This window comes from Durio zibethinus, chromosome 23 (genome assembly GCF_047325235.1).
Source record: "Durio zibethinus cultivar Kanyao isolate XHJ-2024 chromosome 23, ASM4732523v1, whole genome shotgun sequence".
Classification (NCBI taxonomy): domain Eukaryota; kingdom Viridiplantae; phylum Streptophyta; class Magnoliopsida; order Malvales; family Malvaceae; genus Durio; species Durio zibethinus.
In genome coordinates this window covers 6,171,210-6,273,905 of record NC_143184.1, presented here as the reverse complement: position 1 = coordinate 6,273,905, position 102,696 = coordinate 6,171,210, and the positions used below count along the sequence as shown (strand labels likewise).

Genomic DNA, 102,696 nt, shown 5'->3' with positions numbered 1-102,696 from the left:
TAATGTTTTATGAAAATTACTATAATACATTTATTAAATTACATATTAAATTAATTACATAAAACTTAATTACATTTTAAATTATTGCAATAAAAGAAAATTTTTTTAAATATATAATATCATAATATCTATATAACATATTAAAATTTATTTTATGAAAATTACTATAATACATTTCTAATTATTTGATCTAACCCATATTTAAAATTATTATAATATCTCTCTTATCATAATTAGTTAAAAATTACTATAATACTCTTTTAAACTAATTACAAAAATATACTCTTTTAAACTAATTACAAAAATACCCTATCATTATAATTAAATAAAATTATTATAATACCCTCATATCATAATTACGATAATACATTCCTAATTGATCAAAATTATTATAATACATGTTTTTATCATAATTACATAAATGCTCTTTTTACCATTATTGGCTAAAATTACTTTAATACCCTTATTGAAATTAACTACATATTAAATCATTAAAATACCCTTACCATTGCTTCATTAAAATTTGACATGTGATGTTTTATAAAATTATTATAATACCCTTATTAAATCACATATTAAAATAATTACATAAGACTTAATAACATGTTAAATTATTATAATAAAATAAAATTTAAAAAATATAATGTCATAAATATCTATACAGTATATTGAAAGTTGTATTGTTATGAAAATTACTATAATATCCCTCTAATTATTTGATTTAAGATTCACCCATGTCCAAAATGATTATGATGCCAATCATCTCATAATTAACCAAAATTATTATAATATCTTCCTATCATAATTATTAAAATGCTCTTATTATGATAATTAACAAAAATTACTATAATTATTATAATATTTTTTAATTATAATTACGAAAATATATTTCTACCATGATTAACCAAAATTATTGTAATAACACTCCTATTATAATTATGAGAATGCCCCTCTTATCATGATTAAATAAATTTATTTTAATGCTCATATTAAATTATGTATTATTTTAATATTATAATTATTATAAATATATTTAAAATAATAATAAATAATAAATAATAAATTTTAACAGTAAAATAATTCACCACAAGTAGTGGGGTTGCTATTTCTATTAACATTAATTTAAGGGTTCGTTATTTTATTAAAAATAGCTTTCGGAGATAATTTTTGCAAAAAAAAATTATTTTTTGAAAATTTTGATTTTTTTTTAATGATCCTATAAAAAATATTTTTTGATATTTCGATTTTTTTAAAAGTTAGTATTTCTATCAAAATAATATTCTTTACGTAACCATTTAAACAATATTTTTACACATATCCATAACAATAACAAATGTTATAAATATAAAAATAACCATTAATAATTAAAGAATACAACACAATAAAATATTATAATATGATTTTACTGTTAGTTTTAAATTGATCTAAAATTTTGATATAACAAAATATTTAGTTAAATTTATAATTTTCAAATTTATCAATTTAGTAATTTTTCATTGACATTATTTTTGAATAAATTCTTGAAAAATTATTAAATATTATTAAACCTTAATTTTTTTCAATAATTCATGCTCTTAATATTTAAATATAACAAAAATTTAATAATAAGTGAAAAAAAATAATATGAATCATTTTATTTTATAAATTTTACATAATACTTGATATTTAAAATTATTTTGATAATTTTATTTAATTTATTTAAAATATGAAAATTTAAAAATTTAAAAATATTTATCATTCAATTAATAAAAATTTAATCGAACTAATTAAATTAAACTCAATTGATTAATTTTTAAAATAATAAATTTAATTCAATTAATAAAAATAAAAGAATATATTAAATTAATTAAATTTAAATAATTCACTTCTAAAATAACCAAACCAATCACATAAACACTTACCAACAAAGATTAAAAAATCAAGCGCACAATCACAAACACTTATGTTTTTTGCTTTTGATTTGAGGGATTGAGTCATAGCGTTTGTCTGACATTGACGACGTACGGTCGTGTCTTAGGGCCAGGAGACAGGAGTCAATTTGCTTGCTTATATTTCGTTCTCTAAAACGAATTTTCTTTTTCTTTTTTTTAATGTAATTGACTTGTCGACGAGTGGGATCCACTTAGGAGAGAGTTAAGCCACGATTAGATACAGACGAATCGTTACAAGTTTCCAGGTCTGTCCTGCTGGTTAGCTGATACGTGATAGATTTAACTCTCCGATTGTGACACCTGTGTTCTCAGTTTTCCCCTTGTTTCCTTTCAAGGTTGGTATTTGTTACCATCCGATTTTAAATATTAATTTAATTTTGTGGTGAAGTCTTGATGAGGGTGGTTTTCTGTCATTTAAGAAAATGATGTCAATTTTTGTTGAAAGGTGATAAAATAATGATTAATATACACATGAAAATTATTAATTTATAAAAATATACTTTGTGCACAAAAAAATTTAATAAAAATCAAATTGATATATCAACAAATTTTTAAAAATATGTTGATATCAATTGATTTTAATTCCTAATACTTTGAAAGAAAATTTCAGATATTCTCTACACCATTTTTATATTAGTACATTAATAACTTGCATAGAATTTAAAAGAAATAACGATACACCATTTTATTTTATTTCATTTTTTTAATATGATTCTTTGAGAGATTCAAACAAAATTTTACAAATAAAACCTTATAATAGAAAAAATAATTTTTTAAAGAGAGTAACACTTGTAGACTGTTGTTTAGCATGACACACTTGAGACTTTGGATGTTGTCCAGTTGTAATCATGAGCAAACAATATATAACCTTCCCAGAAAATGAGAGGAAAAAAAAAGGAAAATGAATATTGCAATTTTACTTTGAAGTTTGAACAATGTGTCACCCTGGCACTGCAACTTCAACAAACAAATTAATCCCTCTGAAAGAAAGTTATTTGAATTCTATCTGCCTAAAAATGAAAAATCAATTGGTCTTTTACCATATTTTAAGCTAACAAAAGATTACAAAATTTTCACAAAATTTATTCTTTTCAAGGATACATCAGATGTGGGGTTCTGTCTTACTTATCTCATAACTAAAACTAATATGAGCAGAGTTGGAACTCCAGAGGAAAGAAAAGACCCATCACTTCCTTGAGTATGTATTCTCAGATTGCTGAGGCCTGCATTCAGTGCATGCTATGCGAGATGGAGGAGGGACATTTTCTAAGAGACTAATTCGTGTTGTCTGCCGCTTCTCTTCATTCCCAGGAACATGAAGGAGTGCTTCCATTATTAGGATTTCCCAGTCTCGAGGCAGGACATTGGAATACCAATTATCATCTGTAAAAGAACCTTGTTTCAAAACAGCATCAGGTTGAAACAGAAATAATACTCCCAGCTTATGAATTATTTGGAACAAGATGGTTTAACAATGACATTTGCTCGAAACAAATAAAGACAAAGTGCTAATACAGCACTTTCCAAATGGAAGCTATTACAAACAAGCCAACCGATAAATGAATGATACATTAAAAGTGAGTGATTTTTGGAGATTATGCTTTTGGGCATGTAATTAATGGGTGGGATCTGAGAGCTTGAATGAGAAAAAGACAGAAGATGTACACGAGAAAAATGAAGAAGAGGATACTAACCTCCATTACGAACTGCCTTCAATTGCAATACTCCAGAGCCTTGTGGTCCAGACACGGGAAATGTGCAAGATACAGAACGCCTCTTGTGAGCTACTGCAAGAGATGCATTGTACCATGGTCCCTTCTTAATTGGTTCCCCAATAGCATCTATAATTGCCTGATTCTTACTGGCTTTCTCCATGGCCTTGCTGAAAAATTATTAGGCCAATTATAAGGATAAGTTTATACCATTGCAAATCGAAAGTGGAGAATAAGAAGAAAATGTAATGTAAGACATTAATTCACAGAACATTAATAATAAGACATGCACATTTTGAGGTGGCTAAACAAAGATAAAGAGGTGCTATACTTGGGAAAAAGACTTTTTATTACTACTGATAGAGAAAAGGAATAAAGTAGCTATTTCCAATGAAAACTAGAAATAATTAGGCAATAAAAACCATCCCTTTGCCCAATTTCCTTGTAACAATATGTTTCTGTCCACCAAACCTATGTTGCAGGGATCAAGTAAAAGATTGTGCCTCATAAGGAGATGCATAAAAAGAACACAAGTCAATGCTATCAAATTCTAAAGATTCCACAGATGCTATGTTCTGCAAAATGAAGTAATATAATTATATGGAGGTATCTCTATCTAAGGCATTCAAGCACTTAAGCATTCAGTGGATATTTTCTAAGCCCTAAAAGAAATCCAAGATACACCTAATTTTGAGGAAGCATATCACCTAAAAATTATTACAGGGCAATTAATCAATTATAATTCAGCATCGTGTAGGGTTCATAAAAAAATTATGTAGAACCCACACTTTTTAAGTGAAATCCTGCATAATTATTTGTTGTGAATGGTTAATTGCATGATTATTGTTAAAAGAATTGTAAGGCATTCAAGCACTTAAGCATTCAGTGGATATTTTCTAAGCCCTAAAAGAAATCCAAGATACACCTAATTTTGAGGAAGCATATCACCTACAATTATTACAGGGCAATTAATCAATTATAATTCAGCATCGTGTAGGGTTCATAAAAAAATTATGTAGAACCCACACTTTTTAAGTGAACTCCTGCATAATTATTTGTTGTGAATGGTTAAATGCATGATTATTGTTAAAAGAATTGTAGGTGAAACACTCCCTAATTTTGCACATTCACGCTTCCTGTCATATTATAAATTTTGTGTGACAAGAAGAAAATGAATTTCCTCCCTTGTTCAGTCTAAATCCTGAAGAAAATCAAAAGTTAGCATGTTGAACTCAAGTATTCCAATCCTCTGTCGTAAGCGCATTAGACATTTCTAATCCTTCATGAATTTTGACATAAAAACCAACGTTATTACATATCTCTGATTGTTTGACTTTATTCCAGTAACAAACTGAACTGAGAAATTTGACAGTTTTCATAATCATGCAGCCATATTATATGATAGGTTCTGCTAGAATCAACCAAAAAAATTATGTATGAACCTAAAAGTGCAAGTCTATTGCTGCAAGTTATGGTTCACAACCTATGTTCAGTATTCAGAACCTAAATGAGAAGACAACTTAAAGAAAATTTAAGATTTACCTCCATCTATATCAACTGGCACTCTGTACAAATGCTTCAACAGGGGATTATATGTTATCTAAGGTTCATAACCTATGTTCAGCGTGGGAGTTCAGAACCTAAACAAGAAGACAATTGAAAGAAAACTTAAGATATGCATCCATCTATATTAACCGATGCTCTGCCACAAATGACTCAACAGTGTAATATGCTATCCAAAACAACACTATACTGTAGAACCTCATAGGGAAAAAGCTTCAGTAAAAACAAGCCAGCCCTGCTGAAGAAATAACGAGGCATAACAAGAATTACAGAATGTAAATAACAACCCTAACCCCTAAAGCCCAAAACAAGTATTCCTAGGAGAAGTGAGCAAGGCCAGTATATTCATAATTTTAAAAACATACACACAACAGCCACCATTACAAATCATGTGATTTTTTAGCATACAAAGCCTGATATGAATGATCCAGTTTTGCAGTTTCACAACGAAGAGAGTATCAAGGGAGAAAACACAAGGCAAAATGGAAAAACAAATGCAGTAACATCTCATCATGGTCCCTAAAAGCTCATCGATAGTTTTTGCAAGGATCAAGTGATTCTCATGGTGGCACATCTCATTTGACTAAGCTACATGATTAAAAATCACCAAAAATTGCAGTAAGCAATAACCAACTAACCAAGTAAAAACAGAAAAAGAACATTGTTTCATGCTCAGCCAAACGCAAAAATCTTGTTTTCCATGTTCGAAAAAACAAAATCCTTAAATTAATAAAACTCAATAGCAATTCCAGATGCAATGGAATATACCTGGAACAACCATGGTAGATAGCAAGGTCATCAAGCGCACTCAAGGCAACACCACCCGTTACAGTAATCAGGACAAAAGACACTGCTTTACCAGCAAATGACTTTCTCTTCTCTTCATTCATAGAATTTCCAGTGCTGTATAACGCAATCAAATGAATCAGAAATGACGAAGTTTAACTTATCTTTAGGAGGAGCCTAGAAACACAAAAATAAAAATTTAAGGACTTGAACCCCCAAAAAAAAAAATCAACTTGTACGGACAGAAAACCAGTGTGACAACTCAAAAGTAACTATCTGAACACTAAATTTCAAATTCTCCATCTGGGATTTGTTAGCCTAAAAACCAACTTCAGGGATTTTCAACTTTTATCAACAATCCAAAGTGTAAATAAATTGAGGTCCCTTGATTTTTCCCGTTTGGGAACTAAGCACAAACCAATTTTCAATATCTGACAAAAATCTGATAAAACATAGATGGGTACTTAAGATTAATGGCTAATTGAATCCCAAAAAAAAAAAAAAAACCAAAATGCAGGAACTTGAAACTCAAGAAAGAAAGAAAAGTGGGTGAAAAAGCAGAGGCAAAAAGTGTACCTGGAAACTTTTGAAGATGGAGAACTCTTGAATAAAGAAACCAACCTTCTCGCCAACATATCCCTTTTTATTATACCTCAAAGTCTGTTCCCAAACCCTTCGATTTCAAAGCTTTTCCTTCCTTTCTTTATTTATTTTTTTTTTGTCTTTTTTGCTGTAATGGAGAGGAATGTAGGGAATGTAGAAGTTGCTTAGAGTCAACTTGAACGATTATGTCGACTCAACTGGGTTGGAACTCCGAGATAATAAACTTTGGGCTTTTTCTGATTGTTTTGTTCCCTATGTTGCAACAGGCTCAACCGAGGCCCAATCTTCAGTTACTTTGAACCGAATTTTTTAAAGGTTTTCCTTTTTTTTAATTATTATTTGATACAACTTTAACGAAGTTTTTAAATTATTTATGTTTTATTTTTAAAATATACACTTACGGATTATTAGATAATTATTTATTTATTTAAAAATAAAAGTAAGAAATATATAGTTATTCAAAGATTTTGTTTTATTAATAATAGCAATTATTCTTCGTTTATTTTTTTGTTTTTTTTTTAATAAATCTCAATTTATTTATCTTTTACCCAAAATAAATAATAAATATACTTGAATTTTCACTATCCCCTTTTTTTTTTCTATCATTAACATAGAACAAAATACAAATAAAAAAATAAAAATAAAAATAAAAGTTAATCTCTAACTTTTTTTAAAAATATATGCAAATTGATAGGGTCAATCTTTGAAGGAGAGTACTATTCTAATTTGGATGAAACTGAAGTGTTGGGAATTTGTCAAATGATCCAATTCATTTAATCAATTGTATATAAAACCACGAGTAAGACCCGTATTGCTCGACGAGGAGTTTACGGAGATTTATAAAAATATATATTTTTTAATGTTAAATTAAAAATATAATAGAATATAATAAATTATTATTTAAAATCGAAATAATTTAGATTTGTCCATTCAATAATTCTACGTACTTTAGATCAAATTATTCATCTACACTACTCGACATATTTTATATATATCTAAATTTGAAATTACGAAATTTTGAGTCTTTCCATTCAAGAATTTTATATTACTCAAATGTACAATCTCAAATTTGCTATTTATTTTAAGTAAGAAGTTCTATTAATTAATTTTTAATTTAAAGTTTTTTAAAATCTTTAATATTGTTCTGCCCAAATATTTTGAGGTTTTTTCTTTTGTCAAACTTATATTTATTTCTATCTTATTAATCTATTTTCTAAGTATAACACACTTCTAACATAATGAAAATATTTATCACAAACGGTTAGATAAATTTCTAAAGGATTAAAAATTAAAAAAAGAAAAGAAAAATAAATTAAATAATGGTAAAACTTTTCATATGATTTGCAAAAAAATATGACAAACACTAATATTATAGTTAATAGTAAAAGAATAAATCAAACATCATAAAGAAATTATATATGGTTGAAACAAGAAAAGTATTCAAAAAACTTATATTTTTTTACAGCGTCTCCTCGGTGACTTCTTAAAATCTATCATAGCAAATAGAAAAATTTTTAAAAAAATAATTATTCTAAAAAATAAAAAATATATTTAGTCCACAGAGTGACAATTGTGAATTATTATCTAAAATATTTCCCGACCATAGATGCTATCATATTCACACCTTAAAAACAAAAAATATAATTAATAAATTTTTTTTATATTTTAAACCAAATTTCATAGCTTTTCATTATTTTCATTGAATATATCCAAAAAAAAAAGCTTTCAAAAGCATACTGGAACATCAAATCATCGCAAAAATCTTTTTTGTTGAAAACTTGAAACCATGCCACTAGTCAAAATTTCTATCACGATAATCTTAGACCCTAACTAATGCCTCACAATCCTCTTCGGGTGTCTTTGATCCCGCTTGAATTTGGATTATGCTCTACCCACCTAGAATTAGGAGTGTGAGTTGAGTCGAATCGATGCAGTGAAAAATTTAAATTTGAGCTCAACTTTTAATTCAAATTTGATTGAGTTTTATTTTTATAGTTCGAGCTCGATTCGTAATCGAATTTCAGTTATTCAAACTCGTTCTATTAAACTCAAAAATATATAAAAATAAGTTCGATTTTTATACTCAATAAAAGCTCGATTATTTTTGCTCAAATTCGAACTCGAATTGATATATTTTATTAATTAAAATAATAATAAAAATTTAAATATAAAAGTTCGATTAGGCTCACGAGCTACTCGAGCTAAGTATAAGAATACTCGAATTCGACTCGATTGATAAGTCAAGCTACTCGAACTTAAACTCAACTCAATAATAATCGAACCAAATTCGAGTTTTATTTGAATCAAACCCGAATAATTTACGAGTATCAATGTATCATTTACATCCATACCTGAAATCAAATAACTAATCCTAAATTTTATAACTTAAATAAGAAAATTAGTCCAAAATTTCTCATAATACAATCAAGCTAACTTCGTAAAAATTATAAAAGAAAAAAATTATCTAACCAAGCATAACAGTTGTATAAATGCTCTTAAAGTCAAGGTCTAGGTTTATTCTGTTAAGGTGCTCATTATACCATTAAACAAATTCTCCAATCAAATATACTCAGATTTGATCTTATACAAAAAATTTACATCAAAAAATTTTTAAGCAACAACCATTATGATTTCATTATCATAAGACTTCATAGAAGCTGAAAAAATTTATGGAATTATTAAGCTTATTCCTCTAAATAACAAAAAAAATTTAGAAAAAAATCTCAAAATGAGAAAAAAAAAAAAACAAATAAGATATAACTTACCAATCAAAACTCAATCTTCTTTAATCTTCCTTTTCTTTTTTTTCTTTTTTCATTTCTTTTGGTCCCATTTAGTAAGTCTTTCCTCTGAGTTTTTGGACAATGAAAAGTTGATTTTGGATGGAATGAACTTGCAAATCGAGCGTTTGAAGGCGAGGAACTTGAGGGAATGGTAAAGAAAATCACGATAAGAGAAAATGAGGAGAAATTCTTAACTTAAGCTCTAATGATGCCTAAGATGACGATGGATGGCACTTATTCTTGAAAAGACAAGTGATCTTTGTTGGAGAATTTGCAATGTTGGAGTATAGATTTTAGGGTGGAGAAGAATTGGAGTTTAAGAAGGTGGCTGAAAGAAGCCATTGACTTCAAGTAAGAATGGAAAAGAGATGGAAAGTAATTTGAAAAAGACAGAAAAAGACGGGATTATGGTGGCGGCTGGAATGATGCATTGTGACAGTTGTAGACAAATTATTTCAAAATTACATATGTAATTTTTTAAAGATGTTGGTTACCTGCGCTATTATCGTAAAATAAATATATATTTTTTATTTATTGCTATAGATATTTGCATAATCTGATTAATCAAGTGCAAAAATCAAATGAGAAGTACTTTGTCCTGCTTAATAATTTCACATAAATTTTGTTTACCCAACCACCATGTAAGAATGAATAAAAATATTTTGATATTTTTGTCCACAACGTATAATATGTTGATTGATTTCTTAAAATTTTAATAATAGGATTCAAATCTAACAGTTTTAAGTAAAAAATAAATAAATGCAAATGATTTCTCCTAACCTATTACATGAAATAAATCACCCAACAAAAAAACTTCTAGGTCGTAAGTTGTAATATAGATGGAACAAATTTAGACCAAAAAATATTGATGAAATAAATCCCAGTAAAGACCTGCAAAATAGTGCAAACAGAACAACGTTCTGCCACGTGTACGGTAATGAATCCGAAAACCCCACGTGTACAAAGTTGTAAAACATGGTCATCAGGGGAAAATAAAAAAGAAAACTAAAAAAACACAGGGAAATACAACTTGGGTCTTGGCCTACTCGGCCTTCGGGTGTGTGTTGGTGTCGACCTGCATTTTCAAAGTGGATCACAGCTGGCATATGCCTTTTGTTTTTGTTTTTGTTTTTTTTTATTTTAACAGCCTCCGAAGACTTCCAAACAAGAGAACAACTTGATATTTTTCTCTCTAGAAGATCAGAATTCCCTCCACCGCATAAATTTTTATGAATTTTCTAGGAAAAAGAAAATATGAATACTCGTCAAATTGTGATTAATCATATAGGAAATTGCTTGTCCATTTCCTATTTTGCTTCTCTCTTATAAAAGTAGCCAATGATAACAACTCAGTTTCTTAATATTTTTGCATGTTCCATTTTTTTATCCATTGCATAGGGAAAGTTTTTTCTTTCCTGAACTGTTATTAGGAGCTAGGGAATTTTTCTTGCAACTCAAAAGGGTTTGTTTCTTTCCCATTTTAATTGCATTATCATATGCTTTTGTATACGGATTTCTTAAGCAAGAACATGAGGTACTTGATTCCTAAGATTTGTTGCAAAATTGCATTTTCGAGCTTGATTGTTTGAATTTTTTTTTCAAAGTAATATACTTTTATCTATGTACCTTTCTAGAACTGAACAAAGCTCAGCTCTGAATGCTTGAACAAAACAAAAATTCTCTGCATATTTCACGTTCTGTTCTTTTGATTTGCTTCTGTTTGATTTAGTCTTAATTCATTTTAGCTTGTTCGTAGAGAAGATATTTCAGTTTCTCACTGATTACCTCTTTAATTTGTTCACAGAATTTGACATCTGAAACCAGCAACAACCATCACAAAAGCACCAAGAAAAGCAGCAGCAGAGAAAAGAAAGAAAAAATGCTGCTAAGAAGCTCTTCAACTCCAGTTCTTGGATCACTCCTAGCAGAAATTCCTAACAACAACAATCACTATGAAACCAGCACCCCCCTCAGGCATTATCCATCTAACTCCTTTCACCACAACCACAACAGACTCTCATTTCATCCCTCTCCAGGCTCTGTCCACATATCTACTACAGTTTCTTGGGGCTCCTCTCCTATATCTCCCTCTTTTGTTGATCAATTCTCTGATTTTGAACGTAGAGACTTTCACAGGGCTCATTCTGAAGGAAACTTGGAAGGACTCATCCATGCTACTTGCGATATCAATGAAAAGTTCTATAATCAGAACCAACCCAAGAAGCTTTCTGCAAGACACAAGTGCTTAATGTTGCAAACCATCCCTTCCTTTTCCCTTTATAATTTGAGGGCGAGGTGTGAAGAAGAAGAAGAAGAAGACGAGAGTCATATAGAAGAGAAGGAAGAGGAGTTGAAAGAAAATGAAGAACTATTGGAAAGTAGTGTAATGGCTATGAATGGTAGCCATAACGTGTTGTTGAATGAAGATGCAAAAATTGGTGATAAATTTAGGAATGTTGGTTTTGAAGATGAAAGAGGGTTGGTCGGCCAAGAAATATTTCTTTCTAGAGGGCTTGGCACAGATGGTGGTAGCAGGGGTGGTGTTAGGGGTGGCGGCGGAGGGGGTGGGGGTGGTGGAAGTGAATTTAATCCAGCAGGCTCTAGTGGAGATGGTGGTGACAACCACGAAGTTGAGAAGTACTACAAGAGGATGGTGGAGGAAAATCCTGGCAACTCCTTGTTTTTGGGGAACTATGCTCAATTTTTGTATCAGGCAAGTGCTTATTGCTTGACGATTTTAATACTGTTATTCAGCCTTTTCTTGTTCTTTCCTTTTGAGAAGGTAATTACTAAGCATAGTCACACTGTTTTGACAGTCAAAGAGAGACCTTGTCGAAGCAGAAGAGTTTTACTTTCGAGCCATTCTAGCAGATCCTAAAGACGGTAAAACTCTGTCACAATATGCTAAGTTAGTGTGGGAGCTACATCATGATGAAGAAAGAGCTTCAAGCTACTTTGAACGAGCAGTTCAAGCGTCTCCTCGAGATAGGTACGTGCTTATCTCCGCACACTTTTCCATATCTGATTCCATTGCTGTTTCTTTTTATACTGTATGCTCAAAACTTGATTTACCTGACTTGGTTTTTTTTTTTTTAACAGCCATGTTCATGCAGTTTATGCTAGTTTCCTCTGGGAAACAGAGGAGGATGCAAATGAATGTGCAGCGCATAGCGGTATTGATTCCAAGCCCACACAATTTCATTAAGGAACATTGACAAGTGCTTAAGCAACTACTCGGAGACATTGTTGCAGTGCACAATGAAGGAACATTCCAATGAAATTATACATGTATTAGATAAATGAAAGTGCCCTTTTTTCCCCTTAATGGAATCTTGTTAATAGTGCAAACCAGAACTTGTATACCACCACTTCATAAGAAACACATGAAGCTCATTCCTGTTATGACGGTTTATGCTAGTGTTAAATGAACAGCCAAGACCAAAGAAAATAGGAGGATTTCAATTCAATTGATTCATCTCAAAATCACAAAATCAACCACCATCACATTGCCTCATTACTCACAAACCAGCTCAAAAACATCAAAAGTTCTCCACTTGAACTGCATAATAAAAAGCATCCAAGGGGAGAAACATATTCCTACCAAAGGAAATAACAATAAAAATGTTCCTCAACACCCCATTTATGTGGAATAACACACTTGAAAAAGTACAAGCATATTTTTTGAAGTCAATGATGGGAAACGTTCAATCAGAACTGTAAATCCTCAATCACCCCAAGATTCAAGAAAACTGCAGTGTGCAAACAGTTAAAAAGTGCAGCCAAATTGTAATCAGTTTCCCGAGATACTATCTCACCGAGAACCTCGCTGATAGAAACCATTGCCAATTGATCTGTAGTCGCCAGATTCGTGGTTGTTTCCCCTACCCAAACTCCGAGAACCAAAGCGACCTCTTGAGGCCTCAGGTTGATAACTACCTCTGCCTCTTCCCCTTCCTGATCAATTTGAATGGCAGAATCATATCATATCAATAAAGTAAAACTCCAGCAAATTCATTTCAATAAAGAGAAAGTTGACTACCATGACATGCCATTTTAAATTGAACAGTAACTTATCAATGCAATTTGAGTGCTATTATACACAAAAAAGAGTTCAATTAAATGAAAATTACGTGGTTTACAAATGCTGGAAGATTTTTTTTTCCCTTACTTTAGGCCGAAGCAAAAAGAATGTAATGTGTCCTCATAAATTACAGATGCTATTTAATCAATACTTAATGTTCATCAAGATTGTCAAATTTTTTCCATAAAGCTGCCCAAATTAATGACCTGAACTAATCTGTCCAAACAAAGATAGATCTAAATCCAAGTGTCATAGTTATGAGCCTATATTGGAAGTTGTTTACTGGTAAATTATGCTCAGAGATTCACCAAGAGGATTATCTTAGAAATGCAGAACTCTAGTGAAGCAACATATAAACTGAAGCACAATAATTTAGTGACTCAAAGAAGTATGTAAAGAGTGCCTTTTTTTAAAAAATGAAAAGAATGCTTTTGCAGGTGTTGCGGATGTTCTGAAGGTAACCAAAAGCAGCAATTGTGAAAGCATTTTACTGAAAATATAGAAGAAAATTCTGGCATGCTTAAAAACAGGAGTGTATATTAAGGCACATACTTCCTCCTCGTGTACTGCCGCTATTTGGTCTGCGCTCCTCTATGTAGACTTGCCTTCCTGCCAATTGTACAGGAGATGCCTACAGAAGGAACAAAACATAGTCAGTATTAATGTCAAAAATATGTACAGAAGCCAAAAGAAAAACTATAGAAAGGTTCAGGATGACAGTAAATATACAAATTAGTTATAAAAGTAAATTTATGTCATCCTCCAAGACTCTACCTGGAGCTTCTATTGTGTGTGTGTGTAAAGAGTTCTTCATGCAATGAAAAACTATAAACCTTTGACCGTTGATGGTGCCATAAGTCAATTTTGGTTTAAGAAAAACCAATGGAGAGCAGGTTTATTTCCTTCACCCGCCTCTCCCAAAATCCTCTCCTCATTTTTTTTCCTGTATTTCACTCAAGAAGCTCTTTCATGGCTGTGCTAGTCCTCTTCTCATCCATCATGAGCAACAAAAACAAAGCGTCCTAAAGGTATACGGATGTAGATTAAATTTGATCCAACAATATAAACAACTATCAATGATAAAACTAGAATGTAATCACAATGGTGCAACATTAAAGAGAGTTGAAAGCTCTTTTTATAGTAAATTCAAAGCTACAGGCAAACACATCAAGCCAAACAGGTAGCTACAATAAATAATTCAACAAGGAGTTACTGGCAAGGAAAGTGAGATAGTGCTCAGCTTTTCAAATTCTCAAAGAAATACTGAAAGTTAAATAAACTAGATTCAATACTAAGCTAATAGCTACCATCCAACATGTTTGTTTGAGAGAAAGAGCACAAACAACAATGAAAATTCATACCTTGATTGCATTTTGAACCGCAAAAATGTCTTCAAACTCAACAAAAGCATAGCAAACACCCACAACATCCTGCATGCATCTAACACTAATTTAGTTTCTTCAACGTTATATACCAAAGATAATCAAGAAGAGAAGCAAAAGAAATCACCTTGCGGTTCCGGATAAACACACCATCAGGCTTGATTCTGCCAAAATTCTTGAACTCCTGCTCAATTTCAGTTGCAGTAATAGTAGAGGGCAAGTTTCTCACATAGACAGATTTGTATTCACTGGTATATTCACCTGAAAGGATGAAGATCAATAATCAGGGTGCAACTAACAAGTACTATAAGCATTTATATTAACTGCAACTGGTAAATCTAATTTCAAATCTAAGCATACAGGAAGGTGTTTCTGAAATGGAATGATAAAACATGCAGCTTCTGAAGCTTTAACTCCTTAACTGTAGAAACAAAATTCTCATGCTCAGTGGCTCAGATTAAATATTCAGATGGCCCCTTTAAGAAATATCCTTTCCCAGAAAGCAATGCAAAGACTAGAGAAGAGCAATTGATAAAAGCCAAAGCACAATAACGGATCGACAACTATAGCATTGTAAGTCCTAATATCAAACAACACATACAGAAGTAGATACATTAGGCTAACCTTCCTCAAAGACCAAGCCTTCCTCCACTGCTGTCTCTGCTGCACATTCAGGCACATCTGACCAAGCAGGACGTGACTGCTGACTAGTAGGCTCTGGTGTGTGATCCCAATCTGAAGTACTCTGGGGAATCTTATTATAAGATGCTTGAACTTGAATGGATGAAGCAGATTGCTCCTTCGGAACACGCAACTACACCGGTTGTAACAACAAATAATGCTATTCAACCAATCAGAAATATTTAAATTTCAATAAATTAAACCCCCAAAATATCTGTGTGTGGATATTAGATAGAAACAGAGTTTGCTTGGAAAAAGGCCTCTCAGACTTGACTCCCATTTGATAGCTCATGGCAAGTACCCATAATTTCTTGCTCTTATTCACATGCATGGCTCTGTTTGCTTAATATATTAATCTTTAATATTTGCATAGTCTACTCTTTACGTGCATGGACTTGTTTCAGTAATTTAAGCTGGATGTTATGTATGCCACATGCTTGGATAAAGCAAATACGGACTAGTTTACATAGAATGATTGCTGATTCAACATGCAAAGAATAGGCAATGAGTAAGAAACCTTCAATAGGTGAGAGTCACAAACACACATGCTTATATGCAAACAGAAGGCTTGCATAAAAAGCAACAGGGGAGTACTTACAATAGAGGCATATGTTCTCTTTGGAGGCTTCCCAACAGGTTCCTCCAAAGCCATAGCTGTGGGCTCTTGCACAGCGTTCACCACACTGTGATATGAAGCAAGAGTTTCATCTGCAGGAGCTTCCTCCACCACAACTTCAGCTTCAACATCTTCTTGTTGTGGTTGCTCTGGGAGACTATACTTGTCAACTGGATCATCTTCTATATGAACAGAGTTGACATACTCCCTGGCCTCTTCCTCCAAAACATAGTCAGAAACTGCTAAATCCAACATGTTAGACCAAAAATAAAACAAAGCAAAATTTCTACCATCAGAAGATAGTAAATAACAAATACCAGTGGATAGAAAGATTATTTCCTAGAGGTAAAAGAAAAGAGTGACTTTTAAGTAAAAACTTAAAATGTGGAAATTTACAAACCCAAAAAGAGAAAATACAAGTACGTGTATAAGGTTTTAAAGTAAAACTATAAGCAAGCAATTTAAGCTCAAAAACAGACCCAAAAACTATAAGCAAGCAATTTAAGCTCAAAAACAGACCCAAAGATCAAATTACCCTTCAAACCATGTATAATATCCAATTTACCAAAAAAAATAGATATTTAACTGATTCTACCATCCCTGCTAGAGCCACTTAAGCACTTAGAAGACACCAAATCGTCAACCATAGTACATGGCCAGGAAAAGGTCTTTCTTTAAGTTAAGGAGACACAATTGAAGGCTCCAATTCTAGATGTCAACACTTTGCATGTGGATAAAGAGTCCACAAAATGCTATAGCTTGAAATAAAGTTTTTTTCAGATTAAAGTTAGCAATAAGCTTGGCCACAGTACCTGGTGGCTCTGCAGCAGGGCTTAACACATTTTGTTGAGCATCAAGCTTGTTTTCTTGTAACGTGGACGCTGGATGTTGATAAGTCATTCCATCGTCAATAAACTGAAAGATATCATTGAGAACAAAGTAACCCTTCTCTTGAGGGGCAAGAAAAAAGGTTTGCACAAATTTCCTTCTGCCATTGAAATCCTTCATTTTAACAGAACCAGAAACCATCACCAGAACACCTCCATTCCAAGAATCCAGAGAATTAATCGTCTTGACCTCAATTGCAGTAAAATTTAGTGACATCACCAAGGCATGAATTTGCTGCAGAGAAATATCAAAAGAGGAACCCAATAAATTACAAATTTACCAAGAATGCAGTAAAATAAAAGGATAAAGATAAGTTTATTCCAGTGAAAGGAATTATAAGAGAGAGAGAGGGAGACCTCTATTTCTAATAATTACTAAATGCAGACACAAATTTGCAAGAGAAATTGCAACAAGCCAATGATTTGCAAACAATGAACAAAAGGCTTTTGGTTGTAGCATCTAAAAAGTAGATGATCTAGAGAATCCATGTCTTACAGTGATAACTTCCCCTAGCCAAAAAAAAAGGCCTTTTTGGAGAATAAGTTTCATCCTATATCTCCCCAACTTAGCTTATACTTGCCCAAGTCAGATATATTGCTTTGAAATTACGTGGTAACTGTTATAAAGGCATGCACTTGAAGGTACAAACAACTAAGAACATTAAAAATAATAGAATACAAATATGCCATTTATCGGATGCAAGATGGAAAAATACAAAATCAATCACAATTTAGAAAATTGAAAACGAATACTGTATTTGCAATATTTTCATGCTTAAGCAAACTAAAAAAAAGTTTACTTCCAAAATATATAAAGAAAGAAATAAAAGTATAGATGTTACCAGCATTGCAGAAGCAGATTCGGAGGAATCTCCGTCGACCCGAATCATGGTACTGGCATCTGAGTAAAACTGATGAACTAGATCAGGTTGCTGCCGAAGCACCTGATAGTATTGTCCCACGAAGTATGAACCAACCTGAAGTTTAAAAATAAAATTGATTGAAAAAACAAGAAATCTAAAACCCCATATAAATATACAATCAAAAGAAAGAAAGAAAAAAAAAAAAAAAACCTGAACGGGTCCTGGGTAGGAAGCAGCCATTGTGATAAGCTAGATGAAATCAAAACAAAAACATGCGACGAAGAAGATCTAATCTAACTCCCCAACAAAAAAACAAGTTAAAAATTATAGCTCTTGAAACAGTGACCGACCCACAGATCCAAATAGTTTGACTTAAGTATCTGAAACACTCGTTTTTTGAAAGCCTAGGGTTTAACTTTAAATGCCAGAGGAAAAAGCCATTGACAATGGTTTTCTTTTTTTTTCTAACAAAGACAAAGCCGAATGAAGTTACACGCTATAGTTGGAGATAATTGATTGATGAAGAAGATGATAAAAGAAGAAAATATAAAACGAGATTTTAGGTTGAAACTGAGTCAAACAAAATCTTTTTGAAGAATCTGAGGGATAACAGAAAAAGAGCTTAATTTTATTTGTTTAACTCCAAACATAGGATTTGCGGATGCGCCATGTCGTTCATCTGCTTCGTTAATTATAATTCATATCATAACTTTTTGTGGGGATTACCGCAGAAAATCACAGATGTCCCTTTCGGTGAGGAGGGCTTTTAATCTAACGGCTCTTTGTCTGGGTCGAATATTGCAATCAAAATTTAATTAAATTATTCCGAGCGGTTCACAGTAACCTTAAAAACAAGATTATCATATCATAGCTAACTTTTACCATGTAGTTACTATTTATTATTTGCTCTATTCCAATTAAATTATTTATTACATTTTATTTTTTATCAAAAGTTTTCAATTTTCAATTTTATATTTATTATTGATAAATATATTTATATATTTTTAAGTTGGCGAATCATTATGAGATTAGATTACCTCATTTTTCAACTCAAACCAAGTATACAAAATAAAATATTTTTTCCTTCTCAAAATATTTATTATATATTAATTTTCATGAGTTTAAAAAATTTTAATTTTAATATATTTAATATTAAAATTTAAATATTTATAAAATTAAATTTTCATGATTTTTAATGTTAAAAAATAAAAAAATTTATAAAATATAATTTTAAAATATAAATAAGAGTTTTAAATATTAAAAAAAAAGACATAATTTTAAAACATTCAAAAAAATGAAAAAAATGAGACAAAAGGAATAGTTTCTAAAATCCATGTCAAAGTAATTTTAATTATTTTTTAAATTTCATAATTTAAAATATTATAGAAAATATACAAAGAAAATAATATTTGAAATTTTAACAAAAATTAAATGTGTGTGACAAAACAAAAAAAAAAAATTAAGTATTTTGTATTCTCGTATAAATTCAAATTATATTAAATAATTTTTATATAAAATATAATATATATATATATACACTAATTATCAATATTTTATACAAAACAATCACACAAATTACCAAGTTTAATTCTTTGCATGTTTTCTTTAAGCTTTATATTTTGCAGGATTTGGACCATCCATCATCCTCATCTGCATTTGCTCTGCTTCATCAGCTCTTCCTATTGCCTAACTTCACTTCGCTACAACTTATGTGTAGAGCTACGAGGAAGCTAACCAAGCAGCAGACGCCTCGAATTATTTTGAATTTTCTCCTCCTTCGCTGATCATTTGATCCCCAAAATTGCATTTCCACATGGCCATAAAGTGACAGTGATATCACCAAAAGACTGTTGAAACCTAAATGTAGTAACCAACTATTCCCCTCCATTGATTAGATGCCGAAGATCAGAGGCGAATCCAAGCATTAGTATACGGTGTTCATAGACATTTCCAAAGATGGTAAAATAAAAAAAAAATTTAAAGAAAAAATTTTTCTAAATAAAACTTCTTTCTCTAAACACATTTTCTATCGACAGAATTTAATAAATTCGACGACAGTTTTTCAAAGCGCAACACACAATAGAATTACCAATGCTTTAGACAACTAGCCGACAGATTCGTAACCATTTGAAAAACATCGACTGTTTTTTTATCCATTGATAGTTTCCAATTAAATAATACGATGTATTTTAAATTAAATAAAATGCTAAGTTTTACAGTTTAAATAAAAAAATTAATTCAATTATTATATATTATAAATGGACACCTCAAAAACAATTCTAGATCCGCCACTGGCCACTGCCAAAGATAGGAAATATAAAGACATGAAGCAGTGGTGCAATACCAGCTTATTTGGCGGATGGATTTTAGCTTATTAAACAGCAAAAGAGTACTGGTGCTCTGCATAAATTCTGTGTCCTGATCCAGATCTCTAAAGAGCGAAGCTCGAACAGAGTGGTTCTAGTGCAAGAGTGTTCTCAGAAAATCTTACATTACCCTCTTCCCCACATCCCAACCTTTCAACAAAACTTGGATAAAGGGATCACAGACATTATGTTCAATACAGAGAACATTCGACTCATCCTTGCCTACCACACCTAGCTTTCCCATCTAACAGATTCAACCACCAATGCAACTAAAATTCCTGAAGAACTTAATATCTCCCAGTTTTCTTTATGATATATCATGAAGATGGGCCTTCAAAATGAAAGTAAAAAGAACTGAAGTTAAAATCTTAACTACCTTGGTGGGACTAACTCTCATATCCCAGGAGTTCATGGTTCTTGAAATTCTAGATCTAGTTGAAGCAAATCAAGGAATTGGTGAGCTTACAACAATTCTTAACCCTACTGCAAATCCCAAGTCCCAACTATTTTTCACCAATGATAATGGTAAACAGTAAACACCGTAATGAAATTAATAGAAAGGGCGACTACTGAAATATAAGATTTCCTATATAGAAGCACGAACTCTTCAATTATCTACGTATACCATACCATCCATTTACGCTCAAATGCTGCAATGTAATCCAAAAATACTGATTAACGGCAAAGCATTCAAGTGCATTTCACTTAAAATGAACACTCTCAATTTTCAAGCACTTTATCACAACAAGAAATTGAAACTTTAAACACCAAAAAAGCAAAATCTTCAAATTTTTTTTAAACCCTAAAACTACATCGAAAAGGTTTTACTACAATAACCACGGAGGCAAATGGACTAAAACAGGCAAGAACATTGCTAAACAAAAAAAAAGCACTGATATGACCCAATACGATTATTTAAGGGCTGATGCAGTGGGCGGAGCACCTAGGAGACTAGCTTGCTGTAGCTCAAGCTCGTTGAACTGCTGCTCGCGGTCCATCTCGATGATCAAAGGGACAACTAAGATCAAGAAAGTTGTTCCGGCGATCCAAGCAGCTTTGCCAGTGCTACGGAGGAGCTTCTTGGAGACGAAAGTGGCGTCCCACGCGGCTTGCTTACCACGGGAAACGATCGGAGAAGAAGAGATCCTGGCGAGGATGCTTGAGTCGAGCTTGGAGGCGGATCGCCTCTCGGGTAGGGAAACTCCGCCTCGCCTGGTCTGGGCGGCCATGGTTAATGTGGAGAAGGAAGAGGGTTTTTGTTACAGGGTTTTCAATTTTCAGGTGAAGACCGAGTGAATTAACAGGGAAAATTGACTCTCTGATGCCACTTTTATAGGTCCCAGAAACTACGGAATTAGGTCCAAAGAAACAACCGAACAACGTTTTTTTATTTATCTACATAAATAAAATGTTAGTCAATTGTTCATTATGAGTACCATTTTTTTTTTTTTTTGTTTATTATTTTAAAATAATATCTTAAATAAAAATATTTTAAATATTATCAACAAATCTATTAATAATATTATGTTTTTAATTTTAAATATAAAAACAAAATAACATCTTTCTTTTGTTAAATAACCAGCTTCGTTTCCAACGAGAAGTATCAATTCAAACTTTGGGGCTGGTCCAGCACAATAATATATAGGAAATACATATAATAATGGTTTAATCATAGTAGAAGGCATGAGTTTGAGACTTGTTTTGTGGATCGGACCCAACAAGATTAAGAGCTGACTTAATCTTTTCGTTTTTTTTATTTCTTTTATTTTCAATTTAGGTTGCCCAATTTTATTTACTTAATCTAATATATATATATATATATATATTATAATAATATACATAAACAAATTTGTCATATGGGCATTTATGTGAATAACTCTCTTAAATGATAAATAGGATAACTTTTTAAAAAAATAAAATAATTTATTTTAATTACAAATTTGATAATTTTAAATTTATTCAAATATCAAAATTATTTAAATTATAATTTAAAATCAAATCAATTTAAAGATATATTTTTAAAAATTAAAAATATAAAATATGAATTTTATTTTTTTAATAAATATTCTTAGTTGTTTATCAAATAACCTTCTTTAAAAAATTATTTAATTATAAAAAATTTTCAAATATGTTTAAAAATTATAAATATTAAATTTATCCAAATCCTTTAACAATCTTTTTTTGATATCTGAAATCCTTTAAAAATCTTTTTTTATCTTGATTTAAAAAATTTTAGGTAAGACATTAAAAATTCAAGTAACTTTATGTAAAATTTTGAAAATTCAAAAAATTTTCATCCTGAATTTTTAAATAATAAGATCATCAAAACAATTATATCCATTTGAACTTTAATTATCAATTTTATATTTTAAATAAATGTAAAAATTTTAATATTATCTTTATCACTTATTGTATCTATTTTAATTTTAAAAAATTAATTTAAAAATTATTTATTTAATCCTAATTGCCACTAAATAATTCTTTTATAAATTTAAGACTACAAATATAATGTGTTATACATCAATTTTTTTTCAATAATTTTCTTAAGGTATATTCTACTACTATTGCAATTTATTTTTTTTTAACTTTTTTCTAATATTATTTTATTGTTATTACAGTTTAATTCTTTTGAAAATAATATATATTTTTATTTTTTTCACATGTTTTCTAACATTGTTCATATTTTGCATAATAATTTAGTCAAAATTATTAAAATGAAAGTATATTAATACTTATTTTGTTATTTAATTTATCATTCAATAATATATATTTTTATTTTTTAAAGAAAGGTATAATTTATTTTTATTTGATATAATATTATAGGTGTATAAATATTATTGTAAACAAAAATATCCAAATGAAAGACAAATTTTTTTGCTATTTTCAAAAAAATATATTTTTTAATGATAAGTCAATATATATAAATTTTATATATGCTAAGTTTTAAATATTTGTATATAATTTAAAAATAAACTAATTTAAATATATTCATATTAAATAAATAAAATTATTTCGTGCATAACATAAGTTATCATTTAGTTAAGAGAATATTACATGTTTAAATTTTTTCAAATTCACAATTTTCAAAATTGTATTCAACATAAATGTCATTAGAACTAATGATAAATTGACATATTTTCATGATCGTTAAATGTAACAAGGTTTTATAATAAGGTTAGCTAAGTTTTTTTTTTTTTATTTTCTTCAATCTATATTAATTAAATTTCTTATTTACAAATAAGAGTACTTTCAAACTTTTTTTTTTTAAGGTATTTCAAACCAGAGTTTTTTTTTTTTTGACAAAAATATTTTAAAATTTTTATTATCAAATAGTGGTATTTTTAAATTTCTTTTCCTAAACAGAATATTATAAGCCACATCAATGCTATGTTACCGTCATGGCAAGTATTTAAAAAAAATAAAAAATTCAAAATTAAAACATAGTAATTTTCAAAAGGTTAATTTATTGTTTTTACGATAAAATGTAATTCCAAACGCAATATTAAATGAGTTTTATATATATATATATATATATATATTGAAATTCTTGCTAAACATCTTTTTGTTTTCAACGTTGATCACTTCTAAGTATAATAACATTTTGTGATAGGTGCCGTATTTCGAATTTAATTCTAACCAAAAAAAAAATATATATATATATATATGTAACCTTGTAACTTTTTTTTTTATGCAATATAACCTTAAACTTAACTAGTCTCTCTTTCAATATTTTTATTTATTTTAATATTTTTTTATATATAGTTATTCGTATAATACATTTTTTACACACAAAATATAAATAATATATTAATACTTGCAAGTTATTCGAATTCAACTCAAATAAATTTTAACTTCAATTTAATCATTATCAAATAGATTTTGAATTCAAGGAAATTAACTTATTGAATAAGTTAAGTTCGAGCATTTTAATATTTAACTCGAGTAACTCATAAATTTAATCGAATTTTTATATTTTAATAAATATTTTTATTATTTTAATTAAAAATTATTATTTTATTTTTATATATAAATTTGAGCTTAAAGCTTAAATTTAAATACAAATAATTGAATTTTTTTTATTTAATAAAATATCATAATTAAATAAACTCAAATAACTCGATATTTATCTCAAATTAAATTTAATATTTTTGTTGTATTAACTTAGCTCGATTACAACTTTACATGAATACATATATAAAATACTTAATAACTTGTTAGATTAATATGTTTACATGTTCAATATATCATATTTTTAAAGGCGAGCATTAGTTGATTTTAATTGAATAAATTTATGAAAAATCAAAATTTAATTAAATTAGGTTTGATTTTTTTAGGTTTGGTAGTTTTGTCAGTTTAAAGGTCGATTTGGGTCAATTGGTTTGCAGTTTTACACACCAAATACCGAACTTACCTAAGAAAACCAAAAATCAACCCTTACAAAATCAAAATACCTAGTTACTCCTACTTATTTATGTTATGAAACCCAACTTTTTTTTTTTTTCTTTATGGCTTTCTCTTTCTTGCGCATGGTTCTCAACTCTTTGCCCATCTCTGGCTCTCAACCATTTTTTCTTGCCCTTTAACCCTCTCAGCCTTTTCTCAACTCTCATGCCTCTAGCATTTCAACCTTCACGTCTCATAGCCCCCTTTACCCTCACGCCTCTTAGCCCCATTCCAACTATCAATTCTCACACCTCTCGTTATTTGCTCGACTCTCGATTTGGTATATCTATTTTGACAATAATATTTAGTTTTTTAATGTTATTTTTTCTAGATTTATAATTCTTGATGTGATTGTTTGATTCTGAGTTTATGATTGAGTGTAATTTATAGATTTATCCATTGCTGTTAAAAAAATTTACATATTTTCCTCATCATTATATTTTTTTGAATTTTGTTTTACTATTGTATTTTTGAACGTGGGTAAATCTCCAACAATTGTCTTAGTTTTTTGTGTTCCACCATAGCTAGCTCTAAAATATATGCATCTTCATGTTTGTGAACTTTTTATTTTAGTTCTTTTTTTTTTTTTTGTAATTTCATTTAAAAAACTATAAAAACCGAAGAAATCAACCAAGTTAAGCCAGTTTGATTAATTTTGGTTTTCATCCCAATAATCAATCTATTTGATTTTTCAAGAGATTAAATCTGTTTAATTGATTTTTGAAATTTTGCAACTAAATCAACTAAATGCAAAGCCCTACATATTTTAAAGTCAACTTATCTTATTTTATTCATTTTCAAAACTTGTATTTATCTAAATTTATATAAAAAAAAATTATACTTTTAATTTATGATATTTATCTAAATCAAGTTACATTTAAGATAAATTATTTCATTTGGTATTAATGAATTTTCTAGATTTTATAATCACAAGTGAGATTAGTTGAATGAGACATATATTTAAAAAAATAAATTAAAAACGTGTGTTAATCTCTTAACTTTAATTGTAGAATTAAAAATTTATAGTGTCATTATATTAACTACAATTTTATATTTAATTTTTTTATTTGAGAAAAATACTTTAACTCAACTTTTTGAGTATGAGATACATGTACCAACTGTCACATTTTAATTTTAATACTTTAATTGAACCAAAAATATTTCACGTTTAAATTTGATATAATTTACATTGTATGAAATAATTATTAATAAATTTATAATTTATTTTAAAAAATTACAATTTGTAGCAAGGCACTAGACAAACCCAAATATTTCAGGCCTTAATGAAGGAAGGCCCAGTGGCCAACCTTCCTAAGTTCTGGGCAGCTGACAGGCTGGCACTAGCTGTAGCCACCAGCCATGAATCCAGAGGCCCCAAAGCCCTAAAAAAATTCCAACGGCACAGATTAAAACCATTATCCAAAAGTAGGCTCAGATATACCTCCACTCACGCGTAACCCAAACAATAAAAACCGCCGCCCGCAGAAGATTTCAGTTACCAAATGGAACATACCGTATCCGCTTTGTTTGGCTCTCTTTCTTTAGTTCTTCTTGTACTGTCCAAAAACCTTCCAAGTTTTCCAACACAAAAAAACACTCGAAATTGTTAAATTCAGAACTCTCTCAAAACGACGACGTCCTCTCCTTCTTCCCGTACGTTTCCAGCTATTTCTTTTTCGTTATCTGTATCCTGTTCTCCAATCTAGGGTTTTGGTTTTGCCATAAATGTTTAAGGTTGGATTAGGGTTTGTTTCGCAAGTTTTTGAGTTTTTAGATTGAATTGCTTTACTTTGTTCTTATAAACCGTCTTTCCTTTTTACTAGTCATCCTTGTCTATAGAGCAAGTTTTTTTTTTTTCCGCTCCAAAATATTGTTAGTTATGAATTAATTTAATTTAATGGAGGATATTGGTTATTTCAGTTTATTTTTCTTTTTTTTTTTCCGTATATTTGTTGTATGTCTGAATAAATGCTATTCTCTATAATTTTTCGAAGAAGTTAAAATTAGGAATTTTGGGAGTAAAAGAGACGTGTTTAGGTAATTTTTTGTCAGTAAATTTTTAAATGGCGTCAGTTTTGTGCCTTCTCTTGGTTGTTAGTTTCAGTTTGTATTCTCTACATTAAAGTTTCTAAGCTGGAACGGGAGATATTGAAGCATTAGTTGCTGACCCATCTGCAATTACGGATTATCTACATTAAAGTTTCTAAGCTGGAGCGGGAGATATTGAAGCATTAGTTGCTGACCCATCTGCAATTATGGATTATACATCCGCAGCTTATAATTCTACTGGTTCTAGTGCTTACCCTTCTGAGGATACTGGAGATCCTACTGCTTCTGGTGCACCAGCAGCAGGTAATTATGCTGCATCTGGTGGTGACCGAAATTCTGCTGGTCAAGAGGGTCAAATCAGTGCAATTTATGACAGAAAGCCAATTGGTGGATCGACTGATGAGAATGCTGCTGGTGTTGGAAATACAGCAGTGGATGCATCTAAAGCTACTGGTTATAATTCTTCTTTAAATGGCAATGTTGGCAATGAAGCACAAAATGCCGCAACAGTTGAGAATGGAAATGTTTTTTATAATGTGGGTGGATCTTCTGCCTCACCAGAGTTTGTGGATGGTTCTGGTATGTTTTTCTCTTCATGTTTGTTACATGTGTATGTTATGTACGAGGCACTTTCTCTTGATTTTTGTTTGTGTTGAAGGCTGGCTTATGTAATATTATTTGCAATCCTGCTTGATAATGTAGTTAAGTCTTTTGCAAAACGAGAATATAGAAGAAGAATTGTTGTTAGGGAATAAACTTTAGCTGCCTGCATAATTCTAAACTAAATTAAAAACTCTTATCTTCTTTAATCTATGTTCATATCATCTGAAAAATGAAAGTGGGCTTATTAAATGATTTTTATATTGCATTTTTATTTTTCTGCTATTTTATATCTGAAACTAACTACCCTAGAGATATGCCATAATGGATAAAAGCTCTGATAGTTTAGCCCCAAATGGCCTTTATCCACTGGCATTCTGCCATCAACATGATGTGGATGGTAGTTCTTTGGACCTCGGCACCTAGTTTTGACTATAAGTATCATTTTTCTTTATTCAACATTATGTCTTTCTTTCCTTTTTTATTATTGTTATTTTTAGTATTAGTTTTGACTATAAGTATCATTTTTCCTTATTCAACATTATGTCTTTCCTTTTTAATTATTGTTATTTTTATTATTTAAATTTAGAAAATATGAAACTCATTTTTGTTTTTTATTTTTACATTTGACTTCTAGTGCCACCTATGTCTGGTGAAGAGGATCGTTTGTGGAGTATTGTGAGAGCTAATTCTTTGAATTTTAATGCTTGGACTACATTGATTGAGGAGACAGAGAAGGTTGCAGAGGTATGTGGGCATGAATATGTGTTGGAAGGGGATAAATAAACAGACTGAGGGCTTTTACCTGTTGGAAATTTTGTTAGCTAGTTGTCTGTTGCCTAGCTAATAACTAATCTTTGCTTTTCCTTCTTTATTTGGCATGGGTAGGTGGAGAGCATGTTTTAAGATAGAATACCACTATGTAGTGGAAGAAGGAGGCTCCATACTTAAAATAAATATAACTTTGGGGAGGGACTGGAGGGCCACCTTAATAACTTTGAGAAAAGTGATGAAAGTCATATAATTATGTTAAAAACTTTCTTTGGTGGGTTGGCGGCAAAGAGTGCCACCTATCGTACATCTGTTTTTTTATTTTTCTACTCTTCTTCCTTTTTGCTTCAAATAATCTCCCCCAAAGTTGGTGGTTTCAGTTCCTCGTTCATGAACTCATTCTCTTTATTTTTCTATATATGTTTGTGCATCTTGTCTGCCAACTGATGTTTTCATCTACACTTTGTATGCAGAACAATATACTGAAAATTCGAAAAGTTTATGATGCTTTCTTGGCTGAATATCCTTTGTGTTATGGTTACTGGAAAAAGTATGCGGATCATGAAGCACGCATAGGTTCCATGGACAAAGTTGTGGAGGTTTATGAAAGAGCTGTTCAGGAAGTGACTTATTCTGTGGACATCTGGGTGCTATATTGTGCATTTGCCATAGAAACATATGGAGATCTGGAAACCATCCGAAGGTAATAAGTGTTGGTTGACTGTTGTTGTTCCTGGTCTGCATTAGGAGATCATGGTTGTTTGCTTTTCTTTGTCATGAGGATCTGGTGATTTTTGTTACTTTCTAACAATATTTTGGTATGCCTGCAACAGCAATTCCTTGCATTTATGGCGGAAAGGTTTGATGGGAATGCACTTTAGAAATGCTTTTTTTTATTCCCTTGATTTTGAGGCTACTGTACGTGTAGCAGTTGAAACAATTTTAGGATATTGACTGTGTTCCTGAGCATTTTTCACTTCCTTCTTACCCTCTCCTCTTTGAAGCCTGCTTCATAGTCATGTAGTTATCCATGAATTGTTACTTTAACCTTGACACTTTGAGGTGCGTCAATATGCAAAATGCTGCTGGGAAGATCTCGTCCAGTTAAAGGCTAGATGGCCTCTATCACTGCTTCATTTCGGACATAATTTCATTTTTATCAGGAAGGTAAATGCAGCGTTTGGATGTGTCTAGAGTGAATTGTTCATTCTGCTTCAACATCGGTCCCATTGTCTTCTGTTTTTGGACTTGTCTTCATTGTCTGAATTTTTTTCATATGTGTAATCATGATTCTGTTGCATTGTGTTTCAGGCTTTTTGAACGAGGATTAGCATATGTTGGAACTGATTATCTATCTTTCCCTCTTTGGGATAAATACATTGAATATGAATACATGCACCAGGAGTGGAGTCGCCTTGCTGTTATTTATACTAGAATATTAGAGAACCCTAATCAACATCTAGATAGGTATTTCAACAGGTAAGCTCTTATTGTGTCTCATCATGTCTAATTGTTTACGTACACTAGGTACTGTATTGCCTCATGTATGTGATTTTTTCTAATGAGATTGGCCAAATGTAAACATAACCTTGCTATCATGGTTCCATTTGGTTATTACCCATTATCATTTCTCTTTGCTTTTTCCTTTTTGCTTTTTACTTTTTACTTCTTGCACTTTGCTATAAAGGAAAAATAAGGAAATAGCTAAAAAGAAACATTAATTCATGCTTTTTGGTTGCATATAGAATTATGATCTATGTTTAATTTTTTACTTTTTATCAATGAATGCTAAATTTGGACTTTAGTCCAATAGAGCATTTTTCGCTTTTGCATATGAAGATAAATTCTTTTTCCTTCCAGAGGTAGCAAAAGTAGATATCAATGGAGTCTAAGGAGAAATATCCTCTATTTACTAATTGAATTTGAAGTAGTAGTGGTTTCTTTTCTTAAGTTGCTTGGTCATTTTGTTTAATCTTACCATCAACTGCTCACAGTTGTTTCAAGGTTACATCATGCCCATCTAAAGTGTGATGTTTTTGTTGTTTAAATGTTAATGTTTGTTGATTTTTGTGATTCAAAAGAATGCATATGTAGTCCTTGGTGAGAAATTGCAAGGTTAGAAGTCAGAACTTGGGACTTTAACTTGGACTCAAGTTTGAATCTTGGGAAGGGAAGGAGGATGAGGTTCATGGGATGGGAGAGAGCTACCTCTCGGACAGTTCAAAATGCAATGCATTTTCACATTACCTACTAAAAATAGTGATTCTGTGGATAATAATGTATGTAGTGCATCATATTATTTTGCTTTTTTTTTTTTGTAACTTGGTTATTTCCTGATTGCAATGGTATTTCAGTTTTAAAGAACTGGCTGGAAGTCGACCTATTTCAGAATTAAGAACTGCTGAGGAAGCTGCTGCCGCATCAGGTGTAGCTTCAGAGGCTGATGGACCAGTTAATGAAGGCGAGGTTCATCCTGATGCTGCAGAAGAAACTCCTAAGCCAGTAAGTTCTGGCTTAGTAGAAGCAGAAGAGTTGGAGAAGTATGTCACTGTTACAGAAGAGTTATATAAGAAAGCTAAAGAGTTCGATTCAAAGATCCTTGGTTTTGAAACAGCTATTAGAAGGCCATACTTTCATGTGCAGCCCCTCAATGTTGCTGAGCTTGAAAATTGGCATAACTACCTGGACTTTCTAGAAAGAGAGGGTGACTTCAATAAGGTATTTGCATTTACTATGCTCATCTTTCAATTTAGCATGGTTTTCAATGTTCAGTTGTCCTGTTTGTTATATATTGACTTACAGTTAAGTAAAATCTGCTGTATCATTTGCATTATTGGCTAAGTTGTTGGGTGAAGCAACTTTTTTAGATGGGAAATGTATGGAGACTAAAGCATGGATCTTCAGTTTGGTTTCTTAGAGGCTATGTACTTCAATCCCTTATTTGTTAGTGGACATTTAGGTTTGTAATGTAATGAATAGTGCATTCATTTTATATTTTTGAAGTTCCAATGTTACGCCTGCAGGTGTGGTCTTGTCTTTCTTACCATTTCTCTGTCAGGCAAGGAGGGTCCCATCATATTTGAGGGGCCTCTCTGTTCCAACGATGGAGTATTTCTTATGCATTTCTCCTTGTCCTTTGTATTATCCCTTCTTTAATGTTTTGGTGAACCAGAGTATGTTTCTGATCTTTTATATTTTCATCTGTGCATTAGGTTGTCAAATTATATGAAAGGTGCCTGATAGCCTGTGCTAATTATCCTGAGTACTGGATTAGATATGTTTTATGCATGGAAGCCAGTGGAAGCATGGATCTTGCTGATAATGCACTTGCGCGTGCTACGCAAGTCTTTGTCAAGGTATGAAGTGACAATTTGGGTTGGTTGAAAAATGCTACTGGGATGAATTTTATCTCCCTTCCATAAGAGGCGTTCGAGTTTCGGTTTCAATACTTGAACCTTTTCAACTTTGGCTTCTGTCATTTAAATATTTTAAATTTAAAATTTTGAAAAAGTTGCTTGGAAGCAAATCTTTCGAAGTTTTTTGGGTTTGTTTTTGTACATTTTAATCAGTAACAACTTTTAAATAAAAAGAAGTCAAAGTTGAAAAATTATGACCTCAAAAAGTTAAACTAAGACTATTAATGGGACAGAGGGAGCAGTATGGAGTAAGTTTCAGTTATAACTTTTAATGTATTGTTATTAACAATAGAAAATCCTTGTACATCTTGTTTAAACTGGTCCAGTTAAAGAAAATTGTAACCTGTTGTCACAAAAAATTATTTGATAGAAAATTGCGCTTCCTCCTCCCCTTGTAAATTCACCTCCAACTTCCATGCCTTGACTGAGTAAATCTAAGAATGAACACATTTTCTTTCCTTTATTTTTTATTTTCTTTTTCCTGGTTTAGGGAAACTATTTTGGCTTGTGAGTTAGTTTTTACTATTATGCATAGCCAATCTGATATTTACTTTATTATAATTGTTTGATCTTTTAGTATTGATGTCCAAAAGAAGTATAATTGATGGGTGTTCTTATGGAGACTTATGACAGCATGCTAGTTTCAACAATTTTCATTGTGTTATATTTTACTAGTATTTTCTTTGTTACCAATATTTGACAGAGGCAACCTGAGATCCATCTTTTTGCTGCTCGATTCAAGGAGCAGAATGGGGACATACCAGGTGCTAGAGCTGCATATCAACTTGTTCACAGTGAAATTTCACCTGGTCTTCTTGAAGCTATTATTAAGCATGCAAATATGGAACGCCGCCTCGTAAGATTATGCTAGCATGCCTATGTGGTTTTAAATTGTGGTAAATGTGGTTACCTGTTTCAAGTAGGTTGTATATCTTGATTCTACAGGGGAAACTTGAAGATGCCTTCTCTTTATATGAGCAAGCCATTGCCATTGAAAAAGGAAAAGAACATTCTCAAACATTGCCAATGCTGTATGCACAGTATTCTAGATTTTCATACTTGGTAGGCGGCTGTGCTTATGATGCCTAATTTCTTTTGTCTTTATTATGATATATTCATTTGAAATAAAAAGGGGTTTTTCTTTGATTCAGAGGTCAATGTCAATACTATCGATCATTTTTAAAGTATGACTGAAATTTTATGTATCACTTTTGGCTCCTTCTCTGTCTAAGTATGAACTTTGTTAATATTAGGCTACTGTTAATGTTCTTTATATTTGCTTGTTTTCTAGTTTCAAATACCATTAATGTCAACTTAAATAAGTAGTATGTCCTAGCACCTCTGTTACTATTGCCATATGGGCATTTATGTTTTCAATACGACTATTTTATATGGCTTGTATAAACTCAAGGTCTAACTGTCCATTTTACTTTATCATAGATTCCATGTCAGAAGCTGGACTTATGTCTTAAATAAAACAAAGCAACTCCTGTTACACCCTACGGTAGTTAAGGAGGTCTTCTTTGTTATTAGGTCTGTGGTTAAGGTTATAGGAAATTTTGCTGATAGAATTCAAACGAGATTTTTATTGTCTCTTTATCATTTTGTTTGATTCCCATTTAGTTCCAAGTGTTTATTGTCATTGCTAAATTCTTTCACTAATGGCCTAATATATTTCTTATCCCCTTTGATTTTGTTTTAGGTTTCTGGAAATGCAGAGAAGGCTAGGGAAATTCTAACTGGAGCACTTGACCAAGTCCAACTGTCTAAACCATTCCTTGAGGTTCTCTCTCTCTCTCTCTCTCTCTCAGAGACACACACACACACACACACATCCTTCATTACATCTTTTCTGAACATTCTCCTCTGTTATCTGATTTCTGATTTTGCTTTTGTTTCACATTTAGGCCTTAATACATTTTGAAACAATTTTGCCACGACCAAGGCAGATTGATTATTTAGAATCATTGGTTGACAAGTTTATAGCCCTGAACACGGATGGCAGTGCTGCAGACAGGGAAGATCTATCTAGCATATTTTTGGAGGTAATTTTTGTTTAAAAAAGTTGCTTGCAAATGACCTGGCTGATTGACTGCAACCATATGTAAATTGTCTGCATGTGCATTGAGTGCTAAGCAATTAAAAATGTATTCTGCTTAAACTTCTTTGTGATTTTTGGTGTTTGAAATTCTGTATTCTGTGTTCTGATTGTTTAAATTTGTTTTTACTTGGAAAAAGCTGGCCTTATGGTTAAATATTGGTACGAAAACTTTAATGGTAGCTTACCTTTAGAAAATAATTGTGCAGTTCTTGAGTCTCTTTGGAGATGTACAGTCTATTAAAAGGGCAGAAGATCGGCAGGCGAAGCTCTTTTTACCTCATAGGTCCATGTCAGAATTAAGAAAACGTCATGCTGAAGATTTTTTGTCTTCAGATAAGACAAAGCTGGCAAAATCTTACTCTGGTGCCCCTTCACCTGGTCAGTCTTTGATGGGTGCCTATCCAAATGCACTAAACCAGTGGCCAGCTGGTTATGGTGCACAGCCTCAAATTTGGCCCCCTACTTCACAGGTACAGGCACAGGCACAGGCACAGGCACAACCATGGACTACTGGCTACAGCCAACAGGTAGATTGCACATTTTAATATATCTTTTAATTGTATACCAGGGTATGCTTGTCTTATTTTCATGACTTTGTTCTAGCCTGTGAGTATGTCTGATGTTAGAAGGAAATAGTGTTAACCGGTTCTGTTTTTTATTGAAGATAGTCTAGACGTATATAATTCAGTACCTTTAATTTGTATCTCCTGTTAGAAGCACTCTGTGTTCAATGACATGTTTAAAGACTACCTTGTATTTGATCAATAAAGTGTGATGTTCATTATTAACATATTATCTTTTGACATTTGTTCTTTATAAGTTTAACATAGTGGAAAATGCTTTCTCAGTCCCGGTTTCTTAATTCTTTCTTTAGTATGTAAAAAGGGATTGAGATTGATCTTTTTCTGGTTATTCTAGATTCATCTGCAATGGCTGTGATGATCTTTGGCTTGTGCTTATTATTGACTTGTTTGCGAGATAAGTTTCTCATGGGATTTTAGTGGGGTAGATGAAATGGAAAAGTGGGTTTAGAAGCATGTTTGATCTTAAAATGTCACTGGAACTTGATGGAAATATTTTTAGGATTGCAATCAGATCAGAAATGTTGTGCAGGTTTGAATGTTAAACAAGTATCAACATTTCATATTGTTGTGAGATGAGGATGCTACATTGGATGTGTGGGAATGTAAGGAAAGACAAGATGATGAATACATGTATAAGATAAAGATACATATATATATATATATATATATATGGCAACACATTGACATTAGTTTGGACATGGAAAGAGGATACTTAATAATGCTCTAGTGAGAGTGTGATTTAATGGATATGTAGAAAGTGTAATCTAATGGATATTCGAGAGGAGAGGAAATGGATGGGCATGGTAACAAATTACCTTTCTTTTAACTTAGCTTACCGAGGATGTGGTCTTAATAGAGCAGACTATGTAACAGTAAAAGGCTTAGTTTGTCAGTTGTATGGCTTTTTATGTTAGCATTGTTATTTTATATGGTTATATGTTTGGATTATGTTTAACTTTTGTGAATGGAAAACTAGCAGAAATGTTAGCATTCAATTTATGGCTGCCAATAATCCCTTGTTGAGTGACAATGGTTTTATATAGTTTCATATTATGCTTCTTGTTGTCATTGTAATGTTTGGTTGACAATTTTATAAATTTTTTATTTGCAGGCTGCATATGGTGCATGTAGTAGTTATGGTAGCAATTATGCAACTCCACAAGTACCCACGTCAATTCCGCAAAGTGCCAGTTATGGTGCTTATCCAACTACATATCCTGTTCAGGTATGAAGTTTTCTATCTAATTGTTTCCTATTTGTTTCATAGCTAGTTGGTGAACAACAATTTCAAAAACTAGTAACACAACTATCACTATGATGCACCTAGACCAATTTCATTAATGGAAACAGGTATATCATCCCACTTGCTGCTACTCACTTTTGAAACCTGGACCTTACTTTCTTCAACCCCAAAAGTTGGAAGAATTTAAATATATATATATATATATATATATGTAAGCTTCTCTTAATAATTCTGACGTCTGAAAGATTCATCGCTCTTGCAGTGCCATATGGCAAGGACGTCTGTAACAAGAAAGTTGTTCCTTGTCATTGGACCTACTTAATAGCTCTGAGGGTAGTAGTAATCTGCACTGCAGCATGCATGTAAAATTTGAAGCTAATGTATTTAGAATGATGCTCATATAAATTTACTACTTTTCTTCTCATTCAGTATTCAAGTTTGGAGCTAATGTTTAGCTGTGGTTTTCTGTAGACCTTTCCTCAACAAAATTATGCTCAAGCAAGTGCTCCCACGGCCTTAATCCCAGCTCAGCAACCTGCTGCAGCAGTTCCTCAGACTTATTATGGGACTTACTACTGAGATGGCAATAACATGATTATCCAATTTCTTTGCTGTCTCTAATATCGTGTCTTATTATTCGTCTGTACGCTTAACCTTACCTGTACTTGCTTGTTCTAACTTGAGAAGGCTTAGAAGTTAGCCTAGGTGGACATTTTTGGGATGTTGAGTGGTGGTCCGTTTAGGCTACAGTAGTATATTGTGCATTTGGTATTTTGGTTTCTTTTTTCGTCCAATTTTAGATTTTTTTTGTGGAACTAGTACAAATGTTAGTGATTTATGGTATTTTTAGTTGAGTTTCTAATTGGAAGACCAAAAGGAAAAAAAAAAAAAAAGAAAAAAAAAGATAAAGACGAAAATATTGGTGCAAACATTTTTTATTTTCTCTGGTAAGAGTGCTTTTATTTAGATTTATATTTCACATTCCAAACGAGGTAGGCCAAGTCTCCTTGGTTGGAGCAAGTTTTAAAGCCATGGACAGCAAAGCTACTGTTTCCGATACAAACAACACATGGGGGACCGTTTCGGAATAACATGTTACACGTTGGGGATTATTTTTTATCATTGCTCTGCTTGTTATGGTATGTTAATTGTTTATGTACCTTTTTATTTTTTCTTTTTAAATTATCCTTTTGGAAGGTAGGGAGAATTTGGTAAAATCGTATACTTTTTGACTGCTTTTAAATAGAACGCTGCGTTTTGGTTCAAGAAAAGTGAAAACCTGGATAGGCAACCGGGGCCAGTGAATCCACACGGTCCAAAAATTCCAAATAAAACCCTAGGCTGGCAGATATAAAAAATCCCTTGCTAGAGAAAAGAGTCGTGGAGAAGCAGAGGAGAGGCGATCCAAAATGTCGAAGAGAGGTAAAAATTTTCCTTTTTTTTCCAATTCGCTAAACAAAAACCACGATGATCTCATCTATTTTTCTTTCTTTTAATTTGCAATAGGAAGGGGAGGTAGTGCGGGGAACAAGTTCAGGATGTCGCTGGGTTTACCGGTGGCGGCGACTGTGAACTGTGCAGATAACACGGGAGCCAAGAACTTGTACATCATTTCAGTGAAAGGAATCAAAGGGCGTCTCAACAGGCTCCCATCGGCTTGCGTCGGCGACATGGTCATGGCCACCGTCAAGAAAGGAAAGCCCGATTTGAGGAAAAAGGTGTTGCCAGCTGTGATCGTCCGACAACGAAAACCTTGGCGTAGAAAGGACGGTGTCTACATGTACTTCGAAGGTCCAAACAATTCCCTTTTTGTAAAATTTTATCTTTGATTTGTTTTTGTTGCTTCTTTTGATAATGGGGTAGCTGGTTTTTATTGTTGGTTACTTTTAATGGGAAGCATAAAATAATGAGAATCTGCCAGTTTTAAACAGCATGATGCTGTTGTTTATCTATTGCATTGTGTTACCTGTCAGCTGGTATATTTGATTTAGTTACTATGTATTACTAGCATTTATTTGTCTTTGTTTCAAAACATAATTTGGGTTTATTTATCTGTTTGCAGATAATGCTGGTGTCATTGTCAATCCCAAAGGAGAAATGAAAGGTCAACCTACCCATTTATCTTCCTCATTCTATTTTGTTATATCCAATTAGAATAATGGTGCTTGTTTAATTGTGGGGGTTAAATTCTAAAGTTTAGCTGTTTTTGTCGTTTTGAGTTCTGTTCAAATAAAGTTTTTTGCATGGGTTTTCTCTGATTCTCTTGCTCTTGCAATATCAGTTGTGAGTGAAATCAAGTTAGCATGCCTGGTGCATCTAAATTCTGAGAAGGAGATCATACCTATGTGACCATTCACTTTAAGAATCTAATTTCTATTCCTCCAAGTAAACATAGAGCCTGAGAAATGTCAGTTATCTTTTCTAGTAGTATTGACATAACTTGAAAAGATGATGTTTTATATGTTTTTGTGGCGGCCATAGGTGTAATTAACTTACCTTTTGCTAGGGTGGCTCTATCAATGCCTTTATTATTGATTTGTAGTACAGTGGCAGGAAGTGATATGTTGTTGGATTTGATATTTGAAACTTATTTGGTTTCATCGATTTGGTGTTTTCAGGATCTGCTATCACTGGTCCCATTGGAAAGGAATGTGCTGATCTGTGGCCTAGAATTGCCAGTGCTGCCAATGCCATCGTCTGAAAGATTTTCATGGTTTTGTTTGCGATTGTAGTTGTGATGCTATCTTTCTATTATTTTCCTTTTAACATGTTTTGAGAGGCTTTTTTCAAACAATATTATAACTTGTTTTCGAATATCTAGTTGTCTAAAACTTATTTTCTAATTTCTTTTATGTTATTACAACTGTTTTAGCAAGCTTCCATCTATCTTTTTCAGCTTAAGTAGAAGCAACAAATTCCCCCTCAATATGATACCTTTATACCAATTTGCATGATCAGAATGATTTTCCTCGTCCAACTAGCTTTAGAACTGGGGAACCTTTTGGGGAGTTGAATTGCACCATCATCTGCCATGGCTCCCACAGGTCCTGTTACATTCTTTCTAATCTATGAGAAGATTTTGGTATGAAGTGATGAGCTAGTAGTGAATGAATCATTTTATTTCCATGCTCTAAATCATTTCATAAGTAAGTTCATTGGATCGATGATTAGATTGGTAAGAAAAAATAAAGGGTATCTAATTAGTTAGCTAATTCAAATTCCTAAAAACAGCTCAGAGCATGGTGTGCCTACTGCCAACTTTTGGGAGATTACATTTTGAAAGGATTTACTTGTTCAAGGCAAGGTGTGATAATACTTAAGCAATGGTCTCTAATTTCTGTTTGTTGTTATGCATAATTCAATCTTAGGTCTAAACTTGTTTAAAATGAAAAATTAGTACATAAAGGATTTATAATAGAAAATGTTTTTAAATACGTATTATTTAATCATATATATCTATTTTAAGTATATGTTTTAATCATATAAAAAAAAATACCTGTCAGCCAATTAAGGCCCCTTAGGCACCATACTTTTCTCTATAGTAGTAATAGATGGATGTTTTATGAGTCTTTTAACTCTATACTTGAATTAGCCAAAAACTGTCTATCATGTGGTATGGTAAGTGAGTTCTCTCATTAAGGAAAAAGAAGTTTGAGTGGGTGAGTTTCATGTTGAAGGAATGTGTGTATTACATTTATGTCTTATGGTATACCAGCAAACACAGAATAACTGAATACTAAATCAGTTTTTATTTAGAAAAAAAATCTTACATCAAATGATGAAACCGACTAGCATCTCGTACCAATAATCTCTACAAGAACATTTACCATTTTTGAAATGATGAAACTACTAGCATCTCGATCAATAATTTCTCTGTTTTTGATATCTGATATGATCTTAATAGCAACATGGCAATCACTGCAGATCCGCAATTTCTTCATCACCCTTATAGGAGCACCAGCAGGAGTATTCATTACAGCAAAAGCAATAGCCATTTTTTCGCTATGATGAGTCAAGCTTTATTCTTTTTCCTCGTTATCCATGTCTTGCTGAACAGAACCAATGTCAGGCACTAACCCTGTAACTTCATCTCTGGTGTTAGCTCTTTCAAATATAAATCAATCTCCTCTGATTGCGGATGCGCTTTATCATCCATGCAAAACTGATGAACTTGATGCTTGATTTCCAGCCAACTTACACCAGGCTCTTTCTTTACTCTCCTATCTCTCATGGCTTTTCTTACCTCAGAAACATCCTGCCACCTTTCAGCAGAAGCATGAATGTTTGAAAGGATTACATATGAAGCTGATTCCTGTGGATCAAGCTTACGCACTTCTTGAGCTATTCTTCTTGCCATGTCTGCATTCTTGGGGATCTTGCATTCAGATAACAAAGTTTTCCATATGATAGCATCTCCTTTCACTGGCATTGATCTTATCATAGCCTCTGCTTCATCCAAACATCCGAAGCATAACATTATACAAGGAAACAGCAGCCTGTAAGTTTCCGAATTTGAAGTACATGTTTAGTAAGTGATTTGATATAAATCTGTCTTTTGAAGACCCAGATATGATAACTAAAGATCGAAGTTGTTTTCCAAGAGACTGAGTTTTGGTGTATGCAAAGATTGGATGAGGTGGGAAAAGAGAGGTGGGTCTGATGAAACATATCAAAGGCTTGTTTTGTGAGTCCTTTGGAGCAGAGATTGGTAAACTCTAAGGTGAGATTAGGAGCAGATTCACAGGCGGCATTTGTGGAAAGAAGACAAAGGAAGAAGAGAAACGCAAGTAACTACCCCTACACATGCGACAAAGCCCCGACCGGTTATATCAAGTCCATATATTTTCTCTCATTTTCTTCCGTGAATCCCCATCATCAGCCCCTTGAACATTAATCAATTGTGCCCGAAACCCAGCTTGGCTTCAAAGCTCTTCCTGATCTGGTCTCTCATTGCGAAATCACCCAGACATATCTTTGGAAGAAATGATGAAACTGATAGAAGGGTTTGTAGATATACTAATTTTAGCATCTGGGTATCAACCACCTGGTCTTCTTGCCCACTGGGACTCCGGTAACATCAAGCGAGCCTTTCAATGGCCTCTCTTCTTTGAAAAAGTCAGTAGTCGTTACCCTCTCTCTCTTTCTCTCTTCTCCAAAAACTCATTGATTGCCTGATTCTATTTTTGTAAGATAGTGGTTGTTCAAGAAATTTGAGATTTTTCCATTTAAAAAATTACAAATAATTCTTTTTCATTTCTTAATTGGCGCAATGCAAAAATTCTATTAATTGAAGCTTCTTTTATCATTTTGTTCAGGTTTTTTAGGCGTTTAAGTAGCTTTTTATGTTTACAAGAGTCTATGGAGGAATTTGATGCAGCTCTTTTTGAAATGACATCTGGTCAAAGGCCGATAGCAACAAGTTGCTAAAGTCAACTCATAAATACTATATTTACAGGGTGAACAACTGAAACAACGATGGAAAGAGCCATTTCTCAGTTGTATCCCAAGCGTGCAGACAGAGGTAAAACAAGTACAAGTTTCCTATCAATGTTGATTCCATTTATTGATTAATTTTGAATTAAATTATTTAAAATCAAATTAATTAAAATATTTTATTTTATTTTTATTAATTAAACTAAAATTTTTAGTTTTAAACATTAATCGATCAAATTAATTTTGATCGATTCAGATAAAGCTTTGGTTAATCGAAAATATTTTTTGTTATTGCTTTTGATTTTGGACACTCACAAAAAAAAAGGCTGTAGACAAATAGAATACAATTGCCAAAGTTGACACAATAATATTAAATCCTTGTAAATACATAATGCAATATTCTTAAAATAATATAATATTAAATCCTTGCAAACACATAATGCAATATTCTTAAAACATCATTCAAAATTTTTGACACAAATATTATCCAAAGGTCTTGACACAACCAGATATAACACAATAAATCATTGCTAACAATATTTTGACACAAACAGATATAACACAATAAATCATTGCTAACAATATTTTTGTAACAATATTTTTAACACAAACATCATCCAAAGTTAAGCAAAATTACTTAAAACATCATCCAAAGTTTCAAATTCTAAAACATTAAAGTTATCAAACTTAAACTAAAAACAGAATTGAGAGTTCCAAACTAAAAAATAGTCAATCATCATCCATTGCTCCATCCATAAATTTATAACTCAAAGGCTACGCTTGATTATACTGTATCCAAAGATATATCTAAAGACCATAAAGTACAAATCAAGATTAACATTCATAAATTATTTTCAATACATAAAGTGACAAAAAGATAAACAAAAGGAAAATATATTTATATAGTTTTCAGTTTTGTCAAGTTCTTATAGCTCTTTCACCATATGTAGTTGGTTTGATGATTTTCGAATTCAATCTTGAGTACAAATAAGGGCTTGCACCACTTTATGAGTTAAAGAACTCCTAAATGAATCAAGAACACGTCTTCCAATACTCAATGCAAACTCAGAAGTAACAGTATAAATAGGAATAGCTAACACATCTCTGGCCAATTGTGAAAGGATAGGAAATCTAAGGTTGTTGATTTTCCACCACCCTAAAATATCAAAATCTTCACTAGATAGCTCATTTAGATGCTTATTCATCTTTGACTTTTGGTTTACAACACCAGATTCAATTACGTGCATCCTATATAAAGACTCTGTATGCTTTTTCAATCTATGTTGTGGTTCTTATCACACATCATTTTTGATTAGGCATTATCACTTGGAAGTGAAGGATGATACGCATGACATTATTTATAAGTAACTTCCTTCACCTTTTTCACCATTGACAAACCTAATTCATCATCATACATACTTTTAAGTACAAATTTCACATAATTTAATTTATGCCTAAGATCAAGAACAACCACAACAAAAATAAGCATATTTATCTTCTCAACGTTTTCCCAATACCCATTATATTTATCTTTTATTCTCATAGCCATCTTGCAAAAGACATTTCATTTCAACAAGTTCATCAAGCAAAATGTTGGATGTGAGACATGAAGTACTTGAAACCCATAATGTGAGTTCAAAGAAATGCTCTAGAAACTGTCCTAAACTTTTAAAAATTTTCCAATAATCCTTTGTAGGTAAACTTTCCTTTGGCTCAAGTTCAACTCTAAAGTTGTTATCAAACTTTTCAAATCTTTCAAAAGCTTTCTCAAATTTTTGAGCAGTTTCCAACATTAAGTAAGTAGAGTTCCATTTAGTACAAGCGTCAAGGCATGATAAACGTTTGCTATTTATAAGTTCAATCTTAACACATTCTTTAAATTTTTGTAATCTAAAGGCAAATTACCTCATATATTTCACTGTCTCCCTAACACGATCAATCGATTTATTCATTTTTTTCTAGCCTTCAGTTACAATTAAATTCATAATATGTGCAATACATCTTACATGAATGTATTATCCATTTAATAATACAACCCCTTCGACTCCTAAATTTTTTCCTTAAGATCCAACAACAACATCATTTGCACTTGCATTATCAACTGTGATAATAAACAAATTTATCAATCTCTCAACCAAGCAAGCATTTCTCAATCATCTTACCAATGGTTTCACCTTTATGACTTGTATTAGACAAAAGTTCAAGATTCTTTTATTCAATTTTCAATCATTATCAATAAAGTGAGTAGCAAAACACAAATAATTCATTCTTTGCAAAGATGTCTATTTGTCTGTGGTTATACAAATTTTTGGACATGAATGTCTCAAAAATTGTTTTATTTTCTGCTTTTCATCTAAATAAAGTTGATAAACATCCCTTGTAATCGTAGATCATGAAGGAACATAAAATCTAAGACATACGACAAACATAAAGTCCCTAAAGCCTTCACTTTCTACAAACTTAAAAGGTAACTCATCAATCACAATCATACAAGCTAAACTTTTTCTAGTTGCTTGTTGATCAAATTTTCAAGTAGTGATATTTTCTTCCTTGTCAAGACCCTTACGTTGCAAAATTAATTGGGCTTGTGCATTATCAAAGTTATTAGGATTTTGCTTTCATAAGTTTATGTGATATTTTAGAGATCCAGTATTATTTTTCTTTCCATCACAACAAAATTTCTTACTACAATAATTGCATCTACCCTTTGACTCACCCTTATCATTAACAAACTTAGTAAAGTGAGTCCATACTTCTGACTTTGGCTTTATGGCTTTCCTTTTCGTCCCTCTTGAACTCCAAATATTGGGATGACTTGAAGTTTCGAGTATTGAACTTTTAGATTCATTCATATTGTGAGAATTAGGTGTAGAAGAATCTCCCGTATTGGACATTTACAATATATATATATATATTACATAAAATTCAAGTATCATAATCTTAGGGATTAGGATTATATGGGTTTCAGGTTTCATTTATCAAACAGAGAGGGATGCAGATAGTCTGTTAATATTCTTGAAATCCAATTATATAATCTCAAAATAGTTATTTTCAAGTTAACTAGTACATAGGCATCACAACTACACAACTTAAAAAAAAAAAAGAGCAAATTATACTAAAGAAAATGTCCATTGTATTTATAAAGACATTAAAAACAATGGAAAAAACTGATAAATCTGTAATTTGTCTCCATAGGATGGTCAAGTTCAAGGATCGTCAATTTATATATAAACTGATAAATTAAATTACTCAGCCCACAATTCATATTGGAAAGAGAAATTAACTTGTGAATAGTTTTTAACTATGCCATTTTTGTTGACATTGACTTGTTAACAACCACTGCTTGCAACTCAAACAAATGTAATGGTTTTTTTTTTAGTTTATTAGTCTAAGATTAACCTAATATATTTTTTTAATATTAATTTTTAAAAAATAAATATCACCAACTTGATATAGTCAATGACCAAGGCATTACTCATTTAATCTAATGTTTTTACAAATGCATATTAATCAATAGAAATTATATATTTATGATCATACATGTCATTAGTAATTTATTTATTTTATATAAAAGATGTTGTAATTTAGAAATAAAATAAAAAAACTGTTAAAATTTAAACCCTAAATTTAATAAATATTATTTTTTAAAAACTGCAATTATTCACCAAGAAATGTTTGATCAAGTGATTAATTTGTAAAGAAAGAAAAACTTACATTGCATGAAGAGAATGTTGAAGCCATTATTATTTGTAAAGAATCACACTGGTTGAATAGAACCCAACTAAAACCTTAAATACAACAACAAAATTAGAAAAAAATAGTATAAATTTGAATAACAAAAATGATAGTTAAAACAAGAGAGACAAAATGCTCAGATAAACTTTAAGACCTTAGGTGAAACCAAGAATTGTCGAGGTGAAAATAGGTTGAATGTTGAGAGGCTAAGGACTCTTGACTCTTGAAACAATGAAAGCTGAGAGAAGAAAATGGACTCTTAAGTTGAAGAGTGAGGCTAAAGTTTCAAACCTTCCCGAGAGTGGAATTGGAAAACAGAAAAAGGGTAGAAATGAGGGAGTACGGAGATAGAGGAGATGCAGGCATGTGGCGGGAAGAGATGAAAACTTTTCAAAATGAGAGTTTTTTTTTATATATACATTTAGCCTACTTTCAGGTTAACAAGTCAATAGTCAACAGCCTCAAAATAAAAAAAAAAAAATTATTAGTTGAAATGATGCATTTAAGGTAATGAATTTTAATTAATTATTTAGTTAATTCGATTTGAAAATCGAATTAATTGAAAATCGAAATTTGTTTAAAATTATTTTCAAAAATCAAATTAATTTAATTTGATAATTAATCGATTAATCAAATTAAAACGATTCGATTGATTAATTTTGTTAAAATTAATATTTGAACACTTCTAAGTGAAATTAAGAACTGTTAAGAGTCAAAATGGGTCGAATTTTGAGAGGATAAAGACTTTTCACTCTTGAAAGAATTAGATTGGAGAGAAGAAAATATGACTTTTGAGTTAAAGAGGAAGGCTAAAGTTTCAGACTTCATTGGGAGTGGAATTGAACAACAGGAAAAGATAGAAATGAGCGGCTAGGGAGATGCGAGCATGTGGTGGGGAGAGATGAAAACTTTTCACAATGAGGGTTTTTTTTCTTTTACTTTTATAGCCTACTTTTAGGGTAACAAGTCAATAGTCAACAGCCTCAAAATAATTAAAAAAAAAATATTAATTGAAACGGAAAATCTAAGCTAGTGAATTTTAATTAATTATTCAGTCAATTTGGTTAACTCAGTTTTTAAACTGAATTAACCAAAAATAAAATTGTCTAAAATTATTTTTTAAAAAATTGAATTGATTTAATTTGATGATTGATCAATTAATCAAATTAAATTGATTCGATCGATTAATTGGTTAAAACCAAAACTTGAATAGCCCTAGATCAAAATGACTCTTGAAAGAATTAGAGTTGAGAGAAGAAAATAAGACTGTTGAGTTAAAAAGAGAGGCTAAAGTTTCAGATTTTGCCGAGAGTGGAACTGAAAAATAAGAAAAGGTAGAAATGTAGGAGTAGGAAGATGCAGGCATATGGTGGGAAAATATGAAAACTTTTCAAAATGAAGGGTTTTTTTTTTTTTTTTTTTAGCTTACTTTTAAAGTAACAAGTCAATAGTCAGCAGCCAATAACCTCAAAACAAAAATAAAAAAAAACATATAAACTATTAGTTGAAACGGTACATTTAAGGTAATAAATTTTGATTAATTATTCGATCAATTCGATTTTCGAACCAAATTAATCAAAAATTAAATTTTATCTAAAATTATTTTCAAAAATTGAATTGATTTAATTCGATAATTGATCAATTAAACGAATTAAATCAATTTGATCAATTAATTTAATAAAAACTAAAATTTAAACACCTCTACAAACACATAAGAAAAGCAAAGCTCTTAACAAACAAATTTCAAGCCTGCAAGCCATCCAATAAGATTTTATAATGCTGGATTTCTTTTGGCAAAACTTTTATGTTGGACCTCAGATAAAGATTTCGTCTAACTTGCCAACCACTACAACACTTTTCCTTTTCTACTTTGCTATCAATCACTAAAAAATCACTTGCAATCCTCCTCATTAACCCATTAACTTAGTAATAAACCGAAGATTTTGATTTATTTTGTTAATTATTATAGGAATAGAATCTTTGAGATCCAAAATCCCGTGGAGATAAAATAGAATACCTGATTCTTGGTGTTAGTTTGATTGTATTGCTATAAACAAGATAGCCATCCCTTTCTTGACATGTGTCATCCAAAATTCTCATGGATCATGTTTCTATCGACGAGGTTAGACCTAAAAAACTCTCTGATACACATTTTATTTAAAAAAAAAAGAGAAGGCTTTGAAGCAACGTTTGGCGTACAAGATTAGTTAAAAGATAAGATATTAATTATTTTATCGAATAATTGTTATGTATTTAAATAAAAAGATTGGATTATTGAAAATATTAAATATTTTATACCAATACGATAATTTTAACATTTGAAAAAATAAAAGATTATTTTCAATTCATAGGCTTAGATAATTTATTAAAATTTTTAAATATCCTCTTTTATCCTTAAAGTTAAAAATCTAAATTTTAAATTATAAAATATTTAAAAATATTCTCCACTCTTCAAATTTTTTTCATTTTCCATCGATGAAGAAAACCCATCTATTTTTCATGAAAAAATGCTCTATGTTTCTTAAACTTTCTAATTTTAGAGCGATTATTTTCATTTATCTCTGTCAATTTTTCTTTTAGATTTCTCATTATCAAGTGATGGTTTTTTAATTTTCTTTTAGATTTTTTGGTAATTAAAAATTTTTTTATCTCTTTATTTCGTGAATGAAACATAAGTTAACTTCGATTTTAAAACTTGAGATTTGTTTGCTTGAAACACTTTTTTCGCTTATAAATGAACATGATTGAAGACATAAACTTACAACCTTTTAACTTTTATTTTTTCAAAAATCAAATAAAAAAATAAATTTTAGATTTGACTTAAAAAAGAATTAAGTGTTAATTTTTAAAATGTTTCATATGTTCAAATCCTTTTCCAAACACAAAGGAAAGTACCATCATCAATAAAAAGATTAAAATCAAATTAGTATATAAAATATAATTTTAATTAATAAAAAATATCATTCTATTTTAATATTAATTTTGTACATAATAAACATGATAAATAATAAAATAATATTTTATTTTATTTTTAATTTTTATATACATCAAATATCACATAACATAATATAATATAATTTAATCTTATTTATAATTTTATATTATTTTAGCTTATTATTTAAAAATATTAAAAATAAGAAGAAAAAAAAATGCAGGGGCCCCATTGGCCTTTTAGCAACTGAAGGACCGCATCTCCAATCATATATGAGCAACGGTAACGCCCACGTGCAAAGCATCAGATATTTTCTGGCACCCACCTATCAGGACTCTCCACGTCGACAACATGTGGACCCCACACTAAATTCCAGTCACTCCAATTATATTCCCTTCATCTTCACAAAGGTTGTTTGCACGCGCTACTAAAGGCTCGTGAGCCCAATCACTGTTTGTTTGTTTGTTATGAGCTTCGGAGTCAGAAAGGGCCAAAAGAGGAGGTAAAAGCGCAATTCGTCACCGTTCACATCCTTTTTAGGCCAACGCCGGTGGCGGAATTTAAAAAAACACCAACCTGTAATTCCAGAATAATTTCCTCCACAATTCTTCTTCTTTCTGTGACCCAATTTTTGGATTCGATTCTTTTTGGTGCGTTTTCAATCCTGTGAGGTTTCTATCAAGTTTTTAGGTAAGAATTGATTTTCCCATTTGCTTGTTTTTGCTTAATTTCTCCTTTTTTAGAGGTGAAAAATCTGAAATTTATTGTTTTCTATTTAATAAAGTTTTAGTTAAATTTTGTTGCTTTTTGAAAACGTTTAAGTTGTAATTCAATTGGGTTGTCTCTGTTTTTTTTTTTTTTTTTTTTCTAGGGATATTATGTCATTCTTTTGTTTCTTTGCATGTTGGGATTTATGGATTTTTTATGTGAATTTCACATTTTCAGGTAATGGGGTGAATTTCTTTTGGTTTGAGTTTTTTCTAATATTTGATTTTTGGAGCTTATTATCATTGTTTTATTGGAATTTTGTGAATGGTGTTTAGATGTTAAAGCTTTAGATTTTTTTTTCTTTTTTTGTGTTTGTGTGTGTTTGAAAAATCGGTATTTTGATATAAATGAAGTGGAGCTTGGTCTTATTTCCAAAAAAAAAAAAAAAGGAGCTTGGTCTCACTGAAGATATATAGCTCTGGAAAAGGTAGGATTGCTTAAAGCATTTAATTAATCAAGTTCTAGATATATGAGATAAATTTATTTGACTTAAAAGTTTGTTTTTTTAGGGTTGTTTTTTAACAAAGGGATCAGGGATCGAAAAGTTATTAATGGTCATCCCAAAATATGAAATCCCTGTGGTGGTTCAAAGTTAGTTCTGAGTTAATTAAAGGTATTGTAATGCTTACTTAGATGTATGAATAGAAGCATATTTTAGGTTAATGGGATTGGTGGACCATTGTTGATGAAATGTGTCTTATTCTTGAAATGGCATTTGTAAATACATATTAGAAGTTTTTTGGAAGGTAAAGATACACCTGAAGCATATTGAAGGATAGAAATAGCTAAATAGGAAAATAGTGCATTTTGGAGTAATAAAGTTACTTTTAGCCTTCTTGGTGATGGAGAAAATTGCAAATAGTGAGTTTAATTTTGCATCTCATTCCTTATCAAGGACTGGCTTTGTAACAGTCTTGAGCTGTTTTGATATAGATTCTGTCATCACAATATTAGCAAACAGGTTATAGATGCTTTCAAGGTAATTGGCTTCAAGGCTGGAAAGAACCCGTTTCACTTTATGATGAGGTTATGAATTGATAGACCAATGCTTGCTTGCTCTCTTTTGCCTGTTCCTTTAGTTTTCTTGAATGCAAACTGGACTCTGCTCTAATGTTTGTGTTCTTATGCATTTTGAGCTTATAATAATTGTTTATTCCAAGCACACATGGCTAATCTGCAAAATAGAGTTTTCTAGGTTGATGTTCTTTTATACACATCAATTTTTTTATTTATTACATAATGTTTATTGATGCCAAAAGTGATGACCTTTCCTTGTGGCATAGCATTTGGAAGCAGTATCAAGGGTGCTTTCTGGCATTTTTATTGGTTTGTCTTCGACAGTATGAACTGTGCCAATTAAGTTAATATTGATTGACAAACAATTGGCACCCTCATTTTAAATTTTAGGACAACCATGGAGGCTCGACCTGCTTTATCCATTCAGAGATCAGGTGCTAGGCAGCTTAGTGACCTGGGGATGTCTGGAGGGTTGTCATCATCTTTACCAGCCCTTTCAGCACATTTGGAAGAGACATATCCAAAGCTGCCTGACACTCAACAGTTGTCCGCAGAAAGGGAACTGAGGACAAGGCCTCTGGTCCATGCAACTCATGCACCCACCAATAGTGGAGTGGTTGGGCACATATTTTCATCATCCTCAGGATTTTCGAGTGAACTTCATTATTCGTCTGCACCACCATGTGAGAAGCATTCAAGAAATGCTCCTTTCATTTCTCAGTTGCCAACTAATGCTGCAGCTTTGCCATTACCACAATCGTCAAATTCTGCATTGCCTCAGTCTACAATATCAAGTAATTACAAGAAAGAAAATAGAGGTTCTTGGTGTACGGATCCGGGTTTTCTTGAATGTCCGATAAGCAGCCCTGTCCAGAGCAGTCAAGTAGAAAGCAGTAGTTGTTGTGGTATCATGACATCTGAGGACTTCAGCAAGCGAAATGATTGGCAGGAATGGGCAGACCAGCTTATCACTGATGATGAGGCTTTGGCCTCCAATTGGAATGAGCTTCTTGTTGACAACAATGTTACGGATCTGGAGCCAAAGGTGTGGATATTTTGTACTATGAAGATTAAGCTTAACCACGAAAACTGAATACTTTTTGTCATTGTTTATCATTGTTTAATGTTCCCTTTCTGTTGCTCCAGGTGGCATATCAGGTGGCAAAACCATGCACAACCATGCCTGCACAGAAACCACAAGCACATCAGCAACTTCCTTCTCCTTCTGTAGAAAGTCCCAGTGTTGTAAATGCCTCTTCATCGGCAAATAATGCCCCAGCAAAGCCACGAATGCGATGGACACCAGAGCTTCATGAAGCCTTTGTTGAGGCTGTCAATCAACTGGGTGGCAGTGAAAGTGTGTAACTTTCAGCTCTCATGAAATTGCTTGCCTAAAATTGTAGGCTTATGTTTCAATTTGTTTGGCACTTTTAACTTACAGAAGCTACTCCAAAGGGCGTCTTGAAGATTATGAAGGTTGAAGGCCTGACTATTTATCATGTTAAAAGCCACTTGCAGGTGCATACACTTCTTTTTTAATTATTAAATAGTTTATGTCTCTATCCGTGCTCAAAGGCACTGGTTAGATTAGCCTTTTAATTGAAGATGCTACTTTCTTAACTGCAGAAATACAGGACAGCTAGGTACAGACCAGAGTCCTCAGAAGGTACATGACAAGCTTCTTTTGAGTTTCTTCCTTTTTCCTATTTGTGTTATTTCTCTGCCGTCATGCATCTAGTGCCTGTTTTGCTTTATTGGAAAATATTGCTTTGAAAGGTTGGTTCATTCCTTGATACCTGTTCATATATTTTCTCTTAGTTACTTATGTTGGGGTTGAGGGGGATTTGTCATAGAGTGTTTGTTGAGATCTATATAATCCATCTTGTCCTCATTAATGAAATGAAGATCATTTTTGTCTCCACTTGGTTAAATCGGTTCCAGGACCTTTGACCGTTAGTGAAAATTTATGATGCATGCCTATCATGCACTCAATAATCCTAGCCTTCCATACTGATATACTGGAAATCTTAGCAATATATTTGGATGGATGGATTGTTGAGACTGAGAGGTATATAGTCCATCTTGTCCTCATCAATGAAGTGGGGATCATTTTTTTCTTCATTGGTTCCAGAATCTTGCTGTCTGGTGGAAAAATTGTGATGTGTGTCTATTGTGCACTCAATAATCCTATCCTCCCATACTGATATATTAGAAATCATAGCAATGTGTTTGGATGGATGGATGGATAACTAGGGAGATTGCTTACAATGTAAGAAGAGATGACATATCTGTTGTGAGATGATTCTGGGTCCTTAAATGTCATACCACAATTTCCCCCAGAAGTGTTTTCTGCCTCTATGACTGCCTCCTTCATGCACACACATGCACATATGCTTACAGATTCATATTTCCACATAGATGCATGCATGTTAAGTACTTGATTCTTATTTTCTGGTGTTGATACTAAACATCCTTTTTTGTTATTTATGTCAATCAAAGATATGCATTTGATTAAAGAGTGCATTTTTGGATTTGCATCCCTCATTCAGTTACATCGTCTTATATTGATTCATTTCTTATCTAGTTTAGATTTCTTAGTCTGAACCATCTTTGATAACTTTGCCCCTTCACATCAGTTGGCAAAGGGAGACGGAGATTTTTTAGACTACCTATTTCCAATCTTAGCTTTATGGCTTTTATTCATTCTATGAGCCTATACCTCCACTGTGCTTTAGTAAACATATCTTAGTCTAATGAATTCACTCAGTATCTATGAAAGCGGTTATCTTTGTTGTTACGGATGCTTTGTCATGTTGAGTTATTTTGTTATTGGATCATAACATATTTAAGGGACTTATATTATGTATATTGGATCCTCACAAATTCTCAATGTGAGAGTGGGAGCATCACTTTATATCTAGCTGAAATAATGACTCTTGCTTGCAGGATCCTCGGAAAAAAAATTGACTCCTATTGACGACATATCATCTCTGGACTTGAAAACGTAAGTAATCTCTAATGATTTGTCAAGGATTTCTAATAATACTGTATGGTATGTTTATTTGTTTTTTTTGGCGTAGAAAATTGCATCCAAATTGTTTGAGCATCTGCTTTTACACTTGGGGAGCTTTCATAAATTCTGAGTAGCATACTTAGTAATTATCTGGACCTTTGTTGTTATAAATGAGTGGGATGTTGCATTTCTAATGGGGATTATCTCCTTTTTGTGAACATGGTTAACACAAGGCAAGGGTCTTCTAACATTTGCAGGAACTCTCCTAATTGGAAATTACTTCATCTTCATATTTGCAAACTATCTGCTAAACTCATCAGATGGCAAATGTTGATCTGAAACCATGAAAGGGATGGTTGATGGGTCCCATTGTTCATATTTTCAGTTCTGCTAACTGAAGTGGATTTTGCATTCAAATCTTATGTAGTGTTTAAGTTGTGGCACAAATAAGTTTGTCATATGTTTTGCAAACCAAAAAAGTTTGTCATGAGTGTTCCTTGGTAATTCTATTTGGTAGGGAGAGGAAGCTGCAAAATTGAAAATTACTTTCCCATTTTGTTATTGCATTTTGCAAAAATTTGATTATAGAAGATTCTAGATGGAACCCAGAAGGAGCAGCATACCTAATATTCAAGGGTCTAATGACACTTCATTCTGTTGATTTGTTTAATTTAGTTCATTGTATTAAATGCATTTTTCATTTTGAACTAGAGCAGGGGTGCGGGGATCACTGAAGCTTTGCAGTTACAGATGGAAGTCCAGAAGCGGTTGCATGAACAACTTGAGGTATGAATTTTTGTCAGAAAGGATTTTGGTTAATAAAAGCAGTGTACTTGTACTTAAGAAAATTGAATTAAATAGAATCCATCTTTCTAAATATAGCTTGGAGGAATAAGAGAAATATAAAATCTTTTTCTCCTTTTAGACAAGTACAAATTATGTTTCTGGTTTGCTCTCATTCAGACTCATGACTTCAGAATATGAACTGTACAAACTGATTTTATTGCCATGAGTAGTCGGAGAAGGTGGGAGCATCTGCTGGGTTTTTGAACATTGAGGGGATATGATGCTATAGTCCTATTGGATTAAGGGCATTTAAAGAAACTGTTTTCTTTGAAACTCTTTTCACTTGGATATTATGCATTGCACGTATGAGTTTATGGGTATTATAGACAAGGGTGTCTTTGTTGCTGGGATATTATATCATTTGTGATGTGGCTGTTGCATAGATAAATCACTTTCTTTTTTGTAGTTTTTTCAGCAGCATCTTTTGGCTAACATATGTGGCCTGACTTGATTACTATCAGGATGTGCTTAGTAATTCTTGGAATGAAGAGTGGCTATATGAAATATATTTTGTAGGATACTGACTTTTGCCATTTTAAAGTTAAAGACTCATTGGCTTTAGCGGTGAACTTATTTACCGTGTAGTACATCCATCATGCCTTGTGGAGGTGTGCGCTATTATTGTCAAAGTTCTGACTGAACCCATCAATCGCTGATGTTTCAGTTTTTTCCCTGGTGGCTGTTGGTGTAATGTTGATACCTTTCCTTTTTCTGCAGATTCAAAGAAGTTTACAGTTGCAAATAGAAGAAAATGGGAGGTACCTCCAAATGATGTTTGAGAAGCAAAAGTCTGGTTTAGACAAGCTGAAGGTATATCCGGAGAATCCACCTGCTCCGTCTTCACATGCTACCAAAGAGTCTTCTGCAAAAAGTGAACTGGAAGCCTCCCAGATGGATCATGCAAATTCAGGAACTGACACGATTAATGCCAACTCCATGTTGGAGAGAAGTTCACGAGAAATGGGTGGAGAGCAAAAGGCAAATGAAACTGGTGATCTAGAGAAAGCTGAAACGTGTATTTCTGAGTCGACTTCACAACCCTCAAAGCGTCCAAGAATTGAAGAATAAGTTTAAACAGCTTTGAACTGACAAGCATAATTATTTCATGGATCATTTCACTAGTAGGATAAACCAAGTTGAGATAAGGATAGAACTTTCGAAGTTTTAAAGTCCTCTACTCTCTTGTTAAGTGCTTGTGGACAATTGCTTAAGCAGTCAGATATTTAGTTGATAAACAAAAGCTTATAACAAGGTTGAGTTTGATTTTCCAGTCTCCAACCTCCTGAAGTGAAAATAAAGGTGCATTGAATACAGTTGCTGAAATTGCATTAGTTATGCCAGTGAAGGTGTTCCATTTTGTAGGAAATATTGTTCTCTTAAATTGTTAAAAGATATCAATAAAATTCCTAATCCCAGATTTGTACATGGCATTCATCAAAATCCTGCCTGGTACTTAGCACATTGTGTTTCTTAGTATTTTCTTCAGAAAAAGGAAAATTAGAACTATTTTCCAGTGTATCTGTGCATGTACATGAATAATACAAATGACATTGACCCTTTGTTGTTTATCCCACAAAAAAAAAAAAAAAGGAAATTGACCCTTTCTTTGAGTATTTCCAGCTTTATATTATCCTGGGATGTTATTCGAATTTCTAGGTTTATAGGAGAAGACAGGTTGGATAAACTAATGGAAACTGCATGGGTAGACCATGCAAAGCTAAAAGGAACTCGGAATACCTTGGAGTCCTGCTATGGTGAAAGAAATAAAGAAATGGATGATACAGAGCAAAGGCTTGGCTTCTGCGATGATTCAAGCTGTTCCTGCCATTAATGTTTCTGATACAAACAGTGCTGGACTTGAGGATAATCTAAGCCATACCAAACCAGCGGCATGACAGAACCGGCCAGCTCCAACGACTCCAATATTATTGAATATGGTGGGAGTCGTGGCTAGGGTGTCTAATGCAATGAATAATGGTTATGGTTCATGAGGTCCCTTTTTTGGCAAGTTATTCTTCGCCTTCTGGGTCATTCTTCACCTCTATCCATTCCTCAAGGGTTTGACGGGAAGGCAAAGCAGGATTCCAACCATTGTTGTGTTGTGGTATATACATCTTGCATCAATTTTCTCACTAGTCTGGGTTCGGTTTGATCCTTTCTTGCCCAAACAGACAGGTTCAGTCCTCAACAATGTGGAGAGTGCTGATCATGCTTTTCTGGTCCATTTATCACACCTCACTATATTTTTTGGCTGTATGCCACTACTGATTGCTTTGATTCTCCAAATGTTTTGAAACATTTTGGAGGGATTTATATATTGTATATTTAGTCTCTTTAAGATTTTGTTGGTAATGGAAGAAAGAATGCCATTTATTCCTCACATTGTACAAGGTGACTACCTATCCATGAAATATTCTCCGTAGCAAATGAAGGTTTTGTTGCATGATGTCCCGCCTAGGTTCAGCACAGGACTCCTCTTCCAGATTATTGACTTTGGGACCTCAATCGAAATCTCAGCATTCCTAGTTACTATCTGCTAAAACTCAGAAACACCAGAAAATCAATATATTAGCGTGGGTCCTAAAATGTGACAAAGAAAGATTGTACAATCCTAACTCCTCAATGCACTGTCATTCGATTGGTACTCTGTTTCTTCCAAATTGAGACTTGGTCGCCATCTAGCATGTTAAATGGTTATCATTCCCAATGGTTCATCCAAGCAAGCTTGTTTTCTCACTGATAGTTGTTGTGCCACAAAAGGCCAATTGGGATTGGGGGTCGTGACTCTGACTTGATATGTGCGCATGCTAAGCCCATTGTCAGGCGACTTCCTTTGCTATTTGACCTGTGGAAGGTGGAAGCCATTGTTCTAACACGTCCACTGCAGTCTGAAGGCTATTTCTTAGTTTTTTCTTTTTTTTTTCACTCGCCCAAAATGCATAAAACGGTGCAATTTTGACAATCCAAGGAAAAAAAAAAAAAAAAAAGAAACGTGGCAAATTAGGTTGTCAAATTTGCCAAATCTCCCCTTCATGTACAGGAAATCGTTGGGACAATGGGAACAAATCTCAGACAAAAAAAAAAAAAGACAATTGGAACAGTAAAGTTAGCATATACCAGGAAAAAAGGTTTAAAACAGAGTGATCCACTGGTGCCAAGCCTGTAAAGCCACCTTACTATGCCTCTGGCGTCTAATTTATTATAGTAAATTTTTTCCACTCGATTTCCGGTCCATAATCCAATTCTCTTGTCTTTCTTTGAAGATTTATCCTCTCTTTGTATTAGTTTCTAATTGATAATAAATGAATTATCTTTTGTATAAATACTATATTCTATTTTTCAGAAAATTGTATGAGTTTTTCAAATTTTTATCGAATTTTTTAAAGAATTTTTTTATCGTATTTAAATAAATGTGAAAGCAAGAATATTATCCATAATAAAATATTAAAATTGTGAATTTCTTTTACAACAATAGCAGTGGTTGTTAAAATTAATGAAGTGTTGCAAAAAATTTTTACAACGACAAAAATAATGTTGCGTCAGAATATTGGTAATCGTTGTGATTGTAAAATTAAACTATTAGAAGAACAAAAGAACTTGATGCCAAAGATGATTTGCAATCAAATAAAATTTGGTTGTAAATAATTATTTGGCACCTAATAAAATAATGTTGCTATGTTAATTTTTTTAACCAAATATTTGATAAAAATATAAATTAAACACAATTTATATAGCAATTATAATAGGTTGTTGCTGTAGATTTTTTTATATATAACTTTTAACCATAGAAGTAGGGTAACCAAATAACAACAAAGTGTTGCTAAAGTGTTTTAACAACAATAAAGTAGAGTTTTGCAACAACTTTTTTTTTTTTTTGCTAAACATCATTCTTCTTGCAGTTCGCTAAAAACCACCCCACGAAACGCATTCTGGACTTTATTCTGTTGAAATTGAATAACAAGGAGGTAGTCCTTCGACGTTTCCACACAAACCTGGGTTTCCAGCAAAGACTTCTCCGGAAGCATTTTGGAAGGGACCATCAGTTGGAACTGGACCTGTCAACTCATTGTAAGAGAAATCAAATGAACGAAGACTGATCATTTTGGATAATGTTGTTGGGATATCACCACAGAGATTGTTATGTGAAAGATTAAGATTCTGCAGTGAAATGAGTTTTCCCAACTCTAGAGGGATTTCTCCTGAAAATGAATTGCTGCTGAGGTCTAGTGAATACTGCAGAACAGCTACGCTCCCTAGCTCTCGTGGAATGTCACTAGATAAATTGTTGTGGTTCAAGCTCAGGCTCAATAACTTGTTACAATTCCCAAGCTCTTCTGGTATTGTTCCTGTCAAGCTGTTCTCTGACAAATCTAAATAATGAAGCTCCAGTAAATTAGCTATACTCCGAGGTATCTGTCCTGACAGATGATTCTGGCTCAAATTGAGGTTAAACAACATTTTCAGATTTCCGAGCTCATTAGGAATGCTCCCAGTCAACTCGTTTGAGCTCAGGGTTAGCACCTGCAACTGAGTTAACTTTCCAAGCTCAGCTGGTATTTTACCAGAAATTCGATTTCTGTCCATCGTTAGATTGGTAAGGCTTTTGCATTCTCCCCAGTCTGGCGAGATTTCACCAGTGAATTGATTGTCAGTAAGATTAACATATTCAAGATTTGGATGAACTCCGAATGCATTTGTAATGTTACCGGTAAATCGGTTCCCATTAAGACGAACTTCGTTTAGTCCACTACAGTTTCTCAAGCAAGCTGGCAATGACCCGGTGAAGTTGTTATATTGAACGGCCAAGTATTCAAGAGCAAAGCCACTGGACAATTCAGAAGGCAATTCTCCGGAGAAGCTGTTGTTGGAAAAGCAAACATAAGCCAACTGAGGAATGTATCTCCCAAAATCCTGAGGAATTCTACCTGAGAAATAATTACCATGCAATGAAAAGCCTTGTAAATTGGTGAGGCGAGAAATGGTCTCTGGCAACTCACCAGACAGTTGGTTCATGTCAAGGTTAATATTGGAGAGCGACGCCATATTACCGATCTCTTGTGAAATTGTTCCGTTGAGATTATTTTCGAAAAGCTGCAAGAGTTGTAGGTTTGTCAAACTCCATATTGTCAGAGGAATTGGACCTGAAAGCTGGTTTCTTGCAAGGCTTAATTCTATTAGATTTTTCAATTTCCCTATCTCGAAGGGAATCGACCCCGATAATTTGTTGTTAAACAAATACAGGTAGTTGAGCTTTGCTAATAAGCCAATTTCTGGAGGAATCCTTCCAGTGAAAGAGTTGAATTGGAGTTGCAATGAGATCAACTTGGTCCAGTTAGCGATAAGAGATGACAGGATCTCACCCGTAAGAGAATTATTTGACAAACCCAGCTCAGATATTTTGGTGAGATTGGACAATGACAAAGGTAATTCCCCAATAAGTTGATTATTGGCTAAGGCCAGAAATGAGAGGTTAGAACAAGAACCAAGCTCAGAAGGAATTGTAGAATTTAAACCATTGGAATGAAGATCAAGTTTCTGAAGCTTTGTTAATCGGCCTAAGGAAGATGGAATCTTACCTTCAAATGAATTTTTAAACAATTCCAAAGTTTCAAGATCAGACAGGAATCCTATACTGTCAGGAATTGGACCATTTAACTTATTGGTTGCTAGATGGAGGTTGATGAGCTTGGAAAGCTTGGAAATGTTTGGCGAAAGCGGTCCTTGGAATGAATTATTTGTGAGATTGAGAGACTGAAGCTGGCCCAAATGGGTAAAAACTGACTCTGGTATTGGCCCATTCAAATGGTTCACTGACAGGTCTAGGAAAGTCAAATTCCTACAATCAGGTACGAAACCTGGAAAGCCTAACTTAAGTGAATTGTTTCGTAGACTGAGGTGTCTTAAGAATGGCATGGCTAAGAATTGGGACCAGTGAGGAGAGTCTAATTTGTTCCAGCCAAGGTCTAAGTACAACAATTTTTGAAGAGTGCTAACTTGGTAAGGAATAGTACCATTGAGATTGTTATTGAACAGACTGAGATATTGAAGCTCCTTCAGTCGCCCTAGCACCGATGGTATGTTACCTTCAAAAGAATTGTTGCTCAAATCCAGGAGAATGAGCTTGGACAGGCTACCAATAGCAGAAGGTATCGGTCCATTGAGACTGTTATTCTTGACTTCAAATCGTATGAGATTGGCGAACTGTGTGAACTTGAATTGGGTGAGAGTGCCGGTGATGTTTGCACTGAATAGGTTTATTTCAGAAAACATGCCAGTGCTGTCACAAGCAACATAAGTCCAGTTGCAGAGGTTGTTGATGTTTGCCAGGGACCAAGAATTGAGAGAAGTTGGAGAGAAAAGCAAGCTGTTCTTCCAATGAATGTGGGCTTCCGCTTGTGATCTTGGTGAAGAGGTAATCTTCAAAGGAAGTAAGGAAAGGAAGAGAAGATGGAAAACAAAAATGGAAAGCTTTTGAGGAGTTGACATACTTTTTTAGTGATCGAGTACTTCTATATGTGTTTCATTGCTCTTGATTAGCTCCCTTTTATAGCAGGCACTGGTTGCGATTTCTGCATATAATACAAATGTAAATTTTCATTTCATTGGTCTTAGATTAACCTATAATTTTTTTGGGTTGTTATAAGAGATTGATCTAAGCAGAGTTTGTCTGAATTGTGAATTTGATGTGATAGAGATTAAACTATGTTTTTTACTAAATAAATTATGATTAACAAAGTCGACTTTTTTGGTTTTGTGTAGTCTATACTTTTCAGCTTCCACGAGGTTTGATCAATGAAATTTCTTAGTTTACAGGGGGGAAAATGGGGGTCTTTCCTGTTAGACTTCCCGAATTTCTAGATATGTTAACAGGAGGCTGGTTTTGTCTACAGGAATCAAAACACTGATGCCAGGACATAATTTTGTTCAATAGAAGACGGGCGCAAATATATATGTATATATATTTGTTAAGATTTTAAAACAGATGCAAACTATAATTGATTATCATTGGCACACAAACTTTTTTTAATTTTTCCATAAACAATGGTAGTACGTATGGAGTTCTAAACAGTGTTTTTTTAAAAAACAAACTAGGGTTTTTTTTTTTTTTTTTTTTTTTAAAGTAAAAAAGCAACGAAACAAGTAAAACTAGGGTTTTTCGAACTAAGAAAACAAGGACCAAATATCATATTATTCTCAAGTTTCGAACCAAGTAAAAACTATATGTTTTTGGGGCCAACATAATATTTAATCTCAAGTTTCTTTCGGAACAAGTGTATTATATTTTCATAAAACAATGAGTTTCTCCTTTTTTTTTTTTTATTTGCTTTTAATATTCTCGTAGAAAAAATTGTGATAGGTTTTTTAGTCCGTTAACTACCACGAAAATTGAAAGGATATTTATCAATTGTAAAATTGTCAAACCTCCTACTTCCTTGATTTGATTTTCTGATGCGTTTTTACATTGAAAGATTTGTGTTCATGCATGTTTGGATATTATTGGCGTTTTACTTGCATCGTAGTTTGTTGGAACTTTTAATTGTTAATAATTAAAAGATAAATTATTATATTTATTGTTGAAATTTTTAATTTCATATGAAAAGTTAGTTGCATGACACATATCATTTAAAATATAATAAAAAAAAGAAAAACGCAATAATTTCATTTGTAAAATTAAATAAACTATACGATCAATGTATCAAAAATGAATTCTAATTAAAAAATTATGTTTGAATATAAATTTTGTTTATTTTTTTATAGATTTTAAATTAGTTGTACCAATTTATTTTTTATTTCATAATAATAATAATAATAATAAAAAGTAACTGTGTATATAGTTGTGATATATGTTAATTAAGTATAGGTAAGGAATGAAGTTTTTTTTTTAATTTCACACATGAAAATTTTTTTTATGGATACCCAGAAAAAGTTTGAAGAAGGTATATAAATAAGAATCATTAGCTAAATCAAGTCTAAATTCAATCAGCACATGTGAACAAGTTAAATGGTACAGTATACTATTTTCATGGCCATCTGTTTTCAGAATTTGCATAACATAGTTTTATTTCCATATTCAAAATGAAATAAACTATTGATTGATAAATTTTTCTTCAGTTCCATCCCCAGAGACAGGCAATTTATTTTATTACAGAGAAAGATATAACCTTCCTGGTATAATCCTCCTTACTTTGGTCGGTCAGTTAGACAGAACATCACTCTCTCAAAGGCAAGTGGACAATTCACATTGCGGTAACCAAACGTTTCCACTTAAGTCAAAAGTCAATTTCTCACAATAGTAAAAAAAAAAAAAAAAATAGTAGTAATATTAATAAAGGTAATACAGATTAATCTTACCTGACCATATATATAATATTTTTAAATTTGTTGATATAATTATGCGTTGGGTGAGAAAAGGGCTCATTGATATATGGATATAGATATTTTATACTTGCAAGGGTAAAACAACTATTTCTTCCATAGGCAGATACTTTCAAGACTCTTCAAAGTTTTTTTTGTCTTTTAATCCATCTGATATGAACAGAATCGTTGAAGTAAATTTCTCCTATACACAACCTAAATTTGCGAAGACGCATATTCCAATACATCAACGTAAACATTCATATCACATCTTATCTATACATGTCATTTAAATATTGCACACCTTAAGATTAAGGTCACGTTAGAACAAATTTATTTCATGTCATTTTTAATCTGATTACGTCAACTCAAGTAAAGAAATCTCCCATGCTCTCTAGGTAACCCTAAAATCATTTATTTTCTCCCTTTCACTTCGCCTTAATCTATTGTTGTTGTTATTGTTTTTTTTTTCTCCTTTAATGCTTTAATTTAATTGTTGGAATACAAATGCTGAAACTACTTTCAACTATTATTTTTTACTGTTGTTTACTTTATTTAGTACTCATCTCGAATATACTTTCAGCGTAAATAAATACTAGCTTTTCTTTTCCATTGTACGGAAAACTAAGAAATTAATTAAGATAATATTAAAAATAAAAAAATTTAATTTCTAAAAAAAAAAAAAAACAAGAAAACACTTAAAATTCAATTTCATGAATAACAATAAGGTATAAGTTTAATTTATTTATGATGTTAGAGAAATATATAAAAAATAAAAATAATAGAAATAAAATTTGGTTTCATACGTGAAACATTTTGTTTAAGATAATTATGCTTCTAACATATAAAAAAGTCTTTAAAATTTTTAAGTAGAAGTAACGAAAATAATTATGCATAAAAAATTATTTATAATTAATGAAAAGTCACATTATTTTGATGAATGGCTATATCATTTTGTTTAAATAGTTAAATATAACTCTTTTGTTATATAATTATTATAAATAATTACTTTTATTCAAATATAATTATTCATTTAAATAGTAATAACTTTTTTCTTATATTAAAATTATTTTTATTCAAACATAATTATTTAAAATATACAAAAAATTAAATTTATTCATCAAAAATTAAAAATTTCTATTTAATATAGACTACAAAATCTTGCATAACATTCTAAACCATCAATATATGAAACTTTGATCTTAATTTTTATAAATATTTTGCACTAACACTATTTATATTTAATCAAATATAATTCTCTATTAATTTTCTTTTACTTTACACGTTTTGAAAGGAAGAATAAAGAAAAAGTAGCTAACGATTGATTTCTCAATGAAAGATCTCAAGGTTCAACCATACTCATCCAAAGGATCATTATGATAAAGTAAAGGAATGAGATTCAAGTATAACTTAACTTTTTCTTTTTCTTTTTTTTGGTTAAATAAGCTAGATTTTGAATAAAGTTTTTTTTTTTTTTTTTTTTTTTTTGTATTCATTGCCTTTCAAAATAAATAAATAAAATAATATTATGTATATATAACAAACATGCTTTCATCACTCTATTTTTTTTATATTCGAGATTTTTAAAATTAAATTTTAATCATTAAAATTAAAAATTAAATATTTTATTAAAAGATCATTCAATAGTTGTTATTAATTATAAATTATTTATTTTGGGAGGGATGCAAACTAGTGGTAAAAAATATTAGCCTAAACATAACATGAAAAAATTAATCACATAATGAAAAATTTTGAGCATCTATGTTTTCACATTAAAATTTTGGACCACCTCAAATTGCAATATCCGCCCGATCTTGACTTTTTAAAAAAAAAAAAAAAATTTTTTTACTTCATGCAGCAATAAGAAAAGTACATAAAATTTTCGTCATTTTTTTTTTTTTAACGACATGAAGCGCTGAGCACACTTATTCGTTTTTCTTTTGGGCAATTAAGCACTGCTCCTATTTAATAATGAAGGGTTTCGTTTCAAGAGTTCTCTTTAAAATTAATTAATATATTATTTATGATAATTTTTAGTATTAAAAATAATAATTAATGTGATAATTTTAATCATAAAAAATATTTTTATAATAATAATAATAATAATAATAATAATAATAATAATAATAAAGAATGTTTTTGTTAAGATATTCATTAACAAATCTATTAATAAAAAAATTCATATTTTAAATTAAGGCAAAAAATATACTTGTTCTGTTCTAATTAAATTGTCATAATTAATTTTTTATATTTTTTACCTTTGGTCGTAATTATTTTAAATATTTTAATCATTTAAATTTCGTAGCACATGTATTTAAAAACTACTTTATTTAAAATTTTTAAAATATATTTTTATATTTTATCAGTTATAAATATAAAATAATAAAAATTTAAAATTTAAAATTTAAAATTTAAAAAATTTGACCAATCAGAATGCGACTATTTAATTGAGCATTTTTGAAATGATTACACAGGGTGAAATTCTCTTATTATTTAGTTAAGGATTGTTCGATAGACTGAACAAATTTAATATTAAAAAATTTAATTTTTAATTTTTAAATATTTAAGTATTGAATTTATAATGAAAAATTTATTTAGTATATTATTAAAATTTAAATTTTCATTATATTTTTTTATTAATGCTTTATAAAAGTGATGTATAAGATTTATAATTATTTTGAATTGATAAAAATTAAAATCAAAATTTTTAAAATAAAAGAATATAAGATTAATGAAACGGATTAATTTTTTTCTTAAATAAAATTGATTTAATAATAAAATTAACTTAATACACTAAATAACTAAAGCTACATAGCATTTTCAATACTTTTTCATTAAAAATCTTTCATCAACTGATTTTTAAAATTGATTTATCTAACGCATTTAAAAGTTTTGACAATAAAACGCATTTAAAAACAAAACCATAAAAAATTTTAATGATTTATCAAACAGTATAATAATTTAAAATTTTTTGTCCCCAAACACAAAACGGTGCGTTTTTTCCAATACAAGAAGGAAGAAAAAAAAAAAATATATAGAAGGAACAAGTGTGTCTTCTTAATTGAGCCAACAAAACGCTGGATCTCCTTGAGTGACAGAAGTGTAATGCAGGCGTAACTCCATGGTGAAGTGGGATTTGGTTGGCTATTAGTTTTGCGTCATTCTTCTACGTCTGATATTCCTGTTAGCTTGCTAACGGTTATCTTTCCCAATGGTTCACTCAGGCAAGCCTGTCTTCTTGCTGATAGATCTTGTGCCACAGAACGCATGGTGGGTCTTGACTCTGCCTTGATATTTGTGCACTTCAAGCCCAGAGTGACTACAAACACAACTTCCCCTGCAACTTGGCCTATGGGAGGCGGGAGTCGTGTGTCTAGCACATCCTTCAAAAACACTTCTGTACTTTCTGACGATAAAGTTGATGATGTCAGGGGATTCAAGAGTTCCCCTGGATGCCTTCCCATCATAACCTCTAATGCCACTACTCCAAAGCTGTAAACATCACATTTATCTGTGAGACTGCGCCGCACTGTGAGTGCAAGTTCTAAACATTTAAGCCAAAAAAAAAAAAATGTTACCCTTCGTGTAAAAACCAAGCAAATATAAGGGCTACAAATGTAGATCTATCAACGTTAAGTGAAATCAGAAAGCACAAATTACATTTTTAGCTAACCTGGAGCCATGTAGCCAAAAGTTCCAACAGCTGCGGTCCAATTGGATGAATTTGGATCCAACAACCTTGCAGTGCCAAAATCTGAGAGTTTTGGCTCAAATCCTGCTTCCACCAAGACGTTACTCAAAGATATGTCTCGGTGTATAATAGGTGGAGAGCAGTCATGATGCAAGTAAGAAATTGCATGAGCCAATCCTTGAACAAGTTTCACCCTTGTCGCCCAGCCTAACTCCACTTCCCCTTCTGCTCCGTACAATACGCTTTTCAAACTTCCTCTCTCCATATACTCATAAACCAAGTACAAAAGCCCCCTATGAGAACAGAACCCGTAAAACTTGACGACATTTCGATGCCTCACCTCTGTTAGCATACGGATTTCATTCTCAAAACTTCGGCGATTAGTAGCTAGAATGTCAATGGAGTCTGATACATTGAGTTTTTTAACCGCAACTATTTGACCTGTAGGCAATAATGCTTTGTAAACACTGCCGGATCCTCCTTTCCCAATACAGAATCTTTCACTGAAATCCTCTGTTGCTGTTACAATGTCTCCAAATTTAAAATTTCTTTCTTTTGACCAAATCGACTCAGAACCTTCCAACTTACTACCTTCAGCTTCCTCATCTGGCTGATCCCGTAGATAATGACATGCAAAAACTGAAGCGGCAATTGTTGCTAAGCCGAAGACAGAAAGAACTACCCCAATAACCACCTTCACAGTACGCATTCTGGACCTTTTTCTGATTGAAATTGAATAACAAGGAGGCAGTCCTTCGACATTTCCACACAAACCTGAGTTTCCAACAAAGGCTTCTCCGGAAGCATTTCGGAATGGACCAGCAGTTGGAATTGGACCTGTCAACTCATTCCAGGAGAAATCAAATGAACGAAGACTGATCATTTGGGGTAATGTTGTTGGGATTTTACCAGAGAGATTGTTATGTGAAAGATTAAGATTCTCCAGTGAAATGAGTTTTCCCAACTCTGGAGGGATTTGTCCTGAGAATGAATTGCTGCTGAGGTCTAATGAATACTGCAGAGTAGCTAAGCTCCCTAGCTCCGATGGAATGTCACCAGATAAATTGTTGCGATTCAAGTTCAGGCTCAATAACTTGTTACAGTTCCCAAGCTCTTCTGGTGTTGTTCCTGTCAAGCTGTTCTCTGACAAATCTAAATATTGAAGTTCCAGTAAATTACCTATATTCCGAGGTATCTGTCCTGACAGATGATTCTGGCTCAAATTGAGGTTAAACAACCTTTTCAAATTTCCAAGCTCAGTAGGAATGCTCCCAGTCAACTCGTTTGAGCCCAGGTTTAGCAACTGCAACTGAGTCAACTTTCCAAGCTCAGCTGGTATGTCACCAGAAATTCGATTCCTGGCCATCTGTAGGTCGATAAGGCTTTTGCATTCTCCCCAGGCCGGCGAGATTTCACCAGTGAATTGATTGTCGTTAAGAGTAACATATTCGACATTTGGATAAACTCCGAATGCATTTGTAATGTTACCGGTAAATCGGTTCCCACCAAGACCAACTGCATTTAGTCCACTACAGTTTCTCAAGCAAGTTGGCAATGACCCCGTGAAGTTGTTATGTTGAACACCCAAGTATCCAAGAGCAAAGCCACGGCATAATTCAGGAGGCAATTCCCCAGAGAAGCTGTTGTTGTAAAGGTTAACATAATTCAACTGAGGAATGTATCTCCCAAAATCCTGAGGAATTCTACCTGATAAATAATTACTATGCAATGAAAATCCCTGTAAATTGGTGAGGCGAGAAATGGTCTCTGGCAACTTCCCATACAGTTGGTTCATGTCAAGGTTAATAGAGGAGAGTGATGCCATATTACCGATCTCTTGTGGAATTGTGCCGTTGAGATTATTTTCAAAAAGTTGCAAGAGTTGCAGGTTTTTTAGACTCCATATTGTCAGAGGAATTGGACCTGAAAGCTGGTTTCTTGCAAGGCTTAGTTCTATTAGATTTTTCAAGTTCCCTATCTCGGAGGGAATCGACCCCGATAGTTTGTTGTTAAACAAATAGAGGTAGTTGAGCTTTGTCAATAAGCCAATTTCTGGAGGAATCCTTCCAGTGAAAGAGTTGTATTGGAGTTGCAATGAGATCAAGCTGGTCCATTTAGTGATAAGAGATGGCAGGATCTCACCCATAAGAGAATTATTTGACAAACCCAGCTCACATATTTTGGTGAGATTGGACAATGACGAAGGCAATTCCCCAGTAAGTGGATTATCGGCTAAGGCCAGAAATGAGAGGTTAGAACAAAAACCAAGCTCAAAAGGAATTGTAGAATTTAAACCATTGGAATGAAGATCAAGTTTCTGGAGCTTTGTTAGTTGGCCTACAGAAGATGGAATCTTATTTTCAAATGAATTTTCAAACAATTCCAAAGTTTCAAGATCAGACAGGAATCCTATACTCTCGGGAATCGGACCATTTAACTTATTGGTTCCTAGATGGAGGTTTTTGAGCTTGGAAAGCTTGGAAATGTTTGGTGACAGTGGTCCTTGGAATGAGTTATTCGTTAGATTGAGATACTGAAGCTGGCCCAAATTGGTGAAAACTGACTCGGGTATTGGCCCGGTCAAATGGTTTATTGACAAGTCTAGGAAAGTCAAATTCCAACAATCAGGTACGAAACCAGGAAAGCCTAAACTAAGTGAATTGTTTCCTAGATTAAGGTGTCTTAAGAATGGCATGGCTGAGAATTGGGACGAGTCAGGAGAGTCTAATTTGTTCCACCCAAGGTCTAAGTACCACAGTTTTTGAAGAGTGCTAAGTTGGTAAGGGATAGTACCATTGAGATTGTTGTTGAACAGACTGAGATATTGAAGCTCCGTCAGTTGCCCTAGCACCGATGGTATGTTACCTTCAAAAGAATTGTTGCTCAAATCCAGGAGAAAGAGCTTGGACAGGCTACTAATGGCAGAAGGTATTGGTCCATTGAGACTGTTATTATTGACATCAAAACGTGTGAGATTGACAAATTGTGTGAAATTGAATTGGGTGAGAGTTCCAGTGATGTTTGCACTGAAGAGGTTTATTTCAGAAACCATGTCAGTGCTGTCACAAGCAATGGAAGTCCAGTTGCAGAGGTGGTTGTTGTTTGCCACAGACCAAGAATTGAGAGAAAGTGGAGAGAAAAGCAAGCTGTTCTTCCATTGAATGAGGGCTTCCGCTTGTGATCTTGGTGAAGAGGTAATCTTCAAGGGAAGGAAGGAAAGGAAGAGAAGATGGAAAACAAAAATGGAATGCTTTTGAGCAGTTGACATGCTTTGTTTTAGTAATCTGAGTACTTCTATATGTGTTTCATTGCTCTTGATTAGCTCTCGTTTATAGCAGCTACTGGTTTCGTTTTCTGCACATAATACAAAAGTAAATTTTCATTTCATTGGTTTTAGATTAACATATATTTTTTTCCGGTAGTTAGAAGAGATTAATCTAAGCAGAGTTTGTCTGAATTGTGAATTTGATGCGAAAGAGATTAAACTATGTGTTTTACAAAATAAATTATGATTAACACAGTGACTTTGAACATGTTAACTGCTAATATTTGTCTGTATTTTATCACCCCTTTATGCTTTTTTAAATGTAGCCTATTTGAACTTGACCATATCAGTTTATAGTACTTTTCAGCTTCTAAGAGGGTTGACCAATGGTATTTCTTAGTTTACAGGGGGAAAAATGGGGGGTATTTCATGTTAGACTTTCTGGATTTCTAGATATGTTAACAGGGGGCTGGTTTTGTCTATGTGAATTAAAACACTGGGCAAGACATAATTTTGATTAATAGAAAGCAGGTGCAAAAATATATATATTTTTTGCACATATTTCATAACAGATGCAAACAATAGTTGATTAACAGTGGGACACAAACTTTTTTTCCCCCCATAAACAATGGTAGTACAGACTCCAGAGCATCTAAATACAGCGTTTCCCTTTTTTTTTTGGGGGGGAGGGGGGGGGGGGAGGGGGAAGAAACTAGGGTTTTTTCTCTTTTTGAAAGTCAAAGAAAAACAACTAAACATGTAAAAGGTACGGTCTTTGACGCAAGTAAACGACTGCAGAAACAAAGATAATTATATTTTCATGTTCGACGAAATTGCGGTAGTTTCATAGGACAATTAATTTCTGCTCTTTTCTTATTTTAATTTTCTCATAGAGAAAATTGTGATGCTTTTCTTGTCCGTTTGCTACTATGAAAATGAAAGGATATTTATCAATTGTAAAATTTTCAAACCTCGTGCTGCCTTTATTGGATTTTCTGATACATTTTTACATTCACAGATTTATGTTCACGTTAGGATATTATTGGTGTTCTACTTCTCATGCTAGTTATTGGAATTTTTTTCATTGACAATGAAATTTTTAAATTTCATTAGCATAATTAATAAGATCACACATATTCTTTAAATTCTAATAATAAAAAATAATTAAAAATTAAAATATGTGATAAATTTTTAGTTCACTTGTAAATTTTAAAAAATTATATGGTTAGTGTATCAAAATGAACTCTAATTAAAAAGAATTTGTGTTTGAATATGAAATTTATTTTTTACCATAGATCGTAAATTAGTTGGACCAATTCATTTTTTATTTAATGATAAATAATAATAATAATAATATATAATTGTGATTTGATAATTAAGTTTAAAGTAGGTAAAAGTTTTTTTTTTAATGGAATCCTATGAAAAAGTTTGAAGAATTAGAAACTTACCCATCATCTTTGGAATAACATTACCTCAATCAAGTCTAAATTGTTGGTAAGAACAATAAGGTTGGGCTAGAGTTTTACATTAACCTTAATTGACTAGAAAATTTAAAATGTTCACTCAGTAGTTTTAAAAAATTTCCAGTATTGAATTATTCACCACATAAAGTTGCTATAATACTCTTCACAATTTCAAAATATTAAAAATATATTTGCAATAACAACCCTTCACAGTTTCAATTTTAGCCGTAGCTCTATTTTAAGTTCTTATAAAATATTTCCAAAATCAGTTTAGAATAAACAAAAATTCCTATTTTCGAATAATTTTTAATTGAATTCTTCAAAAAAATATATAAATTGAATAACCTCAAGCAATCCCATAGAATTTTTGTTACTCTTGAAACTTGATTAGTTGTATAGTATTGGCATGTGAATTGAAATAATTTGGTGCATACTATGCTAATATTATATTTTTTTAATATTTAAAATTATTAAAATTTAAATTTTAATCATGACAATTAAAGGTTGACTGGTATTTTAACTTTGGATTGCTTTGCTTTTCAGTATTAAAAGGCAAGTTGAGGTGCAGCTCATGTGAACTAACATAGTTTTATTTCTGTATATATCAAAATGATTAAAAACTATAGATTAATAAATGAATTTTTCATCATTTTCCATGACAGGAAGTTTATTATTTAACAAAGAAGGATACCACCTTCCTGGTAGAAACCTCCATAAGTTGGTTGGTAGATAGGTTGTCTCACACTCTCAAGGGCAAGTGGACGATTTACATTATAGCCAACGACTCCGCTGAAATCAAAAGTCAACTTCTGACCAGAGAAAAAGATTGTAATAAATGTAATTCTGAGTCTTATCACACCGTATATTCTTTAATCCGACACTAAAAAAAGGCTACAAAGACTGAAGTTTCTGCAGTAGAAAAGAAAATGTGCTTCGTACAAAAATGTTGAATATTGGCCTTGCAATTTGGTGATTGGGAGTTGGAGCATGGAGAAAAAGACCTAAGCCTGAAGCCACTCCAGGACTGTTTTGCAGCCAATAACCTTTTGAACCTTTGAAGGTAGCGTTTGGTTAGTAAAATTTTTTATTTTGGATGAAAATATAATATTTAGAAAAGTATGAAATTTAAAGTTTTATTTAATTTTCATAACATTTCATATTCAAATTCATTAATTTGGTTAAGAAAAATTCACGTCTACTAATTTTTGTATAATTATCATAATTTCTTTAACAAACTTTTTATTTTATTTTATTAATAATAAATATACAAATAACAAATGATATCTTTAACAGTAAAAATAAATTAATATTTTAATTGATTATTATTTTAATTTATAACATATCATCAATTAAGGTGTTTGTTAATATAATTGCCTTAATTATTAGTTTTATAATTTATATAACATCATCAAATAAGGAATTTATTAACATGAATGCCTTAATTGACAATCTTATATTGTTTAAAACACAATCAATTAAGGCGTTTGTTACTTTGAATGCCTTAATTGATACATTTCATTAATGTTTTGAATACATCATCACGGCGTTTGTTTAGGTGAATGCCTTAGTTAATTTTTTTTATTTATAAAATATGATCAATTAAGGCATTTTCTATTATGAATGCCTTAATTGATCTTAATCAATTCATATATAAATACCATATCAATTAAAGCATTTCTCATTATGAATGCTTTAATTGATTTTTTTTATAATTTATAAAACAGATTAATTAAGGCTTTTGTGTTTATGAACGTCTTAATTGATCATTTTTTTTTATTTTTTTTATAATCAATTAAGGTGTTTTGGGGTTGAACGTTTTATTTGCTCAAGTCAATTAAGGCATTTTAGGTGGTGAACATCGTAATTGGTTGGCAATTTTTATCAAATATGACATTTATTGTTAGAAATGCCTTAATTGCTCTTGAAATAAAAAGTATTTAAATAATTCAATTAAAGCGTTTGTTATACACAAACATCGTAATTGATCATTTTAAAACATTCATTTTATATTCTTGAACCTTAAAAAACTAAGCTGCTAATACCATTGAACAATAAAAGGAACCATTTGTGTATTTTCCTAAACCATAAACCGATTTACTTGGCATTTTCATTTCTTCATCTTTATCGTTGCCATTGACCGTAGTACACTTAGCGCCTTTGCACATTGTTTTAATCTAGTAAGTGCAAATTTGTACCTTTTTGTACAATGTTTATTCATTTATGTATGTCATTTTTTTTTCTTGCTAACTATATATATTTATATATTTATTTAGATATGCATTTACCATCGTTACCAATGTCTTACACTCTCTCTGCATTGCATGCATGATATTTTTTTGGTTGTTTAGTTAGAGTATTGTGGTTTGTCGATTGGTTATATGGAAAAAAAGTCTTATATTTTTTTTCTCATTTATTTGGCATGGACTCTTGTGATGCAATGAAACACAGTATGACTTGTATCGTGTATAATATTATTGGTTTTGTTATATGTAATGTATATTGGTGTATTTACTGTATTAGATATTGGTTGTATTTATTGTGTGGATATGTAGAGAGACAGTTTGGTTTATTTTATACAATTCTGATTAAAATCGCATATATTATGGCTTTCGACTAATATATGTCTCTTTCTATTGAACATGAAAAAGACATGCCCGCATTGAAAAAGAGAAAATTAAGGGGACATGGTAAATCGTTTAAATGAGTGGGATGAAAATTCATGCGAAGTTCAATCAAGATGGGTAGCTTGTGTTAAGTGGAGGTACAAAGTTAGCTAGCCACATTGGAGCTATCATCTGGTAGAGTGTATTTATTACCTACCCTAGTTAACGGATGGTTCCTAATGATAAAAAGGATTATTTATGAGATTTGGTTATGGTATATTTATTCAACGATATCCAAATTTTTATTAGTTGTTAGTGGAATTGAATTACTGTGTTAAGTTTATTTAATTTAATCATATTTTTAGGAACTGTTTGACGTCCCAACCTAGTATGAAAAGCTTGTATTACAATCGGTTGAGAAAGCATTTAGAAACTTTAAGAGCATATTGACAATCTAATATATTTTACTGTTCACTGATAATTCTGAATTATTGGTTGATCTTCTATGACATATGCAGATGTTATCAGTTATGAAGAATGATCATAGTTTGTTTAAGATTATCTATCAGATGAATTCTCAATATACGTATCTAGTTCATTAATTGTTTATAATATTTTTTTCAATATATTTGTATGTTAATATGTAATTTATCCTTTTTTTTTTTAGAAAATCAAAGAATAACAAAAGAACATATAGGCCCAACAATTATATCACTACCAGACATCAAGTAAAGGTTATGCAAATGTCAAGCATGATCTTTATAAGTATTCAAAAACCTTTATTATACTTGTATATGAATATTTATGAAATGTAAATGGAAATGTGAAACTTATTATGATTGACGATTTTAGGAATCATCTAGCTTTAGAACCAAAGTTTCTAGATGGGATGTTTAGAAAAAAAGATAGATGCACAAAGATGGATCGTTCACAGATGAAGCAACTAAAAAAATTATCATAACGTCTAGATCTGGGGATCTATCGCTAAATATTGACTTAATGAGTCACCACCAATCTTTTTTATCTAGGTGCGATTGATCACCTAAGGAATCTATCCTTTTAGGGAACACCTAAGTTTAAGGGTCCCTAAAAGAATAGGTTTGAGTCTACTAACCAGAACAGGGTTCGGAAGTTCAGTTACATGTAAGGAAGGTTATAGTACCCTCACAATGCCCATCAAAAGATGGTACCAGTTTAATTTTGTGTTATCCAATAAGCCTTAAAAATTTACCAAGTAATTAATTATTGAAAATTATTTTCAATTGACTCTAATACTTTTAGCAAAAAATTGAAAAAATTCTCTCACCTCAAAAGTATGCAAGAAAATTACTGTTTCACTTGCAAAGGCTCTATCATCGGATTATTTAACATTAAAGAAAATCCAAAGAAATAAAAAAGAAAAAGAAAAATAATTGCTCTTGTACAAGAAAAATTGATACTTTTAACTTTTCCCCAAAATATTTTTTTAGAAATTTTAATTTCGAAAAAAATTGATATTTTCAACTTTTCCTAAAAAATCCATTTTTGAAAACTTATTTTTAAGAAAAATTGATACTTTCAACTCTTCCCCAAAAATATTTTTTTTAGAAAGCTTATTTTCAAGGAAAATTGATACTTTTAACTTTTTTTCAAAAATATTTTAAAAAGCTTATTTTCGAGGAAAATTGATACTTTCAATTTTTTCTCAAAAATATTTTTTAGAAAGCTTATTTTCAAGAAAAATTGATACTTTCAACTTTTTCTCAAAAATATTTTTTTTTGAATTTTATTTAAAGAAAATAAAATAATAAAATAAAATGAAAATAAAAATAAAAATAAAGAAAAATAAAATATATAAAACAATTATAATCTAATTAATAATAATAATAACAATAATAATACTAATAATAATAATAATAAATAAATAAATAATAATAAAAACCTGGGAACGGCTCGGCTTGAGCGACTTGGCTCGGCTTGAGCGACTTGGCTCGGCTCGAGGAAGAAAGGACGGCTCGAAGACGCGGCTCAGCTCAAAAAACGGCTCGCACTCAGGTCGAAAGTAGGTCGACGCTCGGGTCAGGTCACCCGATTTCAAAATACGCGGATCCTTTGGGCACAGTAACGTAAAACGATATCATTTTCACTGGGTATAAAAGGTTAATTCCTCTATTTTTCAGCAGACCTCTCATTCCCCCTCTCTCTCTTTTCCCTTTCTTTTCTCTCCCTTCTCTCTAAATCGACGAAGAACTTCAATTGAATCTCGTCGGATTTTGGAAATTTTCATCGAAATTTGGGTTTTTCAGTGGAAGTTCACCAAAATAGTCGTCGAAAACTGGGAAGCTGGCCGAAAAATTCAAACTTGGCCGAAAAAGTCGTTGGAATATTCAAACTTCGTCGAAAAATTCAATCGAAATCTGGAAATTTCTAAAAAATTTCCAGAAAAAAATTCGTCAAAAATTCTAAAAAATTTTCACCGATTCCTAATGCTATTCTAACCCACAAAACCTTTTTTTAGCTTCCTTTTCTTCTCTGTGTCTGTATTTCTTTGTGTGTTTTCTTCTGTTCTTCCAGTACCTATTTATAGAGACTGATCAATCCTAACTCTTTCTGGGATTTGGATTCAATTTTTGAATCCAATCCCAACTCTGTCAATTTTTAAATCACAGCCAAATTCATTCCAATTTTTTTATCCTAATCCTAATCTTAACTGAAAATTAATTAAAATAAAAAGATAAATATATTAATAGATAACAAAAAAAAATTAGATAAATAAAAGAAATAGATAAATAATAATAGTAATAAATAAAAATAGATAAATAATATAAATATTAATAGATAAAAAAATAAAAAATAAAAAATATTAATAAATAGATAAATAATAAAAATAAAAATAAAAATAAAAGCCCATTGGGCCAGCTAATTGGATCATGAATCGGACCCAATAGGCTTAAGCCCAAACCTTATTGGAACAGGCCCAAACCTTATTGGACCAGGCCCAATGGCCTTAGGTCCAGACCAAATAGGGTACCTACAGCTACCCCTATTTGCACATTTTTTGTGAAACAAGAATTGTGCAAAGACGTAGACACCCATTCAAGACTCAACTTGACATTTTTTTGCCCCTTTTTTTTTTTATCAAAGCTTCTCTAGGTAGAGGCTCAACGACTTTGAAAAGGAATAAAGCTCAACGACTTTGAAAATGAATAAAGCTCCTATAATCAGAGGCTCAACGACTTTGAAAATGAATAAAGCTCATCTAATCAGAGGTTCAAGGACTTTGAAAAAATAAATAAAGCTCTTCTAATCAGAGGCTCAACGACTTTGAAAAAATAAATAAAGCTCCTCTAAACAGAGACACCATAACTTTGAAAAGTAAATTGCACAACTTTGAAAAGTAAATTGCTCCTCTAAACAGAGGCACCACAACTTTAAAAAATAAATTGCTCATTAACAATTATGTTCAAAGGAGTTATAGATCGTGATTGAAGGAATTTTGTAATGGGAACTCAAGGATTCACAATTTCAGTTCGACATTCAGAGGTTCAGATTCGCACGAATCTTTCAACTTCGTAAGAATTTACTGAAATTTGATTCTCAAAATTTTAGTTTCATTCACATTTTTAATATCTCGATATTTGCATTTACAACTTGCAAGACTCATATCAAACATTTAAAAATATTTATTTGAATTTTGGAGATTCACATCCAAAAGTTTAAGGCTTTTCAAAGGTTCTCATTTGGCAAACTTGGAATTCATATCCAAAAGTCTAAAGCTTCTCATTTGAATTTTGGAGATTCACATCCAAAAATTCAAAGCTTCTCATTTGAGTTCGAAGGCTCACATGTAATAGAACTTAGAGTTTCGCACCTAAGTTCAAAGGTTCTCATTTAAAACATTAGAAATTCATATCCAAAAAGTTGAAGCTTTGTATTTTGGAGGTTCACATCCAAAAGTTCAAAATTTCTCATTTGTTCAAAAATTCACATTTGATGAACTTTAGGGTTTCACTCCTCTCATTTTGAAACTCAAAGATTCTCATTTGAGTTCTAAAAAATTCTCATCAAAATATTTATAATTTTTTTTTCAAGTGACTCAAAAATTTGCAAGAATGAATGTTATGACAAAAAATGCAAACTTAATGATGCAAATGCAACAACCTAGATTCTCATAGTGCCATGCATGTCCAAACATCAAATTATGTGAATGTACTATTTAAGCAACGATGCCAACATGTTGCATGTAATGCGAATGTCAATAATGTCATGAAATCCTAAATAATTATGGAATATGGTCCTCAAGACCCTACCATCTCACATTTTCCCCTTATTTAACTTCTTAACATTTTGGAACAAGCTTCATCAACTGATTATCATTGTTTCCATTATTTGATCACCATCAGGAGGTTTCTCAGTGCCAACAAATTTTACCTATTACCCTACATGCCAGGCTTATCAGCACTAACCATTTCAAAATAAATTTCATATTCTGTCACTTGGTCATCATTCATAAGCTTCTTAACGCCAGTTTCGTCATTGCCCCATATCATTTTCATCACTTAACCATAACTCATAGGTTATATCAACCAATACAGCCCCATATTCATCACTTGATTATACCATTTTTCAAGATTTGCTCCATCTTTATTTTATTGTCTTATCCATCATCATATTCTCCATTTGGTTACATCATATGTCCTTTCAAATAATCTCTTTTAGGTTTCTACTATTTTTTCATTTTGTTACCACCATAATCTTAGATTTTTCTTTAAAGGAATGCAAGACTTTTTTATGCACATTGTCATTCATTCATCATCATTTCAATTCTTGACAATTATAATGCACTCATACATTTTCTTGATTTATTCTAGGGATGGAACAATTGAGAACACAAGGTGAATTATGGTAAAGATAATCAATGAAGATCTATTTTGGTACAAAATAAATAGGAAAGAAAATAAATTAGATATATGTCATTGGGATGAATGGTATTTTCAAATGATGAATATTCAGACAATTCTCAATATTAATCTATGATTCTTTTTTAAAAACTCATTCCATTTACTGTTGAAGTTATTTTGAGCTTGGTGAACTTTGCCCCAGTCTTTGAGAGATCTTTAGATGTCTTTGATCTTTCATCCATGTGAACCATTTGACCTAGATCTTTTCTACCCAAATTACCTTTTTAGGTTTTCAATTTGAATATTTCATTTTCTCATTTTTTTTTCTTTTTTTTTTTTCATTTTTTCAATTTTCATCATCTTCTTTTCTTTTTTTCATTTTCATCCATTGTTGATATCTTTTCACACATCAAACTTTAAAGCAATATAGCATGATTCCATTGTTTCATCATGAGCATGCCTTTGCCTAACATATAATCATTTAAGTTGAGTATTCACACTTGATCCAAATGAACTTTTCAAGGTTGTAATATAGGTCAAGGTGAGGGGTCATAAAAAATGGATATAATAGGCTCAAAACATGTATTAAAAAGATTCAAGACCAAAGGATCATCTGATACAACTTGGCATTTTACCCCCACATCATTTCACTACTTTTTCTTTTCTCACACAAAGAATTCTCATTATTTTACCCCAAATAATGTGTGACATTTATTTTATCTTTTGCTTTTCTTTCTTTTTCTATCTTTGAGACCTTTTGTGATATATTTTTTTTAAAAATACCCTATAGTGTGGAGGGTGATCATTGGTTGGGGTTCTTCAGAAAAAGAAATCATAATAGGCTCAAATGGGTAATAATAAATGGTTTTTTTAATAGTAAAAAAAAGATGACCACTTTTTATCTCAATTGTGAATACCTTTCTTGAACATCATCTATTGAACAAAGCTCATGAACCTGTATAAAAGATTACACATCTTCAAGACATATCTATTTTACCTCTGGTAATAGCTTACTTTTTTGCTCAAATCATTTTTTCATATTAATATGGATGAGTTTTCAAAATTAAATCTCAAAATTATTGTTATCATTGTCTAAATATTTATTATATGAAATTTGAGAATGGGAGTATAAATTTATGAATGGTAACAGAGCATGGAGTAATGGTCGAGTGAAAGAGAAATGTAATGAAATACATTAACTTGCCTTTATTAAAATGATAACAAGTGAAATCATATTGCAAAAAAGAAACCTAACATTACTCTAAAAAAAATCCTAAAATGACAAAAAAACTTTCGACCAGTTTTATCTCCATTCTCTAAAATTGTCCCCATATGCAATCAGGTGAAGAATCTCTATTGACATCTTGCCTCTCAATTCATTGTGACTCTCTGGACCCTTTTTGACCAATGTGTTCTTGATTTTCACTTAGAGCATTAACATTGTGATTTGGTAGTGGATTGTCACTAACATTAGGTGTTGTTGCTTTTCTTTAATCAAAACTTACCATTCCATCATTGATCAATCGTTACACTTTATGCTTTAAAGCCGTGTAATTTTCAGTAGAATGACCAGTAATTCTATAGTGATAGTCGTAGTGAGTTGTAGGATCATACCACTTAGGATAGGGTGGCTTAAGTGGCTCCACATGGCTAGGGGCAATCAAATGGCTATTATAGAGTTTTCGATATAACTTTGTATAAGTCATAGAGATTGGATCAAATATAGGTTTTTCTCGAGTAATTCGTTGCTCTCGTGAATCACTTGTTGGGTTAGTATGACAAATTTGGATTATTACAGGAGCTTGAATGTTAAGGCTATATGTAAGATCTTGAGGGCTAAAAATTGATCGGTATGTGGATGAATAAGGTGGTTGTGGAATTAGTTGGTATGGGTAGGATGAGGCATTATTTACAGTAAGATAGTACAAAGAGTAACCTTGGGGTGGATAGAGTTGATAACCCTTGAATTATTGTCTATCAAAGCTTATAGCTTGAACTTCAATTTTTTTCTTTTCTGATGCCTTCTTGGTTTCTCCTCCTTTTAACTTATCATTTTTTATGGCACTTTCAATAATTTCTCTAAAGATCACCATGTCGGTGAAATTTTTTGTTGCATTCTCTATCATCTTTTCATAATAGGGAGATTTTAAAATGATGACAAACAACACTGTAGTTTCTTTCTCAATAAGAGGAGGCTGTACTTGAGAAACAATATCCTTCCACCTCTGAGCATACTTTTTAAAAGTCTTATTGGCCTTTTTTTCTAGATTTTGTAAAGACAAACGATCGGGGCCAAATCTATGATATGTCGATATTGACTGATAAAATCATGGGTCATGTCACTCCTGGAATGGATACGAGTTTTATCTAACTGGATATACCACCTAGTAGTAGAACTAGTAAGAGTATCTTGAAAAACATACATTAGTACTTTCGTCATGAGCATGGGCTGTCATCTTTCGATAATACATGGTAATATGAGTTTTTGGACACTTTGTGCAATCATATTTTTTAAATTTTGGTACTTTGAATTTAAAAGGAATGACCACATCATGGACTAAGCAAAGCCCAGTAGCATCAACTAAACCATAGAAACCAATTCCTTCCACAGCTCGAAGCTTTTATTCTAGCATACTAATTTTAAAGTTTTCTTGAGCTTTCACTTTTATCTTTTTCTTGTCTTTTCTTTTCAGTTCATCCAGATCAGGGATTTGAATTGGTTCAACTACTTTTTCAGTAAAGACAGGATTCACATAGCTATGGTAATGCCCTGGATTAGAAGCTGATGGCATTCCAAGATATGTAGGATATGTGAAGTGTTGTGGTGGAACTTCTTGTGTAGACTAGGTTTGAGGTGGACCAAAACTAGATGCATATAAGGGGTCAGTCACTTCTTGCGATGCAGGGCCTTGTTGGCTTGTATTTTTTTCTACTTTTTTTTTTATTTAATTTGTTGAGAGCATCCAAAATTTTACTTAACTCATTCTCAATTTTTTTTTTAACCTTTTTTCAGTTTTTCAAATCGGTGAAAATTTTTTTGCTCCATTTGTCTGGCTCTGGATCTTGTGTTGTATTGATGGATATGATTCTCGCTAGATGGAGCTATCCTTGAATCTTTAGCACCATAATTATGATTAGAAATGCTATGCTATGCTTTATGTATGATATGTTGATGCATGAATGAAATGTACATTTTCATGGATGAAATCTAATATGAAATAAATGCAAATGATAATGTTAAAACATGATCATAAAAATAATACAGATGCACAAAATCAGACAAACAACATAGTTAGTTTCACAAATGAACTGAAAGTGATATCGATGCATAATGTTACATATGATAATAAAAATGATGCACAAAGTCAGACTATCAAAATGATTAGATAAACACCATTTTTATGTCTTAGTTTTAGGGTATATCTATTATTGGGTAAAAAAGGTTTCTATCTTAGGGTTAGGCACTTCTAAGGTTCACTTATATGTAGTTCAAGGCTAAAGTCTAAAGGTTCCCAAATTACTCCTTACATCATTGTCCATCACAGACTAGTAAGGTACCCTAATCCTCACCTATTACAGGCTACAAGCGAAAAAAGTTCAATTTGAGTGGGAGTATTTTGCTAGCCACTGCGGAGGCATTAAACCTTACGAAAGCAATAAGATTTTACTCCTTCCTAGAGGGACGGAGCTCGGGTATAGAGCTCATATTATGCATATGTATATGAATGACATAATTAATAAAGTAAATAAACATGAATGAATAAAAAAATCTATACAAAAAGGTTCAATTTTATTAGGCTTTTGGATAACACAAATTTATTTGTTGGCCTGGCTCTCAGAAGTCCCCAGTGGAGTCGTCAACCTATCATAACGTCCAGATCCGGAGATCTATCACTAGATATTGACTTAATGAGTCGCCATCAATCTTTTTTATCTAGGTGCGATTGGCCACCTAAAGAATCTATCCTTTTAAGGAACACTTAAGTTTAAGGGTCCCTAAAAGAATAGGTTCAAGTCTACTGACCAGAACATGGTTCGAAAGTTCGTTACGTGTGAGGAAGGTTATAGCACCCTCACAACGCTCATTAAAAGATGGTTTCAGCTTAATTTTGTGTTATCCAATAAGCCTTAAAAATTTATCAAGTAATTAATTATTGAAAATTATTCTCAATTGACTATAATACTTTTAGCAGAAAATTAAAAAAATTTCCTCGCCTCAAGAGCATACAAGAAAACTACTATTTCACTTGCAGAGGCTCCATCGTCGGATTATTTAACATTAAAGAAAATCCAAGAAAATAAAAAAGGAAAAGAAAAATAATTGCTTTTGTACAAAAAAAATTGATACTTCAACTTTTTCTCAAAATATTTTTTTAGAAATTTTAATTTCGACAAAAATTGATACTTTCAACTTTTCCTCAAAAATCCATTTTTGGAAACTTATTTTTAAGGAAAATTGATATTTTCAACTCTTTCCCAAAAATATATTTTTTAGAAAGCTTATTTTCAAGGAAAATTGATAATTTCAACTTTTTCTCAAAAATATTTTTTAGAAAGCTTATTTTCAAGAAAAATTGATACTTTCAACTTTTCCTCAAAAATATATACTTTTTGAATTTTATTTAAAGAGAATAAAATAATAAAATAAAAATAAAAATAAAGAAAAATAAAATAAAATATATATAAAACAATTCTAATCTAATTAATAATAATAATAATAAATAAATAAATAAAAAATCTGTGAACGACTCGGCTCGGCTCGGCTCGAGGAAGAAAGGATGACTCGAAGACGCGCGACTTAACTCGAAAAATGGCTTGCACTTGGGTCGAAAGTGGGTCGACGTTCGGGTCGGGTTGTCCGATTTCAAAACGCGCGGATCCTTTGGGCGCAGTAACGCAAAAACGACATCATTTTCACTGGGTATAAAAGGCTAATTCTTCTGTTTTTCAGCAGACCTCTCCTCCCATCTTTCTCTCTTCCATTTTTTTTCTCTCTCTTCTCTTTAAACCGACGAAGAACTCCGATTGATTCTCACTGAATTCTAGAAATTTTCGTCAAAATCTGAGTTTTTCATCCGAAGTTCACTGAAAAGCTTATCGATTTTTGGAAATAATTGTCGAAAATTGAGAAGCTGGCCGAAAAATTGAAACTTGGCCGAAAAAGTAGTCAAAAAATTTAAACTTCGTCAGAAAATTCAACCAGAATCTGAAAATTTTCCAAAAATTTCCAGAAAAAAATTTGCCAAAAATTTTAAAAAATTTCCATCGATTTTTACTGCTATTCTAACCCACAAAACCCTTTTTTAGCTTCTCTTTCTTCTCTGTGTCTGCATTTCTCTGTGTATTTTCTTTTGTTTTTTCAGCACGTATTTATAGAGATTGATCAGAAGAGTTTCTGATCAATCCCAACTCTTTCTGGGATTTGGATTCAATCTTTGAATCCAATCCCAACTCTGTCAATACCCAAATCACAGCCAAATTCATTCCAATTTTTTTATCCTAATCCTAATCTTAACCGAAAATTAATTAAAATAAAAAGATAAATATATTAATAGATAACAAAAAAAAAATAATTAGCTAAATAAAAGAAATAGATAAATAATAATAATAAAAATAAAAGTAGATAAATAATATAAATATTAATAGATAAAAAAATAAAAAATAAAAAAAAATATTAATAAATAAACAAATAATAAAAATAAAAATAAAAGCCCATTGGGCCAGCTAATTGGATCCTGAATCGGACCCAATAGGCTTAAGCCCAAACCTTATTGGACCAGGCCTAATGGTCTTAGGCCCGGACCAAATAGGGTGTCTACATAAATGATTAAAAAGATTATAAATTGATTTTATTTTTGTATCACGTGTGATAAATATGCTTTTATGCATGGCTAAATATTGTATTTGTTTAGTTATGTACCATTATGTTATGTTTCGAGATGAATTTGCCATGAGATATGAATTCGGTGACTTGCAAATCGGTTATGGTGAAGATTTGTTGTCCTTAGCTTTAAGATCTAAAGAGAGACATGATCGAGTTCAAAAAGGTTGGTAGATTTATGTTGCTATCACAGTTCTTCAAGAATCAATCGAAACCTTGCGCAATAAAAAATGAAAAAATATGAAGCAATCATTCAGCAGTAATAGCAAAGACTTAATGAATAAAGCAACGTCTTAATGATCAATAGTAATAACTCGCAGCATTTGAGGTACTGTTGGCAGCAATGTAATCTAACGTGCTTTGAGGGTAGTCTATTATCGGTATTCAGTAGGGAAATGAATTTGCAAATCAAGTTTTACAGCAAACCCAACCTTCGATAATCATTATTATTTTTATTATTTTTATTGAATATTTATTTTTTTATTTATTTTTTCAATTGGTTTTAGGATTTATATTTCATATTATTTTGTAGCAAGATGTTCAGATTCAAACGATGACACTTGCACAGTCTACCATGAATGCGTTAACCACTTATGTGCGTGATCATTTATCAAAATAAGTCATCATTATCATTGAAGGGAGTATGAATTATTTGATTATCCTTCAATGTCTTACATTGGGCGGTCAGAGATTGATGCATTTTGTACCATGGATGAGATATTGACTTCTGATATTGTTACGTATATGAGGTTAACTTATAATTTAATTTAAATATATTCTGTCAATTTGTTTTTCTATATTATATAGTATTACTAAATGATACTATTGATTGTCATTATACAGCTTTCTATGCAGAGTGATCAAGAAAAGACAATTGACCCATAGATTTAAATTCATTGACCCAAATTTGATTAGTAATTTAAATGGCACTATCACTACTTGTACTCATCATGTGGGTTAATGCATACAAAAATCGTCTGAATATTATCTGGTGCCTTATAATTTCAAGTAAATTCTATTCGTAGTAATAATTATATCATTTATGATATCTAATACATTTTGTATAATACATTCTTATACATTATGTATAATTATATCATTTATGATTGTAATCGGTGAACATCTCATTAGCCAGATTATTTTTAAACTGAGTTCAAGAATCAGATGGCATAATATACATAATCAAATTTTGATGTTCAGATCTATCTGGTTGGCTAATACTTCTTTCAGCAATATCATCTTTAATTGGGTCAATTACCATATCAAATCTAATAAAATTATAGAGAAGATAATAAGTAAAAATGATTCTACATTATGTTTTTATTGAATAAATTGACTATTCTCTTAAAATTGCCCATCTACTTTTCAATATACCAAAATATCTTTCGACATAATTTCTTACTTGAGAGTGTTTCATATTGAAGCATTCCTGTAGAATTGTCGATTGGAGTCCTGCCCTTAAATCACTAAAATGATATTATTAACCTCTATAAAATGCCAAGAAACTTTTTTCATTTGTGTATCCGGCATCATACAAATAATAATTACCTGTGACAGTGGAACGACATTAATAATATGAAAGAAATGTGTTTCATTATAAAATTAAAATGAACATAATAAAGATAATACCTTGTGGGATCCTCAACCCATTTTTGCATGTAATGGCATCTCTTAGCACTTTGCCATCTGCTGTAGAACTTTTTCATCTCGGTATAACATATATGAATTGCATATTTGGAATGCAAACACTAAAGACATTGATAACAATTTCATTTTTTCTAGTCCTCTATCTAGGCCTGTTAATTATGTCTATATTGACCTAGATGTATGTCTCATCTAAAGCACTCAAACAACCCTTGAACCATTTTTATCTATTATCTATGGAGTTATCTGGTATCAATTTAGATTTTTTAAATAACAACGTATGCAATCTTAAAATAAGATTCAACACATAAAAGAATTGCCTACTAATCATCCTTTTGATCTAGCTACTTGACACTTTATAACTCTTTTTTTTTTTTTTTTTATGATGGGCTATGATGTGGAGAAAGCTAGTAACCAATTCTTGTATTGGCATATATCTAAATGCCTATAATTTTTCTTTTGCTTGAGCAAATGACATAATTTTACAAAAATTCTCATATCCATTTTAGTATATTTATACACTGTCTATCATTTTCAAAAATCATTGCATTTAAGTTTGATTTTCTAATATGTAGCCTATCATAAAATGTTTCACCATAAGAAAATCTACATCATTTAAGGTTCATATGTAATAAAGTCACAGTAACAAAACATAACACATGTAACAAAGTCTCTATCTAGTTCAAATGCATCATAGGCAATGTAACCAATTGTTTCTTCATTTTTAGTGATAAATGATCCATAACTGTTTAGAAGATAAAATCTTGTTAAAGTTGAAAATATAATTGAAAAGCAAATATTTGCATATGATACATGAAATCTATTAAACATAAAAAAAGAAAATATAAATTAGTAACAAAACATTTTTGGATGAAGGAGCTAAAACAAATAAACCATAAACATATTTGATATGTCAACATAGTTTACATCCAGATCTAAACGACATCTTCAAAGATATAAAAAAAAAAGATTAGAATACAACAAATAAATACAGATAAGATAATTGGGAATCAGATAGTATACATATCGTTTTTTGAAAAAAAATAAAGATAAACTTAACAGGACGAAGATTAAATGATGGAAGTTAAAGTTGGTTCAAACAGAAAAGTATTTGCTTTAAACTCAGATATGTTAAAATAAAAATAAAAAATGTATTAATTATTGAAACATGATTATGACATCAATTAAGGCATTTTATATATAGAAATGCCTTATTTGATGTATAAAATATGGGTTCTTTTGAAGTCAATTAGACATCACAATGTTCATATTGTCAAAAAAGATCTTTAAGAAAAAAAACAAAATTTTAATATGTGACAATTATAGCATTTGAAGGAAGAAACGCCTTAATTTATAATTAATTAAGGTGTTTTTCGATTAAAATACCTTAATTAATAGCCGCTTAAATCTTTATCAAACTATAATTGAAAATCAATCACGATATTCCAGACCCAAAATAAAATTTAATATATAGCATTTAAGGTATATCTTTCTTGAAATGTTTTAATTAATAATCAAAGAAGAAACACTTTAATTGATGTACCAATTAAGGCGTTCTTCTTTAAAACCACTTAATTGTCACATATTAAATTAAAAATAAGATAAATTAAAAAAAAAACCCTATAATTGAGTTTTAAATTTGCTTTAGAAAAAAATAACAGATATATGATTAATTTTTTATTCAAATCAAATTTAAAAATAATATATTTTTTTTGAAATCTTAAAATACAAAAAAAAAATTATTTCAAAACTTTAAATATTATTAAAAATTGGACTTTTTTTTCTCGTATTCGAATTATCTTGAATCATACAAGAGAAACAAATACCAGAAGCAAGTGGACAATTTATATTGCAGCCAACGATTCCGCTGAGGTCAAAAGCCAATTTCTGACCAGAGAAAAAAAATTGTAATAAATGTGATTCTGACTCTTTTCCCACCGTATATTCTTTAATCCGCATTAAAAAAAAGCTACAAAGACTGAAGTTTCTGCATTAGAAAACAAAATGGTTTTTGTACAAAAATGCTGAATATTGGTTTTGCAATTTGGTGATTGGGAGTTGGAGCATGGAGAAAAAGTACAGCCCGTGAAAATTGGTCCCATTGAGGCGCCAAACTTTTTTGGCCAAAAGAATGGAACCTAGCCAGGATTCACTCCAGGACTGTTCGGCAGACAATAACCTTTTGAACCCTTGAAATGTAATATTCTTATTGGTATATGGACAAGAATACAATACATACACTCTGTAACACATGCAAAATATGATACAAGGCACAAACATATCTGCTTTATAAGTAACACAAATGTAGTAAAAACTGGCTGCTAAATGACCTGAAGTCTTTGCTCCCTAGATTGAAACCTGCCTATTGTTTCTGTCTTAATCTATTTTTGAAAGCGAGTTAACTTGCTAATGGTTATAGTTCCCAGTGGCTCATCCAAGCAAGCCTGTGTTCTTGCTGATAATTCTTGTGCCACAAAACGCATGGTGGGCCGTGACTCCGGCACGGAATGTATGCAAGCTAAGCCTACCGTGAAAACAAATACAACTTCCTCTGCCATTTGGTCAGTAGGAGGTGGAAGCCGTTGGTCTAGCAGATCCTTCAGAAGCAATTCTTTGTTGTTTGATAACAATGTTACTGATGACAGGGAATTCAAGAGCTCCCCTGGGTGCTTTCCCATCATGATCTCTAATGCCACCACTCCAAAGCTGTAAATATCGCATTCAGTTGTGACTCTCATTGTGAATGCAAGCTCTGAAGACCAAGACATTAAACAAAGTCAACGATCACATTGCAATTGAAAACCAAGAAGAAAACAGAAAAGTCACTGCCAAAGTAGCGTCCAACGAAACATAATTAAGAATTAAATTGTTTACGAACCTGGTGCCATGTACCCATAAGACCCAGCAACCGTTGTCCAGTTGGATGAATTTGGATTCAACAACCTTGCAATACCAAAGTCTGAGAGCCTGGGTTCATATTCTTCCTCAAGCAGAATGTTATTCAAAGATATGTCTCGGTGTATAATCGGTGGAGAGCAATCATAATGCAAGTACGCAATTGCATGAGCCAATCCTTGCACAATTTTCACCCTTGTAGCCCATCCTAGCTCCACTCCTTGTTGTGCTCCATACAATACACTTCCCAAACTACCTCTTTCCAAATACTCATAAACCAAGTATATGCCACCTCCTTTTGAACAGTATCCATACAACTTTATGATATTCCGATGCCTAACTTCTGTTAACATATGAATCTCATTCTCAAAACTCCTGCTGTTTGTTACTTGAGTATCGCTGGAATCTGACAAATTCAGTTTTTTAACTGCAACTACTTGACCTGAGGGCAATACTGCTCTGTAAACACTTCCAAATCCTCCTTTTCCAATGCAGTACTTATCATTAAAGCCTTCTGTGGCTTTTTCAATGTCACCAAATGTAAATTTTCCTTCTCTTTCCCAAATGGTCGACTCAGAAACATTAGTCTTTTTACCAACTTTAGTTTCTTCATCAAGCATCTTGCTTTGCCGGCAATATATAAACACTCCAGCAACAATTGCTACTATAATTAATATGCCACAGACTGGAACAATGATAGCGATAAGAACCGTCTTGTTATTGGATTTGCTCTTTGTGGGAGTTGAAGGGCAAGGAGTTAATCCTTCAGCATCTCCACACAAACCTGAGTTTCCAACAAAAGCATTTCCAGAAGCATTTTGGAATACACCAGTACTTGGAATCGGGCCAGTTAACTCATTGTAGGAGAAATCATATACACGAAGACTAATCATGGAGGACAATGAAGTCGGGATTGTGCCTGACAGATCGTTATGTGAAACGTTTAGATTCTCCAATGAGTCAAGCTTCCCTAGGTCTGAGGGGATTGAGCCTGAGAGTGAATTGCTGCTGAGATCCAGTAAGTACTGCAAAACTGATAAGCTACCTAGCTCACCTGGAATTGCACCAGATAAATTGTTGTGACTCAAGCTCAAGCTCAATAATTTTTCACAATTCTCAAGTTCTTTTGGTATTTCTCCTGTCAATTTGTTCCCTGATAGATCAAGGTAATCTAAATTCACTAAGCTGCGGACGACAATCTGAGGAATGTCACCTGTGAGATGATTCTGGCTCAAATTTAGATTGAACAACATGCTCAAATTTCCCAGCTCCAAAGGAATATCTCCTGTCAACTCATTGGCCCCCAGGTTTAGAAGACGCAACTGACTCAACTTTCCAAGCTCAGCTGGAATTCCACCAGAAATTCTGTTTCTGTCCATTTGTAGATTGGTGAGATTTTGGCATTCTCCCCACTCTGGCGAGATTTCACCAGTGAATTGATTGTCACTAAGAGAAATATAGTCAAGATGAGGATGAACTCCAAATGCATTGGTGATGTTACCCGTAAATTTGTTCCCATCTAACCGGACTCTTTTTAACCCTTCACAGTTCCTCAAGCAAGCTGGCAATGTCCCTGTGAAGTTGTTTCCATTTACCGTGAAATTTTCAAGAGCAAAACTACTGCACAATTCAGGCGGTAATTCTCCAGAGAAGCTGTTGTTGGAAAAGCTCACATAAGACAACCCAGGACTGTTCTTCCCAAAATCCCGAGGAATGCTACCAGAGAAATTATTGGTGAACACGGAGAATGCCAATAGGTTAGTGAGGCTAGAAATCGTGTCCGGCAATTCCCCATGCAAGAAGTTTGTGTTGACATCAAGAGATTGCAAGGATGTCATATTTCCAACCTCTGGTGGAATTGTGCCACTAAGATTGTTGTAGAAAAGCTGTAAACCTTCAAGATTTGAAAGACTCCATATAGTTGGAGGAATTGGACCCGAAAGCTGATTATCAGAAAGGTCTAAACTTTTCAGGGAATTCAAGTTTCCAACATCTGAAGGAATTGATCCAGAAAGGCTATTTTTATAGAGAAAGAGGAATTGGAGGTTTGTCAATAGGCCTATTTCTGGTGGAATCTTCCCCGAGAAAGAATTGTCTTGAAGTTGCAAAGAGATCAAGTTGGTCCAATTAGAAATGAGAGACGGTGGGATCTCACCGATAAAAGAATTTTCAGATAAACCCAAATCAGTTATCTTTGTGAGTTGTGACAAGGACAAAGGCAGCTCCCCGCTCAGTTGATTCCCAGCTAAGGCCAAAAAGGTGAGGTTAGTACAGAAACCAAGCTCGGGTGGGATTGTAGAATTTAAGCCATTCGAGCGGAGATCAAGTTTCTTGAGATTTCTTAGTTGGCCTAAAGAAGATGGAATATTCCCTTGAAACAAATTTTGGAGCAATTCAATTGTTTCAAGATCAGACATGGTTCCTAGACTCTCAGGAATTGAACCATTTAACTGATTGGTTGCCAGTCGAAGATCTATGAGTTTGGAAAGCTTGGAAATGTTCGAGGATAGTGGTCCTTCAAAGGAATTGTAAGTGAGATTGAGATACTCAAGCTTGCTCAGATTGGTGAACAATGATTCTGGTATTGGACCAATCAACCTATTCAGTGACAAGTCTAGGAAGGTAAGATTGTGGCAGTTGAGTACAAATTGAGGGATATCCAATTCAAGTTCATTAAAAGCTAAGCTGAGGTGTGTCAACAAGGGCATGGCCAAGAAATCGGAGGAGTCAGAAGAAACAAAGTAGTTGAATCCAAGGTCGAGGTACCTTACATTTTGGAGATTGCTAACTTGAGGAGGAATGCTACCGCTAAGATTGTTGTTGAATAGACTCAGATATTTAAGCTCTATTAGACGACCAATCTCCGGCGGTATGTTGCCTTGAAAAGAATTGTTGCTCAAATCCAAGACAAGCAGCTTGGCTAGAGTACCAACTGCGGACGGTATCGGGCCGTCAATACTGTTATTCTTGAGGTCAAAGCGGGTGAGATTGGCAAATGGAGTTAAGTTGAATTGAGCGATGGAACCAGACAGGTTTGCATTGGATAGGTTGATTTCGGAGACTGTTCCACTGCCATCGCAGTTAATGGAAGTCCAGTTACAGAGGTTGTTGAGGTTGGACAGTGACCAAGAATTGAGAGAAGATGGCGAAAAAGACAAGCTGTTCTTCCATTGGACGAGTGCCTCCGCTTGTGCTCTTGCTGAGCATGTGATCTTCAATGGAAGTAAAAAAAGCAAAACAACATGGAAGAGAACAAGACATGGATTTCGAAAAGTTAACATGCTTTAGTTGCTGAGGATTTAGCTTACAACTTTAGAAAACTTTCATACAGATACGAGAAAGGCCATACCATAAAATTCAATTTGCAAGTCTTCTTCGGCCTGCTATCCGTCAGTGCTTATCATTTACATATGGAGCCAAATGCAGCGACCCCATCTAAGATTATTATAGTTCAAAATGGAGAACAGAAACAGCCATGAATTTGACTTTGAAATGTGATTCGAAGTTGCCAGTTGCTACCCACCAAAAGCGATTAGGCTAAAGCACTTAAATAAGATTGGCCCAGTCGAGGATTTCATAACTTTGATTTTGAACGTGCATAGATTACCTTTATATCTATTTTGTCTTTTTTACATTTTTAAAAAAGAAAATCAAGAATAAGATATTTTAAGTATTAAGTTTGAACTCTAAATTTATCTTTAAAAAAAAAAAGACTATGAATTATGAATAAATTGAATAAAGTTTTAAATTCATTTTATATCTTTCGCATTTTCATATTCTTTTTCTGCCAAGAGGGGTTGGATGATTAGGATTGTTTCAGAACGACTATTTGACTTTTTAACTTGAATAAAATAATATGGAGTGCATTAGAGTAACATACTTCATTTTCTCTTGTGTAATAGTGCTAATAAAAACTTTTTTTTAAAAAAAAAGAAAAAACAAAAATTTCAATTCTAAATAAAAAAATTATTTGATAACAACATTAGAAGTGTTTATTTTTACTTGGTAATTGTTTTTTATGATAATTTTTTATAGGAAAAGTTTTAATAATTTTTTTTAAATTTATAACTGAATCAAATGATAGGGGTTTTTAATTTTCTTTAAATAATAATAATAATAATAATAATAATAATAATAATAATAATCTATAAAAATTTGTCTCATTGGTAGAAAAAATGTATTGAAAGTGTGATTTTCATCGGTTTTATCTTATTGAATCTTCATGTATATTAAAAAGATTATTTTATTCTTAAAAAAATTTTCACTTCCACTTGCCACAACTCCGTAACCAAACATATAGTAGACGGTCAAAGCCTTTAAAATTATGCTTGGGTTTATTTTCTTAAATATTAAAGTATTACTAGTTTTATGCACATTCACAATATGGAAATAAAAAAATAAAAAAAAGTGAATTTTAAAATTTGAATTCCATTTTTACTTTCCAAAAAATTAAATTACTAAAATTTTATTAGTACATATATTTTTATTTTTAATTCGTTTTTTTAATTTTTAAATTAAACTGACATAATTTAACATATGACACTAATTCAATAAAAAATTTTATAATTATCTTAATTTTATGAAAAAAATTCTACCAATGCTTTTTTTTTTTTAACAAATGATGTAATAGTTTCTTGCCAGAGAAAATAATTATAGATGATAAAATTTAAATAATGAATTTGCTGAATGCTAACTATTATAAAGGTAGTTATATGAATCAATTAAAATAAGATTAAAATTCTTTAATATTTTATTTATTTTCAACAAATATAATTCTCTATTAACCTTTTTTACTTTACACGTTTGAAAAGAAAAAAATAGAAAAAAAATGACAAACAAATGAGACATTTTTCTTGATACTCCTTCTGACACATTTTTTTGTCTATTTTTTTAATATCTCAAAATTATATCATATTTTCTTTTTTAAACATCTAAAACTCTTACTTTTATATTTTAAAATTATTTTTTAAGTTTTTTTTTTTTTTACTTTTTGACATTAAAAATCATAAAATTTTAATTTTATAAAAAATAATTTTAATTTTAATATTAAATATGTTAAAATTAAAACTTTTTTCTAAAGTTAATACATGACAAATATTAATATTTGAGATGAAGGGAGTAACATATTTCAAGATTCAACCATACTCAGGATGGAACTTGACATTTAATTTTGAGGAGACTAAAACAATATTTTATATTAATTTTTTTCAAAATATATCAACTCTATTAATAATAAAAAAATAGATGCAAACATATAATAACAAATTTTATAATTATAAATATGTTAATATGTATATATAAAAAATAAAATGAATATATTAAATAGTTGATCTTGTTATTTCTAATTATAAATCACTAACAATATTTTTTATGAAAATAAAATAATTATATATTTTTTACAATATTAGCACATTATTTTATCATATTTAATATTTAAAGCATTAAAGTGAAAGAATCACAAAGATAGAATTTTCAAATAAAAAATTAAATTTTAAAAAATAAAGTAAAGATTTTGATACGATAAATTGAAACATTTTAAATTTTTACATGATATTTTTGCATTATGAAAAATGAAAAGATTTTTAAATTAATCATATTAATTATTTTCACATATAACAATTTTCAAATAAAATGAATATGTAGAATCTAATAAAAAAATTGGTTGAAAAAAAGAATCACAATTGGATATTTATCAAGTCTGTTTTAATCATTATAATATTTGCATATATATATATATAATTTAAATTTACATATTCGTGAAAATATAGTATTGACAAATTTATTCACTTTAAATTAAAAAACATTTATAATAAGTAAATACAAATTAAAAAATTATAATTTTTGTTGAAATTAAAAGTTGTAATATTTAGATACAAAGGACTTTTGTATCTATATATCCAATATAAATACATAAAATAATATATATATATATATATCAAAACAATAAATTTAAATTTGAAGGGGTTAAATTTATTTTTTTATAAAAAAATAAAATTATTATTAAAATAACATGTGTATAAAAAAAATTCTAAATTGTTGTTGGGCCATTGGCCCTAGGCTCTTTAATTAAAGGATCCGCCATTGACCATAGTCATACAGAAGATCATTGATGGTAAACAAAGGATTGAGATTCACGCATGCTTTTTTTTGTGGTTAAACGAGATAGGCTTCTGCAAAGCAAAAGTCAACTTTTGAATATTCAAAGTTCCAAATTTCTACACAGATTTTCTTCTAAGGGCCATGTTGGATTTCTTCAAACAGCCATATTGAAAGAGATTTATCTGCTTTTTAAAGTCTAAAAGAAACAGCCGAAGATCATACTCAGATATATTCTACAAGAAAGGAAACTTCAAAATTTTATTGGTGTTCAACTTTTCATGCATCATAATTTGTAGTTCATACCTGCCAAAGGGCATTGTGAACCTGATGGCACCTTTTTCTCCCAGTGAAGCACGGTTCGGGTAGACAGAGTAAGTGAAGAATCTTCCCTTGCACAAAGTCAAGAATATAACTGAATAAAAAATTAAGCTAGACAGTATTATTTGAGAAGAAGCAGAACAAACTGAGCCATTCACAGTTCACACACTTTGCCATTTGTTTGACTAAAAGCTTTGATTTGTGTGGGTATTTCTTCTGTTATCCTTGGTTTAAAAAAAAATCCAATTAGAATAATTATTTTTTAAAATCTAATCTCTTAAATATATTGTCGACATAGTAAATAATCAACTATGCTAAGCTCAAGAATGATCAACTTTAATAATATGAACTAATTATGAATAATGACTGGTATGCACACAAATTTAATATATATATATATATATATATTATTACAACATACAAGATTACATGACCAAAATTACTTATATAAATATCTAGATAGATAATCTCTTTCAATGACACATAGGATAATATTTATATTATTTTATTTATCAAATAAAAATTTTTAATGAATTATTTAAATTGAATATTTTGGATAATTATTTAAATTGAAATCAATATCTATCTAAGATTGAAATTTTTGCATAAGATTTAAATTTAAATATATTAAATCATAATTTATCTTTTCTTTTTATATTTAATGACAGTTCCAAATATATATATTTAATAAAAATTTATTTTTTGTCAAATAATTCTATTTAATAAATTATTTAAATTTAATATTTTTAGATAATTTTTTAAATTTAAATCAAAATCTATCAAAAATTAAAAATTATTTAATAGATTATTTAAATTTTATATTTTTAGATAAGTTAATGAATTATTAACTAGAAAGTATGTATATTTAAAGTAATAAAAACTTAAATTTTTATATGAAAATATGAGACATTTGAATGTTGATAAAAAAGTTGGATAAAAATATGTTTTTACTTTGGAAACAAATATAATGTTTTATTTATGTTCTAATTCAAATTTTTTTATATTATATATTTGGTTAATTTATTTGTTTCTCTTTAGTCCATAACTTTTTTTAATTTTGCTTAGATTAATTATAATTAACTTTTTGTATTATATATTTTTTTGTTTTATTCATTTCTTCAATGTTTTTATTATCTATTAATTTATTAACATGTTTGCTTTTATTGTTGTTTATATTTAATTTTGACAAATTAATATGCAAATTTATATTCTCTATTTCGTTTTGCTATACTTTTTATTATTGAATATCTTTATCTCACTACAAGAAAATAAAAAATTAGTGATAGTTTTGTAGCGACGTTTCACTTACAAATGCTGTTAATTTCTATGTTTTTATAAAACTTAAGGCGTTTATTATCAAAACGTCACTAAATATTCAAATAGCGGCGTTGTTACTTATAAACGTCATTCAAGACTTGATATTAGTGACGTTCATCGAATAAAACACCTTGAGTAATCATATCTTGCAAATTGAAACTTTTTTTCATTGATAATGAAATTTTTAAATTTCATTAGCATAATTAATAAGATCACACATATTCTTTAAATTCTAATAATAAAAAAAATTAGAAATTAAAATATGTGATAAATTTTTAATTTACTTGTAAAATTTAAAAAATTATATGATTAGTATATAAAAATGAACTCTAATTAAAAAAAAATTGTGTTTGAATATGAAATTTATTTTTTACCATAGATTGTAAATTAGTTGGATCAATTCATTTTTATTTAATAATATATATATTTGTGATTTGATAATTAAGTTTAAGTTAGGTATGGAGTTCTTTTTTTTTTTTTTTTTTTTTTACATATGAAAAATTTTTTTTTTTTTTTATGGAATCCCATGAAAAGGTTTAAAGAATTAGAAACTTACCCCTCATCTTTGGAATAACATTACCTAAATCAAGTCTAAATTGTTGGTAAGAACAATAAGGTTGGGCTAGAGTTTTACATTAACCTTAATTGACTAGAAAATTTAAATTTCAAAATATTAAAAATATATTCACAATAACAACCCTTCACAGTTTCAATTTTAGCCGTAGCTCTATTTTAAGTTCTTATAAAATATTTCCAAAATTAGTTTAGATAAAACAAAATTCCTATTTTCGAATAATTTTAAATTGAATTCTTCAAAAAAATATATAAATTGAATAACCTCAAGCAATCCCATAGAATTTTTGTTACTTTTGGATCTTGATTAGTTGTATAGTATTGGCATGTGAATTTAAATAATTTGGTGCATAATACACTAGTATTATATTTCTTTTAATATTTAAAATTTTCATAATTTAAATTTTAATGATTATAATTAAGAGTTGACTGGTGTTTCAACTTTTGATTGCTTTGCTTTTCCGTACAAAAAGGCAAGTTGAGGTGCAGCACATGTGAACAAGGCCATGTGTTTTCAGAATTTGCATAACATAGTTTTATTTCTGTATATATCAAAATGATTAAAAACGATTGATTAATAAATGAATTTTTCCTCATTTTCCATGAAAGGAAGTTTATTATTTAACAAAGAAAGATACCACCTTCCTGGTAGAAGTCTCCATACTTCATAGGGTGTCTCACGCTCTCAAAGGCAAGTGGACAATTTATATTGTAGCCAACGATCAAAAGTCAATTTCTGACCAGAGAAAAAACTTGTAATAAATGTAATTCTGAATCTTATCCCACCGTATATTCTTTAATCCGCACTAAAAAAAAAAAGCTACAAAGACTGAAGCAACAAAATGGGTTTTGTACAAAAATGTTGAATATTGGTCTTGCAATTTGGTGATTGGAAGTTGGAGCATGGAGAAAAAGTACAGCCCGTGAACATTGGTCCCACTGACGCACCAACTTCTTTTCGGCCAAAAAAAATGGAACGTAGCCCGGAGCCACTCCAGGACTGTTCTGCAGCCAATAACCTTTAGAAACTTGAAGGAAGCGTTGCGTACGTAAAATTTTTTATTTCGGATAAAAATGTAATATTAAAAAAGTAAAAGTTTTGTTTGATTTTTAAAATGTAATATTTAAAAAAGCATGATACGTAGAAGTTTTATTTGATTTTTAAGATATTTTGTATTCAAATTTATTAGTTTGATAAAAAATTTACTTTTATTAATTTTTTTATAATTATCATATTTTTTTTGATAAATTTAAGGTAATTTTTCATTTTATTTTGTTAATAATAAATATTAAAATGACAAATGATATTTTTAATAGTAAAAAAATAAATATTTTAATTAATTGATATTTTAATTTATAAAATATCATTAATTAAAATGTTTATTAATATAATTGCCTTAATTATTAGTTTTATAATTTATAAAACATCATCAAATAAGACATTTATTAGCATGAATGCCTTAATTGATAATTTTATATTATTTAAAATATCATCAATTAAGTCGTTTGTTACTTTGAATGCCTTAATTGATACATTTCATTAATGTTTTGAATACATCATCAACTAAGGTGTTTGTTTAGGTGAATGCCTTTATTAATTTTTTTTATTTATAAAACATGATCAATTAAGGCGTTTTCTATTATGAACGCCTTAATTGATCTAAATCAATTCATATATAAATATCATATCAATTAAGACATTTTCATTATAAATGCCTTAATTGATCTTTTTTTTATAATTTATAAAATATATCAATTAAGGCGTTTATGTTTATGAACACCTTAATTGATCATTTTTTTAATTTTTTTTTCATAACCAGTTAAGGCATTTATGGGCTCTATTTGCTCATGTCAATTAAGGCATTTTAGGTAGTAAACGTGGTAATTGGTTGGAAATTTTTATAAAATATGACGTTTATTGTTAGAAATGCCTTAATTGCTCTTGAAATAAAAAGTATTAAAATAACTCAATTAAGGTGTTTGTTATACACAAACATATTAATTGATCATTTTAAAACATTCATTTTACATTCTTGAACATTAAAAAACCAAATGGCTAATACAGTTGATCGATAAAAGGAACATTCATGTATTTCCCTAAATCATAAACCTATTTACTTGGCATTTTTGTTTCTTTATCTCCCTCGTCATCGTTGACCATGATATACTCAACGCCTTTGCACATTGTTTTAATCTAGTAAGTGTGAATTTGTACCTTTTGGTACAATGTTTATTCATTTATGTATGTCATTTTTTTCTTCTTTACTATATATATTTATATATTTATTTAGATATGCATTTATCATCATTACCAATGTCGTACACTCTCTCCGCATTGCATGCATGGTATTTTTTTATTGCTTGGTTGGAGTATTGTGGTTTGCCGATTGGTTTTATGAAAAAGAGGTCTTATATTTTTTTCTCATTTATTTTTCATGGACTTTTATGATACGATGAAACACAGTATGACTTGTATCGTGTATAATATTATTAGTTTTGTTTTGTGTAATATATATTGATGTTTTTACTATATTGGTTGTATTTACTGTGTGGATATGTAGAGAGAGTTTGATTTATTTCATATAATCAAAATTACAAGTATTATAGCTTCTGAATAACATATGTCTCCCTCTATTGAACATGAAAAAGAAACACTTGCCTTGAAAAAGAAAAAATTAAAGGGACATGGTAAATCGCTTAAAATGAGTGGGATAAAAATTCATGTAAAATTCAATCATGATGGGCAACCTATGTTAAGTGGAGGTACAAAGTTGGCTAGCCACACTGGAACTGTCATTCAATAGAGTATATCTATTGCTTACCCTAGTTGATGGATGATTCTTGATGATAAAAAAGATAGTATATGAGATTTGGTTGTGGTATATTTATTCAACAACATCCAAAATTTTGTTAATTGTTAGTGGAATTGAATTACTGTTTTGAGTTTATTTAATTTAATCAATTTTTTAGGAATTGTTTGACGTCTGAACCAAGTATAAAGAGCTTATATTACAATCATCTAGGAAATCATTCAAAGATTTTAAGAGTAGATTGACAACTCAATATATTTTATCGTTGATTAATAATTTTGAATTGTTGGCTGATCCTCTGACAATATATGCAAATATTATCAATTATGAAGAATGGTCACAGTTTGTTCAAGATCATCTATTAGATGAATTCTTAGTATGTATACCTAGTTTATTAATTGTTTATAATATTTTGTTTAATATATTTGTATGTTAATATGTAATTTATCCTTTTTTTTTCATAAAATCAAAGAACAACAAAAGAACATATGAGTCTAACAATTATATCACTATCAGACGTTAAGAAATGGTTATGCAAATATCAAGCATGATCTTGTAAGTATTCTAACGCCTTTATTGCACTCGTATATAAATATTTATGAAATATTAATGGAAATGTGAAACTTATTATGGCTCATGATTTTAGGAATCATCTAGCTCTAAACCAAAATTTCTAGGTGAGATGTTTCAAAAATATATATATGCTCAAGATGGATCGTTCATACATGAAACAACTAAAAAAATGGATAAAAAGATTGTAAGTTGATTTCGTTTTTGTAACACGTATGATAAATGTGCTTTTATGCATGGCTAAATATTGTATTTGGTTAGTTACGCACCATTATGTTATGTTTTACAATGAATTTGCTATGGGATATGAATCTGGTGACCTGCAAATTGGTTATCGCAAAGATCTGTTGTCCTTAGCTTTAGGATCCAAAGAGAGACATGGTAGAGTTCGGGAGGGTTGGTAGATTTATGTCACTATCACAGTTCTTCAAGAATTAACTGAAATTTCACGCAATAAAAAATGTAGAATATGAAACAATCATTCAGCAGAATAGTAAAGAGTTGATGAATAAAAGCAACGCTTTAATGATCATTAGCAATGACTCTTAGCATTGGAGGTAATGTTGGCAGAAATGTAATCTAACATGCCTTGAGGGCAGTTTGTTATTGACATTTAGTAGGGAAATTAATTTGCAAATCAAGTTTTACAACAAACCTAAACTCTGGTAATCATCATTATTTTTTTTTATTGAATATTTATTTGTATTATTTATTTTTTTAATTGGTTTTAGGATTTATATTTCATACTATTTTGTAACAAGATATTTAGACTCAAATGATAACACTTGCACAATCTACTATGAATGCGTTAACTACTTATGTGCGTGATCATTTATCAAGAGAAGACATCATTATCATTGAAGGAAAGTATGAATTATTTTATTATCTTTCTATGTCTTACATTAGGTGATAAAAAATTAAGGCATTTTGTACCATGGATGAGATATTGGCTTTTAATATTGTTGTGTATATAAGGTTAACTTATCATTTAATTTAAATATATTTCATCAATTTATTTTTCTATATTATATAATATTACTAAATGATACTATTGATTGTCATTATACAACTTTCTATACGGATGGATCAAAGAGAGACAATTGACCTATAGATTCAAATCAATTGACCCAAATTTGACTAGTAGTTTAAGTGGCACTATCACTACTTGTACTCATCATGTTGGCTAATGTATACAAAAATCGTCTAAATATTATCTAGTGTCTTATAATTCTGGGTAAATTCTATTTGTAATAATAATTATATCATTTATGATATCTAATACATTCTATATAATTGTATCATTTATGATTGCAACCGGTGAACATCTTATTAGCAAGATTGTTTCTCAAATGAGTCCAAAAATTAGATGGCTCAACATGCTTAATCATATTTTGATGTTCAGATCCATCTAGTTGGTTAATACTTTTTTTAGCAATATCACCTTTAATAGGGTCAATTACCATCTAAGACCTAATAAAATTATGGTGAATGCAATAAGCAGAAATGATTTTACATTGTGTTTTTATTGAATAAATTAACTTATCCCTTAAAATTACCCATCTAGTTTTTAATATAGTACAATATCTCTTGATATAATTTCTTACTTGAGAGTGTTTCATATTGAAATATTCCTACAGGATCGTCAATTGAAGTTTTGCCCTCAAATCACTAAGATGGTATTGTTGACCTCTATAAGGTACTAAAAAACTTTTTTCATTTGTGCGTCCGACATCACACAAATAATAATTACTTGTTATAATGTAACAACATTAATAATATGAAAGAAAGGTGTTTTGTTATAATGTTAAAATAAACATAACAAAGATAATACTTTGTAGGATCTTCAGCCCATTTCTGTATGTAATGGCATCCCTTAACTCTTTGCCATCTGTTGTAAAATCTTTTCACCTCGGTAGAACATATATGAATTGCATATTTAGGATGCATACAACATTAACATTGATAACAATTTCATTTTTTCTAATCATGTATCTAAGCCTGTCAACTGCATCTACATTGACTTTGATATATGTCCCATCTAAGGCACTTAAATAATTCTTGAACCATTTTTATCTATTATCTGTTATTCAATATTGGTTTGAGTTTTTTAAACAACAATGTATGCAACCTTAAAACATAATTCAACACATAATGAAATTCAATCGATTTCTGCATGTAATGGCATCTATTAACTCTTTGCCATCTGCTGCAAAATCTTTTCACCCCGATAGAATATATATAAATTGCATATTTAGGATGCATACACCAAAGACATTGGTAACAATTTCATTTTTCCTAATCCTGTATCTAAGCTTGTCAATTGCATCTACATTGACCTTAATATATGTCTTATCTAAGGCACCCAAACAACCTTTGAATCATTTTCATCTATTATCTGTTATCCGATATCGGTTTGAGTTTTTTAAACAACAATGTATGCAGCCTTAAAACATAATTCAACATATAATAAAATTGCCTACTAATCATCTCTCCAGATCTAGCTACTTAACACTTCATAACTTTTTTTTTTATGATGAACTATGATGTAGAAGAAGCCAGTAACCAATTTTTCTATTGACATATGTCTAGATGCCTATAATTTTCTTTTTGTTTGAAGCAAATGACATAATTTTGTAAAAGCTTTCCTATCCATTTTAGTATCATCTATACACTATCTATCATTCTAAAAAATCATTGCATTTAAATTTGATTCTCTAATATGTAGCTTATCATAAGGTGTTTCACTATAAGATAGTCTACATCGTTTAAGGTTCATATGTAATAAAATCACAGTAACAAACCATAACACATGTAACAATGGCTCTATTTGATTCAAATACATCATAAGCAATATAACCAGTTGCATCGTCGTTTTTAGTGATAAATGATTCATAACTATTTAGAAGACAAAATCTCGTTAAAGTTGAAAACATAATTGGAAAAGCAAATATTTGCATATGATACTTGAAATCTATCAAACATAAAAAAAAAAGAAACTGTAAATCATAACAAAATATTTTTAGATAAAGGAGCTAAAATAAACAAACCAGAAACATATTTGATATATCAACATAGTTTACATCTAGTTCTAAACGATATCTAAAAGATGTAAAAAAAAAAAGATTGG

General features: G+C 31.1%; 10 protein-coding genes and 1 non-coding gene across 28 annotated transcripts; 5 read left to right on the top strand and 6 right to left on the bottom strand.

Moving 5' to 3' along the window:
- Positions 1–2,811: 2,811 nt before the first annotated feature.
- On the bottom strand, positions 2,812–6,782 carry LOC111314345 (uncharacterized). 3 transcript variants are annotated; one of them, XM_089752801.1, is made up of 4 exons: positions 6,569–6,782; positions 5,975–6,169; positions 3,626–3,813; positions 2,812–3,326 (listed from the first exon to the last, which is right to left on the bottom strand). In XM_089752801.1, the coding sequence occupies exons 2-4, from the start codon at positions 6,094–6,096 to the stop codon at positions 3,118–3,120; spliced, it is 519 nt and encodes a 172-aa protein (XP_089608927.1). In that variant the 5' UTR covers positions 6,097–6,169; positions 6,569–6,782; the 3' UTR covers positions 2,812–3,117. The 3 variants fall into 3 exon arrangements, with proteins under 3 accessions (XP_089608927.1, XP_022771342.2, XP_022771343.2); XM_022915607.2 differs by having other exon boundaries at positions 5,975–6,109; positions 6,569–6,781; XM_022915608.2 differs by having other exon boundaries at positions 2,812–3,314; positions 5,975–6,109; positions 6,569–6,771.
- A 3,910-nt stretch (positions 6,783–10,692) lies between these two features.
- On the top strand, positions 10,693–12,845 carry LOC111314344 (uncharacterized). Its single transcript, XM_022915604.2, has 4 exons — positions 10,693–10,840; positions 11,183–12,091; positions 12,195–12,367; positions 12,478–12,845. Exons 2-4 carry the CDS (start codon positions 11,258–11,260, stop codon positions 12,581–12,583), a joined length of 1,113 nt encoding a protein of 370 aa, XP_022771339.1. The 5' UTR covers positions 10,693–10,840; positions 11,183–11,257; the 3' UTR covers positions 12,584–12,845.
- LOC111314343 (nuclear transport factor 2-like) lies at positions 12,827–18,553 on the bottom strand. 2 transcript variants are annotated; one of them, XM_022915602.2, is made up of 9 exons: positions 18,099–18,553; positions 17,868–18,002; positions 16,951–17,260; positions 16,121–16,377; positions 15,466–15,655; positions 14,969–15,102; positions 14,821–14,889; positions 14,012–14,090; positions 12,827–13,332 (listed from the first exon to the last, which is right to left on the bottom strand). In XM_022915602.2, the coding sequence occupies exons 1-9, from the start codon at positions 18,126–18,128 to the stop codon at positions 13,190–13,192; spliced, it is 1,347 nt and encodes a 448-aa protein (XP_022771337.1). In that variant the 5' UTR covers positions 18,129–18,553; the 3' UTR covers positions 12,827–13,189. The 2 variants fall into 2 exon arrangements, with proteins under 2 accessions (XP_022771337.1, XP_089608471.1); XM_089752345.1 differs by lacking the exons at positions 12,827–13,332; positions 14,012–14,090 and adding an exon at positions 14,276–14,481.
- Positions 18,554–20,929: 2,376 nt separating this feature from the next.
- Positions 20,930–21,609, bottom strand: LOC111313463 (mitochondrial import receptor subunit TOM9-2-like). The gene has a single exon (XM_022914145.2). The coding sequence runs from the start codon at positions 21,481–21,483 to the stop codon at positions 21,166–21,168; it is 318 nt and encodes a 105-aa protein (XP_022769880.1). The 5' UTR covers positions 21,484–21,609; the 3' UTR covers positions 20,930–21,165.
- Positions 21,610–26,194: 4,585 nt separating this feature from the next.
- Positions 26,195–36,323, top strand: LOC111314339 (pre-mRNA-processing factor 39-1-like). 10 transcript variants are annotated; one of them, XM_089752355.1, is made up of 14 exons: positions 26,195–26,350; positions 26,972–27,325; positions 27,984–28,093; positions 28,591–28,820; positions 29,429–29,596; positions 30,472–30,835; positions 31,330–31,473; positions 32,237–32,389; positions 32,479–32,595; positions 33,236–33,316; positions 33,441–33,578; positions 33,841–34,161; positions 35,330–35,443; positions 35,933–36,323. In XM_089752355.1, the coding sequence occupies exons 3-14, from the start codon at positions 27,992–27,994 to the stop codon at positions 36,038–36,040; spliced, it is 2,040 nt and encodes a 679-aa protein (XP_089608481.1). In that variant the 5' UTR covers positions 26,195–26,350; positions 26,972–27,325; positions 27,984–27,991; the 3' UTR covers positions 36,041–36,323. The 10 variants fall into 10 exon arrangements, with proteins under 10 accessions (XP_089608481.1, XP_022771314.2, XP_022771317.2 ...); XM_022915579.2 differs by having other exon boundaries at positions 26,796–27,325; XM_022915582.2 differs by having other exon boundaries at positions 26,195–26,382; positions 26,831–27,325.
- Positions 36,324–36,841: 518 nt separating this feature from the next.
- Positions 36,842–38,336, top strand: LOC111314342 (large ribosomal subunit protein uL14x/uL14z/uL14y). Its single transcript, XM_022915601.2, has 4 exons — positions 36,842–36,883; positions 36,968–37,252; positions 37,524–37,565; positions 38,080–38,336. The coding sequence occupies exons 1-4, from the start codon at positions 36,871–36,873 to the stop codon at positions 38,160–38,162; spliced, it is 423 nt and encodes a 140-aa protein (XP_022771336.1). The 5' UTR covers positions 36,842–36,870; the 3' UTR covers positions 38,163–38,336.
- LOC149512152 (small nucleolar RNA snoR137) lies at positions 37,300–37,445 on the top strand. Its single transcript, XR_016332986.1, has one exon. It is a non-coding gene; the product is annotated as a small nucleolar RNA snoR137 (small nucleolar RNA).
- A 21-nt stretch (positions 38,337–38,357) lies between the features above and the next one.
- LOC111314341 (protein PHOSPHATE STARVATION RESPONSE 1-like) lies at positions 38,358–54,626 on the top strand. 6 transcript variants are annotated; one of them, XM_089752358.1, is made up of 13 exons: positions 38,358–38,505; positions 39,386–39,525; positions 39,651–40,576; positions 40,777–40,982; positions 47,785–48,251; positions 48,839–48,942; positions 49,737–50,391; positions 50,493–50,703; positions 50,788–50,864; positions 50,973–51,012; positions 52,293–52,350; positions 53,076–53,145; positions 53,923–54,626. In XM_089752358.1, exons 7-13 carry the CDS (start codon positions 49,744–49,746, stop codon positions 54,271–54,273), a joined length of 1,455 nt encoding a protein of 484 aa, XP_089608484.1. In that variant the 5' UTR covers positions 38,358–38,505; positions 39,386–39,525; positions 39,651–40,576; positions 40,777–40,982; positions 47,785–48,251; positions 48,839–48,942; positions 49,737–49,743; the 3' UTR covers positions 54,274–54,626. The 6 variants fall into 6 exon arrangements, with proteins under 6 accessions (XP_089608484.1, XP_022771331.1, XP_022771333.1 ...); XM_022915596.2 differs by having other exon boundaries at positions 39,386–40,576; XM_022915598.2 differs by lacking the exon at positions 48,839–48,942 and having other exon boundaries at positions 39,386–40,576.
- Positions 54,627–57,141: 2,515 nt separating this feature from the next.
- LOC111313462 (uncharacterized) lies at positions 57,142–59,691 on the bottom strand. The gene has a single exon (XM_022914144.2). The coding sequence runs from the start codon at positions 59,689–59,691 to the stop codon at positions 57,142–57,144; it is 2,550 nt and encodes an 849-aa protein (XP_022769879.2).
- A 4,831-nt stretch (positions 59,692–64,522) lies between these two features.
- Positions 64,523–68,584, bottom strand: LOC111313461 (uncharacterized). Its single transcript, XM_022914143.2, has 2 exons — positions 65,234–68,584; positions 64,523–65,104 (listed from the first exon to the last, which is right to left on the bottom strand). The coding sequence occupies exons 1-2, from the start codon at positions 68,517–68,519 to the stop codon at positions 64,719–64,721; spliced, it is 3,672 nt and encodes a 1,223-aa protein (XP_022769878.1). The 5' UTR covers positions 68,520–68,584; the 3' UTR covers positions 64,523–64,718.
- Positions 68,585–87,204: 18,620 nt separating this feature from the next.
- Positions 87,205–91,403, bottom strand: LOC111314338 (uncharacterized). Its single transcript, XM_022915578.2, has 2 exons — positions 87,866–91,403; positions 87,205–87,739 (listed from the first exon to the last, which is right to left on the bottom strand). The coding sequence occupies exons 1-2, from the start codon at positions 91,161–91,163 to the stop codon at positions 87,369–87,371; spliced, it is 3,669 nt and encodes a 1,222-aa protein (XP_022771313.1). The 5' UTR covers positions 91,164–91,403; the 3' UTR covers positions 87,205–87,368.
- Positions 91,404–102,696: the final 11,293 nt, after the last annotated feature.

Coding starts and splice junctions, on each gene's coding strand:
- LOC111314341 (XM_089752358.1), top strand. CDS start 49,744: ATGGAGGCTCGACCTGCTTTATCCATTCAGAGATCAGGTGCTAGGCAG. Junction 50,865..50,972: donor ATGTTAAAAGCCACTTGCAG/GTGCATACACTT, acceptor TCTTAACTGCAG/AAATACAGGACAGCTAGGTA. Junction 53,146..53,922: donor GGTTGCATGAACAACTTGAG/GTATGAATTTTT, acceptor CTTTTTCTGCAG/ATTCAAAGAAGTTTACAGTT.
- LOC111314345 (XM_022915607.2), bottom strand. CDS start 6,627: ATGTTGGCGAGAAGGTTGGTTTCTTTATTCAAGAGTTCTCCATCTTCA. Junction 6,110..6,568: donor CCATCTTCAAAAGTTTCCAG/GTACACTTTTTG, acceptor TGCGTTATACAG/CACTGGAAATTCTATGAATG. Junction 3,327..3,625: donor GAAGGCAGTTCGTAATGGAG/GTTAGTATCCTC, acceptor TTTTGAAACAAG/GTTCTTTTACAGATGATAAT.
- LOC111314339 (XM_022915579.2), top strand. CDS start 26,953: ATGGATTATACATCCGCAGCTTATAATTCTACTGGTTCTAGTGCTTAC. Junction 31,474..32,236: donor CTACGCAAGTCTTTGTCAAG/GTATGAAGTGAC, acceptor AATATTTGACAG/AGGCAACCTGAGATCCATCT. Junction 34,162..35,329: donor CTACTGGCTACAGCCAACAG/GTAGATTGCACA, acceptor TTTTATTTGCAG/GCTGCATATGGTGCATGTAG.
- LOC111313463 (XM_022914145.2), bottom strand. CDS start 21,483: ATGGCCGCCCAGACCAGGCGAGGCGGAGTTTCCCTACCCGAGAGGCGA.
- LOC111314343 (XM_022915602.2), bottom strand. CDS start 18,128: ATGGCTGCTTCCTACCCAGGACCCGTTCAG. Junction 18,003..18,098: donor CCTACCCAGGACCCGTTCAG/GTTTTTTTTTTT, acceptor TTTAAACTTCAG/GTTGGTTCATACTTCGTGGG. Junction 16,378..16,950: donor CCCTGCTGCAGAGCCACCAG/GTACTGTGGCCA, acceptor TGGATTTAGCAG/TTTCTGACTATGTTTTGGAG.
- LOC111313461 (XM_022914143.2), bottom strand. CDS start 68,519: ATGTCAACTGCTCAAAAGCATTCCATTTTTGTTTTCCATCTTCTCTTC. Junction 65,105..65,233: donor TTTTGGCTACATGGCTCCAG/GTTAGCTAAAAA, acceptor TTAAATGTTTAG/AACTTGCACTCACAGTGCGG.
- LOC111313462 (XM_022914144.2), bottom strand. CDS start 59,691: ATGTCAACTCCTCAAAAGCTTTCCATTTTTGTTTTCCATCTTCTCTTC.
- LOC111314344 (XM_022915604.2), top strand. CDS start 11,258: ATGCTGCTAAGAAGCTCTTCAACTCCAGTTCTTGGATCACTCCTAGCA. Junction 12,092..12,194: donor ATGCTCAATTTTTGTATCAG/GCAAGTGCTTAT, acceptor CTGTTTTGACAG/TCAAAGAGAGACCTTGTCGA. Junction 12,368..12,477: donor CAAGCGTCTCCTCGAGATAG/GTACGTGCTTAT, acceptor TTTTTTTAACAG/CCATGTTCATGCAGTTTATG.
- LOC111314342 (XM_022915601.2), top strand. Junction 37,253..37,523: donor TGTCTACATGTACTTCGAAG/GTCCAAACAATT, acceptor ATCTGTTTGCAG/ATAATGCTGGTGTCATTGTC. Junction 37,566..38,079: donor TCCCAAAGGAGAAATGAAAG/GTCAACCTACCC, acceptor TGGTGTTTTCAG/GATCTGCTATCACTGGTCCC.
- LOC111314338 (XM_022915578.2), bottom strand. CDS start 91,163: ATGTTAACTTTTCGAAATCCATGTCTTGTTCTCTTCCATGTTGTTTTG. Junction 87,740..87,865: donor TTATGGGTACATGGCACCAG/GTTCGTAAACAA, acceptor CTTGGTCTTCAG/AGCTTGCATTCACAATGAGA.